This window comes from Brachypodium distachyon, chromosome 3, assembly GCF_000005505.3.
Source record: "Brachypodium distachyon strain Bd21 chromosome 3, Brachypodium_distachyon_v3.0, whole genome shotgun sequence".
NCBI lineage: Eukaryota > Viridiplantae > Streptophyta > Magnoliopsida > Poales > Poaceae > Brachypodium > Brachypodium distachyon.
In genome coordinates this window covers 50,124,788-50,263,117 of record NC_016133.3, presented here as the reverse complement: position 1 = coordinate 50,263,117, position 138,330 = coordinate 50,124,788, and the positions used below count along the sequence as shown (strand labels likewise).

Here is a 138,330-nt window from a genome sequence, read left to right as displayed (position 1 = left end):
GGAATGTATAGTACTCCTTCCCTTGAAGATTTTGTAGAATGCATGCAGTCGACCTTTGAAAACATTGGCCGCCAATATACACATAAGTGTTTAAACGTGCAAAGTATCTGTTGCTATACTTGCAATAAAAAAATATAGTGGCTAAATACATGTGTGTTGCCAAATATTACCAAATTAGAATACCTCAAGACGTGGAGCCAGCACGTACTATTAAGGGCATCTCCAACAATACGTATGTTAAGTTGTAAGAAAATTTGTCCATGTCATCTACATAGAAAGCATCGTACAACCACTAAAATAAATTGTATGTTGGTTATCCAATAATAAGGGGTGAGAGAATATACATGGTTGCTCTCTTATCTTGCCTTGGGGCTTATTGTGCATGGTTGTATGTATTGGTCTATATACAACCTTATATACTCTCCTTTTTCATTTAATATGTGCCACATCATCAAAAGTTTCTACACGGCAAATTTGCCAACACCTAACATACACCAACGCACTCAGGACAAGCATCGCGAGGCGCTTCTACCTATTTGCCGAGTGCCCTGTGCACTCGAGATAGACCCTGTCTCCCGTAGTGATTAATCGCTACGCTCCATAGCACCCCTTTTGGCTTCTCTCAGCTCTTGGATGGGCTTCTCAAGAAGAGTAATTGAGAGTTGTTTGCGGGGATCGATTGAGTTCTTACAGTTGGAATGGGTGGATGAGGACATCTATTGGTTTCATTTTGACATTATCCCCATGTGTACAGAGGAGGAGAAGGTGAATGGCGGTTGCCATCGAACGAACGACATCTTTTACAGGGGTAACAATTTTTTTCATGATATTTTTACATGATACATCTGTAATAGAAAATTAATCGGTTGGTCAAACAAAAAAATCTGACAAGTATGAGTTAGACAACTTTACTATACTTACAATGCAAACAACCATCGAGGGAAGCCAAGAAGGGCCTCGTCCACGACCAAACCGTGGGAGAGAGAAAGGCCAACAATGCGAAGAAGGGAGAAGCTGGACCTCAACCGTGACTGGAATAGAAGTAGCACCCGAAACGCCAAGGCGACCACAAACCTATGGACACAGCCCCACTGCAAAGAACGTCCCACACTAGCCTGAGGCCGCACTGCAACCAAGCCGGCAGCCCCTTTGCGGCCGAGAAATGACACCATGCCACTCTTTGGGGGTGGCCACACCCTGACTTCCTCTCTCCACTCAACCGCTAACTACTGGACGACCCACTAAGGACCCTATGGCTTCCAAGACAACAACACCAAGGAGTTCACAACATTGAAGCACCCCCGTCCCACTTGGTCTGAAAAACAGACCTTGGGCATTCGCCTAGAAAACGAGGCGGGCAAGGACCAAGACGACGCCCGATGGAGGATCATGGGCCCCATAGATGTAGCTTTCATCATAGGCGCTGACCGCATACATGTCTTTGCCTACTCCACGTCTCCTCGTGCATTAAGATGAGGTTGAGGTGTGCTCAAGGACAACAGAGCACCGCCGCGTGTACTGGGCGAGGGCCTAATATGAATGGATACGTACACTGAATCACACCTAGGCCGGTAGCCAGGGGGGAGGAGGAGGAGAGATCTAGTGGTGGCACTATGGCTGGTTTCTCGAGCCGCCCGAGCAAGACAACGAGTAGGCAACTGCAATGTAGCAATGAATCTCACTACAAAGGATTAATTCTTTTAGAGATAACGAGGTGATCGACCTAATTTACCGAGTGTCATTTTTTAGTGCTCCACGGCTTAGAGTGTATATATGTGTGATAATAAGCACTGCACTTTGTACACGACCTGTATATTGAGAGCGAATTAGCCAAGCCCAAGTTTGGTGCAAGAATGCCAGCAGAATACGTTATATTTCTCGGTCTCCTCGTCTATTCCGTTGAAGTGATAGGGATAACCATGATGGAGCTACAGCCAACCACACCTACCATACACACATAGCAGAAGATGGTTTTCACATGTTGCCGTGTTGTCTGGATCGCTTGCCATAAGGCAGGATTAATTTGGCTACTATAAGAGGTGGTTTTGCTTAGGTTAATCGATAATAAAGGTTGTCCGTGATTTTACAGATAATCTATAAAGGTTTTGTGCACTGCCTGTTGGACTATTTGCACGGTATCTATGTTCTTCATTTTTATTTTATACTATATAATTTTTTAAACAGTTTACCGAGAGATCATGATATATGTTACTTCCTCCGTCCTGAATTAACGGAGGTGGATTCGTATAAATTTTTATACACATATTCTTATACAAATTCACGTCCGTTAATTCGGGATGGAGGAAGTATTTTTGTTGTTGTTTGCAAGTCATATGCAAAGCTACGTAGACAGCCCTAAAACGCGTATAAAAATTTGTCATCTTTGCTTTTCGATGCGGTGGTTTGACCAATGTGCATTTGAATTTTGAAGTCGAAACCATGATCACGTGACTAGAGTAGTATTCATTGACGCCATTTTTTTTTGTCGTTTTTGCATTCTTAGTTGCCGTCGTCGTTGTTAGAAGGACGACTACTGGATTTCAACTTCTCGGTTTATACTCCCCTATCTAGCTTCTTCCTTGCTGACCGTAAGATAATTTTCAAGGAACGGGTGGACCACGAAATACCGAACACACGGTCCGCGTGACGGCGTAGGGCGGCTGCGCGCACCGAGCCCGGCCCCCTCTCAAGGCGGTCGGAGGACGGACGATGTCTTCCCACTCTCACTGGGCCGCCGCTCGTTTGATAGATCCATTGCTCGTTTGACCCCCACGGGCCATGGTCTAGGAGCGCCTCCAGAGACGCATGGGACACGGTCCTGCCACTTGCCATGTCGGGCCGCTCACCCGTGACGCGGCGATGCTAGTAGCACTACCCGGAGTGTTCCCGAGGCCCCACGTGAGGCGCGTGGGCTCCGGCACCTCGTATGGACGGCCTGGCTCCGTCTCTGGCTGCCCCCGACGGCGAGGGGCCGCCAGCCAGCACCAGCACCGACACGGCGGCACGTGTTGAGGAGAAATGGAAGACCCTTTCGGTGTCTCGTAGTTGGCGGCCTCGCTCCACCGATCCTGGTTCGCTGCGATCTGCAGAGCGGGCGGGCGTGCGTCGCGGTAGCACAGGCACGGTCACGGCTCGTTTTTCCTCTCTGAGCGTACGTGCGTGGCCCGAGGCGAGTTGGGCCTCTTCTGAATCTCGTAACGCTCCGCCGTGGACGGCTGGGCTGGAATGCTCGAGAAGTGTGCGGGACATAGCTTCTTGGTGCGCAATTGTAACCATGATCGTGCGTGCGTGCGCAGGAAGAAACAACGCTGAAAAGGCCTGGCCTGTACGGGAGCGAAAAGGTTTTCCACGAGAGCTCTGCCCTAGCCGTCACCACCGAAGATTTAGTGTTTCCCTCGCCTTCGTTTTGGCGCTGCGAGGTGGGGGAACCTCGGTTCTTCTTAAAAGTATACAGAAGTGTTTACTTATTTCAATTGTTTGGTTCCGATCGGCAACATAATGGCGAAGGTTGCGATGCCGTTCCGAATAAAGGTACTCTGGTTTTTCCTCTGCTGTGGTGGTGCCTCAACGGGCATTGCTATGGAGTCGTAGATTTTTAATCCTCGTGGTTTTAGTGTACCTGATCTTGTGGATTTTGGGTTTGTGTACTCGCAGATCTATTTATACGTATCTGTTGAGGTTTTGTTAGTGTGTCATGGTGCTTTTGTTCGTTTTATCTTTTGTAATTTTGGAATACTTCTTTGGCATTCTGATGAAGATCTTGCGGTTCGACGACCTGCACGTTTAGGGATCATCCCCGACCCAAGTACGTTCAATGCTCATGGCTTCTCATCTTTTTTGATGAGCGACTCAAGGGACTTTTCGAAACCTTCAAACATAGTCAAGTTCGTGCAGGATACTAGTAACGATGTTGCTGATTGCAGTCTCTTTGTTCAAGCCTCAGCAGAATTTCATGTTGCAAAGTATGAGATCACGGAGAAGATGTCTTTAAGAGATTTCATTGTAATTCTTAATTATAGGAATTACCTTGTAGTTTCTAAAGTCTATGATCCAAAGCATTATACCTGTAATGATTCTCATGTTTGAATAAAGTTACAGGTTTCTCAAAAAGAAAATTGTAACCATGATCTCGGCATGATTTTTTTAAAGAGAGAATTCCATATTTGCCACTGAAAATTTGCTCGTATGCCTAAATGCCACTGAGAATTTTCCTGTACGAAATATGCCACTCAAATTTTGCATGAGGTACAAATATACCACTACCGTTAGTTGACTGCTAGTTGACCGTTAAGTAAAAGATGAAAAGACAACTTTTCCCCTATGTAATATGTTGATGTCCCGTTTACAACAAATTACTCATTTTAGAGAACTTAACTTTTCAAGGTTTTAAGATGCCAGTAACACCATTTTGGAGTAAGTTTCAGCAATAATGATTTTGTCATGAAAAATTGGAAAATTTCAGCAGCACTTTCTTGATTTTAATTAACCTCACGAAATACATAATGGATTCAACAAATTTATATACTAAAACTCATCATAATTTGTGGAAAGAGAGAGGGAGAGAGATACCGAGAGGGTATTTTTGTTTTTTTTCTGACCTATGGACCAGGGGCATTTCGATCAATATGAAATTGACTTAATGGACACAATATGGGTCTCTCCGCTGGAGCTGACAACGGGCCTCCAAAATGAGCCCAAAATGGACACAATACGGGTCTCTCCGCTGGAGCTACCCTAAGAAATGGGGACGAGGAAGAGGTTGACACCGTCGCAGATGGTTTGGTTTATTTATTTTTAGAGGAGTATGGTTTGGTTTAGATTTTTTTGAGAGAGGAGGTTTGGTTTAGATTGGACTATGGAAAGTATTACTCCACCTCGTTTGGTTTTTTTTTAGCGAACCTGATTTGTTTGGTATACTTTGGTTTGGTGTGGTGGGCTGGTTTTATCATCCCATTGTCAGGCCACCATCCCCGTGCTGCGGGATGTTCTTCACCTGTAAGAGCATCTTCAGCAGGGACTCTAAACAGGGTCTCTGTTCGTTTTTTAGGAACCAGAGCAAAAAAAACACCTTCAACAGGGTTCTAAATGAGTCCCGGGAGGCCCTAAAAGAGCTTCCCGAGCCCCCAATCCCACGGGTCCGCAGGGGGCTCCCTATTCTTCTTTCCCTCCCGATCTCCTCGTCGCGCGCTGCTGTTTCTTCTCCCGCGCGAAGCTCTTTCTCCTCCCGCCATATCCTCTCACCCACCTACCTCGCCGACCGGCGCGTCCCCTGCGCCCCTGCCACCTCACCTCTCCGTCCGCCGCATCCCCGCCGCCTTCCATCTCCTCCCGTGGCCGGCGCCCTCCCGACTTCGTGCGCCGCCGCCCCCAATCTCCTCCTGCTACCGGTCCAGAGGTGGCGGTGCCACCCGCCGCTGCTCCCATCCCCCCCCCCCCCCCCCTCGCCCACTGCCCCGTGACTCGCGCCGGCAGCCGCGGGATCCAGGAGGTGGGCGGCGCGGGCGCGCCACCTGCCGCTGCTCCCCTCGCCTCCTCCCGCTGCTCACCTGCGCCAGGTGAGGCTGCTGGGCCCGGTGAGGCTGCTGCTGCTGCACGCCAAAGGTGAATTTTCTTTTTGTTTGTTTTTCAATGTGTGTGTGAATAAATTCATATGAGGTTGCTGCCAAAGGTGAATAAATTCAAGGCTACATTGCTCAAATTTTACAGATGGATGGCTCTAATGATGATGAGCTTGAGCAATGGTTGGAGGAAGAGGAGGAGATTTCTGCTGCTAATGATGATTTGTACATCTGCATTGCTCTTCTTGCCTAAGCCGATGAAGAGGAAAAGAGGAACAAGAAGAAACGGCGTGGAGCAATACCGGTGCGTACAGTGGTTCCAAGGGACATGTTTGGTTCCAACTTGCGAATTGTGGCGCAGTATTTTGCAAATCCTCCAATGTACAATGACAAGTTCTTTAGGAGGAGGTTTAGAATGTCCAAGAATCTTTTCTTGCGCATAGTGGATAAGGTTGAGAGCCATGATGATTACTTCAGGCAGAGGGCAAATGCAGTAGGTCTTCTTGGGGCGACTCCAGTTCAGAAGATTGTTGTTGTGTTCCGCATGCTTGCATATGGTGTTCCAGCCGACAATGTTGATGATGTCATGAGCCTAGCTGAGAGCACTATGAATGAAGCATTCAAACACTTTGTGAGGGCTGTGGTTGAGATATTTGGAGAGCAATACTTGAGGGCACCCACGGTGGATGACACAAAACGTTTATTTGTTATGAACAAGGCTAGAGGGTTTCCAAGTATGCTTGGTTGTGTTGCACTGGAGGTGGAAGAATCGTCCAACAGCTTGGAAAGGGATGTACTCAGGACATGTGGATGGCCCAACAATGATCCTCACAAGATTTGTGGATATGGCACTCTTTTTTTGGTCTCCCAGGTTCTCTAAATGACATCAATTTTTTGCAACGATCGCCATTGTTTCAACGGCTTACCTAAGGGACATCTCCGGAGGTGGAGTATGAGGTTAATGGTAACAAGTATACCATGTGGTACTACCTTGCCGATGGCATCTATCCTTCTTGGGCTACTTTTGTGAAGACCATATCTTGTCCACAAGGTAATAAGAAAAAGCATTTTGCGAAAGTGCAAGAAGCTGTGAGGAAGGATGTGGAGAGAGCATTTGGTGTTCTCTACAGATTCGTTTTGCAATGGTGAGGGGTCCTGCAAGATGGTGGGACCCGGATACTCTTTGGTACATCATGACCACTTGCGTCATTCTGCATAACATGATCATCGACGACGAGCGAGGTGAGGAGGAGGAGTTTGACTATGATCAAGAGAATAAAGAGGTGCTGATACAGGAGGACTATGGGTACCGTGATCCACTTCTACTAGAGGAATTCTTGGCGATTCATAGGGGCATTCAAAACAGGCAAACACATGAATAACTGAGAGATGATCTTGTCGAGCATCTGTGCGAGTTGCATAGTTCTCAGTAGTTGTGTCATGCCATATTTTCATATTATGATGTTTGTTTGAACTATGTTTGATGTTTGCATTACTTTGTTGCTATTGTCATCAATTTCCATCTTTGAATAATTCAAAATTATATTTAAAATGTGTGGTCTGAAATTATGTATTTGAATATGGTTGAAATTCACGTGTTGGACTTATGCATGTTTGAATTATTGTGTGTTCAAACTAGAGATACACATAAAACTCATGTAAAAATGTTGGTCAAAAGGAATAGGAGCTGACATTTAGGGGCTGCTGCTGAAACTCGAGATAAAGCAGGGGCTCAAATGACAACATATAGGATCCTGTTTCAGGGGAGACTCTTCCAGAGCCTTCCGAATCCTTCCCCGCACTCCTACTTCCTCGGCTCCACACCCGGCCAGCGAGTCCCGTTCCAATCCAACCCGCAACCCCGCAAGTCGCGCGTCTCAGGCGAACCCGGTTCCGGCGTCCTGTGATCCAACCTCTCCCGCCCTTCCGTGTCCGGCGGCCTCTCCACGATTCCAGCCCCGCGCGCGATGTCGACGCAGTCCATCTCGCCCACCTCCGCCTCCGCGCAGTTTGCTTACGCTGCTGCCGGTGCGGCGGCGGCGGCGGCTCCGTCCTACTTCCCCGTCCCCTTCCACCTCCAGACCGCGCAGTACCCCACCTGGCCGATAACGGCCCCCGCGGCCGCCACCCCGCCGACTTACAACGCCGTCTATCCCATGCCCCAGGTCCAGCAGGTAGGATCCTGTTGCCATTTCCAAGGCTCTTTTTTTTTGCGTACTTTCTTCGGGTAGCGAGGTAAGGGTGATCGAGGACTCGGTGATGGGAGAAGATTTGACACTGATATCTCGGAGGATTGGATTTAGGGCTTATTTGGGCACTGTTACGCATCCAAGGCTGCACTGATTGAACACCTCCTCATCATGTTTTATTAGAGTATATGCTAAAATGATCTGATGAGTTATGCCTACGCGCTGGGAAAGCCTTTTGTCATATCCACACATCCCCATCCTGTCGTACAATTTGGCACACTGGTAGTGTTTGGTTGAGGTTATGGAGTAGAATGTAATGGAATGACTCCAATAATTGAGATGAATCTTGTGTTTGGTTTATAGAATATAGAAGAATGGAACCATATGCTTCTCTAAAGGAAATATTCCCCTAATATGCCTAACCATCTCATTCCTCAAAAAAGTAGGAATCTTTTGGTTCCAAGTGGAACCGGTGGTTCTAGCTGTTTCGTACCTAGAATATAGAGAACTATGAACTGTTCCGGTCCATTCTATTGTTGTAGGAAGGAACAGAACCGTTCAATTCCATTCCACCTTGATCTCCAACTAAACACTACCGGTGAATCTGACCAAGTAATGGGTGGATAAGCTTAATTCTTCGTCCTATTTGGATCTAGGGGTAATTGGAAATGTTCAATTGGAAGTCATTCATGTTGCGTTAAGTTTCAAATTTAGCTTGATGCATTCAAAATTAGCTAAAACAAATATCCTAAGTGATCATTTTATTTCCTTTCAAGTGAGGGGTGGTCCAACGCTGGGTCTCGCAACATGCTATTAGCTAGGTTCAACACAATAGACCTGTTTCATAGAAGCACAAGTTGTAGTTCACTAGAAATGCACTTTATATAAACTCTGTTAGTGAGTACTCTATTATGGTATATCATCATGCAGGCACATCAGCTGTTTCAGAAAGACTCACAGATAATCAGCCCAGAAGCTCTAGCCACTGTAAAGGCTGCTATTGCAGATAGTGAAATAGAGAAGAAGGTAGAAGCAAACAGAAAGGCAGTACCACGAAAGGCGGCTGGGCAATCTTGGGAGGACCCAACGTTAGCTGATTGGCCTGAAAGTAAGTTCTTAATCTTATTGTTTAGATAATTTATGCATATGTTGCACTTCTATGGTCTATCTGAATGCCAATTTTGGTAATGCAACGTCTTAACTCATCTCTGTTAGCATAGCAATCAAGCAAACAAACCATTGGAACACCTTTGCTCTATCAGGCAAGATTCATGTTCTATATCTTGATGATCTTTCTTCTAAAATAAACTATTATGTTTCCCTTTTGTTAAAGGTAACCAGATGTGATGTGTAGCCCAACATGTTAAAGAGTTGATGCCTGTCACATTGGATCTAGGTGGGCTTGCGGATGATATAGTAAACGTTTTGCAGTTGTCTCTATGCTTATATCAGTTCTTCTACAAGCAGTATCTTATCATGTTTCAGTGCCTAAATTAATTTTGTGATGTGAATATGCCATTTGCTATTTTTGGAACTATAATTTTCATATTTTCGTGAAGGAAAATAGAATACCGCATATGTTGATGCACTGATATTCTACAAATGTTTTGTTTTGTCATGACATTTGTGTAGGTGCATGCTTATCCTTCGTTTTGGTTCATGCACTTAATATGTGATTAACCTTGCAGTATGTCTTGGGGACCTGTGCTATATCCCCACATAGTCTGTGACCACGTCAAATCTTTGTTTCTAATTTTCGTGGCTGCTTGTTTCAGTTATTTGAGACTATTTGCCAGAAAAATAATTGACTTCCTTGCTGCTACTGCTCCCATATGTTTGTAATCGTTTGTAAGTTAATATTGTGCGAAGAAGGATAAATATATCTTAGCTCCAGCAGATCGTCGAGCATATTTTAATGTTTTTTAGGGAAACATTCATTCCAGTATGTTAATTCAATTTATTCTATTTTAGTATTTAGCAAGAAAATAGTGTTGATTCTGATGAATTCCATTGAACAATTTGTTTTTGTTACTGTTGCCAGACCAGATTTAGCATACATACAAATGTCAGCAAGATACAAAGCAGCCATGCAGCGAGTAGGCATATAAGCTATAGCCTGAGATATTATTTATCAACCGCTAGCTATTGCAATTAAAATTGTACGGTGTCCAGCAGTACCACATAACCTATGGAAGTGTTTGTATGCCTATCAATAACAATTTATGACACGTAAAGCTGTTGATTGTCCATGTCGTTGTAGAATTATCTGCTCTGTGGTCATTGCAGCTTCTGCTTCAGTAATGTCACCTAAAACAATTCTTATGATTTGTTTTTGCTGTATTGTTGGGGGTGCCTCATCTTATGCTGCTCCCTCCCTTTTGATATATTTGGTTCAAGCAGTTAGCTTACCAACTGATGTATCATTAATTGTTCTTAGGTGCAATGCTGCTATTTAGTACTATTTGTAGTGATTGATGGTCGTTTAATTATTTTATGTTCAATGTATAGTTTTATAATTTCACATTTACGATTGTACTTTTCTACCATGCGCAGACGATTTCCGTTTGTTTTGTGGTGATCTTGGAAATGAAGTGAATGATGATGTTCTTACCAAGGCGTTTTCAAAATATCCATCCTTCAATATGGCTAGGGTAAGTTTTTACCTCTTCTATTCCCTTCGTTGTTATTCATGCTATTTTGTAGTGATTGCGCTGATCATGAACAAATTATGCATCAGGTTATACGAGATAAGTCTACCGGTAAGACTAAAGGCTATGGCTTTGTTAGTTTTGCCAATGCTTCGGATCTTGCTGCAGCACTGAAAGAGATGAACGGTACGGTGATTGGCTACTTGGATATACCACCTTTTGCTCAAATAGTTCTTGTTACACATTCTAACTTACACTGATAATATCAAGCAGGTAAATACGTTGGAAATCGACCAATCAAGCTACGCAAGAGCACATGGAAGAATAGAATAGACTATGAAGCTTTGCATAAGCTGAAGGTAGGTTGATTCTGCCTTCGGAGGCGTCCATCATTTTTTTTTATGTTGGTATTCATTCCACTGATTTGTCCTAAATGCCTGCAGACCGGACCACAGAAGAAGCTCAAAGCACAGAAAAGAAGTGTTCTACATAAGTGAAGTGCATAAATCTCCTAGTTTGTCATCACAGTATTATGTTCTGTGGCAGCCAACGTAGCGTTCAAGTCTGCGCCATTGCATGTGTCAGTTTGGTCAGATAGCAATGTAGCATGAGATAAATTGCGTGTCTGATGCCTCCCAATTTATGATTGTGAGGTGTAAATATTCTGATTGTTGGTACCGTTTTGTGAACACTATGATGGGCTGCTGGTGAACTCTGCATTTCGATGACTTGTGTGTCGATGTTAATGTGATGAAGTGCTCTCCTGGTTTCAACATGGCTAAGCTGTGAGGTGCTATCGAACATCATTCTAGGCCAAATTGAATGTTTATCTCACCGATCGGTCGTGGTCTAAATGGAATTTAAGTGGGTAGATGAAGAGTGTTGAATTTAAGCGAGATCTGTTTCGAATGAAGTTCCAACTAAGCGGTACCCTCGTCAGTCGTCACTGTTTTCAGACACGCTTATTACCCTCGTCTCTGCTTTCAATATTTTGGTCGCTTATTACTCTTGTCTCTGCTTTCAGTATTTTGGTCGTTTATTACCCTTGTCTCTGCTTTCTTTGAACTACACGAGTTAACAAAAAAGTTGCTGCCTGAAACAAAGAGATCAGGGTAGTTATTCCCTCTTATCCATATCTTTGATTCAATACAAAATTAGTACAAAGTTGTACTTAAATCAACGACACTTTGTAGCAAAGAAGCTCGCATGTGAAGACGAAGGGCTTATTATCCTCTTCTCTGCTTTCAATATTTTGGCTTCTTTCAACCACACGAGTTAACAAAAAGGTTACGTGTCTAAAACAAAAGAGATATGGGTAGTATGCCAGCAAAGAAGCCCGCGTGTGAAGACTGAAGGCCCATATCTGATCAACTCAAATTTTCTATTCAAATTTTGAGCAAATGAACTAGAAGTGGGCCGTTCGTGGGATCCTTCTGCATCCATAGGATAAATTGTCAGAGCATACTGTGTTCTTCACAGAATGTATCTGAACTACCTAATCTACTCATAACTCAAACATGCTGTATGTTTATCATATTTACAGCTTCTATTTAAAAAGTCACATCAACAATAAACTTATTTGCATCTTCCAATCGCCACTATGACAACAGGTTCTAAACGCACGACAATAACAACTGCCTATTTGCATTCTTCTCAGCTGTCAAAGGCAGTTCAGAACTTCAGATACTCAAAATGTCAATTCATTTCATTGTGTAAGTAGCCACAGTCATGGCAGCCCAAACATTTCAACAAACTTATTATTGAAACATAATTTTCTGAAGATGGGTATGCAAACCAGTATATCCTCGGCAACAGTGACATTTTGTAAAATAGCAAGACACTTATTCTGTGGTAACTATTGTTGTGTATTGCATCAAGAAGCCTTCATGTCATCAAGTCCAACACTGGCCTGTAAGAAGAGTAGACAATAATAGAACATATCATTAAAGGGCTGACAACATACAAGATATTGCACCATAATCAGATGAATGAGGGTCATACCAGGAAGTCGTGATTCTCTTTGAGAAAAGGATAAAAGGTCGTGCAGAACTTCTCGATATCTGCTTTGATGTCGCCAGTTCCCGTGATGACCTCCATAAATTTGTCTCTGTTGGGAGCAAGCTTCATAGCCACCTGTGGTATCTCATATTAGCAGTTCGTCCAAATAAAAAGGCAAGATAACTAAAAGCATAAATACGATCATAAAGAATAGGTATGTTGTCCCAGTTTAGTCAGGAAATCCAGCAACAAGAGGGTAAAAACAAAACATTTGAGCAGACACTTCAAGTGCCAAAGTCACAACCAAGAGTATTTAGACATGACAAGCAAATAGGCTTGTGCTAAAAAAATGCTGACAAGTTATGTTGTCATGTGGGGGCCGTACCTACCAGCGTAGGGCTCGTCCTGCTACAGGTCCTCAGCCCTAGTTTGTGTTAAGTTCAATTGCTTGCTAGTTAAGTTAAGAAATAGGATCCAAGTCGGAAAGGTTTTGTCCCGTAGAAGGTTACCCTGCCGACCTGATCTAATTAGAGTTCTTTTCTTCTTTCCCAAGTTGTAATTGGCTATTTATAGCCCACCCTAGTCAATCAATAAAGCAAACAGAATAATTAGTCTAATCTCTCATCCCCTTCCTCCGCGCCCTGCGCCTCTCTCTCACCCCGATCTCCAGCCATAGGGCAGTGTGGCTACCAGCCTCGCCCTCTAACCTACCACGACTACAACCTCCGTTCCAATCCACAGCTTCCTGGTTCCCAAGCACGTGACATATGTACTGAGTGCTCATATCACATGAGTAGAAATCAGCAAAAAAAAGTCCATTATGAACTGATATATTGCTGTCCATATTCATTGAAAGACTAATCTGTGACATAAGTAATTCGCCTAATGAACAAACAAAGGGTAGCCCATGTCTATTCATCTATGGTGCCTTCAGCTGAAAGGTGAGTGACTTGATATACAAAGAGTACACCATGTGCCTTCAGTAGTTCAGTTGGGTAACACTGGTTGTTCCCTTATTTTATGCTGCCAAAAGTATTATTTCAATAGGAAATTATTTATTGGGGCAGTAGTTACATAATTATATAATCCATTATGTGAATTGCAGCACAATAGCAGTCTCTTATGCATTCAGGTCTCTATTTTCTGTAAACAAAATGTTTAAGTATTCATTTCATGATGACACAACACCATGTATGTGCTTATCTGGGTCAACATAGAGTAAAAGGTGATACCGTAAAACTAGAACTGGCAAGCCAGCCATGCCATTTCTTCAGAGTTTTTGAGTATGAATCAGTACAAGCTTGACTCATAGTCCAGTCTTGATGATCAAGCAGGTTACGGAATAGTTCAACGAGGAAGTCCATAGCCCTGAAATAGTAAATTTTTCGTAAATAGGAGCCCGTTACTTAGTAAGTTGATTAAGCTGTTATAGGAAGTGACAGTTATGCAAGAGAATTTAAAGCACCTTGTGAGCCACAGAAGTCCATTTGTGCAGCTCGACGAACCTTTTGCTGTCTTGTTTTGAACTTCTTCTTGGACCATGTTGTACAGGTGCTCATATTTTGATGGGTCTGAAGAATACTTATTTTCCAACCTCTGATTGGAGAGAATCAGGTCAGTTGCCAGCAAAGAAATTAGAAATCTCCAGTAAAAGGGATAACTAAACTTAGAAGGGGCAAATGCGTCTAAAGTAGATATGATTCATCACATTATAAACACTTATTAAATAGTTTCTTGTAGAAAGGGTGCTTACCGTGATATTACCACCAATATCACTCTTCACAATTGCCATTGCAGCTCCAAATTTATCTGGTATTCAAAAGCAAGGAACAAAGGGGAAATTAACAACATCCTGAAGGACTTTCTTGTTTAAAAAACACCAGCAAGGTTCAGCCAAAAGTAAAAGTTAGCCACATTTGTTAGATTGGATGATATGGCATGCGTATAGTTTAAGCAAATACAAAAGTTCTGGTTTAAGAAATTACAAGAGCACAACACAGATTATTAGATCAAACATTTCCCATCATATCCAGAAAAACAAAACCTTGCAAAATGAGATAGTCGACTTTACTGAACCACAACAAACCTAACAAAGTTTTGCCACGCAAAGTCACAAATCAATTCTGCTCAGGTGACAGATGTATAAAACCAAGTGGGACTACATGTACAAGAAAATATTTTAGAGCAACCAAGCATGGACTTAACAGCACCTGATATTTCAATCCCCAAAAGTTCGGCATTTGCTTGAATGTTCAATGATTCAACAACTAACATGTCAGAGAAATATTAAGTTCCCAGCAAAAACAACAGGGGCAAAAGCATAAACCAAGATAGTGATCCGCTTAAATCGGATTCAAATGCTAAAGACCCTCAAGTCTTCTTATCTTAGCCTTATTTAGACTTGCACACGTTCAAAAGCAGTGCAAACAGTTGTTCATTGGAGAAAGCTAATCTCGAACTCATGAAAAATTTACTCAGGCTGTAAAAATTGGGGGTCTATCCAGGATAGTCACTGCTGTACCCCACTACTGAAGTAAACACAGTTAGGGATAATTTTCACAAATTGAATAAAGCAGCATGGCTACTGAAATGAACCTCATGCTGACCAACAGTGAACCAACATGTGACAAACAACTGAATTCATAGCAAAATACTAGCGGAGGGGAGTTACCCAAGACAGGCAAGATTTGCTTGCAGACATCAAGGAAGGGTTTGGCGAGCATGACCCCGCTGTCCGACTTGACATGCTTCATCCCTTCCAAACAGGGAGTGAACACTGTCTCTGCCATCTCCCTACCTGCAAAATTTAACAAATGCATCAACCCATCAATACTCAGTACCACTGATCCAAACAACAATCTTATAACCACTGGCAAGGGCGGAGGCCGCCCTACCTTGATTTTTGCCTCAGTTACGAATTGGGGACGATTAAGGAGATGCAACGGGAAGCTAAAGGGCGGGATCTGTTCGTGGGGTGATGGGAGGAGAAACGGTCGGGAACGAGAGAATTGCAGGGGAGATAGATATCTGCGGTGGAGGCGCTCGCACGAGGAGGAAGACGAGCGACGGAGCGAGGGGGCTGGGGCGCTGGCAGCGGTGGCGGCGCTCGCTCGAGGAGGAAGACAAGGGAATTGTTGCCAAGCAAAGCAAGGAAAAATCCTAGTGCCCCCTTTTCCTCAGCTTGAAACCCTATCTGTCTGAGAAAAAAAAATCCCATTTGTGAACAGAGAGGAACCACGGATCAACATCTGGCATCGTTTTAGTACATTATTTGTAAGTTTTTGTGTGTTCTTGACGGCAGCGCCCGACGGTGGATGCAACGACGTTTGGATTAATGGTCTCTCGGCTCCATCCCCGTTCCGGCATGGCTATCATGGTCTACTTCATAGAGTTTAAGGATCTCACGGCTCGTAATTTCGTGATTTTCATCATTTTCCTCATCGGTTCGGCTATGATTCAATGGTTCGACAACCTGTCTTGCGAGGGGTGTGCCCAGGCCACCGCACGTGTTCAACGATCTTAAGTTCTCACCCGTTGGGATGGGCGGATCAGTAAAACCTACAAGGTTAGTACAACTTATGCATGTTTGGTCTTCTACTGTTTTGTCACCAGAGATTTGGAGAAATATCAAAATGCGATCGGCGTGGCTAGAGAACTTGGATTTAAAGATTTTTGTTATAATTTTTGGTTTATCCGAAGTATTTGTTGTTATCTTAATTTTTCGATCAATTTTATTTTGTTCATTGAATAAACAAAGTCAGATCGTTGTTCTAAAAAACAAAAACAAAAAAACACGAGAGATAAATGAGCTGAGAGCTCCCACCCTAGGCCTAACTGAGAAAAGGTAGTTTAATAATTCATTTGATGTAAAAAGTTTGTGATACAGTCTGACAAAAAATATGTGGTTCTGTTGGCAAATTAGCAAAAACTGGAGCTAGTGAGAACCGTGGTTTCTTGAATTTTACCTTGTTTATTTTGCCAAATATCTATGGGTGTGTCCATATCTCAGGTGCCTGATTTTTTAAGTAAAAGATTTAATTCTCGGTCGATAGCATCAAAGTCACTCATTTCCCTTTCGCTGCGAATTTTAAAACACAATCTAGATCCAACGCTCAACAATCAACTTATCTCTAACTAAAAATCATGCAACTTGGGTATAACAAACCCGAATATCTATTTTGTTAAGTATATAAGTATGTAGATATTTCTGGAGAAATATATAACTATATATTTACTCTTGTAAAGACCTAACTTCATAATTCATCTCCATGTATTTATGCTTACTTGAAACATTGGATTATTAGAAAAATACGCATTAAGATTATTACACACTTGATAGTTTATACCTTTATACGATGCGACATTGTTTTTTCATGAAATCTATTGAAATATTGAATATGAAAACAAAATGTTATAAGAATTAATAAAAATACAAACAACAAACTGGGCATATGATTCGGCATCCTGAATTTAACAAGCTTTATCCCATCAACTGAACAGAATTCCAGATACCATGGACAAGGTCAAACCTCCACGAAACGCATATGCTCCAAAGTAAACAAACGCGAAAAACATCGCTGATCTAATCTTGCGTGCTTAGATCCGAAACTCACAGCCAGGGGAACACAAACTCAAGAAAGATGATCACTAACCGTTTCATGATCTGGCGCGAGGTGATATTTTTCTCTGTCACCTGTGTAATCTGCCGATTAGACGAGAGAGATGAATCAATACTGAGGGAGCAGGGGCAGGGGAGAGTCGCGGTGCCGAGGGGAGGAAGAAGATGCCGAGCCGAGACCACAAACCGCGTACTGATTTTCTTACTGCGGAATCTCCGGGTCTGTTTGGTGGACTGAATAAAACAGGAAAATCTCTCCTTGTCCCACTTTTACCACCTGAGAGCGTGTTTGTTATGTCGGATGGCCACGCAGGGCTAAGCCCACCTAATAAAAAAAACCTCAGCCTGGCCCAGTTGTGAAGCAGAAAACGAGACCTTCGCATGTGAGCCTAACTGAGTTGAACCCGAAAAAATATCTCGCTCGGCCCCGCGCTAGGGCACCTCGCGCACCCCTCCATCCCCCGAATTCCTTTCCCCCACCTGCGCCTCCCCACCTGACCCAGCCGCCACTCCTCCCACCCCCCAAATCCCGCCGTCCCGCCGTCCCCGACCTCTCCGTCCCCGCCGTCCCCGACTCCTCGTCCCCGACTCCTCGTCCCCGACCTCGCCGTCCCCGACTCCTCGTCCCCGACCTCTACTCCCACGGCATCTGAGGTATTTTAGCTGTGTTATCTCCTTCTGTTTCTTTGCAATAATCTGTGTGGATTACAAGTGATTTGTTCAGATTTTAATGGTGTGGACAGTAGGGTTTTATTCTATCCAATTGTATGGATGATTATGAATATTTGCTATGTCATGTTTGTTTCATTCCGTTGTGTGAAAATAATTTGTTTTGGTTTTTTTAGATGGATGATTTGGCAAAAAAACGTCGTCAACTAATCGTGAAAGCAGCCGGCCTTGCAGCTGCATTGGGAGCTTACATGATTTTTATCTCAAGGAGAGCTAGAAACCAAACTCCGATGTTATTAGGTCGTAGGATTGATATGGATATATCTAGGGAATCTAACTTGAGATATATATATATCATTCTACCAACACAAATTACTCAAATCAGCTAAGAATGAAAGGAGCTCCATTTTTTCGCTTGTGCAATTTGTTTAGAGAGAGAGAATTATTGAAAGATAGTATTCATACTTCCATTGAGGAACAAGTAGCCATGTTTCTTCTGGTAGTTGGCCACAACACAAGGTTTCAAGCTATTCAACCGATTTTTAGAAGATCTATTGAAGTAATAAGTAGGTATTTTAAGGCTGTGTTGTATGCTGTTGGAGAGTTGTGAGGTGAGATGATCCGTCCTCCCTCCACTAATATACACCCTAGGGCTCATACAGCCCACTAGGGTGCCTTGCTTGTGGTCAATCCACCAAGCCCAAAAACAAAAATAGGCCCACCGAGGTGCCCTACTTGTGGGTTGTGGCCAATCCATCAAGCCCAGAAACACAAGCCAAAAAAAAAAAGAGGGCCTCCCAGCGACTAGCCCTAGCCTTCCCGTCGCGCCGACGTACGGTGGCCGACGCCCGATGGCAGCAGCGGCGAGCGGAGGCTGGGCGAGCCGTGCGGCGTCGTGCTCGTCGTGAAGGTGCTCTCCCGGCGGCTAGCTCAGTCTCCGGCCACGCCCTTATATCTACCGCCTCCCCACCCATCAGCACCCCTACGGTTATCCCGAACCACCTGAAGCTCCACGGGGGACCTCGTCCTCCCTCTCGTGAAGATCCGGCGGCGGCTAAGATCCTCACGCCCGGACCAGATCGCCGCCCTGCTCGTCATTTCCAGCCAGAATAGCTCTTCTCCAACCTGCTCCACATCCGCATGCTGCCACAAGGTGACTAGGTGAGATGAGTTGATTTTTTTTTTCCATCTTGCATCTAATATCCGTACAGTTGGCTGAATGCAAAACTCGCATTAAATTGTTGGTTCTAGGCTTCTAGCTAACATGTAATGGCTGAGGTTGTGCCGCAAAATTGGTAATGTTATGTGTATGTGTAAAACAGTGGGAATGGCCTGAGCTTGTAGAGAAATGGAAAGCCTTGTTTTTCTAGGTTCTGGATAGTTTCAGGTGACAAGGAAAATTTATATACGTACAGTTCTGTTGTACTGCTTGCTATTGCTATCACTTTTACATATACATTTGTACATTGTTTGTCTTCAAGGACCATTTATGAATAATCAAGGATTGTATTCCTGATTAGAACATATGCATTGTTCAATTTCTCCAAAAAAATATTCTATTGTCTGAAATTTGCCATCTAGCTAGCATCAATTTTATTCTTTCATTGATGTGTATGTGTACACAGTGAGCATGTATGAGTACACACAGTGAACATTGTTATCAGTTTGTTTTTGTGTGGAAACAATATCCAAACAGTTGTATCAGCTTACTGTTGTTATGTCATGTTGAAAAATTATGCTCCGTATTAGTCATGCAATTTTTTAGGATTATTAAGTACTCCGTAGTGGGGAAACAATTGAGGCATTTCAGACTTTTCCTACTAAAATTGGACAACAACAGAGAAAGAGACTTGATAGTTTCTGAGGGCTTCTTGTGACAATAGCTTCCCTGAGAAATTCAACTGAAGCTGGCGTCTAGAGAAGCTGCAGCTAAAAGAAGAGGACCTAAACTGTGTTTACTTCTTTGCTCGTGAAAATAATCAAAATCATGAGAAGCTTTATTGTCATTTAACTTTTTTGATCATGGAATATTTAACATCACTAGATGATTAATTATAGCAACACTACTTAAGCTGCTTTAATCTCTAACTTATACATGTTTTATAAGGTGATACCATGTTCTTGTTTCTGAGCGAGACACTTTGATCCAGAACTAAGGATGATTCTTGTATGTGGCAACTGAGCGAATAGCAATATCTTTTATTTTAACAGCGAAGAACTGATTCCAGACAAATGCAAGTATGAGCACTCAAGCTCTAGTGAGAACCACCTGTTCTTGATTGTTGGCGCAGCTCAGAGCTTGTTCCTTGTGGGGCACAGCATGAAGGGCGTTGGAAATCAGATCAGATGTCAACCAAAGTGGAGAAAAGTAGCATATGGGGGAAGGCAGCCAGGCTATGATGATAACCATACCGATGGCTCCTTTCTTGAGGAAATGGTTATGAATGCCAATGTTGTTAAGAGGGACTTTCTGAAAGTGATGATCGACTCAGTATCCATATCCCAGTATCTCTGCATTGTCGCTCTTGTGGTTTCAACATGGACCCATACATTAAATTTGGCCATTGATGAGATCACTCTTTTGAAATTTGATATTGGTCTTCTGCTTGTTGGGTTTTCGGTTCTGTTGCTCACAACTAGTCCATTCTCACTGAAGCTACTCTGGAAATATGTTCTCAACATATCATTCTTCACCAGTGGCCTTTATGTTTTAGCACCAATTTGCCATACCCTCACTAGGTCCATCTGTTCAGACTCAATCTGGGCACTTATTGTATTTCTTCTGTTAGTTCATCTCTTTTTGCATGACTATTCTGGTTCAACTATAAGACCTCCAGGTGCACTCAACAATCCAAAGTTGACCAGCAATATCTCCTTGAACGCATCAATAGTAGCATCTGTCCTTGTCGCTTCACGTCTGCCATCTTGGCTACATGTATTTGTAATCATGCTCTTCTCCTTGCAGGTCTTCCTGTTTGCACCACTAGTTACATTTTGTATCAAGAAGTACTCCTGTAGACTTCATTTGCTATTCTCCTTTGCTCTTATGGTCATGGCCCTGAGTGTCACATACCAGCTGCATCGGATGCTCTTCATTTTGCTGCTGGCACTTCTTATTTTTATCTCACTTGTTTGCCCATACTGGCTTATAAGGATTCAGGAATACAAGTTTGAGATCAATGGCCCCTGGGATGAAGCGAAACTCTGCTTTGATATAACTGAATAGCAGCACCAGGCCTAATTCAGAAACCACATGTGCAGAAAATTGTATTCATCGCACTTATGCCTGATGTATTGCTGGTCCTTTTTTGTAAGTTCCCATGTGTATGTACATACTCTTGACATAGTTGTATTGTTACTGTGGCTCTAAATACCTGACATACCTTGTGTTCTGTACTCTAATGATGTGTTTTCTCAAGGCACTGAGGTTGAAACTTCTAAGCTGAAGTAAATTGTATAGCACGTCTTGTATAATCTTTGATCAGGCCAGAGGCGGTGGCTTACTCCATTCATAAGCAGTGATTCTTTTTTTTTTCTTAAAAAAACAGATTCTTAAGATGTGCAATATACTTTGTATTCATTTTTTTTGTTTTTCAGTTATGATTGGGTTATTTCCAATATTTCCTGTGCTCCCGCACTTGGCAGAACCTTTACAGCAGCTTACGGTTGAACTGTATAAAAAATGTGGTCAGCTATAAACTAAAATGCAGCTACCATCATGGTAATCGTTGAATTAGTTGAAATGATCTGAGTATCTAACAGCATAATAATAAGGTTTACTGGATACAGCCTAAGTTGTTAAACAATATTTCAGGGAACAAATGCAAATGCCAGTGTACATCATGTTGCAAGTAAATAGAATGTTGTCTTTTATATGACTACACATTTGATCATACGGTCATATGTTTGCTGGAGATAAGCTAAGGACAGCAAATAATGACTCGGTTTTGCACATGTTCTAGCATGACGTTCGACATGCACATGTACCCAAACCGTGAAGTCATGCACCCACAGTTGCATTGCATGTACGGATACAATTTCCATAAACGGCTCGTTTGGCGCCCATCATTTTGATCAAATGAAATGAATTCTTGGTTGCCAAACGAGCTGAACAGATAATCATTTTGAATGTCTAATTAACCGCTTTATTTGAATAACATTTCTACAAATGTCTGAGTGAACAGTAACATCAATTGGACCAGCACAGCCAAACCATGCAGCCGATCCAGGCCCTTTGGAATGTGTAAAACATTCTGTAACCATTTGAAAGAACAGACACTGAATTAACAGTACTCAAATCATCTATGCCAAGACCAAGAAAGATTCAATGAGCCATCTTTCCTATATGCATTCCTCAGCATCACGTGTAACACATAATCATTTATCTTGCTGATCAGTGAGCATCATCTGGAATTGAATGAATCATGAGTGTCCTTGCTCATGACAGCAACTGACAGCTTTTCTCTTCGAACTTTTATTTCCTCCTGTCCGCACTAATTGTAAGGCGTTCAAATGTCCTTATAGTGGGATCATCGTGGACATTTCTTGCAGTTTTCGACAACGACGAGGACCTGGTCTCAAGCCCAGTTGATTGGTGAAGCCTCTGAGTGGTTGATGGACGACTGCCGCCGCTGCTGGTTGGGATTAGGTGGCTAGTGCGAGTTGGGTCACTGGGCTCCCCAGAACTTGGTCTGCTGCTTGACAGGAGAGCCTTCCTGGAAGTGCTCCCATTCCGAGATGACGCAGGCCTTCTTTTATCCAAGTCAACAGCCTAGCATACATGGTGCAAACGTTATTAGTCTTTCAGTTATCCAATAAATCCATATTGGCCCACTACTACCATAGGTATGCTTTGTAGATGTTGGCCATCAATTGTTGCTATGTACAGAAATCACAAATGGCATGCAAAGGTACATGCATGCTCAGATATCCTGGTTAAAATAAATGAATTAAACTAAAATGAACATTTTCTAACCATCTTGGGTGCCAACAGTGAATCCAATAGAGTTCTGTGCTTCGTGTTTTCACCATGATGGCCAGAACCAGAACCAGTTCTTCTAGCAAATGTATCAACTGAACCAGAGAATCTATCAGGAACATCCTGTCTTGCTGTTAACATAAAAAAGGAAACATAAAGCTCTTCTCGGATATCTTATTTCCTGAATATAAACTTTTTCCCCAAAATGTGCATGTCATTGACAAACCTGCAGTCCGTTCAGCCCGTTCTGCAGATGGTCCCACCAACCCGCCTGTCCTTCCACTTGGCTGACAGGGAGGAATAAAATTGTACACATTCAGTACAATCAAGCTTGTACTACTAAAATGGCTGGAAAGAGGAATGACGGACATACTCGCAATCTGTTGTTCTCCGCTACTTGCCTTGATACAGTCCAATCATATATATAATCAAACTGGTACACTGCAAGTATCCATCAGACACCATGTAAGATCAAGATGTCTAGACACTTCAAACTACTATTTATCGAGTACCTTCGCGGGTAAATAAATCTCGGAAGAGTTTCTTCAAATAGGTATAGTCTGGTTTATCTTCAAATCGCAAAGATCGGCAGTAATGGAAGTATGAAACAAACTCCGATGGATAAGATTTACAAAGGACCTATGCAAAATTGTATAAATGGTGATTAATAAGTTATATTAAATTCTGAATAAACAAGACGACAAAAACTTCCAAAATTGTTGATGGAAACGAAATTTGATTACCTCAACTGGAGTTAACATTTTCTTCTCACTAATTTTGTCATACTTCTGTTTTTTTGTGCCAGCTTTCAGACCTTGCCAAGGAAGGCTGTCACAGACAAGTTAATAGATCAGTGAAACGTATTACACAGTCGAAAAGGAATTTAAAACACTAGAAGAGTAATAAATGTCCCACCTTCCTCTTAAGAAATACATCAGCACATAACCCAGAGATTCTAAATCATCTCTCCTGCTTTGTTCTGTAGAGAAAACCAGATACATAAGATGTATCAGCAGTCAGAGGAAGAATCATATACTTTAACCAAAGCTAATAGAAATTAAGGCCTTCCAGAAATATTAGGGAGGATATTTTAGCGAGTGTACTTTGTTGCTGACTAACTTTCTGGTATGGCAAAACTTTAGGTTTTAAAAGAACTATGCTTGTTCAAAAACTTTGCAGAATTACTATATGTTATCACTTGCAGTGCTCCTTGATTTCTGTTAATTGAATAAATTCTCTGTTGATGTAGACACGTCACATGTCCACACTTCACGGGTAGCAACACTCACCGACTCCAAGATGGGTGTTCACACTAGCATAACGTGCTGTTCCTGTAAGATTTTTGTTTTCCCTGTGGTAGCAAAAAAAACATGTAAGCTTCGAGTGTACATATCCAAATAAGTTGAAGCATATATCGTGTATAAGATAAAAATTCTCAATAAATAAACTGTATTTTTTTACCAGAATACAAGAAGACCAATAATCATAACTACTCCCTTTCTTACGAGGGTCATGATGATGTAACTCATGTCACTGGTCCTTTTCTTAACCAGTGGCCAGTCGTCACTGCTATTCAGGATTTCCTCACTGTTTTGAGGAACGGGTGGGGTGGGAGTATGAAAGTGTTCTTATCATATCCTACAACTACAATTACGTGAATTCAATAGTTACAACCTACAAGCTCCCTTCCCATACGATTTCTAATGATATTTTGGTTTCAAAATGTTCCCTTATTCATTGTAATGCTAATGAACTCAAATTTCAAGCAGCACAAAACACAGAGCAGAGATGTAGGTTTTGGAACCTATGCATTTGGTACTTGATATTGTTCCGCATGTAGCGTGCCAAGAAAAATTATGCTCATGCAAATTGTAAATCATGGATCAGGAAATTAGGCAATCGTACTATAGTACCAACCTGTTAACGATAATGTATAAGCATTGTTGCATGTGTCGGAGAAAATGCAAAGGTGCCAAGGACTTTACAAATGCAAGTGTGAACAAAAGATCCAGGAATGGGTTATTTCATTTACAAGCTAGGTACTTCCTCCGTTCCATAATTCTTGTCGAAATATTACATGTATCTAGACACTTTTTAGGAATAGATGCATCCATTTTTGGGCAAATTTGAGACAAGAATTATGGAACGGAGGAGTACAGTACAAGAAGTCTAGAACAAACTTCCAGACGTACAAAGAATTCCTTTGAAACAAAAGAACAATTGCCAAGTACCTGTATGGTATGTGTTTATGAGTTTGGAGGTCCCGGTACTTCTTTGCAAGGCCATAGTCAATAACATAGACCTGTTATAATGGTTGCACTCAATTTCCTTAGCAGATATCTTTGTTTACATTAAACAGAAGTGCAGAGATCACTCAAAACTGTGATTAAAAGAGACATGCCCATTCCTTGGTGCTAGCGCAGACAAGACAGTAATACAAATGCAGTCTCTTTCGTCATGACTTAGCAAGGAGCAAAACTATATGGCTGCTAAAATTTAAAGCATACATAGACAAACAATTTGACTAATCAGAGGATACGGATATTTGTTCAAGTACTTACATGTGCTTATAGATAAATGGAGAATAGAAGTGAGTTGTAACACCTCCAGGACTTGACTTTATGATAAATAAATTTATTTCCATATGACAATTATCAGCAAAATATTTATTAGTTTATTACTCCCGCCGTTCCAAAATATAAGGCATATAACTTTTGTTGACTGTCAAACTTTCTGAAGTTTGACCAAGCTTACAACAAAAATATCAGTATGTATCGAATAATGATACTATCAAAATATATTTCAGTATTCCACAATGGATCTATAGTTGGTCAAACTTTAGAAAGTTTGACAATCAACAAAAGTTGTACGCCTTACATTTTGGAACGGAGGAAGTATTTAACACTGACTACTAAACAGCGAATAATTAATAGTGGTACAGCACCATTGCAGAAATTATTATTATAATGCATGAATATTAACTGAAAAAGTTTTGAGATGAACCCTTTGCTAAATTAAAACACAGGAATTTGGATTTATTAATTAAGCAACTATTGATTTGCTGAAGCAAGAGAATCTGCATAGTGAGCATATAGACGTTAGAACCCAGTGAATAGCTGTCGTGAAGCCATTTTAGCCTCTCTTAATTATGCTTAGAGGGGTTTTGTACTGCCAGGTTACCAGTTGCTAAAACTTTAGTCTATGCATGGCAAATCAGGCCAAAAACCAGAATGAATGTAATGCCACTATGAATTAGTCCTACGATGGATCTGGAAGAGCAAATGTGTCCCAGAGTTTAAAGTTTTCGCCTGGCTACTGCTCAAAGATAGATTGAACACATTTGGGATGATAGATAGAAGACACTGAAACAGATACGATCTCTCTTCTTGTTGGCTCTGTATTTCTGATATGTTGGAAGACTGTGACCATCTCTTTTTTTGGCTGCTCCTTTAGCGGTTCCTGGTGGAACAGGATCGGCCTGGCTTGGGATCTCTAAGCTGGTTTCATATGGTCTTCACCTATGCGGCTTGGCATATTGGAAGCAACAAAATGACCTTGTTTCTTATAGGGGTCATCCCCTGTAATCGGTGGTTTACTAGCTTCAAGCAGGAGGCAGGAGCTACTTCTTCGTAGTCCTAGGATTAGGGAAGCACATAGGCTGGCAATGCTTGACTGGTTAGCGCTGCTAGACAGTGTCACGTAGAGTGTTCCTGTTTCCTTCCGCTCCTTGGCCTTTGTGTAGCTGTGTCTTTCTGTCCTGGGGTTTCCACCCCTTTGTAAATTTGTGTACATATTTTGTTCTTTTAATATATTTCGCAGTCAGAGCCTCACTTACAGTTTTCCCTCAAAGAAAAATACCACTACGAATTATGCAACCAACAACTTCCAAAGTGAAGACAATAATAATTAGATGTACCAGTAAATGTGCACGAAAGGCACAAACCTGGCTTGCTTTACGGCCTAAACCCATAAGGAAGTTGTCTGGCTTTATATCACGATGAAGAAAGCCCCTCGAGTGCATGTACTCTACCCTTGAAATCTGTATAAACATATAGGAATACATTAACTCGGTAAAAATAAATCAAATAAGGACTCAAAAAAATTGAGTTTGCAGACAGGTGGGCCAATATTAACAGATAAAATGCTGCTCCCTCTGATCCATAATAAGTGTCTCATATTTAGTACAACTTTGTACTAAGTAGCAAGAAATCTCACCATCTGATCAGCAAGCATAAGTACTGTTTTAAGAGTGAATTTTCTGTTGCAGTAATTGAATAAGTCCTCCAGACTTGGACCAAGAAGATCAATGACCATGACATTGTACTCCCCGTCTACTCCAAACCACTTCAGATGAGGAATTCCAGCTGAAGTTTGAAATCAAACACTAAATGAAAATCGGCAAAACATTTGAATAAAAAAGCAAGTTCTTGTATTGATACTTACTCCCCCCTTGCATAAGCATGTATAGTTTTGACTCATAATGAAGCTGAGGATGCCTTGATTTAACAGACTCCTATCAAATTGTGAGATGAAAGGAACAGTCAGTAGCCATATCCAGATGCAAGAAGTTGCAGGGGAAGTAACCTGCCCTAACACTCAGTAAATTATATGCTCAAGTTCTGAAAATGCTGTTACTATTTGAGTATTACCTACACTTTCTCAGAACATAAATCTTGCTTCAATTATGCCCACAATCCAAGGCACGTAGAGGTAGGAATTAAGAACTTAAAGACACACAAATTATATGAGGTTCTATAATAAACCACCAGAGTTTAATTCTACAGTGCTTGTCGCCACTGATAGTGAGGGACTTTTAGTTCAGATGGTAAAAAGTAGCAACTGTCAATTTTTTTGAGGAATGTTACTTCACAGGAGATTCTACCAAACAACCGCCTCTAGTACTAAAATAATTGAAACAACAGAAAGTGTAGAATCTGAGTTTCATCAGATGGGTCTTTCAAAGATTGAAACAAACAGCATTAGATGCATTTTTTGAACTACCCAACAATAGCCCTAAACACAGAGGGATACTTCAAAAAGGCCACAACTTTTACTTGGAAAGGAAAGCTTCCATCTGGGAGCAGTGGAATCTTTGCCCTTTTTCTTGCATCCCTAGTTCTGCCTATATCCAATAGGCCAGTTTCCTTGGAGACAACTAAAAATGTTCAGAAATCCTAGTTACTAGACATATGAAAAGAGCATGACATGAAATAAAATGTCCCAGACATTGCTGATTAATGCCAGAATATCTATACTTCCCAACAGCACATCTACTGAAAGTTTCAAAAAAAACCTAACTCTTTCTACTGGTAGTGGACCAAAAATTTATTCACATCGGCACGAGACAAGCTAACCAATGCTGACTAAGAAACTGCATACATATAAAACAATGCCACATACAGAAATGCATATGTATATGAACAAAAGAATCGAATTCTTCATCACATACCAACTTGATAGCCACCTCCTCGCTGTTCTGTATGTTCACGCCTGCAACAAATTCAATCGACCTTATCATAAATAAGTAAATAGTGAACCAGAGAACAAGCTTGGCAGCAACAGGAAGAAATGAAGATCTAAGAACCCCATGAGGACCGTACCAAGATATAGCTCCCCGAAAGATCCGCTCCCAATCTTCCTACCCAGCTTAAACTTCCCCCCGATCACATGCTCCATTTTTGCAACACCTAACAAGATTCAGCAACGGCTGCGCCTGAATCGTCCCACGGACCAAATCACATTGCCCAGAAGCCGCAAGATTTGAGCCCGGAACACCCAATAAAGGATCCCGGATCTCCCGAACCAAGACTCCCCGCCGGGGACCGCCTGAGATGGAGCCGACAGATCGAATTGCCGCTGATTGGGAGCGAATCCGGGTATTTGAGGTGGGATTTCGGGGATTAGGGATTGCTTCTCTGAATTTTTGGGGGGATTTTTTGGGAGGGTCGGGAGGGAGGGATGGATGGGAGAAGCGGAAAATGTGGGAAACGGACGGGGACCGTACAACGGACGAAGGGAGAGAAGGAGGGATAGGGGGCAGCGATGCGGTAGCAGCGCTATGCTTTTCTTTTCTTTATGGTATCCAATTCCCTGCTCTTTGGTTCATCTGTTTTGCTTTTCCTCCGGTTTTTGTTGATTGTGTTTCTTTCTAAAAAATAATCTGCTAGTCGTATTTTTGTTACCTGCCAACTAGGGCTTGTCTTCCTCTAAGGAATGGGTTCATTTGTTAGGCAGTGACACGATCTGACACGTATTTGTCAAGATGGTCATATTCAAACCGACATAAATAGCTGCACATTTCATCACATAATAATTTATGGTACTCACTCCGTCGAACAATAAGAGGGCATATATTAGGGTTCGGTTGACCAAACCTTACTTCATGAATATGTGACTAATGTGATCAAAATCATAACCATAAGCAAATATCCTTGAGTAGGAATATAATGCATATGATTCTATGTCATATAATATATATTAATAGAGTAATTTGTGGTCGAAGCATTGGTCAAAGGAAACCTAATACGCCTCGTATTGTTAGACGGAGGTGGTAGTATTTGAGTATTTGGTTTCGGAGCAAGATGAAATGGAACGTTTTTATTCCTATATGAATGAAATGTAATGGAACGGTTCTAGTTTTGCATATTTCAAGAACCAAACACTTTGAATCATGGTTCCACTTGGAACCAACTTATTTATATATTTTTGATAAATATGATGGTTAGGCATATTATGTGAATATTCCCTTTTGAGCAACCATGTGGTTCTATTCCACTTTTCTATGTCTCAGGAACCAAACGCAAGAATCACCTCCAAAACTAGAACCATTCCATTATATTCGTTCATTGTCTTGACCAAACACTACCTATATGCATTCAATCCATCCTATATTAAGTGCCGAAATATTACATGTATTTAGACGTATTTTAGTATATAGATACGTCCAATTTTACACAAATTTGAGTCATTTAATATGGGACGGAAGAGTATGTTTTTCTAACTTATGTATGTTTTTTTTATCTAACTTTTATATGCATATTTTTTATGACAACACGCACAAACTGAAAAATTATTGTGGCGCGGTGCAAAGTGAAAACTCTTGCAAATCTTGGCAAAAAGCCAGAGAATGTGTGCACACTCCCAATTTACTGTCATGCTTGACATAATAACCTCTCATCTTGGGCGCCACTTCTCATGAACTCCTTTTGCGCGCTTGTCTAAGGCAGGGTCAGAAACCTTCGAATAATAACATGATCAAGATTAACGTAAATGTTAGTTTCTTTGAGAACAGTTCCGCTTCGTGGGGCGCGGTTCGAGATGAGGGAGGAGTTCTTGGGTTGGCCTAGCACCATATCGATCATTGTCCTACTGTTGAATTGGCGGAAGGCCTTGCTTGTCTCGAAGATGTAAAACTAACGTCCCAATTGACATCTTTGCTAGTCGTCCTCGAGAATGATTGTGTTTCGGTGATCCAAGTCATCAACAACTTGGAGAGAGATCAATTGAGTACTGCTAAGTGGTTGCCGATTTTAAGCTGCTTGTGGCATTCGAAACTGGTATTAGGTTCACAAGACTGACCGAAAGGACACTATGGTTACTCATGTATTGCTCAGTGTGCTGTATAGTGGTGTTTTTTTTCTTTTGCGAGGAAGTATAGTGGTGTTTCGTGTGACCACGTGTCATCCCGCATGATGAGCCAAGTTACTCACGATTATAACCCGAAACTTATTTCTTGATACACGGCACACTTAAAAATACAGTTGGTTAGAACATTATTTCTTATTTCAGATTTTTCTTTTCCAGCGAAAGGGTGTCCTAGAAATGCGCCCGTACTCAACCCGATTATTTTCAGCAGAGATATCCCTTTAACCGTTCGCGTCTACGGACAAAGTACTATTTCGCGTAAGGTTTCAATCGTCTGCACAATATTCCTCCACGTCGCGGATCACGCTGAGCTTCTCATTGCACGAATCAACATGACAACTGACGAGACTTGCGTGTAATACCCGCGATACCCGAAAGTAAGCTCGGCAAGAAGCAGGATCAGAACTCTCCGTTTCCCCGTTGCAACGCCGAAACATCCATCGTTCCATCTCCTTCAGAATTTCTAGTCAAGGTTACATACGTTGCAGAGAGAGTTCTCTGCGCAGCACAGCCCACGATTTTCTCGTTGCTGCTCGCACCACCCAAAGCCGGAACCCGGCAAGGGGGACACGCCCACACGCACGCGGTTGAGCCGTGCGCGCTCGCACCATGTTTTTGCCGTGCACCCCGTGCGGCGGTACGTAAGCTTTTTCAACAGCCGCCCGTGCTGTGCGTGCACCCGATTCAGTTAACAGGTGGTAACCAGACTACCAGAGCTCAAACAAAAATAAATGAATCTACCGTGATGGCTCTGAAATTCTGATCCCCCTTTCCGTGGGATCAGGCCGCCCATCCGCGATCCATCTCGTCCGTCTTATTAAACGTCGGCACCTCCACACCCTGCTGCTTGCTTGTCCACTACCTCCCGGCTCGCTCGCTGCCCACGCTCAGCAAGAGAAGAATCTTTGTATTGCACACACGGTCAGGCCGGCAGACACCCAGCCACTGAGAGGAAACCAGCAAAGCCGCCATGGAAGAGGCCAAGAAGCAGAGGATGAGGCAGGGCCACCCTCTCCTGAGGGGAGGAGGAGGCGTCTCCAGGTCGAGCTACACGCATGGCTTCTCCGCCACCCAGATGCTGGCGCTCACCGCCGCGTGCGGCGCGCTGGTCCCGTCGCTGCCGCCGGACGACGCCGGCAGCAAGGCCGTCCGGGAGTTCTTCCTCGCGTCCGCCGCCGATCCGCCCGTCCCCGACGAGGTACGTCCAGCACTCGCCACTCACGACGAAATGTCCTCAATCCCGGTCTTGGCCACTGGCCAGAGCATAAACGAATCGGCTAACTGGCTATACCCTGCACTGCATATGCGGGCTGCTGCGGCGGCAGGTGGCGCAGCTGATGTCGGCGATGTGCCTCCGGGAGGCGCTGGCGCTGATCCGGACGCTGCTGTGGCTGCTGGGCACGCGGCTGGGGACGCTGGCCCTGTGCGGCTCCCGGTGCCTGTCGTGGCAGGCGCCCTTTGTGCGGAGGTTCGCGGAGATGCCGGTGGAGCGGCGGGAGGACGCGCTGCGCCGGTGGAGCCGGGAGACCGTGCTCCCGCCGCTGCGCCTCTTCTTCCTCCTACTCAAGGTCTTCTGCCTCTACGTCTTCTACTCCAGGGTAAGTACTGTGTACTAGTACGTCTCAATCATTCCCGCTCGAAGTCAAAAGATTAGTCTCCTGCGTGCATTCCCTCCATGATCGAGCAGCATGGCGCCTCTCTGCACGAGAGCGGCCAGAGCAATAATGGTCGCAAAACAACAGTACAGCCCACGGGCGTGGAGCTAGTGTACCATGAGTTCACGATAGTATAGTCGAAGAAGGACCACATGTGTACGAATACGTTCCTCCTTGTCAGACCATCTTCTTGCTCATTTAACCAAGAGAGTGAGAGGTATCCACAATTTTACTCACCACCAGAATCCAAGAGTAACTCGAGAGAGTGACTGGTATCTACAATTGCACCGTACCATAATTATCCAAAAAGTTAAGAGTGATTCAAGAGGGTGGGAGGTATCCATAGTTTTAGACTTAATTTTAGTGGTTGAAGAGTTGAAGCAGAAACAGAGTGAGCATTTTCCATCAGAAAAGGTGAAGCGCAGAGAAGTTTCGAACACTTTAATTTCTTGCTGGGTTTTCCTCGGCGATTTTCCCCCAAAAGTCTTGATCGCGACTTCCAAACTACAGTATCTCGTTCTGAATCTTTCTCCGACACAGCCAATTGGGGAATTAGGGAACATGCTCTAGCAGCGGTAGTAAAGGATTTTATATGTCAGATTACACGAGCTGAAAAAAAGAAGCTGAAAATGACCGAAGCCAGCTGCAGCTCTGACGATGCATCCATCGTGTTTCATTGCGCCTGCAGATCGACGAGAACTCGGAGAACCCTCACTGGGGAGCCATCGGGTACACCCCGGCCACCGACGAGGCTTCGGCAGAAGAAGAAGAAGAAAAAGAGCAGCCGACTACCAAACGGCCACTCGACGACGGGGTGGTCGAGACCATCCACCACACCGACGCGTCCCTCCCGGCGTGCCTCGCGGACAAGGGCCTCACGGTGACCGAGGACGCGGCGCGAAATCTGTTCCGGGTGGAGTGCGACGTCGCCATCGTCGGGTCAGGGTGCGGCGGGGGCGTGACCGCCGCCGTGCTCGCGGCAGCTGGGCACAAGGTGGTGGTGATCGAGAAGGGCAGCTACTTCACGTCCAAGGACTACACGTCCATCGAGGGCCCGTCGATGAGGCAGCTGTACGAATCCGGCGGGTTCGTGAGCACGCTGAGCGGCAGCGGGCTGATCCTGGCCGGCTCCACGGTCGGCGGCGGCTCGGCCGTGAACTGGTCGGCATGCATCAAGACGCCGGAGAGCGTGCGCGGGGAGTGGGCGGGCGCGCACGGCGGGCTCCCGCTGTTCGCGAGCCCCGAGTACACCGCGGCCATGGACGCCGTGTTCAGGCGGCTGGGCGTGACGTCCGGGTGCCAGGAGGAGGGGCTCCAGAACAAGGTGCTGCGCAAGGGGTGCGAGAAGCTGGGGTACAAGGTGGAGCCGGTGTCGAGGAACTCGTCGGAGGGCCACTTCTGCGGCAGCTGCGGCTACGGCTGCCGCACCGGGGACAAGCGCGGCACGGACACCACGTGGCTCGTCGACGCCGTGCGCCGTGGCGCGGTGATCCTGACCGGGTGCAAGGCGGAGAAGCTGCTGTTCAGCGATTATGCCACCGCTATGACGAGCGCGGAGAAGAAGAAGAAGAAGAGATGCGTCGGCGTGGTTGTTGCCACGAGCTCCAACCCGGCGATCACGAGGAAGGTTGAGGTGCGCGCCAAGGTGACCGTCTCGGCGTGCGGCTCGCTATTGACGCCAGTGCTACTGCGGGACAGCGGGCTCGCCAACCCGCACATCGGCAAGAACCTCCACCTGCACCCGACCGCCATGGCGTGGGGCTACTTCCCGGAGGACACGAGGCCAGACCTCAAAGGCAAGATGTACGAGGGCGGCATCATCACGTCCATCCACAAGGTGGAGGGCGTGGACGGGGTGCCGCCCCGGGCCATCCTGGAGACGCCGCTGATGGGCGTGGCCGCGGCCGGGACGCAGTTCCCCTGGGTGTCCGGGCGGGACATGAAGGAACGGATGCTCAAGTACGGGCGGTCGGTGCACATCTTCTCCTTGGTCAGGGACCGAGGCTCGGGGACGGTGCACGGGGAGCGGCGGATCGCGTACCACATGGACCCCGCGGACAGGGAGAACCAGCGCGAGGGCCTGCGCCGCGCGCTGCGGGTCCTGGTCGCGGCGGGTGCCACGGAGATCGGCACGCACCGCAGCGACGGGCAGAGGATGAAGTGCAAGGGCGCCACGGAGGAGGAGGTCGAGGAGTTCCTGGACGGCGTCACCGTGTTGCGCGGGCCGCAGTCCAAGAGCGAGAACTGGAGCCTGTGCTGCACGGCGCACCAGATGGGCAGCTGCCGTATGGCCGCCACGGCGCTGGACGGCGCAGTGGACGCGCGTGGCGAGAGCTGGGAGGCGGAGCGGCTGTACGTGTGCGACGCCAGCGTCCTGCCCAGCGCGGTGGGCGTCAACCCAATGATCACCATACAGGCTGTGGCCTACTGCCTCGCCAACGGCATTGCCGAGCAGCTCAAACGCGATCTGGCTTCTGGAAAGAACTAGGTAGTACGAACTGATAGTTACCGCACGTACGGCCAATAATAAGTTCAGTTCGTGTTTGTGATGCAAGAACTTCTCCTAAATTCCCATTAAACTTCCGTCTAAACATTCATACTCCGTATTAGATATCAGGCAAAACTATCAAGTGGAGCTATCTACTCACCTTTGTAAGTGCATGACCTGCCTGCATCCCGTAAACATAGTAATAGCAGATAATTGACATGACCATTCATCTTTTTTATCGTGGAATGTATGACTTGAACATCGTTTTCAGTATAATTTCACTCAATGTCGATAGCTAACAGTAGAATAACCATGAGCCATGCAAAGATGTCAGTATCATAAATATAATTAAATTCAATAATCCCGTTTTAGAAGATTAGAGGATGCTTCGCAAAGATACAAGTTGCAGTAATTGAAGTCTCAGGATATACTGGTGGGTTGGGGCAAAACAAGTAAAACCTAATTTAACTTGACAAAACAGTGGCTGCTCAATTTTGTGCCCACATAGATTTATTAACACAAGATCACAAGTTTCAAGGAAACTCAAGTGGAATCATTCCACTTACAAAAAAAATTGCAGTAAGATTCCGGGACCCGAAATCTGTAAGAGCACTGCTCATCTTAGTACCAGTGAGATTAAAAATTCAGACTGATATGCTACAAATCGTTGGATCATTTGATATATGCTTTTACAGCTTTCTCGGCAGCGTCATCAAGATCCTCTGCAGTGATCAATGCCATTCCACTCTCCTGAAATAGGAGCAACATAACCAGTCAAATCTAACAAGTATGTTTTCAGAAAAGGAAGCACGACTCAGCTAGGTATAACAAAACCAACATACACAGATACATAATCAGTTGATCACCATAATTCTTACCTTAAGAATCCTCTTCCCTTGGTCTACATTGGTGCCTTCTAGCCGAACAACAACAGGCACCTTAAGGTCAACCTGACAATCAAGGGAAAAATGTAAGAACTTACTGCAGGAAATGTTAATATACTACCTCCGTCACATATTAAGTGCCGAATATTACATGTATCTAGAAGTATTTAAATATATAGATACGTCCATTTTTAAACAAATTTGAGTCACTTATATGGGACGGAGGGAGTGGTACATTAATCAGCAAGAAACTGGTGCATAAACTCAAGGAATTCTAGGCCAAGAATACTTCATTCCGATGGAACGAAGGGTCCCCTGTAGCACACCAATGTGATATACTTTTAGGAGGACAATATGTCAATCAAAATCATACAAGAACAGCTAATCAGAAATTCGAAGTACTTGGTGCATAATACTTTGGGAAAAAACATTCTCAAAAGACAAGTTTATCCCGTAAAGAAACCACCTACAGTTCAAGTATTAACAAAAATTATTACACGGCAAACTCGCAAAGCATGGCGCAAGATTGAAACAGACATTCACTTTATCTGAAGCAGTGAATTTCTGAAATGAAATGCAAATGAACTGTAAAGAATACAGTTAACGTATGAACACAATTACTACATGATAAAATCCCATAGCAACTTTATGTAAAGCAATGAACTGAAATGAAAATATGTAATGCAAACGAATTGTATCCAACTTCATGAAAAAGTTCAGCACAAAAAATACACAGAGAATGGTTAAATTATGACTTATTAAAAAAATGCAACCGAGAGATCAAATGGAGCCGCACCGCAATAGTACGATCATTTTAATTCAATCAAAATACCTGTTTTGCTGCATTTACTATTCCACTTGCTATCACATCACATTTCATGATACCCCCAAAAATGTTGACTAGAATAGCCTTCACTCTATCATCTGAAGTCAATATCTTAAATGCTTCCACGACCTGAATAGTAGTTTTACAAAAGGATTACGAAAGTTCAACTGTTGAACACATAATGTGCAAAAACAGGTTTAAAATAGATTCCAAGGAATAAATTATTAGTTAACCCAACAACTTTCAGGTGTTAAGAGAACTTGTATAATTCACCCAAGATGCTAATTAAATCTAGAATATGCGCCCCGCTTTATTTATACCTGTCCCTCCGATGCACTCCCACCAACATCAAGAAAATTGGCAGGTGTACCACCATGCAACTTAATAATATCCATTGTAGCCATTGCCAATCCTGCACCATTCACCATGCAACCAATCTCTCCATCAAGCCCAATATAGTTCAAATCTGCTTTAGCGGCAGCCACCTGTAGAGGCAGTCAAGATGAATATTTTTATCAGTTACCACTGCTCTTAACAAGAAAATAGAAACTAGTCCCTCCGTTCCATAAAGATTGGCATGGTTTTGAACTAGCTCCATAAAGATTGGCACGATTGCCAATCTTTATGGAACGGAGGGAGTACATGATAACCTCATAGGCAAGTCTAAAGTCTTCCTCCAAAAAAGGGTTAAGGATTAAAAATGGAGAGAACGCTTTTACAAGGAGCTAAACTGAACGAGAGAGAAAGTAAACAATTTAAAGGCCAACACAAAATATACCTCTCTGGGGTCTTCCTGTGTTGTATCACGCAGCGCAAATATTTCTTTCTGCCTAAATGCAGCATTATCATCAAAGTTCAACTTCGCATCAGCTGCAACTAGCTTTTTGTCAGCTGTCTCAGCCAGAGGATTTATCTACCCATATAAGATGTCCAAATTAGTCATGAAAGTGCCAAGGTAAAACATTGCAAATGAGAGACCATTTCCCACTGCAGTACCTCCAGCATTGTACAGTCGCTCTTGCAGAAAAGTTCATATAGCTTCTTAATCTGTTCTATAGAAGCTTGCCTGTCAGCTGTCTTTGGTGCCAGACCATCAACAACTTTACCTGCATCTTCATCTGTGATTCCCTTGAATACATCAATAGGAACCTGATAATCCAACAAAATGAATTTCAATGTTTAAGCAACAGATCAATTTAGAAACACTAAAAAGTGAATCTGCTAGTCACAACAGGTTGTGATTTCGAAAATCAAATTGAAGAAACAGATAACCTTAATTATCATATCAGGATACTTCTCTGCAAGATCTTCAATGCTGGTTCCTCCCTTGCTGCAAGCTATAATGAGCTGAAAGTAAAATGGCCATTAGCAAGAAGCAGTAGAAAAAATAAGTCTCACAACATAAGCTTCTCCATTGAAATCGAGCATAATGTATATTAAGTAACTAAAGGTTTGATTGATAAATTACATCATATGGTTTAGCAAAACACAGTTTTGCCAACACAAGATAAAAATATATTAATCACTGCATTTAAACAACTAGGCTAAGCTGGCAGATTGAAAATTTCACTGTTTTTTCTCAGGAAAATATTATCCATATTTGATGTATGCATACATGTAGACAACCTTATATTATCATGGATCTGCATCCTAAACAAATCCAGAATAAAGAATTAAAGGAAACCGTTTATAAAGGGGCTAACAGCTACTCCCTTTGGAACTTCTAGATGGCATGGCTTGTTATATCTCATTGATTTAGTTAAATATAGACCAAAAGATCATTATTGAATGAATGACATACCGGACCAGCGGTCTTTCTATCAAGGGTGATAGCGAAGTACATCTCATTAACAAGCGACATTTTCTCACATAAGTAGACCTGTAAATGAGAATGGAGAAGTATCAGTAGTTAGAAGTATTCTAGTGATTCAAGCGGACTACATAGCCACATGACAACAGCATTATGTAAATTGGATTTTATCCAAGAAGTTAATCTATCTACTACCATATTCAACAAATTAACTACAGATACCAGATAAAGTAAATTAACAAGGGAAAGAAATACTGCCATTCTCCATCACCAATGAGATACTACGATGCTATGGCCTATTTAATTCCGTTTATTTTACTTTAAGACAATAGCTACACTGGAAAGCTGTTGGACATCAGAGTATCTGTGGTTAAAGCGTGTTTCGGGTGCACACAGGATACATCTAAATATTGGCAGAATAAACTCAGGTATTATGGAAAGTCGTTTGTGGAGGCTACAAGAAATTGGTAACTGAAGAATCAAGCAATATACAACACTAATTTCTAGCAATGCCGCAGATGGAAACTGATACAATGGACTGTCGTGTATACCAAGAGCAAAACAGAACAGTAAAACAATCACAGCGAAGAGAAATTCAGATGCATAACATGGCTGGAATTAGTGATAACTAACCTTGCCCACAACCTTCCCCTGCGGACCAGTTTGTTTTGTTACGAGAATCTGGTTAAGCATTTTAGCTGCAGATGAGTCAGTACAAACACTCCACAGTGGAAATGCATACACAACTTTTTATTCTTTTTAGGAAAAACTGTAAACACATACACAACTAACAGTAACTACAGTTTAGTTGATTGAGTGTGCATAAACAGTGCTCACTCCGTTTCAAAATATAAGGCATATTTTGTTTCCTTTGACCAAGAATTACTCCATCAACATGTGACTTATGTGACACAAATCATAACCATAAGTACTTCTGAATACAAATAAAATGGTATCAATTTTATTTCACAGAAGTATGTGCTTGGCCTTCAGTATTGTAGTACTGGAAAGGTGCCATGAACTTCTAGTTTGATCCAGGTAAGACCGTAAGAGTGATACAGGTTAAGCATAAATATGGATTTGCAAAGCTCAAAAAAAATTCTAAATCACTTGTACAGTCCTTGCATAGCAACAACTACTGTAAACATGTATCCTCAAATCATGGCACTAGAACATGAATCTGCATACAGTACAATGTAAAGTGTCTCCTGCAAATACTTACCGGCAAGGCCTTCAGCTTCCTCGGCCTTGACAATATGAACGCCACCCTGCAGTCCACTTTTAAAAGTTCCCAATCCACGGCCACCAGCAAGGATTTGGCTTTTAACAACTATCTGCAGTGGTGTCATCTTTAAACACAATTGAACTACAAACAAACAAATGGCTCAAGGTATGATATATACAGCTACACAAAATACATTGCGGATGAAAATCTGTTATACTTAATACTGGGAGTGCACTGCCTGGCCCAATTGCCCAAACCATCTGCTGAATCAATAACAACCATGGACACAAATATTAATGTGCGGAATGGCTGGAAACTAGCTTGTAGAGAGAAGAAACTGCACCCTTTTCTCAATTGATAACACAGTTATAACTTACAAGACCACCTCGACTCCTTGGTCCATTGCTTGAGAAAAATAGAATATTCCGTCGCAGTAATAAAGTTTGGAGATAGCCCTATGCCCAAAGAGTACTATAATTACAAAAGGCGACTATGGCGTGAAATGACTCCTGACTCTGTTCGCAGAAATGTACTGACGTGGTTTTGGTTGTGGAGTAACTCGCACCTATAAGTAAATTGATTTCTCATGCAAAATATGAAACAAACCACTCAGCATGATAATAACCTCCTTTGCCAGAGAAAAAACGCGCTAAAGCAACATTACAAAACCAAGCATATATATTTCAACCAACCACCAACCTAACGATTCAACAGGAATTCGTACTAAACTAGATTCATTAATACTTGATAATATCACGACCACGACAACAGTCTCGCATTTGCAAGTGCAACATATCAACAAGATAAGTAAACTAAGGGAGCATCACCTCTTTCTCGCTGGGGAAGACCTTGTTCAGAACTTCTTTCACCTCCTGGACTGACCCCACCACCGCACCCTTGGGCACGTTGATCCCGTACTTCCCCATCAACTCCGCACCCTGCGGCACCAATAGAAGCCGCACCGCCAGAAACCCTAACTCGTCAGGCCGGCCTCCAAATCGAAAATATAGAAAATCCGCAAAAATATGGATCGAACAAAATGGGGGAGAACCCGCGGGATCTGGAAGCACGCACCTGGTACTCGTGGATGTTGAGGCGGCGGAGCTGCTGGTGCTGCCATTTGCCGGCGACGGAGAGGGCGCGGGAGGCCAACTTGCCGAGCGATCCGCGAACCATGGCTGCGGCGGCTTGGGCTCCTCCGATCCGGAAACCCTACAGGTGTGGAGGAAGGCACGGGCGCTCTTTCGCTCTTCCTCTTGCTAATTTCACTCTTTTTTGTTTCTTCCCCTTCCTTTTCTTTCTTGCGGGAGGGTGCGCGGAAAAAGACCAGTACACGCAGACGAGAGCGCTGATTTAGGATCACAACTCGTTCATTGACATGTGGGTCCACGTACGTGGGCGTATAGCCGTAGATGCCGTCCAAAGTCCTCCGGGATTCGCTGATGACAAAGAGTGTCTTTTTTCTACGCTGAAAATGAAAATGCTAAAGTGTGGTTGCTCTTCAAGCTTCGTTTAAATAACATATAACTAATCGTTACATGCATAATGTTTTAAATCATTGACCCCAATAAAATTACAAAGCAACTCCGATTATAATTAAGAATTACAATGAATATCTTAAAAACATCTTCGCCATGATATAAATCTTTGTAACATGATATTTTATTAATGACTCCAATAAAAAAACTACAATTAGACTTGAGCGGCAATCTGCCACTCGTACCCCTGCACGAAGTTGACTACCTTTAAAGGTTTCAAAAAGCTCCTTGAGATGCGCATTGAAAGAGATGAGAAGTCATGAGCATTGAAGTTACTTGCGTCGGGATGGTCTCCTAAAAGTACATATCGTCGAACCACAAGATTTTCACCAGAACACGAAAAAACTCCAAATCCACACAAGACCATACCGATAAAATCACCATGATGCATTGTAAACTCGTTAAATCCATATGAACAGGCGAGGACACAAACTCAAAATCCGCAAGATCAAACGCATCGAATCCGCGGTGAGTAGAACTCTGTGGCCCGTGGCACCGTCTCATAAGGCACCACCGTAGCACAGGAAGAACCAGAGTACATTTACTCTTAATGGCATCGCGCCCTCTGCCATAGCGTTTGCCGATGAATACCGCACGACTCATAACAATAAACACTCCTGAATGCGTGGACCCAAGATTTCCCTCACCTCACAGCGCCAAGATGACGGCAGGAGGCAAAGGGGACCTTCGGATTCCGGTGAAGATCTAACTCAAAAACCTAGTTTCTCTGTCGCCGTCAGGCTCTTCTCCTCCCCAGGCTTTGTTGTGTTTCAAACTAGTTTATGCGTTTATTACCCAACCGGTCCAATTCGCCAGGCATTAGACTAGTGGGGCCAAATTGGTCTAATGCCCAACGAATTGGACCAGTGTTGCCATAAACTAGTGTAATGGCCGACGCATTGGACCAGTTGTGCCATAAACGCATAAAGCATGGGTCGGCCCAGATAGAGATGTGTGGTCAAAAAAATTACCTCCCCGATGTCCGATGACATGTATTTTAGAGGTGCAGCGAATACCGGCCACTCGCTAGCGGCACGATCTTTCGCCTTTTGTTTTAGATTTTCTTTTTAGTGTCTTTTTCAAGATGATGAGACAACGGCATACTAGGCAACAACCAAGATTGTTACATAAAGTTTCCAAAAAATGAAATACTATAGAGTTGTATACAACACAGTGTCATTGACTCCTGCACAGGCATGGGTTCCTAGATCGGTGGGCCGATGGAGAAGACACATATATTAACATGTTATATCATGGTTGATGTCGGAAAAAAAACCATGCTCTATCTTGGAGAGGAGGAAGTTGCTCCTAAAGCTCATGAGGATTTTAAGTCTTTTTTTGAATGCTGATAGAGTGTAGCAGTTCATTGTGGTTTGTGGGAGCTGTGCGTCTTACCCCTTCTTTCCAAGCTGTTTTCTTTTTTTTTGCGAAGAGGATCACCGATATATTAATAATCATCAACGGTAGTAAAAAGAGCCCTAAAAGTAATAAAAATTACAAAAAGATCTTTAGACCACCTAACGATGGCAACAAGCGTTAGAACGAGCCGAAGGCCCATCCATCACCGAAGCCGGGTAGAGCTTGCCAAAAGAGATCTTGTGGTAGTAGACGGTGGGGTAGTCGTCGTGCTAAGGCCCCGAAGAACCAGCGCACCAGAGCACCAACTATCGCCAAGGATGAGAACCATAGATCGGAAGAGCCTAACTTGAAACGACACGAACAAACACGAAAGCCGACCAAAGCCCAAGGGATTCGTCGGAAACCCCAAAAGCCAGCCGGACCCCAAGGCATTCGCTGGAAACATAGCTACACGCGCCCTCCGCCGGCGCTAGGCGCATCGCTGGAACGAGGATAGGACAGAGAGGACCTTATTCCGACTGCAAGATGTTGTTGCCCTCTCATCATCTTGAAAAAGACACTCAAAAATTCTAGAACAAAAACGTGAGGTCCTTCCGCCGGCGAGCGGGCGGGATCCGCCGGACCTCCGTGGGCAAAGAAGCCAATGGAGGCCGGACAGACCAGCAGCAACCCCGGCGGAGGGAATTAAAGCTGTGCAGCAGCCGCCGCCTGTAAATGTGTGGAAGCGTCCCGCGCGTGACCTAACCGAAACGGTATAAATCATGTAAACTTGGCTGGAAACCAAACTGGAAACATCTTCCAAGCTGCTTTCTTGTGAATATTAACTTCTCTCTTTTCAATGAACAGCAGCACTCCTGCCTTTTCCGTCGGAAAAATATCATGGAGAAAAAAATATCAAACCACGCTGGCTTAAATGCTGGATATGCTGCTGTCTGTCCCATGGCAGTGGCAATATATGATCAACTGTAATAACCAGCCAAATATTCCTCTAAAAGCTTAAATCAACATCAATGGGCAAATTAGCACGTCAGCATAGTTTCTGGAGACGACCACTGACTCGAATCAACAACTTAGAAAAGATGAAAAAAAAAGGAATGACACTCGCCGTCAGAACATAAAACTCCGAGTCTGTCCATCTCAGCAAAACCCTTTTTTTTAGCGGGGGACCAAAACCTGTTGTTAGCAAGCCTTTCCTTCCAAAGTGAACAAATGGCAATGCATAATCACTATTACAGTCAGTCACGTCAAAGACTCAGCACTACAAGCTCGACAGGCGTTGACACATGAGTACACTATTTCTCAGAACTGGCGAAAGTAATGAAATAATGACAGCGCTTTGGCGTTGTTCCCAGCAAACTTGTGTCACAACCTCAAGTAGAAGCCAGCAATTCCCTCCTCATGGAACACTCGGTTTATACCGTGTATTAGTTCAATCCACAGAATGGAAATTAATTGATTGATTACATTCTGGAAGTGGGAAATCATACAACTTATTTTATTGAGTGGCATATGATCATTTTTCCCATTCCATAGTAACAGGTTAAAAAAGAAGGGTACACAACTCTACAAATATTGGTGTTCTGAGGATACAATATACAAGAGACACCTTGGTCTGTCGCATGTAATGAAAAGTACAAACACGTAAAGACTGAATAGTCTGAGGTTCTGAAATGCTGCTCTGTAAGTATAGGACTCTATTTTGACAACTATATTGCCTTTCAAATGGCTCCTTTCCGTAGCTAAAACGTATAACCTTTGTCAGGAAACAAAAGCAAGCTGGCACTTCATCTTATTTGTCACCCAGTGGAGAAGAAATCCAGTTATGATCCTGATATGAGACAAGCGAAAGATAAGCACTAATAACACTGGGTCTACAGTCCTGCATTAACCGGTCTCATTTTTTAATATTGCAGCTAACATTTTTAAGCAACAAGTGCCAAAGCGATTGCAAGATTTTGAATCCAGACTTTTAAAAAAGCATCGAGAAGAATCGCTAGTTCAGTCAAGCTACCAATGATTCAAAACCATGAACTGAAGTTAAATGTGTCTCTGGTAGATTCCTAATAAAGAAGAAAATAATCATCAACAACCCTAGTCCGTGATTACAGGGAAGTATCGTTTTGGTTGTGATATAGTCTAAAAGTTTAACATTATCAGCTGTGATTTATTCTTGCATAATTACCTATCTTGCCAATAATCTTTTCTTCCATCAAAAGTAGAGAAAGTGCTTAAAGTATCTATCTTGCCAATAATCTCTTCTTCTATCGAAAGTAGAAAAGTTGCCTAGCGGATACCTCAGCCACCAATATGTATCATAGGTCTATTTGCTGTCTTGGCAATATCAAACATCCCAGCATGTTTAGTTTTTTTTTCCTTTTAACTTGCACATCATATCTTTGCTTAGCAAACAAACACAACAGAATTCCCCTAACAAAGAGCATAATATCATGAAGCCTAATAACTGGCCAGCACAGATTTATTACCACGAAGAATGTAGGAGCTTCTGCCGCCACTTTAGTGTTTTCTTATGATGGCAATCAAGATTCAAAAAACCAGACGTGGAATGGTTTTCTTGTTGAAGATAACAAAGACCACAAAAAAATGAGTATTTCCATGAAATTTGTTCTTTGTGAGTTTCTTTTTGTCAAACTATTCAAATCTGATGTTTGGAGCATCCAATAGAAGTCAGAATGAATATATTTCAATGGTTAATGCTTGCAATGGGAGGTTTCTGCGGTCAGAGCAGTATTGACTTGGTTCTGGAAAACAGGGCAGTCATACTTCCTTTAAGAAAAGCAATCCGGTAACTTTCTGCTAAGTGACATGCAATGGAGTAATTCATCTAAGGAAGAAAAAAGCTCAAGAAACTTTTGGTGTTTTGCTTTAAGGAAATGAGTGGTCAGGAATAGGTTATGCAAGTTCACAAGTTGACAAAAGATAAAACGAAAACATATCATTTTTTCACATAGAAGATAACAACCAAGTAATCTCTCCACGTACCGCAGCACTGATTATTTCCTTCAGTCTGGCATCATCAACCCCAGAATGAATGAGCTCTGTCAAGCTCACCTGGAGAAGTCAGGATACTTGTACTCATTTTTATTTTTATTACTGAGTATACAGTTTGCATAGAAGATCCATATCTCTTATGCTCATTATAATCGACGCGTATAAGAAATATAAATACAGAGGAAGATTTAGCTTCTTGAATATACACATGGAATAACAATCGACTTCCAGAATGCTACATTGAACCACTGGAGCATGATTTCTGCAGCATAGCTTGGTAGATGACTCATGACAGAACCTGTCGCCAAGAACCTAATTCATCTTTCACTTTCAGACCCAAGACATGACACACTTGAGCACATGAGTTAGGCCAGTCGAGTCTCTCATCTGGACCATGTTTAGATCAAATGATGTTTTTATACAAAAAAAGTTGTTTTGTTTGACAAGTCCGTAATTCTCTAGGATATCTCGCAGTGGGATCTGGGTTGGAATAGATCGACAATTAAAAAAGAAAAGAAAATGTAGTACCTATATATGAAATTGGATTATCACACACCGACACAGATTGAGTTATGCATATTTACTTAAAAGCAGTGCTTGGAACATCATAGATTAACTTCAACTATTAAATCTCCTAAAAAACTTTAACTATTAAATACAGCAGGTCATCTTTCAATGATAGATAAAAAAAATCAGGAAAGCATGCTGCCATCACAACTGTCTGAAATTTGGATGGCTCTAAATCAAGTTTAGTTTGATGCTGAAAAAGGTACAATTCAGGAAAAACAGTGACCAGAAGCTATTCGGCGTATTGAAATCGCAATTAATTGCTGGGTTTGTTCATCAAAACCCAAATGAGTCATGCTATTAGCAGTTTTCTCGAGTGAAAATTCGAAGTAAAACAGATCCAGAGAGAACTAGGACAGCAATATAAGTCAACTCGTTGGCAAAGTAATGCAACCAGCACAGAAATGCTCTGTCATTGAAGTAATGCAACTAGCCAAACAAGCACACTTTGAAATTGCCATCAGACAATAATCGCAACCTATTGCAACCAGCACAGAAATGCCGTGTCATTGAAGTAATAAATGAAATTGTTCCAACATGATGCAGTGTCTGAAGGGTGGTCTTGAAGTCTCTCCACGCCGTTAAACTGTTGACACTGATATATGGGTGTAAAAAAATTATTTGTACCTTATATAGTCAGATATACTCCGTACAACAGAAAAAACAAGAACAACTAAGTACATAATGCCATAGGCCATAGCTACTTGCTGGAGTGGAGGATGAACATAATTGTGTCATGTGCATAGAAAGTTAATTTTAGAGGTGATACTTACCACTTTATCCAGCACCTCTGCATAGGGGCCAGCTTCTTGACATTCCAAACATTACCATCAAATGGCATAAACTTGATAAATCTAACATTAATTGGCTTGTGTCTAGTCAATTCAACAAAATCACAAATTTCATCTTTGTTCATTCCACGCATCACAACACAGTTCACCTGGCAACATAAAAAGGATGCCAAAAAATAAGTCAATGAATCTATGTATTGTATGAATAGAAAATAGAAAATATCTTTGTTCTATAAGTAATCTTCGAACAGGACGGGCTGAAATAATTTTAGTATGCAAAAAACTGCACACCTTCACGGGATCATATCCAAGTTCTATGGCAGTATCATTGATTCCATGACCTTCGAGTGCCCTTTACGCCTTGTCATAAACTCAAAATTTGCAGGGAGTAATGTGTCCAAGCTATTCTTCGTGCGGCCAGGGAAGCCCCGCCTTCGGCGGGCGGGGCGTTGCGGAGGACGAGGAGGCTCGCCGCGCCCGCTTGGAGGCGGCACGAAAGCGCCGCGCCCGGCACCCCACCAACTACACGTGGACTCGCCGACCGCCTCCCTGAGTACCTCGCCCGTCACCGCCGAGCCCAAACTCCATGGCCTTTGGCTCGCCTAGGAGCTCTCGCCTTACCTCCTGCCGACGTTCTCACCCTACCGCATCCCCCTCCGACAACGCGGTCATGGGGGTTGCCATCACAGCGTCGACGAACGGCCTCGTGGAGGACGACGCTTGCCGGCTCCGAGTTCACGACAAGAACACCGCAAAGGCACTGGAGCGCTCCCGACGTGAGGCGACCGCTCGCTGAGAAAAGGAGCGGCAGATGCAAGACCTGGTCTGCTCTCCTTCGACAAGGAGGATGAGTGAGCCGGAGCCGGCTCCCCCAATGAGGCCGTGCCACCAAGCTTTTGGTAGGTAAAATTAGGTCAAAATTAGGGTTTATAAATGTCAGACCAAACTTGTGTATGAACTAATTTTAATCGTAAGTTGTTGATCTTGTTCATGATTGTGTGTTCTTCTGTGAATTTACGGTTTGATTCTGAAAGATTTGTTCTTCCCGACACGAAGTGGTACCGAATATATGTTTTTAGATAATCCGCAAAACTGTTTTGCGGATTACACATACACGGGATATGCTATAGTTGCTCTTATACACAAAAGCGCACAAATGCGGTTTGTTTTTAATGGAAGGAATGTGAATCATGGGGCGTATGTAATTTTTCGAGCGATTGGGAGAGGAAGGGAACCCAGATCGAATCGTAGGCGATGCGGCAGCCTCCCCGCGAGTACCCGTCGCACACGACGAAGAGGGGCTGGGAACTGGAGGTGGCGGCGGAGAACTCTCGTGAGCATTCCATCATGCCGTTGACAGCACGGTTAGGACGCCAGTGGATGAGAGCACGCCGGGGGGTTAAGGATGCCATGAGTCGTGGAGGATGGCGGAGGGGCTCATGGATGAGGGACTAGCGGATGGCAGCGGTGGAGCGCCATCTCACGGTATAGGAGGCGGTGCAGGAGAAGATTGGAGGAGGCGGTGAGAGGAAACCCTAGACAGCGCGGTGATTGGGATGCACGGGCAAGCAGGGAGAGGGAGGACACGAGAAATCCCCACTCTGCCCCTAAGCTAGTCCGGGAATCACAATTTAGCCATCGCGTCTCCTGCCATCTAGGAACCGATGGCTTGGATCGTATTAGCACACGCATCGAACGGCCGAAAATCACATAGCCCCAAGGAGCATTTCGGTCCCGGCTGTAAAAAGTACTCTCTCCATTACGTACACGGACATTAAATTTTGATACTTGGTATGATAAGTTTTTGAACAAAAATATTCATCAGTACATAGTTTATAAGATACAAAATCACAACTGTTAGTGACTGGTTTTGAAAACAAATATAGCTATAAAATATAAAAATTCCATATCATATAAACCATTTAATAATAAATTAGTTTTTGTCATAACGAAATCTAGTATGTCTTCTATTATGGAATGGAGATACTATATCCATTCTGCTTTAAAAACATATCTATCCTGCTCCATGACTAGTCAATGTTGTGTGTCTTTGTCTGATCCCTCGGTCATCAGTAAAAATCAATCATCAATCAAATCAACCAAAACAGAAAATCCGGCCTAATAACAACCACGTATACTCAATTACTCATCGATCATATCAATATCAACCCTAATCTACAATCACTTTTGAGAATCAAACATCAACCAAAATATAAGGGGAACTAAAAACAATATATATCGATAAAAAAGAAGAAGCGTGAATTCAAAATTTTACCTAAAGTTGCTAAAGAGTTTGAGAGATCCAATTACCCTATTTTTACCATTTTATGCCCAACATTTGTGCATCGTTCTGCAACTTACTGAACTACAATTTGATAGAGTGAACCCACCTAGAGAGACCATGTGGTGCATTACCAGACAATCAACCCACCTAGAGAGAATATGTGGTGCATTACCAGACAATCATGATTTTTTTAATAAAAAAGTAGGCTGGTACAAGTTCCATCTATGATGCTATTCCCTCCGTCCAACAAAGGATGTCTCAAGTTTGTCAAAATTTAAATGCATTTATACATTAAGTCATGTCTAAATACATTCAAAATTTGACAAACTTGAGACATTTTTTGTTGGACGGAAGGAGTACAACATTTCAAATTCAATCTACACATGAAAGGACAAAAAGACAAATTACATGAATACTAATGTAAATACACATGTAGTGTGTGATTCTTCACGTAAACCCTAGGTGGTGAGGAAAAATCTCCACCGGCCGCTGGTAGGGTCACAATACACGTAGTACAACATTTATTAGGCACAATGCCAAATTTAATTCGCGACGCGTTTTGCTCCGGAGGCCGCGAAAACCATCTTCTGACGGGCTGAAGCCTGAAGGCCCGCGGGACCAAAAAGGCCCGAACACCAATGCTCTGGGCAACCACACGATGGCATTATTGTAATTCCCGGCGTATCCAGTGGCACTGTCGACTCCCTTGCGGTATAAATAGACCCCCACCCCCCTCCCACCGGCGCCCCGTTCCATTCTCACGAAGAATCTCTCCCCTAGCCTTTTCCACCGTTGAGCGATTCTACGGCTTTGTGCTCTCTTCTCTTCTAGTGGGTCCCACCGCACCCACAACTCCTCTTCCTCTCACCGTCTCACGCTTTTTAAACCAGTTTCCTTTTTCCTCTTCGTATTTTCCTCGTCCCCCCCTGCCGCCATCGGCGATCCCCGTCCCGCCGTTGCCCGTCGGGACGTCGATCTGCGCGAGGATGGAAGCAGCGCCGCGTGGCGGCGCGCTCGGGAAGCGGAAGGAGCGCGAGTATTATTCGTCCACCCCAGAGCAGCAGCAGGCGCTGTTCCCGGCGCTGCCAGGGAAAACAGAGCTACGCAGGCCGTCTCCCCTATCTCGGTTCGCCGCCAAGCCTACTATGCCGCCCCCGCCGTCACCCCAGGGCGGAAGCAGCAAGCTCCTCGCGGGGTACCTGGCGCACGAGTTCCTCAGGTTCGGCACGCTCCTCGGGGAGCGGCCGGCCGCGGCGAGCCGAAAGGAGCCCGTCATGGCGCTCCCCGCGCCCACGCCCACGCCCGCACCCGAGCCGGCGAGGAGATATGCCGAGGCGTCGAGGCTTCTGATGGCGGGCGGTCCCCGGATCCCCGGCATCGTCAACCCGACGCAGCTCGGCCATTGGCTCCGGATAAAGGAGTGACGGTGGCGCGCATTGCCCGGTGGTGCTCCGCTGCGCACCGTGCGCGCGGCCCTCGAGGCAGCCGGCCAGGCGATGAACGGGAGGTTTTGGACATAGCAAGCGGTGGTTACTTTCCTCAGGTTTTTTCATTTTCTATTATGTTCAGGTACTAGCTATTTCCATTTAGTTCATGTAGATTTGAATGAGAAACTGGAGGCATTAGCTTTTGGGGTGTTGTTATACTACCCGTGCAATGTCAAACTGTCTATCTGAATTCTCTGTATCGGAAAATGTTGAGACGGGTCGACGAATCGATGTAGAGTTTGCTGTGATCTCCGGGTACGTATTGTATACGATCGAGAGGGTGTAGAAATGCTTCATCTGCATCTCCTCTCGTTTATTGAAGTGTTTCTCCGTAATTGGTTGAGCAACGGATCTAGACGGTCGGTTTGTCGTTGGCATCGCGTGTCGTAGCAAATTTCTTCAGGGAGCTTCTTCTGCTACTGACCTGTGATTCAGTTTAGGCGATCTGACCCATCCATCCAGCTTGGTTTTCAATCGACGCCTCCCTCAATATTATACCGTGTCTCAATCTCTGCTCGCCGTCCGTTGATCTTGTTAAGAATCTACTCCATTTGAGAACAGAGGAAGAAGTACAAGTGTGGAATTTGCCATTTTCTTCACGAAGTGATGGCCTTGTTCCCCTCGGCAAAAAGAGAGGGGAAAAGGGTGGTGTGAGTGCGCTATGACGATACCATTATGAAGTTTCCAAGGAAACAAATAAAGGCAGTGGCGTGTATATATCATGTCAGTCTTTGTTTTCATTCTTTTTTTTTTCGGAAGATAGTCTTCGTTCTCGACTTCTTGTTCAGTCAATCCATCATGCCAGAAACCCTCTCCAGTTTCGGTCAATTCGTCATGCATGTGCCGTATCACAGCAGTCAGAAGGTTAAATTACGCTTAGTCAACCAGTGGACCTGCACCTTATTAGTGCAATACTTGAAATTATTGGTGCACCTTTTTTCCAACCTTTGAACTGCAAGCTACGCTGCTTTGTTTAGGACGATTTCGGATTTACTGTGGGTGTTAGCTTCCCAGTCTTTTTATTAGCATATCCAAAGTAGCCCCTTAATTTTAAGGTCTGCAACGTCCCAAAATCTGAATGCTTGAGTCCAGAAGCAATCTTCCCTGGAAGCCGTTCTTCTGCATATCTTGATTACTTCTAACATACAGTATCTTCTAGGATCTCCTCCAAGATGGGTTGGTACGCAGAGCACCCAAAGAGAGTTGGTTTTCTTCTGCTGGGACGGATTATTGCAATTCCTGACCCGAACTTGATTCCTATCTACCCAATCACTTACCTAATGCAACAATATTTCCCGATGCATCCTCGCAACCCACGCGCAATCGGCCAGCAGATCGATCGATCACGTTGGTGGCAGCCGGCCGTCCCACAGAGGTGGTTGGCTCCTGTTGGCCCCTTCATTGTTATCTCGACAGCGACAGAGGAGATGGCAAGGTACCTGGTACTACAGTAGACTCGACGAGGAACCGACAGCTGCTGCGGGCATCAAGAAAGAAAGAAAGGCTGATGGGCAAAGCAGGGGCGACGGACGTGACAGGACTACTGTGCTCGTTTTGTTTTCTGCCCAACGGAAACCCTGCTGGGGAGGGAGGCGAGGATTTTTACAGAGTCGATAAGTTAATTCACAGATCCCTGCTAGTTGCATTTCGGACAAATCAACGAGCATTGGCTTGCAGGTCGATAGCTGAGGCCTGTGGGCGTGGTACCAGACTACCAGTGTAGTAGTGTACGTACATGAAGAAGACAGCATCCTCACGTCTTCATTTCATACGGATGGCTCTCGTTGGATATAACACGCCGGTTCGGGTCGTTGGGCGATTATTGTTGTTGGACAGGACGTGAGACATGTAATACGCACCAGTCACCAGCCACCTCATAAGCCAGATTGATGTTCTTGAAATAGCGAGGCTAGTTTTAAGTTGTTGGAGAAATTGTTTCTTAGTTCTCAGTTGATGATTCTAAGCGTTGATTTTTTTTTCATACAGCAAACTTGAGTAGTTGCTCTTTTCAGGAATTTGTATGCAACTTGGTCGACTCAGAAACAACTGGTTCAGTGCTCGGCTTAGAAATAGCACATACAATTTTGAAATAGGCAGATCATTTTTAAAAGAACTGGTTTACGGGAAATACATGAATATAACAAACATGCGAATAAAAAAACAAACATAAAACTTGATTGTTTGATCCACAAGAACATAAAAGAAAAAAACTTTAATGAGCACAAGAAAACTCAAATCACATACAAAAATAAAACAAAGGTCGTTATTATGCTACTTAAGGACATCAACGTCCTACGTGCATGGCATAATACAAAAAGATCACATGGCCATTTTTATTTGCATGTTTTTATTTTAAGATAAGAAACTGATTCAGGATTGTTGCAGGAAGATTCCTTGGGGTAGGCCCAAGATAAGGAGTTGACCCAGCAACTGCAGGACAGATTAGGCCCATTAAAGAAAGGCCCACTCGTTGGGTCGCCATCAAGTCGTCCACTCGGCACCGAGCCCCCCTTGGCATGAAACCCTAGCCGTCAAGAGAAGACCTAGCCGTCCTTGTTGAAGGAAATTTCAATCTCCAGCGGTCCCCCTCGTCTCTGACTGCCGTTTCGGCGTTGAGAGACGTGGGGAACCACGGATCGACGTCTAGCATCAGTTTTGCAGTTTCCTGATCAGGTTTGTGTGTTCTTCGCGGTGGCATCTTGACGGTGGAGATGACGTCGTCTAGAAAATTTATGTCCTGGCTCCGTCCCCGTCTTGGCATAGGCGTCGCATCCTACTCCATGGAGTCAGGGGTTCTCGCAATTGTTCTTTTGGTGTTTTTGGTTTTTTATTTGTCAATTCATCGGAGAGACAGTTTCACAGCTTGCCTTGTAAGGGGTGTGTTTCCGGCCATGGTGCGTTCAACGATCTTAAGTTCCCATTGTTGGAGGTGGGCGACTCAACCGGCTTTTTAAAACTTATAAGGTCAGTCCAGTTTGTGCAAGTATGGTGTTCTGCAATTCCGTTACCGGTTACATGGAGAAACGTCAAGATGCGAAAGATGAATCTAGAGATGTTGATTTCCGAAGACCATGATGCAACTTTTAGTTTTATAGTGGATTTCCGTTCCTTATGTTCGTTTAAATTGTTTCGATCTATTGTACTTTCTTCTATGAATCAATAAAGCCAGACGGTTGTTCTAAAAAAAACTCGGCACCGAGCCAACTGAAACCCCCAGATTTTTGAATGAATAAAGTCCCCGTTCCTCTAAAAAAAAGCCAACCGAAACCCAACGGCCACAAAATTTAAGGAAGACGATACTACCGTGCCATAATACATGCGTTACTACGCACGACCATACAGAGAAAAGAGGCTTTTTTTTGAAGGAATGCCATCATGGCTGATTTTATTGCTTTGCAAAAATAGTTACATCATCCGTGATTACATCCAAGAGAAAGTCGGGAGGGTCCAACTGCCAAGCACACTCTACAGGACCAAGGGCCCTACTAGCAACAAGATGCGCTACCCTATTAGACTCTCTAGGACAATGCTCAAAACACACCGACTCAAAATTAAGACAAGTAAAGAAACAATCTTCAAAGATGGCTGCCACAGGGCCAAGCGAATTACCACCTCTCTTCATCACTTCAATCACCTCCATGCAGTCTGAGTTGACGACAATTCGGTTGCACCCAATAGACTCCGCAAGAGCTAGACCATCCCGAAGGGCCATCGCCTCCGCAGTGGCCGCGTCCTCAACAAATTGGAATTGGCATTTCGCAGCCGCCACAAAGAAACCACGGTCGTCGCGGATAATGGCGCCTGTACCACCACCCCCTTTATCGACATCATAAGCCGCATCGACATTTAATTTGACAAAATCTTCCTTAGACTTCTGCCATCCGTGCCTCTCTATACTCACAGATCCCTTCTTCTTTGCCCTCGAATAATTAGAGGCAAGAATCGAAATAGCCTGTGCCGACCTAGCTGGAGTTTGAATTTTCTCTCCATGTGTAGCATGACGACGCTCCCACCAAATATACCAAATAGCAGTAGCAATTAAATCATTCCGCACTACATCTGGGAGCAGAGGAGCGCTTTCACCTGAGGTTGGAGCAGCAGAGATCCCAAGGCCGCAACCCCTTCCAATTCCAAGTCACAAGCAGCAGCAATGGCCGGTGCAAGACCCAGGTGGCTCCCAAATTTGCTTTGCTCGCTGGCATTTAAAGAAGACGTGTCCAATACTCTCACAATCCACCTGGCAGACTGGGAACTGAGAGAAATTCTGCATATGGCGGTTAGCAAGAACACCAAAACAAGGAATAGCACCCAGCAGCGATCTCCAACAGTGGATTTTGATTTTAGCTGGAACGTTCAAAGACCACAATATCTTCCAGATAGGAGAATTAGAAGTTGAAGACCACAATAACTGAGAGAAAAGAGGCTCTTAGACATGAGTTGTTAGTAGAACCTAGCCAACTCGGCTGATCTAATGACTAGACCTTTAGCTCGCACTATACAAGGCAAGACTAGGAGTTTAGGGCAACTTTAAACAGGACGATCTATTGACAAACTTTGGCGGCTTGCAAATTTGTAATCTTCTCATACGAGTAATCCCATATAAGCATGAGTAGAATATCATCTCATAGATTGAGAGCTGAACATGGGTATAACTTGCTTGTGTGAACCTCGATCTTGATCATCCACACCTGCACCAATCCCCTCCACTCCTAACGATCACGTCTACTCGGTTATTTACCACGACATTTGTCACCCACCTCGAGGCAGGTGCATGCAAGAGTCGTGATCCAGAGGGTATGTTTCTGGCGATCAACGGCGAAGTTCTCGAAACACTCGATTTCGTGTTGGTGCTTAATTCGGGCAGGCACATAGCCTCGAGCCTTTTCGACTCAACACTCAACAGATTGTACTTGTAATCAGAGGCGGAGACAAGCCCTGGACAAACAGGCCCCGGCCTGGGGCTTGAACTTTTTTCCTTCGATAAATTGTGATGATTTTGTGTCTGGCCCGGGGCTTCTCCCCCTACTTTTTCTCAAGTCAGATGCACAACAGCATGCTCTGAGTTAACTTCTGGCTTCGTCACTGCTTGTAATTTTTATGGCTTTTCCTCGCACACCATCACGTCACCATGCTTGTATGTATATTTGTTTTTCATGTTGAATTAAGTTGAAGAAGGTAAATTTTAGCAGCCATCTGATTCTTGTTGTTGTTGAGCACAATACAGAAATCTCTTGAGTTTGTGAGATAAAAGTAGCATGAGTTGATGTTAATACAAACTTGCAGAGATGAAAGGGTAAACTCCTCTGAGCAACACAGTACATGCTAGCCTGACATCACATTCTTGTGTGTGTGTGTGTACGGTTCTTGCCTGCATTATTAGCAGCGGGGCGCAAAGGAGATGGGCACGACCAAATCAAACTGAAAGGAGATAGCACCAGCTCCAGGCTGTTAGCGCCTTTGGCATCAGATTCTACCTCATCCCAAATGCGTTCTTCCACTAACATCCCGAGCACCCCACCTTGCAAAAACAGCAAACCGACCTCCCTGCACGGTAATAATACTTCCTCGGTCCAACAAAGGATGTCTCAACTTTGACTAAATTTGAATACATTTATACACTAAGTCATGTCAAAATACATTCAAATTTTAACAAACTTGAGACATTCTTTGTTGGACGGAGGGAGTAGTAACGATACATCTGTAACCTGTGCTGATCCACATCAGCTTCGTCGAGGACTACGCCACCAACGGTCTGCACTCGCCGGACAGCGCCCAGAGCAGGTTGCCCTCTCCGCCACAAGAGGAGTACCCGCTCCGGAAACACTTCTTCTGGACCATGAACTACCCTGATGGTGAAGAGCCCCCTCCGCCTCGTCGCCAGGCTTCCACCGATGTTCACCGCCGGCTGGGCCCCGGCGATCGTCGCGACGAACCAGATGACGACGATGTTGCTGATGAGCGCCAGGGGTGCGGTTCCGGTGCTAACTGGCGCTCCTGGTTCGGACGCCGGCGCGCGGACCGCTCTCAGGGCGCGCCACAAGACCAGGGCCGCGGTCGCGGCCCCTATCAGCGTGGCGGGAGCAGTACCTCAAGCGGTCGTCGCCGCCCTGCTAACTGCGCCAGCCTCAGCTCCCGCACTTGCTCCCCCGACCTGGTGCCGTGCCTTCGCTCCTGCTCCCCGATCCGTCGTCGCCACATCTTTAAGGCGGAGCTCGACCTGATCTCTGCACTCCTCGTCGCCACCTGCATCAGCAACCACCAGCCTTCCGCCGACCCCATGCTTCTTGCCGACGCAGGTGCGCCCAGCCATGATCGCCCCTCCCCTCGTGCACCTCCTGCCTCTCCTAGGCTGGCTCTACTTGAGTTTAATGACGTGATGTCCCTGCGCTCCCCACCGCCCACCCCTTTGGTGGATCCCATGAGGGCAGAGGCTTCCGCGACCAAGGCTTCGGCCACGGCTCCGGCCGTTGCTGCCGCTGTCGCCCCGGTGGCTCTAGCTTCGGTTACTGCGCCGCGTGTGCCGGCCGTCGCCGTGGCCAAAGCCCCGGGGGTCGCCGCCGCCGAGATGGACTCGAGCTCGCTCATCGACCTCGTCACCACGACTCCGGTTTCGCTGCTGGGCACGCCGGTGGCTCTGCCTCCCTCTGCTGGATCCAGGCGCAGCGGCAGGCTTTCCAAGAAGAATGCCGTCTGCCCGGTGCCTGTGGCGAAGCGCGCTGAACACAAGCTTCCCCTTGCGTTCAGTGATGACGCCGATGATGTTTCAGATGTTGCTGCCAAGGTTCGCTCCTACCTAGATATGTACAAGGAGCCGCTGACCCTGAAGGTGCTTGATGCTATCCGCACTTTGGTGGGAGTGAAGGGGAAGGCTCAGGTGGATTTTGAGGCGCTGGGCTTCACCGCCGGCGAGCTCGAGCTGCTTGGCATGGATGCTGCTTAGCGGCGTCTCTGCCTTCTGTCAACTGCTTGTTGCTGGATAGGTGTCAATGATTTACAACCTCTGTCTCTCAGTCGGCGGCTGTGCCGGCTGGCCTTGTGGTGTGTTGTTGACTAGTTACAGGTTAGTTTCCAAAGCTCGAGGCGCTTCCCGCCGCTGGCAGAGCAGTAGCCCCTCTGGCGCTTATCGCCATGGCCATTGCAGGTTTAGTTTGTTGATGTTGCTGGTTCCTTTCTCACAGGTTAGCAGGTTGCAGGTTGTTATCTTATTTCCCCATGTTAGTGAACCTTAAGATTCTGAACTGGAATGTCCGGGGGCTGAATGCGCCGGTACGTCGCCGAAATGTTGCTTGTTTGATTCGTAGCACGGCTTGTTCCATTCTGTGTTTGCAAGAGACCAAGCTCGCGAACGTTGATTCTTTTGTGGCTGCTGAAATCGCGGGTGGTAGGCTCCCTGGTTGGGCATTTAAATCAGCTGAAGGGACCAGAGGGGGTCTGATGCTGTTGTGGGACACTAGCTTAATCCATATTGACCCCCGTTCGATTCAGGTTGGTGATTTCTCCATTTCTACCCGTGTGCTATCTTTTGATGATGCCCCTGACTGGCAGTTAACTACTGTTTATGGCCCTTGCGAATATGCGGACAGACCGCTTTTCCTGCAAGAGCTTAAAAATTTGAAAGCAGTCTTCAGTTCCCTGGCTTGGCTGGTCATTGGCGATTTCAACATTATCCTCTCTGCTGCCGACAAGAACAACAACAATATCAATCGTCGCCAGATGGGTTACTTCAAAGCCGCGGTGGACGCTTGTGAGCTCGTCGATGTCAAGCTTCAGGGACGCAAGTATACTTGGTCGAATGAACAGGATCCGCCTACTCTGGTCCGCCTGGACCGCGCGCTGGCATCACCGGCTTGGATTGCCGCTTTCAACCAATTTGTGTTGCTCCCGCTGTCCACCTCCATGTCGGACCATTGCCCCCTTCTCCTCTGCAATCAAAACCCTCCTGCGAGGATCCACAGGTTCCATTTTGAGTCCCACTGGCTTCTTGTTTCCGGCTTCTCAGAGTTCGTCGTCGAATCCTGGAGTGCCCCTTGTCATCTCCAAGACCCCATCCGAATCCTCGATTTCAAGCTCCGCCGCCTCGCCAAAGCCCTCAAGGCTTGGGCGGCGGCTCAGATTGGCGATATTGCGCTTCAGATGGCCATCGCTAACAAGGTGATTGCCGGGCTCGACAAGGCTCAGGAGGACAGGCTGCTGTCGACACAAGAGCTGACGTTGCGGCGCGAGCTCAAGCTACGTATTCTTGGTCTTGCGGCCATTGACCGATGCAAGTGGTGCCAGCGCTCTCGCTGTTGCTGGTTGAGGGCTGGGGACGCCAACACCAGATTCTTCCACATCAAGGCCTCTAGTAGACGAAATAAAAGTTTCATGCGTTGTCTCGCTACGGCGACGGGGATTTGCACTGCCCATGACGAGAAGGAGGCCGCCCTCGCCCAACACTTCATGTCCACTCTTGGTTCCCCGGCAACTGCTCCTTTGGAATTTGATTGGGATGCTCTCAATCTTTCTAAGTTGCTGCCGGGCGACCTCGGTTGTTCCTTCGGCATCGCTGACATGGACTCGGCGGTTGTGGCCATGCCGGTCGACAAGGCCCCCGGCCCGGATGGCTTCTCTGGGAAATTCTTCAAGGTTTTTTGGCCTCTCATTCGTTCTGACTTTTGGTGCGCGGCTCACAGATTCTTCCAAGGCCACCATACCCAGCTCCATCGCATCAACTCGGCGTCCATTGTCCTTCTGCCTAAAAAACCGGACGCCACCCAAATCAAAGACTACCGGCCTATTAGCTTGATTCACTGCTACGCCAAGATCATCGCCAAGATGCTTGCCAGGAAGATGACCCCCTGCATCCCCAACCTTGTTGGTCCGGGCCAGAGTGCCTTCATCTCCGGCCGGTGTCTCCAGGATAACTTCATCTTCGTCCAGGGTTTGGCTCGCCGGTTCCATCGCTCTAAGGTGCCTATGCTGCTTATTAAGCTTGACTTCAATAAAGCTTTCGATTCGGTTTCCTGGCCCTATTTGCTCAGGGCTCTGGCGGCCAGGGGCTTTGATCGGCGGTGGCTTGATTGGATTTCGGCGTTATGGAGCTCCTCCTCCTCTCAAATCATTTGGAACGGCGTTCTGGGCCCGCGTCTCCACCATGCCCGGCGCCTGCGACAAGGGGACTCCCTGTCCCCCTACCTTTTAAATTTGGCTGTTGAGCCTCTGCAGCGGCTGCTCTCCCTGGCCTCTGATCATGGCATCCTCCGGCCGCTCCCGGGCAACACTCCTCGGCTCCGGGTGTCCATGTATGCTGACGATGTCATTCTCTTTATGGCGCCGGACAACAATGACGTTTGATCTCTTGCTCACCTTCTAGATGTCTTTGGCCAAATATCAGGCTTGCAGGTCAACATCTCCAAAAGCTCTATCCTCCCCATCAGGTGCGATGGCCTTGATCTGACTGCAATCCTCAATGGTTTCCCAGTCGCCATTAGCGCATTCCCTACTACTTATTTGGGTCTGCCGCTATCTCTTTCCAAGCCTCGGAAGGTGCTTTTCCAACCGCTCATCGACAAAATCTCGGCTAGGCTTGCGGGATACAAGAAGAAACTGCTGAGCAAGGGTGGCCGGCTCGTCCTGTTGCGTTCGGTGCTTTCGGCGCTCCCGGTGTTCTTCCTCTCTGCCATCGACCTTCCGATTTGGGTCATGAAGAAAATTGACAAGATCCGCCGCGGGTGGCTGTGGAAGGGTGATGCTGACTGTAGTGGTGCCAGCTGCCTTGTTAGGTGGTCCGATGTTTGCAAGCCAAAGACATTGGGTGGCCTTGGCGTCATCGACATCTCCAAATTTGCTTCGGCTCTTCGCTTGCATTGGGCTTGGCTCAGGTGGACGGACTGTCTAAACCGTGGCGGGGCTTGGAGATCCCCGTCTCCGCCCACGAAGCTTCGATGTTTTCGACCTTTGCGGCTATCTCTATCGGAGATGGGTTGACCATTAACTTCTGGCAGGATGCTTGGGCGACGGGTCGCCGGCTCATGGACCTGGCGCCTCTTCTCTTCGTCAAATCTCGGAGGAAGAACCGCTGCCTTCGGCACGGGGTTGCCGACGACAATTGGATTCGGGACCTGCCGCCGGCCCTTTCTGCCGATGAGCTTGGTGAGTTCGTTCGTATCTTCACCATCGTTTCCCAAACCACCTTACTTGATGATCGTCCGGATACGGTGTCCTGGAAGCTCACCCCTTCAAACTCCTATACGGCCAGATTGGCTTATCCGGCCCAGTTCCTGGGCACTGTGCGTCAACCTTTCGTTGATCTCTTTTGGAATTGCTGGGCGCCCGAGCAGTGCAAGTTTTTTGCCTGGTTGCTGGTTCAAGAGCGCATCCCCACGGCCGACCTTCTTTCGCGAAAAGATATTGAGAACTACAAGTGGTGCCCCTTCTGCTTGCATGCGGCGGAGAACGCCCTGCACATCTTCGTCATTGGTGTTATGCAAGGCAGGTTTGGTCGGGAATTGCGGCCTGGTGCAAAGTTCTGGCTTTCAATCCCACTGACTGGGCTGCTCCCACCTCGATCAAGCACCGGTGGATCCGCTTTTCTGATAGGTGTATCACGTTGATGGGTCAAAAACCCTCGCGGGCGGCTTCCTCACTGTTCATTCTAACCCTTTGGTCCATTTGGAAGGAGAGGAATAACATGATCTTTAACCGTCTCCGTAGACCAGCGCTATGTTTGATCTCGGTCATCAAGGCTGATGCTTCTCTTTGGGGACTGGTGGCTTAGGCGCTCTGGTGTCTGGGTGCGACGATGTCTCCTGAGCTTGGTCGCCTGTTGTATCGTCTTTGTTTTCTTTTTTCTTTTCTTTCCTTTTTTTATCCTGTTTTGTAACTGTTACTCTCCGGGTTGAATTCTTCTCGACCCTCTTTGATATATGAATAACACGCTGTGTTGTTTCGTAAAAAAAAAACAAGTACAAGTGTATAATCCTTGATGTATGTATGTATTATTGTTCCACTGTGAGTAAAAGCCATTCGTTGATCTGATCTTGAAAGACAGAGATGGGAGGCGCAGCTTCCGAGCCTCGCTGCACCGATCAAGCAACGGCAAGTGGAGAAGGACCAGGACAACAAGGTGGTTGAGGCGCTGAGGGAGAGGGCAGGGCGAGGAAGAAGACATTCAAGTCTGTGAACAGCATCACCATGCGCCTGCCCCGTTTCGAGGACGGCCTCAGGGACATCAGGGACGTCTTCGACCGAACGGGACAATCGACAACGAGGAGCTGCCTGAGCAAGCTCCAGATTCAGATGCCGTAGGAGGTTGACGACGTCCATCGCTACTGCGACGCCGACAGGAGGAAGGGGATCCAGTTCCAGGAATTTGTTGTCCTCCTATGCCTCATGTACTATCTTTGTCCTAGGCAAATGGTTTGACCAAGTTTATAGAAAAATCTACCAACATCTACAACTCAAAATTAGTTTTATTTAATCCATCACAATACATATCTTCATAATATACTTGTCTGATATAGTTTTATTTAATCCATCACAATACATATCTTCATAATATACTTGTCTGATATTATCATAGGTCTTAGTACATTTTCACACTTTAAGAAGTTTGAAAGCAGGAACATCTTATAAAAAGGAATGGAAAGAGTTCCTGCACCTTGCAGAGATGGACCTGAACAAGAACGGCATCATGAATCTGAAGGAGTTCCTCTTCTCCATGATCAGATGGGCAGCGATAGAAACTGAGGACGAGGGGAGCAACGAGACTTCTCCCTAAATGCAATTGTTTTCCTTATTAACAGTTTGTCGAAATATAACAATCCGCAGTCACAAGTTAACACAAGTTTTATGACAAGAGCAAGCACACAGAGTTTCAGTAACTAGGCTTACTTTATGCTCAAATGCTCAGGGGTCAGGGCGCATGCAACAGAGAATATAGTACTATACTGTACTACCTAAGAAATTGCACCTCAAAAGTCAAAAGTACGTATACTCACCATAAACTTTCTGAGAAATTGAATCACAAACTCTGCGAAATCATTCTAAACTTACAAGAATGTTGTCTTCATGTTTTTTTTCTCAGAATATGTAACAAAATTGAGACCCCATAAGAAATAACCAGGGCAGGAAGTTGCCACTTTAAAATGGCAGAAAAATTACATCAAAACACCAGCAGCATTATCAAGTGCTTTCTTTGCGATCTTGAACCTGCCAGCCAATTCCTTCCCGGTGTCCTTAGCAATCACATGCTGTTTGATGAACAGCACAATCCCATCTCTCAAGATTTCGAGCTCTGGAATCCCAGCGATACGGGTAAAGACGTTCCAGACAAGCGCATCATCTTTCTGCATCAAGGTCTCGAACAGCATTCGGAAATGCATGATCCGTTTTGGAGTCATCTCCACTGGGTTTGCCAGGTTGACAACCTTCAGCATCGCAAGTGACAGTGAGAAATTCGCCAGCATCTCTGCGGCTAATTTTGCAAGGTTCATGGATCGATTCAACTCCATTGTATCTAACTCCTTGTATCGATCCCAGAGACAATACTGCAATGTCACCATCATAAATAGGAAAAACACAGAATGTTAAGTCAAACTCGAAGGTATCAATTACCTCACGAATACATGTTTCATCTATTAAGTTCCTCTGTTAAGAAAAAGAAATCAACTTGACCTGAAGCAGTAAATAACTTTACGGTAGATATTGAAAATTATAAATATACAACGTTCATACCTGCAAACTGAACTTATGATTTTTATCATGGTTGCATAGCTTGGAAGCAAGGACCGTGTAATACTTATTGAAGGTCTTTTCTTGCAGACAACAGTCAACGATGACCCTCATAATTTCACGATCCTGCACGGCAATAGAGAAAATAAGGAAATTAATATATTGACATATGTACACACAGAAAACTGCATTATACAGAAAAAAGCAATGCATACCTGCTTCCCGGAAAGGTCCAGTCTCAGGATCTTGTCAAAAGCATCTACGTAGTCTTCAGCACTCATTATGATGCAAAAAATTGCTCTACGTATGTCAGTGTTCATCCGCTGGGCAGCTGCAAGCCGAACCAGTTTTTGTGCCTCTACAACCTCCTTGCTGATAACTGCTGCAACATCTTTAACATTGCCTGCTGTGGATGAAACATCCCCGGACAACCACCACTGCCCTTTCTTCTCAGGGTCCAAAAGCTTACTCCACTTTAGCCCGCGCAAGAGGATATCTTCTGATTTCAGCTGCAGGCAAGTGAAAAAGGGAACAAAGCATATTAATTAAATGAACATAAGTTTCCTGGAGTCATCACATTCCTATAATTTCAGATGTGGGGAAATGAAGTTCTGGTACAGACCTTTTGAAGCCACTTTTTTATGCGTGTATGGTGTGAAGGATCCTCTTTCGGCCTCTTTTTGTTGTTCTTAATGTCACATATTGTCTCGAGCATAAATTCCACCTGCATGGCAAGTTATATCAGATACTGAAACTCAAATCTATGCTAACACATATTACTTCTTAAACAGGCGCATAAAAGATCAAACAAGACAACTCACTCTTTTACTATGTATATCTGCTTTTCCATCTTCTCGGCCAGCTGAGCACAATTTTAACTGACTTACAGAGTTCTGAATACCGAGTACAAAATCTTTCATTGCACCTGGGTCATCACCCCGCAGCTTCATTCCACAGCCTGTCCATAAGATAAAAACATATATCAAGGTTCACTTAGGAACAGAATAACATTGGGAGGTCCTCTAACAGACTAACATCTATGATGGTTCAGTATTCAGAAAGACAATATAAATGTGACATACACTGTAGGATGGTTAACACTGTTGAGACATCAAGCTCTGTCAAGCGCTTGCTCAGCACTGAGAGCAGATCATACACAAGATCACTGCAACAATAAACAAGATTATCAGAGCTTATCTTGACAAGTTTCAATAAAAAACATGATAAATTATTCCATTCAAACCGCAGACCTTGCAATGACATCAAATATGCACAAATAAGAGAACAATAAGGTAAGATTTCTCAGAGACAGCCCATCGTCTTTGGAGTACTCATCCTGTCACGAAGGGGAAAAAATATCAACTGTATAAAAAACATAAAACAACTGCAATCGATAAATATAAAAAACAGAAAACAACTGCAACTGATAAGCATGATTTGAGTATCCTTAAACAAATCAGATACGGAGCAAAGCAAAAGAGATATAAATATAATTAGGTACACAGGGACAAGTAACATATTTTTTTAAATCGTAATCAGAAATCAGAATAATCATACCTCAAAAGAATTGGCAAGAGAAGAAAGGATTCTGGCACTGAAGTCCATACCAACCAAGCATGTCATACCAGCAACAAAGGCTGCAAATACAGCAGCATACCTGAACGAATGAAAGAACATAGTTCATTACTTTAATAGAGCATCCATCTGTCGACCAACCTCCAACTTCAAAGCGGAGCACTATAACAAGAAGAAACATTGGGTTGATCTACAAAGGAACCTATCTTTATGATACGCCTAACAAAGTTAGGAAATGTTGACAGGTTTCAATGATGTCAAATAAGTAACATTAGCTATTAAAATTATACAGAATGGGCAAAAAGCATGAAACACAAAATATATTCCTGGGCAAGATTAACCTTGAAATGCACAAAACACTAACCCTTCCATTTTCAAGAACTTAGTCTCTCTCGAGCACTAAACATCAGTCAGATGAACGAAATGTCAAAGCAAAGTAGTTAGCATATCAAAAATTTCCGGGTTTACCACATTGCCTATATACGTTTCTTATGGTTGATCCCTAAAATTCATTCGATAATAATTACTACTTGGGATTCATTTCATTTAAATCTTCATTTAATGTTGGAAATTCTAAGCTGTGAGAATTCGAATTAAAAATACCATATGGTTCCATACTAAGATAATAACCAGATAAATGTGACTTGGAAGATCCTTAACTGTTCGTTACCACGAGGTCCCCTGGAACAACTTGCCAAAACTTCATCACCAATTAACTGACAGCCAACATTTCGCGGAACTGACTGTGAATAGTTAAATAGAAAAAGTACCAGAAGATAAAATACCACATGATTAATCAAGCTAAAATAAAAGATCTGAAAGAGGTTTGACAACATGGTATCAGAAGAATGATTAGAATTATACGCGAAAAAGTGCAGCAATTTCTTGGGTAATAGACTCCACATTTGACTCTGAAAGCTTGTTCAGAAGTCCTGAATCATACAAAATACAGAGCCATTATGAGGATATGCTTCCAAGAAAACAGAGAAAGAAATCAGAAATGTGTTCCATAGAAGAAAATAAAAGACAGAATTTGAAGTCAAACTCACACCTCTCACTCTCCGGCGTAACACGGAGACTTCTTCTGCTTCTGAACTAGCAATACCACGGAGACTCGGAGGTACATACTTCGCTTTTGATACTGCGGGTTGTTCAACCACATTAGGCTCTCCACCCTCAGACTCGTAAACTGTTACATCCTTTTCTTCAGTTATTTCCACACTTCCAGCATCTGGTTCCTCCACGGCATCATCCTTCACTTTCTTATTTTTCCTTTTCTGTTTCTTCTTGTCTACCTTACTCACCTTCCCTTCCTCTGTTGCATCATCTTTCTCTTTCTTACTTTTACTTACTCGTTTCTTCTTTTCTGGTTTAATGTCATCCACCATATTCCTACTATACCCTTCCGTTTCACCATCCGAACCAAAGTCGCCACCAAATCCGAGGTCCCCAAAAAGATCATCCATACCATCATCCGGACCTCCTAGCTTTCCGTTCTTCACCCGGAGCTTTTTTGCAAGCTTCCTCTCAGTCTCCAGATCCTCCTCTCCGCCCACAACACCACCCATCTCCATTTCAAGATACTCCTGGAATTTGGACTTGGACTTGCGGTTATCCTCAGGTTCTCTCCTCCTCTTCTTAGGTTCTTTCTTTGGTTTCTTCTCTTCTACTGGACTCGATTCCACAGCTGCCATTGTCGGCTTCTTGTTTTTGCCACCCTAATTCAAGAAATATCTACACTTCAGAATAAAAAACCTAAAGCTTAAAAGACAACACTTCTATTTTTGTCCCAACTCGACTTTTCTGGTTTGGTTAGTTAACCTGGTGCTGAACCCAAGAGAGAAACCGCAGCTTCTGCTTCTCGGATCTCGCTTCTTTCCGCTTCTCCTTGCGAGACTTCTGCTCCTCTTTCCCTGAGAAAAAAAACAACCCACAAAACAGATAGCACTGTAAATTCACCACAGAACATTGGTGGGTTTCAGTACCCCAGGAAGTACTTTACCCGCCATAATCTCCGCCAATCTGGTTACACGATACTGCCCTCCTGGCTCTTCGCTCGTGACTCAATCAGCTGGTAAATAGAACCACAAAAGATCATTACATTACTTAACTAGCTTCTCTACAAATTCGGGTAACCGTTTTCACCCAAAACACTAGGTAAAAAACACTAGAAAACCGGTGCCCATTTTTTTATTAGGATGTTCTTGGGAAGCCATCACACGCTCAAGTGGATTTCTTTACCCACAAAAATGATTTTGGAGTTCAGAAGCATTTGCCAGTATCATTATTCAGAATGGATCTCTGATGCACAACAGATTCTTGGAGAGTAGAGATATAACCATTGGTGCACAACAAGGTAGTAATGGATGATGCAAATTACGGTCATTTAATTTCCCTTCTAAAAACTAAACTCCAGGCTGCCACCACATTTCATGACATCTTCAGAAGACAATCAGGTCAGTTTAAGGTATATAGCTTCTGTGAAACAATCTAATGAAAATTTGGGTAGGACATCCAACAAGGACACATTGGTTGTTACCAAAATTTGCAAGGAAAGAATCTTATGTCAAGGACAACAAGAAACATGGATGGTCAACAAGGAATACCTAACAACAAGAAACATCAGGCCCTGTTTGGCAGTAGAGTTTTTGTGGGTTTTCTGGTGTTCTTTACCTAGTGTTTTGGGTGAAAACACACTTATCACCAAAAACACTTGTTTCCGCTTAATTCCCTTCCCCCACCACAATTTCTAATGTTTGGCACAAGTGTTTTCTAGGAGGAAAGCAAGGGATTGCTCTAGCTGCGTGTTTGGTCTCCTTCAGGATAAAAAGTACTGCTCCAGCACCATGTCCTCCTAATCAATGCCACATTTAATTAATCAAACAGCTTAATTAATCAATTGGATTCAGTTCATCAGAGAATGAGAATCGCATCGATTTGCAGAGGTCAATTCTATTTAGACAGGCCGGTAGCAGCAGGAAGGATTAATTAGCACCTGGCGACGAAGGATGCTTTGGCAGGCGGACTCCCGGTTGGCCAGCACGCGCCGCAGCCGCTTCGCCTCCTTTTTCAACGCCTCGGTCAGCGCCTGGACCGAGGGGTGGGCGCCGGCGCTGGAGCGGCTGAGCGACAGCGGCCGATGGCGCAGGGGCGACGACGGCGGCGGCTGCCTGGACCAAGGGGTGTGCACCGGCGCTGGAGCGGCTGGGCGACGGCGGCGGATGGCGCAGGGGCGAACGACGGCGGCGGAGGAGAGCAACGCGTCGCGGGCCCCGGCCCGACGTGTTTTAGTAGGTTTCTCAGGGTCGGCAACAACGCTAAAACCGGCCTGCCAAACAGCCCACTAGTGTTTCTGGGTGTCGACTGGGCCGGAAAAAAAACACTAGACACTCAAAAAAACACCTTAGGTCTTGTTTGGTGTCAGTTTATTTTTTGGGTCTGTCTATTGACCAGACGCCTGTTTTTCCTTTCTAAAACAGTCGCCTGTTATTTTGTTTAGAAGCAGTCGCCTGGTTTTTCATCAAAAACCAGTCACATTTTATTGAGCTGTAAAACATAAGATATGCTATTGTGTGGACCAGAATTACTCTAGTTACGTATTGTTTCTATGCTTTGTGTTCTGGGCCTTTTGTGCTGAAATTTTGTGTGTTGGGCCTGGGCCTATTGCTTTCAAATGGAGGGCTTTGTGTCTATAGAAATGATCAAAATGTGATGAGCTTCTACACAGAAGACAGAGATCCATTCTAAAAAAAAAGAAGAAAACAGAGATCCTTGTGTCAAAAAGAAAACAGAGATCCTAAGATCTGCTACAGGATCTAAAACAAAAGGTAAAAGAACCTATTTGCAATTGCAACCGGGGAACCTACAACTTGCAAATAAAATGAGCTGCAAATCCAATGAAGCGAAAAATAGAGGAGAAATCAACCGATTCAGATTCAGAAGAGAGAGGAGCAACTTCAAGTCTGGAAGCTAGTCTCAATATCAATACGTACAGGTGTTCACAAAACACCCCAATCCATCTCCTCCTCTCCCCTATAGGCAAGTATTGCTTCCAATACATGACACAAACACATAAGGAGAATTTGATTGCAACAGAAAAGTATTGGATCGGGTAATTTGTCCACATATTTGGTTCAGGGTTCAGTATGCCCTTCAGTATTTGGTTAGCCCTTTGGTTACTTCTCTACATATTTCTGTGACATCAAACCCACTTCAAACCTTGATGCAAGAAGGTGCAGCATGAAACTAATGTTTGTGCATTTCAATCATAGTAATTAATTATGTTGGAACATTTTGCAGGTATAAAATATAATCACAACATCGACGAATCATGATCTCCTAGTACACCCTAATCAGAGAGCTACCTTGGAGATGAATTCAAGAGCACAAAAACTACACAGTGTTGACTATTGAGGGACAGGGGATTGATAATATTTACAACATGCAGATGCAGAATAGTGTATATCCCCCATCTAATAAGGTATGAGTTCCCCCACCCCACAGGACAGCACACTAGGGCTGCATGTGCAGAGGACATTTACATCATGTGCACACTTTCAGAAAATACTTACTGCCATAGCACAGAAATGCTGATCAATGAAAGCAGAGGGAGCACTTAATATTTAACAACAAAAGGAATTATAAGTAAACTACCGTTATTTGAACCAGAATTTCCAATTATATGTTTATACACCTTACAAAAGACACCTCGAACTCGAGCATATAAGCTGCAAAATTACCCTCACAGAATTAAACATCTAGCAACATCAGATCCAAAACACTTCGACAAAAATACAGAAAATGGGTGTTTCAGTTAACATGCGAAAAAAGATCATCGTCTAATCATTGCCATCACCCTTCTTGGACAAAATGAATCTACAAATAATAAGACAGATGTATAATTCAGAATGGAATTGCAGAAGCTACCCAAGTGTGATTGGTCTGTGTGCAATTCCATCAGTAAGAATAACTGCAATTGCAGTCAATGTGGTATGCAAATGCAGCCCGGGTGGTATGCAATTGCAGGTGCAGGCACTGGAAAATTGCAAAAATATGCAGGTGCTCGAATTACAAAAAGGAAAAAATAAAACCAAATCATGCAGTGCAGAGATATAGTCAGCAAACTAACAATTAGATCATCTATTTCGTTATAAGAGCCCTCTCTGAAATAAGAATCGATGATCCAAAAGCACTTCTGGGAAATATCGACAACAAGAGCAAACCAGTGTGCTTTCTGGGATATATATTGAGCTAAATTAGAAGGAGAAGAGCTAAATTGTCACTGCTCATACAGAAAAGCATATGGCAAAGCCAGAAAACAGAAATCACATGGATTCGAGCATATACAAAAGCCATAATGTGTTGTGAAAAAACAGCCACATGTTATTTCAAGAAAAATCAGTCACTTTTTTCTGAGCCATGCAACACATATCTAATGGGACCAAAACAAAACAAATTAAATAGGCAAACGCTCTCACAACACATTGAAAATGTAGTTCAAAATACCTATTGTAACTTTACACATTACAGGTTGTACGATCCTAGAAGTAGAGCAATGCAAATTACCAAAAAGAAGACTATATGTAGTTGCAATTGCAGCCGGCAACAAATCTAGATTTGTCCTAAAAAAAACTGCAATTGTATTTTAAAAATTCTACAGTTGCAACGCAATAACTGGGTTGCAACTTGAATTAAAAGCCACTGCAAGTACAAAATTTGATTTAGAAAACATGCAATCAGAAAATTTGAATTAAAAGCCTAGGGGTTTTTCGATTTGGGAAAAGAACACACCTCAATATTGCTCATGGCAGCTTGAGGAAGAGAAGGACGAAGCAAAATTTGGTAAAACATAAACTCAAGCAGAAATCAACCGTCTCAGATCCTTAGAGAGAACAACAACTTGAAGCCAGAATTATGGAAGCTAACCTCAATCCCCCATAGTCAAGAGTGCCCACTGACCGCACCCTCTTCCCTCTCCTCCCCTTATTCTTGACACTGGATTTCCTGGGAATCACACCCCTTATCGGCCAAAGAACAAAGGAAATTAATGTAGCCACAATATAGAGCGAGCGAGATGAAAAGGGGGTGCATTTTGATTTAAAAGGCAGTGCAAATTTCAAATAGATTGCATAACTGAATGTACAAGACCTAGTGCAATTGCAATTTCAAAAGGCTGGAATTGCAACGGCAGAAAGGGGTGCAATTTGATTTAAAAGGCACTGCAACTTTCAAACAGATAATACGTTCTTATTTGAAATTAATCTCAGGTCTTGCTTCTACATTGCTTGTGTTGCTGCTACCACTAAAGACAGACAAAAAAGAAAGTAAAAAGAGTATATATATACTTGTGGAAGTAATTTGAACATAGAAGAAAGGAACATAAATGAAAATTGCGATTGCAAGTTGGTACACTTGGAATTGCAAAAGTTAAAGTAGTGCAATTAAATTTAAAGGGCAGTGCAATTTGCCATGATGAAAATAAACTTTAAAAAATGCAATTAGTTGCAGGTTGGTATATCTAGAATTGCAAAAGTTAAACTAGTGTAATTAAATTTAAAGTAGAGTGCAATTGGCTACGATGAACACAAAACCCATGAACACAAAAATTGTAACAAACACCTTAAAACAGCGAGCACATATAAAACAACTTAATTTTTCAAAGCATTTATGAAAACACAACTTGTAGGCCAAAAAAAATACATCGGATACAAACGAACCCATCATATTTGTACCCATATATGTAAGCCAAAGAATGACACCCTGCTAACCAAAACACATTGATGGACACTTTGTACTAAGGCCAAAAGCTAGACCCATAAATCATCAGTCAAACTCAACAGAAAATTAGACATAAAAAATAGCTGCAAATTGGCCATTACACTTGAAGGAATGGATCGACATCATATCAATCATATTGACATTTCTAGTAAAGTATGGATGAAAAGCACAAATGAGTCTGACCATGAAAAGTAGGGTAAAAATGGGTAGATACCCTACTCCGGCTAGCGGGCCTTAAAAAATGCTCCATCAAAACTGCGAGAACACAAGCAACACCAAATCACAGCAGTTCAAACAAAAATCATCGCCACAGGAATAAGCCCCCATAAGCCCAGACTACAGATTCCTGATGTTCTTGTTCATGCTAGCAATACAAGCAAAAAACTGTGAGTAAGATCAGACTACAAATGGATACATGCTGTTCCCATTCATGCTACACACTCGCCAAATCAAACGAAAATCCCTGCTTCCACACAAATGAACAAGTACAATGAAACAATGAACAAAAAGTTTGTGAGTGATTTATTTCCCTGTGATTATTTGCATCCATATTTATGTTCGGGCACTACCTCAACTCCCATCTAGCTCATTCCAACGACAAAGACAGTGAAAATCGCCACCTAACACAACAAACACAAGGCCTACGAACAACCAAATCCCACTGAAATTAGCGGCAAAACGCGAGCGAATCGAACCGGAGATGAGTTGTCGCTGGTGAGGAAGTTCCCCGCGAGAGCTTGTAGATTGGAGAAGAGGCGCGCCCCGGCAGCCGCGGACTCGAGCCGGAGACGATCCCCGGCGCCTCCCCTGTCTCCTCGTGTACGGCGCGTCCCAATCGTCTGCGTCGTCGCACCCAGCACGTCCGCAGCGTCGCGCCGTCGGCCAGCAGAATCGCCCCGCCACCCCCCAGGCCCCCACCTCCCAAACCGCGGGCGACGAGCAGAAGCCCCCGCGCTGTCCTCTCCGTCTCGAGCGCGCCGCCTGGCAGCATGGGGAGAGAAGACCAGAAGAAGGGTCGCGAGAGAGCAGTCAGAGGAAAAAGAATTGACACGAATCTTGATGAGTAGATCAATGGTCCACAAATCGCCTGCTTTTAAAAAAAAACCAGGCGCCTGTGCACTAGCAAAATCGTAATTTTTAGTCAATAGTGTTTTTCAAAACACTATAGTTTGAGAAGTGTTTTAATTTGTTACAAAAATGAAGTGTTTTGTTTGGGAAACTAGGAATAATCCATTTCAAACCTTTCCTACCAAACAACCATTTGGATTTTGTAGTGTTTTTAATTTGGAGTGGATAATACCTTAGAAAACACCCCAAAAATTCCAGTACCAAACAGACCCTTAGTATAAAGGGGGTCTCGATGGTTCCAAAATTGACAAACTGCTGAGGAGGAGAGAAAGGATGAGGAACTCACTTGCGGCGGCCGAAGAAACCCTTGTCGATGCGGAGGACAACAGCAGCAGCGTCCGTGGGTGTACTCCCCGGCGGTGGAACTGGCGGTGAGGTCGTTGCTGCTGCAGCGAGGAGTGGAGGTCGCAGGCAGTCGGAGGTTGATGGGGACGGCACGGAGGCAGGACGCCGAAAACGCGAGTGCGACTCGTTGTTTTCGAACCCCGACTTGTTTTGATGGGTTTTCTAGGGTTTTCGACTCGCCGTTTTTCGAACCCGACTTTGTTTTGGTGGGTTTTCTAGGGTTTTTTGGCCATCAAGACTGGCCTGCCAAACGGCCCACTGGCCTTTTCAGGTGTCTTTGGGTTGGGCCAGAAAAAAACACTAGAAAGCCCACAAAAACACCAATACCAAACAGTGCCTTGTGGACTTCGCCTGGGCCAAGTTTGCAGCCCGCCATAAGGGGAAAAACCCCCGATGGCTGTGTTGTGTGGCATGTGCACTTTTTTTTTTGCGCAAAGTTTAACTTTCCATATTTATATTTTGTTCCTTGAAAATCCGAAGGAAAAAACCCAACCATCCAGCGAGAGTGGGAGTTCTGTAGGGTAGGGCGGCGGCCGATCGAACCGTTCGACGACAAATTTCATGTCACGCCAGTCGCCAGTCAAATTTGGGCCCTGCCACGAAGTGCCGCGCACAGTAAAAATTATTGTACCGTGGTGGACACGCTGTCAAAAAATAAAATTACAAATACCGTCATGGACACGGGACGGAAGGCGACCGGAGCGGACCGGACGAACCGGATTCGAAGGCGATTTAGCTCCGTCCCCCGTCTCGCACTCGCGTTCGGCGTTCCCCCTCTTCCCCGTCGCGTTCCCGTCCTCCTCTCCCACGCGCATAGTCGCGTATCCGCTGCCCCGGCAAGCCAGAAGAATCTCCATCCGCTCCGCCGAGGGGGGACGACGAATCGAGGAGGATGGCCTCCGACGACGGCAGCGGGAGCCACCTGCCGGAGAAGAAGGAGGAGGTCGCCGCCGGAGCTGGCTTTGACGATCTGGAGGACCCGCGGTTCCAGTGCTGCGTATGCTTGTGAGTTATACGGCCCCCTCCTCTCCTCCCTGTAGGTTCTGCGGCCACGGGCGGAATATCTCCTGTGTTGGTTGTGGAGACGCGTGCTGGTGTAGATTACGTCACCTCGTGTTGATGATTTGATCCGATGCGAATTGGCTCCTCATGTACCCGTGTTCCTGAATTTGTGCACCGATAGCTTTCTCTATCTAGGTATACTGATAGCGGAATGTTATCACACAGTAACACAGTTTTGGTTTGGAGGGCCAAGCAATAACAGTACGATGGGAGACTTAAGGGTCTTATCGGCCTAATTCGGCACCTCCTGGAACATTAAAGGACATAAAATGAATTGATTGATTTCGATTTGATTGTTGTCTGTGCATTTGTCTGAACAACATGGTGGCACTTACTACTTACTTTTAATCACTTGAAAACATCACCAGGTCGCTTCCTTTTTGCTCTTTGAAAAGCATTGAATTCTGATGGCTTCGATTCTGTATAAATGCGCTGATGATCTCATATGGTTTTTCAATATGTCTTGCAGGGAGCTTCTTTATAAACCAGTTGTTATTGGTAAGGGTTTGCTGTTTATGTTGACCTAAAAGCAACTTTATTGTCAATATTTTCTGAATCTCATTTATTGTTTATTGATGCAGGATGTGGTCATATGTCATGTTTCTGGTGTGTCCATAAAGCTATGCATTTTGTCCGGGAATCCCATTGTGCCATATGCAGGCAACCTTATAATCATTTTCCAAGTATCTGTCAACTCCTCCATCATTTGCTTTTAAAGCTTGAACCTGTGGAATACAAAAAAAGGGAAAAGGAAGTGCTCGGTAAGTGCTCAATACCAAAAGCATAGGATCCGCTTTTCATAACAGAATCAATGTTGTTCCATATTGAATGTTTAACTTTCTTCTGAGCACAACATGTATTGCGTTTCGCATACAAATTATCATGTATTTGATGTTGTTGCGGAACTAGTTTTTCTTACTCGTGTTGGGATTGTCTTTTGTAAAGGTCTTGTTTCGGTCATTTACTTATTTTTCGAATGATATCCAGAATGCAAGAATACCGCCAGTTCTTCTAAGCAAGAATACATTATACAAAGCTGTATTAAAATCCACCATATCCAAATTGATTGGTCAGGATAGGGATCATTAGGGTGGATGGGATGTTGGTGGGGGTATTAGCTATTAGGTGCTCATGTTTGAGATGTTGGCTTAGTTTTGGATGTTCCTACTCACAACTTCACTGGGATTTGTGCCTAGTCGGTAGCGTGTGCATTGATGGCAAAGGAGGTTGGTGGTTTTGAGGGATGGATGATAGATCTGATTTGGCCAGATCATTGGGATTTAGTGGAGGGTAGGGGAGGAATACATTGTTGAGGGTTAACTCTCGCAGGCACTGGTGGTGTAAAAAATTTCACAATCCTATGTTAAACAGCATAAGCTATTTGCTTGTCAGGTACCATAGAGGTCCTTGAAATTCACAATTCTCACTATTTAGATGCCTTTCTATTTTTAAATTTGAACCCATATCATCTAATATCAGATTTAAGGAATTATAGTCATTAGTATTCATCACATTTTGCTTGTATGAAGTATGAACTGTCACTGTGTTCTAATTGGATTAAAATTCAGAGCAAGAGAAGAGTGTGGATACATACTCTCCACAAATCATTGAGTTTTTAAACTCCAAGGACAATAACTGTGGTAAGAATTCTCTTGTGTAATTGCAATGATATCTAGTCAACATAGCTCTTTATTTATAAGTTGTTGCGCTTTTTCAAGAAAATGGAGAAGACGGGGACAGCAAACTTGAAGATAACATTAGCAAAACTACTCCAGAAGTTCCAGTTGACAATGCTATCAACGGGCACCCAAAGAAAATAAAGTTAGAGGACGTGTCATGTGCTCGCTGTAAGGAGCTGTTGTATCAACCTGCTGTTCTTAATTGCGGTCATGGTAAGCTATATACATTACATTGAAAATAAAAGGCTGTTCAATTTTTTAGTTTTTATTTTTATTTTTCAGATACTGACTTGGCTTTGTTTTGGGAAAAGTGTATTGTATGTCTTGTTTGCCTTTCTTGGATGATGAAGCACTGAAATGTCAAGTCTGTGGAGGTCTTCATCCCGGAGGTTTTCCCAATGTTTGTTTAGATCTCGAACATTTTCTGGAAGAATATTTTCCAGAAGAATACGAATCTAGACGCAGGAAACTTCAGTTTGGGATTACCCAATGCACTCCTGAAGGATCATCTCCAGGCAAGCGTCTTTTTTTTGGTCAAGTTCGAATCGCATCACATGATAGTTCTCTAGCCTAATGCGATAAGACTGCACATCAAAATCAGCAAAAAAGCTAACTATAAATTATATTTGATTTATTGTTTTTATTGAGATTTTTTGTCCTGGGTTATCCATATCGGTGGTTTAGTTCCATGCTTCTGTGCTATTTGTTCGCTACTAGTACTCTTCTTAACAACACCTTATTTTACTTGAAATAAGCGCCAATAATCATGCTTCCCTCAGTAAATCTCACCTTTAGCATAGTTGTGTGAATATGAAATAAACCATACTATACACTTATGTTTGTGTCAGGAACTCTTCATGGAAAATAAAACTGATACAGTATCTACTTTGTGTCACGAACACTTCATGTCATGATTTTCCTCCATGTAATGTTGATTTAGTCATCAGAACTTCCATTCAGGAAGGATTTCTGTGGTGTTTAAAGATTATTATGTGCCGTGAGCTAAGTGTGAGGTTGAACCTAATATTCGGTTAGGGATTGCAGTTCTAGACAATTTGAAACAACCAGTGTGTTCAGGCCATAACAAGTGCAGAGGTTTGGCACCACGGGAGTGCGAGTAAGCCCCCTCTACTGTTGTGCGGCTGCAGTTGAGCATAACACTCCAGACTGTTTTTTTTTTCAAAACTTATAGGGTACAGCATACATTGGTAGTTTTCGGTTTTCTTCTGTTCCTTTAATCACAGAGAAGTCAATGCATCGACTACTTATCCTTCACAAAGTGCAAGAGTAAATTATGTTTTGACATGAAGCTTGTGCCTAATTCAGTTTTCCTTTAGCTAACTCCAGTATTTTGCGTGTTTTAGGTACTTTTTGCACCAAAGAAAGCATGAATAGACCATCAAAACAGGAAACTTATCTACAGCAGAACAGAGACTTGTCAAATGTCCACGTTGGAGTTGGATGTGACTCATGCGGGGTATGTACAAGCTGTAAAAATATTTAATCCAGGACCTTGTTGGTATATTAGTCAAAGATACACCCAGTAGATAAATCCATGTTTTGCTGGGTCCGCATCTTAAATTTTTCCTGTCCTCAGTGTTATTGTGTATATCTTCCATTATAGCATCCATGTTAAACCAAAGCATTAGTTGAGAGTTGAGATTTCTTGTTTTTTTTCATACAAACATCTCTGCAGAGCTGGCAATTTTCTTTTGTCAACAAAGAACTGTTTTATATGCATAGTGCTACATATGGTTAGCACCAACATCTATTCTTATGAATCACTTCGAAGTTGTCAAAGTGCTTCTTGTTCTGCTATATAGGACATCTGTCTTGTTTCATGCTTTCTCTTATTAGAGCTAATCTTGGAAGCTTACAGAAAATAATGTTCTTATTTATATGTACAAAACTATATGCTTTTGATTCTTGCATCTCTTAAAGCTACCACAGAGTTCCCGATCCCACTAAAAGTTTGTGCTTCAACATGTGTTATAGTTCTTGATTATTTGACATAATCACAGTTTGACCTTTTGTTTTGAGACAAAGAAATTAGTTTTTAGTTCACGCATGTGTTGAAGAACTGGAAATTTATTGCAAGACGGGTTGTCATGCTAATTTATGTGCTCACTGTTCAGCAATAGATATCACCAACCTTTGTGGTCTTAAATCTTCTATTATCTTGTTACATACTCCGTCCGTCCCGAATTAACTGACATGCATTCTTATACAAATCCATGTCAGTTATGCATGTCAGTTAATTCGGGACGGAGGGAGTACAAAAGAACACCTTGTATCGTATTTTTATATCTCATGTCTTGAATTATCTCATCCTTTTGCTAAGATGAAACTTATAACTTGCAGGTCTATCCGATACAAGGCAAGCGATACAAATGCAAGGATTGCACAGAGTTAGTCGGGTTTGATCTTTGTGACGAATGTTACAACACCAGGTCAAAACTACCAGGCCGCTTTAATCAGCAGCATACCCCTGACCACAGGATGGAACTTGATAACACAGCACTCTACGGTTCGGTCCTGAGGTTCCAAAGGATACCCGAGGAAGGTCTGATCGCCGAGTTAGCATTTATTGGTCCTGGCGGTATGGTGCAGGTAGTTGACGATCATGAAATGGAGGACAATAGTGAGGACGAGCAGGTTTAGAAACCAAAGAATTTCTAGTACAGCTTATCTTGAGCTCGAGCCTTGAAAATTGGGGTCAGAATACATGAATGTAATCCGGATTGCGTGTTCCTACGTCTTCATGGTTTCCTCTCGGGTCATGCGACGATTTCTTCTTTATGCTTTTTGTAAATCACTGTCGCGTGTGCTAGTGCCATCAACATGGATGTATTGTAAACAATCAGGTGTGAGAAGCTGTCTATTGATCCCAATTGGGTGCACAAATAGACTGAGCTGTATCCGACTTTGAAGCCAAAGACAAACTTTATATGTAACAATCGCGCATTCCTCAAAAAAGACTAGCTCGCAGAACCGCACCTCCCGGACGGTTACAGACTTACAGACTTACGGTTGGTGATTCACCGTCGCCTCCGTGCGCCGGCAGGTGTAGGAGAACCCGGTTAGTGTTTTTGTGTTTTTAGTCATAATTCTTTCTAGTTTTTTGTTTACCGGATGACGCCGCTGTTTCGGAGTAAATCCTTCCAGCTCTTTTCTTGTGCTACCGTCTTCAACTCTGGTGGCGCTGGTGAGCTGGTGAGGACGGGATGGTCATCTATGTGTTTTGCTCCTTACCGCCTTGGATTTGGAGTCTCGGTGTTCATCTGTGACCCCAAATCCGACGCCGGAGAGGTTCGGAGGACGCCTCCGGCTGATGCGTTTGGTCCTAGTGGTTGGAGTAGGTGTCTACAGCAGTTCAAGAAACCTTGTGAGCGAGGAACTCCTCCAGTGCCAGGTGTGTGGCCTATGGGTGCTTGTTCCTTCTTCCAACGGCTCCAGCAACGGCGGAGGGAAATAATCCCACTGTTGGTGCTGGAAGTTTATAGAAAATTCTGAATTTAGATCTATTTTTAGTCCTTTTTTAAGGGCTTGCATGGTGGAGGTTGCAGTTCAGTCCGTGTCCTTACCTTGTTATCGTATTTGTATGTGTTTGTTTTCTTTGATATATAATGTAGCGTTTGCTGTAATTTTTTTAGAAGAAGTAATTGTTTTCTAGGATCATGCGGCACCCGTTGTATTTTTTTTTTGGTAACTGTGATTACGACGGATCAGGTAATTTTTTTGACTGCGTCTTTGTCAGGTGTCTTTCTTTCAGTGATATTAATGAAAACAAAAAAAAACATGATAAGCAATTCCTCTAATATTCCTATTGGAAACACAGCCTTTTTAAGTCTTTGTTGTAATATTCTTTTATGTAAAATGTACAAACGTTTAGTCCTCTCTTTTTTAGGGAAACACAATTGCCTAGTCAAAACATGACTTGTACTGGGAAAGCTAATTTGTTACGCTTCTTTGTTTCGGTCCAGACCTTAACAGGTCTAACAGGTACTTCTAGTCAACTGAATCGTACATTATCCGGAATAATAAACACCAAAAAGGAAGGGTACCACGATGCAGTTGATTCGACTCTGTGGATGATAGAGTCGGGCGGAGAACAAATTGACTTGACCAACAATGGAAGGATCATATACAAGAATTCTCTGTCACATGTACAACAGAAACTACAAATCAGTTAACCTCTGGTCTACCCGGAAAGAATGGCCGCATGATTCACGGCAATCCGATCAACTAGACGCCATGTGCGTGCCAAATTTTACATGGTCGTGGATACCAATTCGATCACCAGACCAAGAAATGATTAAAGACGCCGAGCCCAAGGGATCCCGATCCGATCCTAAGCAACAACACGCGAGGGCCTAAAGCACCCGGCAAGTTGGTGAGGAAGGCCGCCGAAGTGGTGGTGGTGGTGGTGATGCCGGTGCCGTTGATCTGCCCTCGCCGCGTCCACCGCCTCCTGGAAGCGCTCGGCGCCGCAGGGGACGACGACGGCGCCCTGGTGCGCGTACCCGTACTCCTCCCGCGCCTCCCCGAGCAGCTCCAGGATCCGCGGGTGCCCCAGCAGCGCCACCGGCACCGCGAACCGCCGCAGCTCCTGATCCCCCTGATCGCGATCCTTCTCCTCCGCGGACGCGCCGACCCAGATCGTCGCGCAACCCTTGGTGACCGCCGGCGCCTCTGCCTCCGCCGCGTCGTGGCGGGAGGCGGCCCCGGCCAGGAGATGGCACCGCGCCGCTTCTTGCTGCTGCTGCTGCTTCATCGGTCGAATGGAATCGAATCGAATCCCTCGCCTCGCTTCGCTGCTGCCGGTTCTTAGCACGCGGCGGCGGAACCGCTGTCGATCGGTAGGTAAGGTCGCTAGAGATGGTCCTCGCTTCTCTTCCAGTTGGAATTTTGGGGCATCGCGGGTGTTAATTTATATAGTGGTCGCGGGGCGGTGATGGGTGTGGGTAAGGGCGTAAGGCGCGTGCAATTAATCGCGGCGTGAACGCGCTTTTGCTTCGCTTGATTGCTTCGTGCCGAAAGAGTCCTCGGCCGCGGGGGTCGTCGCTGCTTACTCGGACTCGCGTTGAGGTTTCCGTTTGACGGGTATAGCCCAGCTGCTAAAAATAATTCTTACGCCTTTTGTTGTTGGTGAAGAGGAAACGGCCCACGTATGTCCGCTGGCCGAATCTGGAGCGTTCGAGGTAGGCTTCCAAAACACGACGGCCCATGATTCATGATCACTCGTCCTAAAGTCCTCTGACAAAAAAAGCTTTTCTTTGAGAGGCTTCAGTTGTCGTGTATATGACACAATTGTTATGATAAACAATGGTTAAGACGTTGACATAGAAATACTTTAATGTGTGTGTGTTTTTCTTACATTTCAAGTTTCTTTTCGAGAAAAATGGCTCACCATGCGCTCATGTGTGGGTTTAGGGACCAACTAAACAACTAATGTACCTCTGATTCTAAATTCTTGACATAAATTTGTCAAAATATGAATGTATTTATTCTTAAAAGGCGTCTAGATACATGTAATATTTCGACAACAATTTAGGATCGGAGGGAGTAATTGACAAGTGCACTAGGGATGTTGGACAACAACAAAAACTATTTTTATTTCTTGCGGGATTGTTTGAGGAAGAAAGACTACTTTGTTCATTGCCTCCTACGGATTGATAATCATTGGTCACTCACTTAAATAAAATTTGTTGTCTTGCACTTAGGGCCTTCAAATTGCGAGGGCCTAGACATAAAATTTAGTTAAGAAATCAATGGTCCTTAGGAGGGAAGTTGGTTTGTACCTTAAGGGTACCCTACTATAGTATTCATGTCAATACTTACTGACGAATCCAATAAAAAAATACTTACCGACAAATCCAACTCTTAATACCAATAGAATCATCCACATGATTATTTCTTGAAGCCAATCATGGGTGAGTGAGTTTAGTCTAGATGGTTGCGAGAACCTTGTGAGATAATCGTGTGTTAGCTGCGACACACAATTGTTTCAGATGCCATAACTATCGTGGATGTAATTTTCGTCGGTGCGAAGATTTCTCAATGAAGATCGAGACAAGTGATGCTGGGTTCCAAGTTAAGATTAAGCAAGAGAAAAACAATGCAGAAACCAAAATGGTGTGGCTCATTGCTTTGCAACTCATGGTAGAACTGAAAAACATACTAGGTGTTGGCTAGGGGAAAAGCGAAGTTTTATTTTACATGCTATTTGTAATGACTGTAACAGAATTCCTGATTAATTGAAGTTTTTTCCCTGCAAAAAAAACAAAACAATGTAGGACACTTTGATAAAGATCCAAGGGCGATGATTGGAATTCACTCAATGTGCACTAGAACTACTCTTTACACTTGAAAAGGAGCATTATAATTTCTTGCCCAAAAACCTTGCGTCAATAGGAGCTAAGAGCATTTCACTTATATTCAGGAGATAATTATATATTTTCTCCCCCAACTATCATAAAAGTATACATTTGGTCATGCATTTTTTTACTAGGTATTTCGTCTCTGAGTTGCCAAAAGCGGATAGCTTGGTCCGTAGGGTTGGAAGTGGAACCCACATAAGTCCCACTTCTATTTCATTTGGGATTTGCTAGTTCAAATACTGGACTCAAAATTTGAACTAAAATTGAAAAATTGCACTAGAAGTGGGACTTAGTGAGCTCCCACTTGCGACCGTATTGGTCCCTCTACCCGCCCAAAAGCGACATTGAGCTATTGTCAAGTTATTTTGCATGTGATTTGCCACATGGTTGGTTCTATTCCCCCATCTCACTCGCATTAGCACGTTCCTTTCCTTTCTTCGCACCATCTCCTGGGCCCTTTTTTCCTTGGTGTCACCAACGTCTAGCACTTCTCCTTGGTGAGCGCCGAGAACTGACACGATGCTCCCATGCGCTCACGATGGATTGCCACATGGCAAGTCCGATGCAAAACTGTTATATGTTGCACCAACACTGTTTAATTTCAGTGGGCAAAAAAAAAACCAGTGTGTACGGTTTTGATAATTAGGGAAAAAAAATATGTACTCCCTCCGTTTTTATATACAGGGCGTGTAAATTTTTCACATAAGTTTCGAAATGTAAGGCGCGATTCAGTTGCACAAGAGAGGAGAAACGGCAGCCCACTGTAGCATGCGGAGAAAAAAACAGCAGTTTCATTTTGCTTCATTTTTCTTCTTGCGGAAATCCTTTTCCTTGCACGGATATGGGCAGTTATTGATGAATTCATGTACGGGAGAAAGCCAGCAGTTGCTGGCATGCTCGTGGATGGCCGGCGGCGCTAATCTTCGTGCAAGAAAATATACGCCGTACAAAAAAAAACGGAAGGAGTACCAGAAACTAATACTCCCTCCATTTCATAAAAATCGGCGTGACTTTGAACTGGTTATAGTTCAAAACCGTGTCAATCTTTGTGAAACGGAGGGAGTACTGAAGAAACTTTTCTGGTACATATTCAGTGGGACATGAAACTTTGACGTCTTCGTCGTGGAAATTTGGCAGATGCATAACCGTTTAGTCTTCATTGTTTCTTTCGAGTGAAACACAACTGTTCAGTCAAAACATGACTTCTACTAGGAAAGCTCCTTTGCTCTGCTTCTTTGTCTCGGTCCAGGCCTTGACTAGGTCTGTCTGTCAACTCGATCATCGTATATTATCCAATAACAGAATAATAAACACGTCATAAACCCTATGAAAAAAAAAACCACGATCGATGTACAATTCCTCTTCCTCAGACCAAAAAGAACTTCCGGCCGTGTTCCTCCTCGGCGACCATAGTCAAGCAAGGCTCCCGTCCGTAAGACTGTAACTAGTTGGGTTCCACTCTGTGGATGATCACAGTCAAACATAAAAAAAGGAGACATGGCATTTCGAGGTCGCTTATATGTTTACAATTCTGGAACCACGTACGAGTACGCGAATTGAAGGTGAGGCTTTAAGAATCGATTAACTAAATGTTCTTGCTCAAAATTCTTGTAAAACAGAGTCGGACAGAGAACAATTTTTGACCAACAATTGAACGATCATGTACAAGAGTTCTGTGACATATACAATAGAAACTAGTACTAATCAACAACCTTTCACAGCTACAAAAAATTTACATGGTGGTGGATACCAATTCGATCACCAAACCAAGAAAGAATCAAAGAATCCGATCAAATTTTTACATGGTGGTGGATACCAATTTTGATCACCAAACCAAGAAAGGGCGAGCATGGCCTCGATCCTAAGCAACAACATGCGAGGGCTTAAAGCACCCGGCAAGGTGAGGAAGGCCGAAGTGATGATGGTGGTGGTGTTGCCTGTTATCTGCCCTCGCCGCGTCCACCGCCCTCTGGAATCGCTCGGCGCCGCAGGGGACGACGACGGCGCCCTGGTGCGAGTACCCGTACTCCTCCCGCGCCTCCCCGAGCAGCTCCAGGATCCGCGGGTGCCCCAGCAGCGCCACCGGCACCGCGAACCGCCGCAGCGGCTGGTCCCGACCCTTGTTCTCCGCGACCCAGAACGTCGCGCAGCCCTTGGTGATCGCCGGCGCCATTGCCTCCGCCGCGTCGTTGCGGGAGGCGGTCCGGGAGAGGAGATGGCACCGTGTTGCTTGGTGCTGCTGCTTCATCGATCGGAATCGAATTGAAGTTCGCCTCGCCTCGCTGCTGCTGGTTCTTCGCACGCGCGCGCCCCCCTTTGGGCACCGCGGCGGCGAACCGCTAGCTAGGTAGGTCGCTTAAGAGCGGGTACTCGCCTCTATTCGGGTTGGAATTTTGTGGCGTCGCGGGTGCTGAATTTATATAGTGCGATTGCGGCGTGGAACGCGCTTTTTGCTTCGCTTGATTTGGATTGCTTCGTGACGAAATAGTCCTCGGCGGGGTCGTCGTTGCTTACTCGGACCCGGCGAGGTATCCGAATTCTCGAGCAATTCTTGCGGGGTAGTAGTACAGCCCAACTTCGAAAACAATTCTTGCACCTTTTGTTGTTGGTCAAGAAGAAACGGCCCACGCAATGTCCGTGGGCTGAATCTGGATCGTTCAAGGAAGGCTCCCAAAACACGACCGCCCAATGATTCACGATAACTCGTCCTGAAATCTTCAGACCAAAAAAAAAAAACTTTTCTTGGAGACACTTGTCCTGTTGTCGTGTACATGTCACAACGGATATGATAAACATGGTTAAGATAGTACTCCGTAAGAAACATAGTCGAACAAGGCACATCAACCAATTCTTTAACCTCTCCGTGTGTTTTGCTGCCCTCCCAAGTTAATCATTTTTCGAGGAAAATTGGCTCACCGCCCGCCCACCTATCTCGTTCCAAGTATCTACGCTGACCTGATATCACAGGAGCAACAACAAACAATCCTTTCCTCCACATCGTGACATCAACGAAACACATGTATATTCGCTTCTACCGCTTGCCATCCCTGTCGGCCGGTCGTCGTTGCCCATCGACAATGCTTCCCGGAACTTGGCCAGCAGAAATCAAACCAGTAAACCACAGCACATCACAACTGAATAAGCCCTAGCTGTCTACGCTTCCGGTTCCCCCGTTCCAAAGTCCCCCAGCACGTACGTAAAAGCCTCGCGTCTCGCGTGGCGTGGGCACACTCAGCGCAGCGGACAGGCGTTTTCGGCGTGACCCGAACAAACCTTTGTGGCCGCAACCGCCTCTGCCGACCTTGCTCCGTCCACTAGACCGCCGCTGTCTACGCTTCCCTCCACCGCCGTCGGCCAAGCGACTTTACTGCGTAACCGCCTTCATATCGGCGCGTCGTACGTGCATGGATCTCGCGGTCGCGGGGCGTGAGATGCCGGCCTTTTCCCCTGACGCGTCAATCAAAGCGTTCGTCTAGGGGGCGTTGGGTGTTTGCCTGGCCGCAACGGGGGTGGGGGTGGTCGATCGGCCGGTGGGCAGCCACAGCCCACACATGGGGCGTGAAGCCAAAACGGACCCGTGCCGGGCAGTGCAGAGCCTGCCTGTGCAGCGTACGCATGATCTGACCTGACCGTGCCGTGTGACCGATCGACTGAGCACTGACCAGCGTGACCATTCACACGCAACACACAAACGCATACAGGCGAGACGGAGAGAGAAACCAAGGCAAGGTGGTGGCGTACTGCTCAGCTGCTGGTGTGGTGTGCAGCTGTGCAACTCGCGCAGCGACGCTTATTATAAAAAACCAAGGGAGAGGGCGCTGGTTAGCCAGAGGGGAAGAAGAGCGTTTGCCTTGGACTCAGTACCGCCTTCGTACTGGGTGGCCGGGGTGACCACTGCACAGAGGGCGGCAGCAGCCATGGCGACCAGACCGGGGCCTTTGACTGAGTGGCCATGGCAGAGGCTCGGCAACTTCAAGGTACGCGCGATACTGATGTTCATCTTCTTCGCCCTCCTTCCTTTGCCTTATTTCTTTGCTCGAGTAGAGATGTTTAGGAAGAGGCATGCATTTCTTCTGTCCCTCACCTAGTTCATCTCGCTAAGGAAGAAGCGAGGTCTGAACCGGACGAACAGGGTTAAGTTGCTACGCTGATTCCCTGAGTTGCTCGGAAGACGAGTTTTTTTGCAAAGCAGATGTTTGGTATTCTGCATGTTAGGAGTTAGGACACCATAAATCTTCAGTTACTGTTTGCTAGACTTGAGTAGATTCTCATAACTTCATATTCATATACAGTCGACGGCATCCCGGATAATTTGTTCATAGTCTGCATGTTTGTGCTCTTGGTAGATTTAGGAGCATCATGAGCAGATATAAACACAAACCTGCCATTTCTCCCTTTACCATTTCCTCCCTTCTGATTTTGCCCTTTGAGTTGCGGTGACCGCCAGCACGACGGTCGTAGTGTCGTGCAAATGTCTCCAGCAGAGATGGAAGGGGGGAAATTCTTCCCATACAAATTTGTCAAAATCCATTTGGGTATGGCCGTATGGGGAGAGATTTACAGTTTTCCTGGTTAATCCACCTCACATTGTGAAGATACTACAAGTCAAATTGAAGGATTATAGCAAACGGCTGCGCAAAAACCGAGTCCGGTGAATACAGCCCCAAATCGAAAAAATCTGACAAACCACCATATTAAGCTACCAAACTAGGAATAAACTAAAAGTATGTCCAAAGTATATATAGAAAAATACCCAATAGCAGCCCCCCCAAAGACAATGAATGCATTTACTACAGTATTTTGCTCCTGAGAGATTCTCAACCTGGGTACCCGTTTGTCCTCCTCCTCTGGCGGCATGGCAATGCTGCGCTGCACAACAGTACCTGGTGATGGCGCCCGTGGTGGTCCATGGCGCGCACCGGGTGATGACCAAGGGTTGGGGCGACATCGACCTCGCCTACGCGCTCATCCTGCCGTCGCTGCTGCTCCGGATGATCCACAACCAGATCTGGATCAGCCTCTCCCGCTACCAGACCGCCCGCAGCAAGCACCGCATCGTCGACCGCGGCATCGAGTTCGACCAGGTCGACCGCGAGCGTGGATGGTGAGCAAGCAAAATCGACAAAATCTCCAGACCTCAGAGTTCTATGTGTATCGTGTAATAATTTCATCTTGAAACGGGGCTGGATTGGATGGAATTGCGATTTTGCAGGGACGACCAGATCATCTTCAACGGGCTGCTGTTCTACGCGGGGTACCTGGCGATGCCGAGCGTGAGGGGGTTCCCGCTGTGGAGGACGGACGGCGCCGTCATGACGGCGCTGCTCCACGCCGGGCCAGTCGAGTTCCTCTACTACTGGTTCCACCGCGCGCTGCACCACCATTTCCTCTACTCGCGCTACCACTCCCACCACCACGCCTCCATCGTCACCGAGCCCATCACCTGTAAGTAGCATTCGTTCGTTCATTCATTCCCACTGATTTTGTCACCATATAATAGTCTCTTACGGAGTAGTAGTACTACTTATCTATTGCTCGAGTCTTTAATTAATCAGTCTAGCAGTTGTTACATTCATCGTGTCGCGTTTCAATAATTCAGCTCCGGTAGCAAGCACGGCAAGCATAAGATCCGACAACAGTATGCACAGGACGAGAATGAATAGCATGGACAATAAAGAACCCCTTACGGCTGCTTAAGATGATCTTTTTTTAACCTTCATATTTTACAGTTTTTACTTTATTACTTTGGGGCAAGCGGTTTCCAGAAATGTCCAGCGCTAGTGCCCTACGCGCATTTAAGCTGACGGCCTCTTGCAATGCTCGTACTCCTTTCCTCTATCAATTTTGACAGGGACCACTGAATACGTGTAGTGTGCGGCGTCTGACCGCAAACAGTAACACAGGACTATACTGTACTACGCCGCACTGGATTAGTAGCTTTTAACGCGCAGGCTCGGACCACATTCCTCCTCTGCGAGGGAACAAGCGAAGCAATGCATGTGACTTCCTGATATGCGGCAGCGGAGACCACGTCCTTCCAAGTGCAAGCATTAATTTTTGGCCGAAACTTATCGACGGAAAAAGAGAGACCCAAACTTGATGGGAGGAAAGGCAGATATTAAGATGCCTAGTACCGTCCCTAGTAACTACTACTACTTCTATTAAGTTCGTCCCTGGTAAATGATTTACCAATTCACTGTTGGCCGTAGGGAGAGTGACCACAAGTATAGGTTTTAAAGGATACTGCAAGTTGCAACCAAAAAACAGCATGCACAGACTGGAATACAAGGTTATAAATAAAAGTTAACTTGTAATCGTGTGAATAGATGGACGGAGTTTGAAAGAATGTAAAGGGGTAAACCAAAGTTTTGCGCCTTGGCTTAAAATAGCAAGTTTGTGTCGTGTGAATAAAGGACTTTCCAAATGTAAAAAAATTCGGAATTTTTTACAAATGTACAAGTTCGTGTCTTCTGTGTGATAGAACTAAGTTAATTTTAGTGCTTAAAATATAGTTTTAGCAAGTAACCTTAAAACTTAGGAGGGACACTGTTTTTAGTAGACCTGTAATCAGAATAAAGATATCTAACAAAAAAATGTAAAAAAGTTATTCATGCATAATAATATTTTTTCGGCAATGTATCATGTATGTATAATGTAAATTGACAATTTCTCTTGGTTTCTAATATATCTACATATTGCAGCGGTTATCCATCCTTTTGGTGAACACGTGGTCTATTTCACGCTCTTTGCAATCCCGATGTTGTCCACAATTTACATGGGAAATGGTTCTGCCCTCGTCTTTGTGTTGTATATTGTTTACATTGACTTCATGAACAACATGGGACATTGCAATTTTGAGTTGGTGCCGAAGTGGGCTTTTCAAGTCTTTCCTCCTCTCAAGTACCTCATGTACACTCCATCGTAAGTGCAAAATCTCAAAACATGAATCCAACACAGGCAAGACATTGACAAAAATGAAGAGACTTGGGGTCACTGAATTCTTGGTCTACACAAACTTGCAGTTCAGTGATTCCTAGTTACTTCACAAACCAGAACATAACAATCTTCTGCCTCTTTCTTTTCCAGGTTTCATTCCCTACACCACACACAGTTCCGCACAAACTATTCACTGTTCATGCCATTTTATGACTACATATACAGCACTATGGACAAGTCATCGGACGAGCTGTATGAGAACTCACTCAAAGGAACAGAGGAGACACCTGACCTTGTTCATCTCACACATATGACGAACTTGCAATCGGCATATCATCTAAGGATAGGATTCGCCTCCATAGCGTCCAAACCATCTGAAAACTCTGAGTGGTATATGTGGACGCTGTGGCCCTTGGCATGGCTGTCAATGGTAGTTGCATGGATGTATGGGTCATCTGCATTCGTGGTTGAGAGAATCAAACTAAAGAAGCTGAAGATGCAAACATGGGTGATACCAAGATACAACTTCCAGGTAACCAATTCCCACTTGTCATATATCATATATATCCATGTATATTTCTAATGCTTTTCAAGCTACTAAGTGTTTACTTTCTTCAGTATGCCCTGACGTGGGAAAGAGAATCGATCAATGACTTAATTGAAAAGGCGATACTAGATGCTGATGTAAGGGGGGTTAAAGTGCTGAGCCTTGGACTATTAAATCAGGCATGTAATTCTTTCATCCAAAACTCCTGCTTCAGAAGTTTCATATTGCTGAGGTGCACACTGATATGCTGTCAGCCTGGTGAATACTGAATACTGAAGATATCATAAGAGAACATGCTGAAAATAAAAAAAGTAGATGCACGATGCTATGCACAGCCAGCCATTGATAGTTTGTCTTCAGTTATCTCAAATGTGATTAGCAATTTGTATTTAGGCACATGTGTAGTGTTGAACTGATCCATTTCCTTTTATTTTCCCTCCAGACAAAAGAGCTCAATGGAGCAGGAGAATTATTTAGACAAAAATATCCAAAATTAGGGGTTCAACTTGTCGATGGAAGTGGCTTGGCAACTGCAGTGGTGCTAAAAAGTATCCCTTTAGATGCAAAGCAAGTCTTCCTCCAGACAGGGACTTCCAAGATAGCCCGTGCTATTGCTATAACATTATGTGGTAGGGGTATCCAGGTAATCTATATATTCCTGCTTATCTTGCACTGTTTCTTTGTGTAATAGTTTTGTAGAATATTTTCCCAACATTTCATGAGATCAATCCGGATCAGGTGATCATGAATCGAAAGAAAGAGTATGATATCCTCAAGCCACAGATTCCAGAGAACAGAGCAAGCTATTTGAAATGTTCCAGCGATGACATGCCCAAGGTAACAGTTATGATGACATGAAGAGTTTCCTAAAAAGTACTATTTACATAGTTTTATTGATATGCTCATTGATATAATCGACAGCTTTATTCATCTATATTGACAGAAGGTTTATCAATAAGCTCATGAGTGCTTGAGAAGAAAGAATATCATGAAAACTAAAACATTATAGAACAGGCATTTCCATGTTAAGAGTACTAGGATCAACTTTCTAACTCCCAAACATTTAAGTAACCATTTTTGTTTTTGCCATATAAACAGTAACCCTGTACCAGTGCATAAGAAACATCATTTGCAAGTCAGGAAACCATATTAGCCTTACCACTGAATCAATATAAATGTCCAGGCATGAACCATAGTGGAAATGAGTAGTAGAACATGTAAAGTAGGGGTTGGTCGATTTTTCTACGACCAATCTTGTATTGTCAATGCTTGCATTTGAGCGAACTTGCCAGCTTGTATTTATTCTTTCAAATTGTTGCAGATTTGGCTAGTAGATTGCATCGATGCTAAAGAACAACTGGTGGCACCAAAAGGAACAGTATTCATTCCCATATCACAGTTCCCCACTAAGAAAGTTCGCAAGGACTGCACTTACCTGAGTACTCCAGCAATGAAGATCCCAGAGGCGATGCAGAACATACACTCCTGCGAGGTAACAAATATATAACATATTCAACCACGATCTGTTTTATCTATCCGATTGAAAGAAACGTCTTCCGTAAATGAACCTGTCCTGATCAGCACTTGTATGCATATCTGCGTCCTTGACAGAATTGGCTGCCGAGAAGGGTGATGAGCGCGTGGCATATTGCCGGAATACTTCACGTCCTGGAAGGGTGGAGCATGCATGAGTGTGGAGATAGCATGATGGACATCGAGAAGACATGGTCGGCTGCTACAAGACACGGATTCGTCCCTCTGACGAAAGCTTGATGACGGCCGGGGAGATGATGATGCTAAGATGGCACTGGAAATTGGTGCAAAACTGCAATTGAACCGAAGTAGTACAGTAGTACTATCTTTGCTTGGTAGGAATTCCATAGCCCATAGGCTATGATCTATCAGCCATCTACGGCTGGGTTTGGCTCTTACGAAGGCGCAATGTGAACGTCGACCTTAATTACATTATATTACTATACCTTTGGTGTCTTGAGTGCAGTGGGACAAGATCGAAACGCCAGTCAGCCTCGGAAAAGAGAACCTGACGAACCCAAGAGTGAGGTAAGCTAAGGAAGATAAACTGAGCGCTAATAATTGGACTTGGCTCTCCCTTGAGTTTGTGAAAACATGGAAGTACCGGACCGGACACCCTTATTAGACGAAGGCGGGTCTATATCTAGGTTAGGGTTTTGTGGATTAGGATAGGGACTTTGGGAGGGGTGATGATGTTGGGAGTAGGGGCCAGAGGGATGGCCATGGACGTTGATAGACCCAACGGCGGTCATGTTTGGGTCATGGGACGGCGACAGAACCAACGGTGGTGATGGTTGGTTCAACTGCACGCTGGAGAGGCATCTGGTTGGGCGTGGAGTGCGGGTTAGCGAGGCACCGCAGACGAGGAAGACACCATGGGTGCCGGCAGGGAGGACAGGACAGCAGAGGCTTTGATCGCACTTTGATAATATGCCCCGTGCCAACAAAATCAAAGGAACTTTTCTTTTTTGAAACTAAATCAAAGGAACTTACTAATAGCCAGATCCACAATCTAATGAAATTAACAAACGAGTCAAGGAAAGAGGTAGTACGATGCAAACGCCGGCCGGCCCCACAGAATCCACAACCTGAGCCTAGTGACAGACGTTGATGGTTACTGTCACCTACGCTGGTATCAAAATAATGTTTACCTCACGAATAAACCAGCAAACATCACACAATTCACTTCGGATATGATACAAGATCAGACAAGAAAACATCACACAATTCGCTTAGGAGATGATAAGATATCAAGCCAGCAAAGATCACATAATGCACTTCGGAGATGATAAACAACGTAAGCGCCTTGATTAAGACAGCATTTATACAGTTCCATTAAAAACAAACTGATCAAACAACACCGTCAACAGTCAATTTATTTATTGTTAAGCAGTGATAAGATATCAAGCCAGCAAAGATCACACAATGCACTTCGGAGATGATAAACAATGTAAGCGCCTTGATTAAGACAGCATTTCTACAGCTCATAAAAAACAAACTGATCAAACAACACCATCAACAGTCAATTTATTTATTGTTAAGCAGATTTTGCCATCAAAACCAAAATATCTCAGGGTAAATATCTTGAAACAGTTCTTCATACAGACGACACAAACAGAACAAAGACTGGTCAGGCAAATGACAACACCAATTCTTTCACGTGAGAGTCACAACTGTTTTGTAAATTTCAACGGATGAACCAGAAGACTGAAGATGCAGCTATTCTCCAGCTCCACGCCAGTGAAGAAAGACCATCCCTGCAGACGGAAACTCATAACTATGCTGTAGCACCAGCCTCCTCTTTCCTTTTGCGAGCCCACCTTGGGCTAACCTCAATAAGCCGGTGAGGCATGAGCTGCTTCTCCTTTCGGGTGAGCTTTTTGTAGTTGCTAACTCTGAGTTTAGCAATCTTTGCTTCTTCCTCAGCTGTAGCTTCTCTAACTACCACCGTCAGTCTGCACCTAGGTCTCACCATGACACCGCACCTTCCTTTGGCATGGTAAGACAACCTCTTAAGATAAAGCCCTTTCCCCACAAAGGCCTCTTCTGCAGTGTCAAGGATAAGGACGATAAAATGAATGATTGAATTTATGCAGATATGGGATAAATGTGTGCCTCGTTACAATCTTACCGACAATAAGTTTATCAGGATCCAGTCCATGGTTGTGAGCTGCATTGGCACGAGCAGAATGAATCACCTACAGCAATTGGTAGGATGAAACTCTTAGAAAAAATACCAATGGTTACTCTGGAGCTGTCACGAGAAATGGTAGAATTACTTGAGTAGGTGAGATTTTGCTAATTACTGAACCTGGTACAAAGTTTTTGCGGCCCTTTTAACTGTCACTTGCAGCTGCAAAAGGGCGTCTTCCACACGCATTCCTCGAACCAGCTTGGCTACCAGATTCACCTTCTTAGGGCTCTATAATAGCCAGAAAGATTAAGATGAATTACAAAAATGAATACCTCTTCATGGTAGCAGTAAAAAATTATGAGCAGTACTACAGTTCATGAAGTCTGCTGGACTGCCTTAATCTCTCTACATGCTCGCCATTTCGGTTAAGTCAGAGAAGAAAATGTTTCAGCCAAATATAAAATAAAATTCAGCGATAAGTAAAGGATACTGACACTTTTTAAATTGATGCTACGAAACAAGTGCAGCTTGTACTGAAAACCAGAATGCATACACTGAAAGCTTATATTTTTCACTTTCATCGTTACTAACAATGTGCTTTGCTATGCAACATTGCAAATCTCAGGAACACATGTTTAACAATTACAGAGGACGTGCATCAAACAGCTAAATGCATGATATTCTGCCTGCTGAACTGTACTTTGAGACGAACACTTTCACGTAACCACATGCATTTTGACAAACCCACACCTTCAAGAGAAGTTTTGAGGAAACCGCATACATGTCCTTACTCAAACATTTTAGGATAATTGGAGGAACATAACAACTACTGAGCTGTTGTACCTGCTTGATATCCTTCTTTATGGCTTGGACTTTCAGTCGCTTAACCACTGCCCCCTTTTTGTCAGTCTCTTCTGCATCCTCCAGTGGAGGTGTCAAAGGAGAAGAAGTGGGAACCATAGCATCATCTGCAGCAAGTAAGTTCCTAGTGGTTGATATTCCCTACAATGAAATACCAATTCTCCATGTAAACAAAAACAAAATCCATGTCATTATGATTTATGAAGCCAAGCAATGTGATCGTAATGGTGTCAATATGATGCCCAGGCACAAAAGTCCCTGCTGATGAAACCACTCTTCAAAATTTGATCGATGTCAGTAGTTGCAAAGGAATTATAGTTATTACCAAAACTCCAAAGGTCAACCAGTAACCATACTTAAACATGGGTGGATAAGAAATTGAAGCAGAACAGGGAAAGAACATTACAGCATTGCGGAACAGCTGATGGAAGTTCGCTGGAATCCCCCTGGAGGTGGAAGTGTGTGCCCTCAACAAATTTGTGTATTGTCCTACATGGTTAGAAATAACTATTGTTAGAAATCCACCAAAATAACAAGAATAGAACACCACTAATACACTTGCTACTAAAAAGGATGGTTCTAAACATAAGCACATGAAGATTTCATCCAGTACAAAACCTCATCAAAAGATGGTTACAAGTTATAACTAAAGCAGCAAGGATCATAGCACCAGCATTGTGTGCACGGGCACACTGAGGCTAATCAAAATAAGATGTAAATGACACTACTTTGTTATGACGATCCGTTCCGAATCCCATACTCTCATCAACCTCAACAAGCAATTACATAAATTCTAGCAAAGATTTCTACCTGTACTTCGGATGAGCATCGGGATCATGTCACGCTAGTGCGTATCTATACAGTAATGAAACGGAGATTAGGGACAATGAGGGACACACCCAAGCGAAATGGAGCATTCGCGCTGCTGCTCGTACTGCTGCTATAGCTCGCCGCGAACACACGGCTATCTGGTTTCTCCGCCGCCGCCGCGCCGAGCCGGCGAAGAACGGCACGAACGCCCGACGCCCGCCAGCCTACCATGGCCCAGGAACCTGCGAGGTCGCTCCACCCATCACATAAACCGCCCGAGAAATTAACAGTAGTGGATCTAGATGGTGTGCCGGTTGTGCGCCAGCCGGCACACCGGGCAAGGTAGGGCAGCTGCCTTACCTTGATTTTTGCCTCAGTTACGAATTAGGGGAGATTAAGGACATAAAACGGGGAGCTACAGGGAAGAATAGATTCGTGGAGTGATGGGAGGAGAAACGGCCGGAAGCGAAAGAATCGAAGGGGAGATCAACCGGCGGCGGCGCTTGCGCTACTGGAATGGAGTTGTGCGCGAGGAGGAAGACGAACGAGGGGGCTAGGGCGCTCCACAGCGAGATGGGCCAAAAGAGGGAGAGGTGAAGGAAAGAAAAGGAGAGATAGATGGGCTCCGGCCCAGGGGAAACGAGGACAGGGCAGAGTCCGTGAACACTGGAGTATCCCAGTCCCACGCTCGCATCCCAAAAAAAAATATATATCACAAAACGCCTGGTTTCGAAAGAACCGTATCGCAAAACTACACTTTTGGTTTTCTTATCACTTAACCCGTATTTTTTGGACAAAACTGTATCGGTAAACCTGTAATCTCGCTGTAAACGCTGCTAACAAGGAGACTGTCATCGGGGCCCACATGTCGGCCTCTCAAGCGAATTCTCGGTTAACTGAGCATGCCCTGGTTCGGTTTTCAGCCGATTCGGGCTGGCCTGGGCGGGTATATTGTAGGGGCTACGGGCGAAATACTTCACAATTTTAACAAAACATATTGGAAAATTTTGCAAAGAAATGCAAACAAAAAAGGACCCCATAATCACCTCATTGCAACAGCTAGTGAAACACTGACCATTTTTTAATGCCTTCAAAAGCAACCCTTCTCACTAGTATCATCCCACAACAGCACCTCAAAACAGACTCATCCTCTGAACCACAGTACTCCAAATCATCCACATACATCGGCACTTTGCCAAATTCCTAAATACCAAGGCACTGAAGCATCAAATCCTCCCTACCCGGTACTCCAACTGAAAAATTGCAACCAAATCCAAAGAAATCCTCAATTTCCCCTATTCTGCCCGAAACCCTAATCCTCAAATTGGAACAGAGAAGACGAAAACAACAAAATCGCACTCACCTGTAGGGAGGAGATGGTAGATCCACTTGATAATTCTCTCAACATCTCCAGCTCCACGACCGCCTCCTTCGATTTCATCGATCCCACCGAGAAATGACAAGAACAACGGGAAGAACTACAAACGCGGGAGATAGAGGGGGCGCGGGACTGAAATAACTGGCGTCACGCCATATTGCCTCCAATATACCCGCAAAGCCGCCCAGGCCGGCCCGAACCGGCTGAAAACCGAACCAGGACATGCTCAGTTAACCGAGAAAATCACTTGAGAGGCCGACATGTGGGCCCCGATGATAGTTTCCCTGTTAGCAGCGTTGACAGCAAGATTACGGGTTTACCGATACAGTTTTGTCCAAAAATACGGGTTAAGTGATAAGAAAACCAAAAGGTGTAGTTTTGCGATACGGCTCTTCCGAAACCAGGGGTTTTGTGATATTTACTCAAAAAAAAACTCACAAGGATCTCTCGCCATCACCTGCTTCACCATGGCCGGCCATTTAGCCAAGCGCGTCATTAATTGTAAATAAAAAGTATTATGCATTTCCAAACTATTGTTACAGGGGAATTTCTCTAGACAAAGATCGTTGGTTCGAGCATGGTAGCACGGATTTTGTTTCTTCCTCTCTTTTTTTGTAGTGTCTATCTGGCGGACAACTGCCAGGACCAGATTTGGCAGGCGAATTCCGACAACCCATTTTTGGGTGTCAGAACTTTATTTTGCCATTTTTGGCAACTTTTTATTTTTTGTTCCTTGGCTTTTAATTTTTTGAACTTTTAATCTTTCGAACTTTTAGTTTTAATTTTGCACTTTTAGTTTTTGAACTTTTCATTTTATATTTTTATGAAGAACTTTTATTTAAAAATGAAAGATTTAAAATAAAAAACTTACCTCGGGTGGGGAAGGCGCCCCTTCATCTCAGGCACTGACTAGGGGCGGCGACGACGAGCCACGGCCGCGCGTGGGGAAGGAGGCGGGTGGGGCTGCCGGATCTGGCCGAGGGTGGTCGGCGGCGGCACAGATCTGGCTAGGGTAGGCAGGGGGTGCTAAGGGTGGAGCCAGGAGAAAAATTAAGAGGACGCATTTAGACATCCTTAAGAAGTTGTAACTTAAATTAGAGGGGGCACCAATGGTGAAAACATAACATTTCTATTGGTATATCAAATTTGAGTGAGGGCATTTGAAAGATCGGTATGGGGGGGAATAGGCGACTAACAAATTTTAACCTTTTCTTTTCCTTTTCTTGAAAGATACAAACACTTAATCCTAGGGTTTACTAAATTTTCTAAAATGAATGCAACCCTAGTATGAAATGCAATAGCCAAAGCACTGGCTGAAGCAAAAGATAGATAATGAAGTAAAACAAGTAAGTAAAGGGGTAAGAATAATACCACACAATAGACAAAGATTTATCCTAGAGTTCCACCGATTGGAGTAGGTGTACATCTCCGTTTGGAGAAGTGCTCTACCACAAAGATAGAGGCGCCACAAAGGCTCACTCTATTCTCCTCTCACAACACCACAAAGGCGAGGTGAGCTCCACTAATGGCTTCCTTGAAGGCGAACGCCGAACCTTTACAAACAAGGAGAAGGGCATGACTCCACAACTCAATTGGAGGCTCCTTTCCGAATCCAAAATCACCTCCTCACAAGATTGGAGATCTTGAGGAGACACCTTCTGGCTAGGGATCCCAAAATCACAAGAGTAACAAAATCCACCAAGTAAAACGAGGGGAATCAACTTTTGATTTGGTGAAACCCTAGATTGAGATGTTCTCCCTTTCCTCAAAGTATTGGCTTGGGGATGCACTAGGGAGAGAGATCTCGAGATTTGAAACTCTTGGTGTTCTTGAGTGAGAGAATGGGGATGAACTGGGCGAGCTCGGGCAAGAAACCCGTTGGGGACGAAGCCCTTTTATAGTCCTTCAAAATCTAACCGTTGGGGCATGTTTCAGTAAGAGCAATAGTTGACCAGTACAAGACCAGAAGTTCTAGGGGGTAGAAGTTCTGCCCTGATACAGGTCTCCTACCGCAATACGCATGCAGAGTCCAGTAGCGTTTCACTACTTGACTAGTACTGGGGCAGAACTTCCGGCCCCCGGAAGTACCTCTTAATTAGGCGGTACTACCGGCAAATACTGACATAGTCGCGACAGTTAGGACAGTGTTTGTCTTCCCTCTTCTCACAAATGGGTTTAGGCTTTATGTGGGTGCAAACTTGGTAGATTTGTGTACGTAAGTTGATTCACCCAAACCTTTCCCATATGTACTTCCTTTTTATAGTACAGATTTCCTACGACTCAATATAAACAAAAAGTTGTAAAACACCGCTACGCTTCTTTCCTTTTTGAGGCCAACGAATCGTTTTGTGCCATTTGATCTCGAATCTGAAACACTCGAGCACACGGTTAGTTTACTTGTCATATTGTCATTAACACCAAAACACTTAGAGATCGAAATGCTCTTTCAACATTGGCCCCCATTGGACATAAGGTGGATTCACCCTTGGGGGGTGCGTGGGGGCCGACGACGAGGAGAGGCGGCGCGAGTTGCCACGGGCCCAACGACGCCGCGGCGATGCGAAGTGGAGGGGAAGAAGAGTGGGATCAGGGAAAGGAGGACTTCGGTCCTCTTAGGGCGTGTTTGGACGCTCGCATGGGCCTTGGCCCGCAGCCTGCCTGCAAATTTCAGTCTGTTTGGCTTCCTGCGTTGCATCGCTGCCCTGCACCCGAGCTACAAAAAACACTCTCGCAGCCTGCATGCGAGAAACGCCCGCATCGGGCGTTTTTCTGCTGCGGCCCCGTCTCGCTTGCTCGCGCGCCCTCTCCCTCGCTGCTCTTTCTCTCCGCCGGCCCAACTCCGCTCCGCTTCCCTCCTTGGCCCCTCCTCCTTCCCTTCCACTGGCGTGTCGACCCTCCTTCTCTGCTACGCCGCCGCTGGCTCCCTGCCGCCAGTGCCACCCCTATTTCTTCCCCTCCGCTGGCCCTCCTCCTTCCCTTCCTCCCGCGCCGCCCCTCCTCCTTTCCCTCCGTCGGCGCTGCTCCGTCGGCTGCAGCGGATCAACAAACACCGGGCTGTATGTACTGTTTGCATCCTGGATGCTTGCAGGCCGGACGCCGCAGCGTCCGTGCAGGGCAACACGCCCTTAGAGCGTTGTTTTCGTCCGCGCGGGGTGGGGTTGGCGAGCGCCCGGGAGGGATTCCTTTTTTTCCCCGTAATTTTACTTTTTTCTGCGAGCATTATTTTTGCTTCTTTTTCATCTCTTCATCATAAACTTTTTATCTTCTTCAGATTTTAAAATCATGAAAATTATTTGGTTTTTACTTTAAAAATATGAATGTTATTACAAGTATGGAAATGGCAATCTACTTGTACAAGTACACGCTAGCACTATCCAACCACACATCACTGTTGGAGATTCGAACAAAATATCCCTTCATAAAACGACATGACGTAGAGTTGGGACTACTGATGAGCCCACTCCCCCTACGTCGCTATCTCATACATCCATCCATCACGTCTAAACTCCGTGTGTTCTTATGGTTGGATGGCATTTGTTTGGTTTGAGTACAAAGAGAAGGCGCGAGGCATGGCAAGATATCTCGTCTAAACTACGGTCTCCAGGTTGTCTTATGGCGCCTAGCTCATACATCCATCCCTAGTGGTGACATGCGTCATGGAAGTAACATGTATCCGTCTAGTGCTTGCGCTATCCGTGGCGAGCCTGATTCATGGAGGAACTCTCCCTCGAGTGTACGTACCATGAGCCGGTGTGTTTGGGCCCTAGCGCCGGAGTCCCTCATGGAACATATGGATCGCACAACAAAACCTGAAGGGAAGCAATGGATCTTTCCTATTATTGGGTCCCTGAAGCATCATAATTCATGAACTCACCCTGCTTGGTAACGATGTGGGCGATATGGTATGCCCGAAGGAAAGTGATACCCCTGTCTACACATTACTTTTTTAGAAGCTTTCCTTCATGATCTCGATGTTGCTGCGACGAAGTCAGTCCGGGCGAGCGGCCCCCGTGCGCCTAAAGCCCCTGACCGCTGGATCCACCACCACCAGTGGGGGAATCTTCTTGGTCATACAATGTACATTGCTCAAATCCAGCCATTCACCTTATAATCAACAGTATAGAGCCAGGAGTTCATTCCCTCTAAAATTCACCATTAGCGAGTCAACTAAAGCACAAAATGGTGTGGTTGAAAATTGTTTACACCGATGATTATATGATGAATAGCTGGAATTGAGCAATGTTCCCCTGTAGGACCAAGAAGATCAAATCAATAACACAAGATTTGGGTTTTGGACCACGGAAGACGATCTATATTTGAAACTTGTTAGATACTCCCTCCGATGCATAATAACCCTCCGATGCATAATAAGTGTCGTGGATTAAGTACAAATTTGCACTAACTTTATACAAAATCCCCGACACTTATTATGGATCCGAGGGAGTATATGATGCTTTGAAGCAAACTTGTTACGGCAAGTTCTTGAATGAATCTGTAATCTGAAACATTGAGTAAAATACAATAGAGGTCCTAATTCTATTTTAAAGGTGACATGTTAGTCTGCAAGCTTGTTAGGACAAGTTCTTGATGAGCAATCCCAACATATGTAGGTAAGGAGTCAGTAATTTGAAACATTTGTCCCAGATAGAGCAAAACATCACCTACAGTCACAAGATTTCGAATAGACTTTGCAGGATCCTAATGTTGTCCTGAATCTCCTTTTTGGCTTGAATCTCCCTTCAACGACAACACTCATAGTAACACCGGCGCTCTGGATTTAGATCCTGTGGCAGCATATCAAAATTAGTGCTCAGATGATATTACTTCAATGCTAGATCATACTAACAAAATATTAGGTGAAAATGCAAGGATTGTTTGCTAGATTTAGAAGTTTCTAAACATTCAAAAAGAAGAGAAGATTGAGGGTAATGCATTATATCTTATAAGTTCAAACTTTTCTTTTCAAACGTGTGCCAAAACACTTGGCATTTTGTATTAGAAGAAAAACACTGAGACAACACAAAAGCTTATAAGGGCACACCAAAAAGGTCTAAATTAAAAACCCTAAAAACTAACAGCAAAAGAGAAGAAAACCAAGGCAAAGCAACCAAAAAACTACTTCCTCCGTCTCATATTAAGTGACTTTCTATTACATGTATCTATACTTTTTTGGGCATAGATACATCCATATTTGGACAAATTTGAGTCACTTAATATGGGACGGAGGGAGTACAAGCTATCGCCACGCCACAACACGTCAGTGTTTCAAGATCAAACTCAATCACTACATGTCTGCCTTGTGAATTCTAACGATGGTTTTATTGTCTTCAATAGGTATAACCATGTATAATCATCAGAGATCAGATGGGTATAACCATAAATCATTATCAGAGATCAGAGTAGTAAACAAAATATCACTCCCTCCGATGCATAAAAGGTGTCGCCCATTTAGTACAAAATTTGTACTAGCTTAGTGCAAAATGGACGACACTTTTTATGGATCGGAGGAAGTAGGTGAAAACGCAACGAATATTTGCCAGATTTAGAGGTTTCTAGACATACAAAAAAAAGGATGATGAGGGTAATGCATTATATGTTACTACCTCCATTCATAAATGTAAGAAGTTCTAGCTTTGTCATAAGTCAAAATTCTTAAAGTTTGACCATGTTTATACAAAAAAATATCAACGTTTAAAATATCAAATAAGTATAACAGAAAATATATATCATGATGGATTCAACAAAACTTATTTACAATAGATGTCGGTAGATTTTTCTATAAACTTGGTTGAAGTCTAGGAAGTTTGACTTAGAACAAAGTTAGAACTTCTTAAATTTAGGAAGGGATGGAGTATATAAGTTCATTTTTTTTTCTTGAGCACACGCCAAAACACTTGGCATTTTGTATTGGAAGAAAAATGCTGAGACAGCACAAAAGCTTATAAGGGCAAACCAAAAACCATCAAACAAAAAAGGTCTAAGTTAACGACCCTAAAAACTAACAACAAAAGAGAAGAAAGCCAATGCAAAAGGTAAAGAGACACAAAAACCTACAGCTACCGCCACGCCACAGCAAGTCAGGGGGCTCTGCATGCATTTTCAAGATCAAGCCCAATCACTACATGTCTATGATGGTTTATTGTCTTCAATAAGTATAACCATATATTATCATCAGAGATCAGATGGGTATAACCATATATCATCATCAGAGATCACGTTGTACGTAATATTTTGCCCAGAAGTTCAATACAAAGAGTTATAATGGCAGGAACACACCGAAGAGCAAGGGCGTGCTAATTCTTCTGCTGACGTTGTCAACACACATACTCTGTTTTAGTATCTGTCATCAATACACCACTACCAGACCAAGAAAACAGTATGTCCAAGAAAGAATTAATGACGAATAGCCAAGTAAAATGACAAGCTACAACAAAGCAACATCTTCTTAAGCATTAAATAAGGGGCAAAGAGAACATCGCATTAACTACTCTTCACATTGACTACTCTCAATACCCTTAGTAGAAGACAATTTGAGAAATCAGCAGCAGTAAAATGTTTTTTCACCAAAGCTTTATATTACTCCCTTTGTTTAGAAAAATTACAAATTTTCATACTTGGACCAAAATTTAGTACTCCCTCCGGCCGGAATTACTTGTCGAAATATTACATGTATCTAGACGCTTTTTAAACATAGATACATCCATATTTGGGCAAATTTGAGACAACTAATATGAGTCGGAGGGAGTAGGCTTTCTAACTATTGCTCAGAATATTGCATTTTCTACCAAAGTCATATTTTGACTATCCAGATTCAAACTTTGACCATACTTAAATTTCATGTAGGACAATAGTTTCGGAAAAATACAAAATTACAACCATACAGAAAGAGTTTTGAAAACACGAATCCAATGGCATCATATTTTCTCATTGCACCCACATATAATTGCATTGGTTGTTGACCAAATCATGAACTTGAGTGAACAGATGGAGTAAATGTTAAGTGCGTCAAAAATGCAAAAACTTGAGGCACCTACTTGAGATGCTTCGTTTGTCACGGCAATGTTCGCTTCCACACCGACATTTGAAAGCCTTGATAGTGTGGTTGACATCATAAAAATCTATTCCATAGTCCTGTGCATAAGGGCAAGTTTATACAATTTGATAGATGATTTAAGTTAGGCAATAATCTAGGCAAGAATATTCCAGTAAACAGAGGAACACTAGTTTTGCAAAACTATTGATTGGTCTGCAGTCATACAGTCCACCATAGGACATAGAACCCTGGACTAGTGAATCCGAGGATTATAAGGTATGGGTTAACCAATTTATAACAGCTAATTCAATTTCATCTTACATTTTAGGCTTGTAGGTGGGTTAACCAATTTCTAGCATCCTCACTGAATTCCGTTTCATCTTACCGTTTCGACTTCTAGGCTAGAAGTCTAAAACTAGCGCAGGGCTGATGCAGCATAACAGAGCTTAAATGTAATTGGCTAATTGCATGAAGTACCACCTACCCATGTCAGTTATTCAAAAGGCTCTGTTTGCCTTGTCGTGAAAAATGCCAGCTGAACAAAGAAAATAGAAGAAATAAACAATCTTCATATGCTTAAAACTTGGATTAAGACAAAAACACCATTAACTAGCAAGAGTTGCATATATATATACATGGTAGTAGTGGTGATCGGGTGTCTCAATTTCAACAGGTATTCCAATAATGTTAGCATCAAAGCACCTGCAGCATACAAACACGTACCTAGTAAATATGTATAAAGTAACAATCTAGCACAGTACAGAAGCAGCAATTTTTCTTGTTTCAAAATACTCCCTCCGTTCCTAAATACTTGTCGCTATTTTAGTGCAAAACAGCGACAAGTATTTAGAAACGGAGGGAGTACCTCTGTATTCAAATTTAGGGTAAGTTTACATGCATTTTATACAGAGAAATATTGGATGGTGGTAACACAGACACGAATTTAGATATTTTTTACTTTTTCTGCACATTGAACTTGTGTTGAATTTTTTTTCCTCAAAAAAAAAAAAGAACTTGTGTTGAATTTTTAGGCTGCAAGGTTTCCCCAAAACCCACACCCTAAGCCTACCAGTTCAAAACTTCAATTTCTACCATTCTGATTGCTGTTTTCTACGACTTACATACATCATGTTATCTTACCACACAAAAACAACCCCACACTACCTATCTTCAACCCTACACTTCTACAGTGCATACAGTCAACTGGAAAAGAAAACTGGTAACTGTGAACTAGCTGGTAAGCGGTAGCCACCTGTTTTGTAACCTAGAACCAAGAAAACCATGTACCCCCTCCATTTCATAATACAAGGCACACACACAACTCGAGATTCAACTTTGGCCAACAATTATACCAATGATATGTGGGTTACATGCTACTTCCTCCATCCAAAAATATAATGACAAACCTTCAACTGGGAAATCCAAAAATACAAGTAAAATTGGTCATCGATCTCCCATCACACGTCAATATATCCTCGTTGTTAGTAAAACTCCTCGTTGCCACATTGATTCTTAATTGCACCTCTACTCAACGTTTTATGCATGCATGGAGTTGCAAATTCACAGCCGTTATGCATGCATTGAAATAAGTAAAACCTATAGACTTTAGCGCCTTTCTCAGGAGAAACTTTTCCTTGCTTCCCTCAATTCTCAAATTTGTCCTTGTATTTTTGGACGGAGGTAGTACAAAAATGACACCGTTGGATTTGTATTTGAAAGAAGTTTTTGATGATAAAAAAGTTACAAGACATGAATCCATACTTTATTGTTCTAAATGATGGTCAAATATAAACCTTGAAATGCGTGGGTGCCTTCTATTATGAAACGGAGGGAATATCATAGAGAACCACAAAGTTTCATTATGTACTTCTATTTAGAAATGACAACTGCATGATGAGAAATCATGAAAGGAATGTTACCTATGGTTTATAAACCTTGCCACGTTCCCATAAAAGGTGGCATCTAGACAGAGGGCATGGTCGTCTTCCAGAACACCTTCAGTGACCCAATCGGCATCAAGCAAGACAGGATATGTATGCCTTGATTTGGCAGTCTTTTGAATCGTTCGCTCATACAGCTCAGTGTTCGTTAATATTTCACCTACATACTCACAAATAAAAGCGCCTCGAGGAAGTTCCTCAGCAGCCCGCAAACCCCATCCTTTTTTGCCAGGGGTTAAGAACACCTGAAACAATGTTACAGTACAAATGATTACAAGAACATATGTACGATGAACAATTTTATGCACCAAGCACATGAGCATTTGCACAGCATCACAAGAAAAATGTGGCGGTTACCATAATAATAATTATATTATCACATAGATTAAAAAGGGATTCCGAATTGGCTCAAAGAGCCTCGAAATTATCACATTGGTTGGAGGAAACTTTGGAAGATCTATACAACCTGTTTGGAGGATGCACATTAATGTATATTAAAACTATTAAAGCTGTACAAGAAAAATAACTATGTTTTTAATCTAAGCATTACAAATTTATAGATATAGAACTCTATTTCCAATGACAAAGTTCACGCCACTGTTGTCATCTCGGTGCTTTGGGACATCTGGAAAAGAAGGACGCATTAGTCTTTAACAATGTCCAGGAAGAGTCGCACATTGTAATCCAACGATACTCCTCTGACATCGTGCTCAGGACCTTTCGTTGCTCTTCTTCAGCAAGGAAATCATTTCTAACCAATTGGGGTCTCATGTTCGCGCATCTAGCGTCTCACTTGTAATCTCCCCTCCGCCCCTTGTATATTCACTTTGTAAAGTTCATTTATTTGAATAAAGTTGTGCAGGCTGGCCTAGGCCCGCCGTAGTTCAGGTAAAAAAAATACATACATATGTTGCTGCACAGTTATACAAGGAAAAAGATTAGATCCATCGTACTCCTCCATTCCTTTAAACAGGGCACATAGATTTTCTCCCGAAATTCCTTCAAGCAGAACGTGTTTCCCTTTTTTGTGACTGCTACGCGTTGTATTAAGTGTTGCGCCTGCATGCACCCAGTGAGCATACGCACTGCCAGATTAATTAGGAATTTTATACCACGTGTAGCCAAAGAGAGGACGTAGCGCACAAGCAGCAATGAGATTAATTAGGGGTCTCCTCCTCCTTGGTGTAGCAAAAACAAATACACGTCTTGTTTCAGGGACTGGAGGGAGTATTTACTAAGTGGAACTGATTAGTCACTACTTTATTTTTGGTACAAAGGGTAATACTAAGAGATTAAATGAGTAATCATATGGCTTACCTGTAGATGCCGAGTAATGCCTCGCTGCACCACACGATTTCTGGTGCAGCCACATTTGCTCCAGCATTCCTTGATAAATTTCCTTGTAAGGTGTCCTTTACAAGGAGCAGGATTCACTTTGGTGTTTGGTGAATCAGAATTCGCCTGTAACTTCACTCGTTCATTTGGACAATCTTTGCAGCGAAATTGATGATGTTTATCTGGTTCTTTAAGCATTGAGACATAACAGTCGAGAAATCGTTCCTTAAGCAGGCCATCTCCTGTATAAGCAAACTCTCCTCCAGTTTCTCTTGCGCATGCACAAGGAAGTGGTTGTGCAAGACAATCTCCATAGCAGTCCGAACAGCAACTTTCATCTCCTATTCTAGCACGCGAAAGATTGATATAGGCATTCTGGAAAACGATATTGCATGGTATGTAGTGAAAGGGAGGAGGAAGAATCCCATTGCCAGATTCATTAATTATGGGAATACTCAGACATTCTTCGCCTTTTGTTATATCATTGACATCATGAGGTGGTCCCTTCGCCACAATAGTCAGTTGGTGTTGAATAACCTGCATATTACTGGAAATGTTCTGTTCTCCAGCAACAGCACTAGAAGAGCAAATACCACCAAGCATCATGCGATTATTAGCTGGCATACATGAGGAGTCAGCTTGATTTGACTGCAAATCTCGTGGCACTGAAGGCTTAGACAAATAGTCCATTGCAGGAGCTATTTGTACAATTCCTCTTTCCCTAGGTCCACTAGATTCACAGCCCAAGTCAAGAATACACTGGCAAGTATCTTCTAGAAGTTTCATGAAAGAGAAATTGGGTTCCACGATCTTGAATTTCCTGAGGCATCTAGCCTCCATTTCTTTGCATATCAACTCCATATCAGGCACCCGGAAATCAGAATGATGTGCCAGGGAAGAGATGTATGTAAATGATAGTTTCCCCGCACCAGAACTTGACGAGGCTACATCAAAGTTGGTTGAAAAACCATTGTTGCTTGTGATTGCTTGGCTGCTACATGCATCAGACAAGTTTCTTTCGAGAGAACCAGAAGCATCCTTGTCAGCATGCGGCAAACCAGAATTTCTGAGTGCATCGTTGTACCCTGGAGGATTTTGTAACGAAAACAGAAATTCTGAAGTGGTTAGAGCTTAAAAGCAAAAATTAACAAGGCAAAGAAAATAATGTAAATAGGGCAAACACAACAAGTTGCTGGAACATTTGCAGAAAAAACTTGATGTATCTGGAGCATTTGTACTTTTGTAGTTCATAATTGGTACGGCACTACCGCTAGAAGAGTTAGGGCATTATTCGATAAATGTCGAAGTTCCCAACACTTGAAACTACAGTTACTGTACCAGTGTGCCACTGCCATATAGGATCACAAGTGTGAAAAAGAATTTAGCAGCACTGGTCAACAGGCATACTTAAATTAGTGACACGTTGAGAAAATAGCACTAAAATTAACAAGAGTTCCTAGCATTTACGAAAATGAATTGGTGCATTCCCAAAAATAAGTCACCACTGACTTTTCCAATGAGTTATACTCCACTATTTAAGGCATGCTATAGTATTATGGGAGTAAGTGATGATGAATTTACTAATCACTTTTACGAGGCAAATTCAATTGCTAATGGTGAAAGTTTTGCATTCCGCATAACCATCTATATTTGGAACCATAAGCTCCAGACAACCAGATAAACATATAAAATGTGGAGATCACCAAATAAATCACTTAAAAGTGAATTACTGCCTATATTATTAGGGAAATGTTTGGATGGGCTCGGCCGCACTGCGGCCTCTATCTTCAACCGTCCATGCCGTCGTAGGGATCTGTGAAGGGCCTGTTCTCAGATGATACTGAACACTAATTTTGGGTAATCAAGATGGGACCCGTACAGCGTAGGCCTACGAGATGTGGATCTACTACTGTTTTTACAGTGCTGGGCACAGACCGCCTGTCAGATCGTGTGCTGCGTCTTCGAGGGACAGTGCTCCGCTGAGCTGTCCCTTTTTTTTTCAGCACATCTTCACAGATGGAGTCTAGGCGCGGCGCGTGTCAATCCATGCGCCTACAGCATGTAGGTGGCATGCTGTCGTCGGAAAGTTTGTTCTGTAGAGAACAAGACTGGTATGGGGCATGTGATGAGAGGCTGACCAGAAATCTCCTTAACGATGTCTTGTGGCAACGGGATACTGTGTTAATTCTAGCTATGCATCTGAACGTGCTTGGCCCATCACATTAGGTGGTCCCCCAAGATTAATACTAGGGAGGACCAAGCCAGTCATCGCGCGCTGTGACAGGTTGTAGATTGACACAAGACAGGACCATGCAGCCCTTCTGTTAGCAATCAACAAGAAGGGTTTCAATAGAACGGCAACGGCTCCTAAATCCTACATGTTCCTCCTTCGTAGGTCCAAAATGGGAGATGCCATGAACACTCGATCGCGGGGCTGGTGGTGGATGGGGAAGAGCACGGATGATTCTACTAGCTAGCGGTTCTGATACTAGTAGATTGTACTTGTAAGTGGCTAGCTAGTACTGGGTCGGCAAGTAAGCTCTGACACGGTTTCTGATACTAGATGGTACAGTGGCTAGCTAGCTAGTAACATTTTGAATTTCAAAACGATAGATCTTTCGCCCAACATAACATGGATCAGGGATTGGTAATGACCCGAGCGCATAGTACTGTCATGTCAGATCCCAAAGCGTGAAAGGCTAGATGAACAGTCGTGATACTAGGCGCAGTGCGCTCCAGCCTAAAAAATTCCTTCTCATATTATTACGCCAAAATGAGAAATACTATTTGCTTGAACAGAAATTACCTCCGTGATGCTGGAATCTTGAGCTTGTGGGGGCATAACTGCTAGCGGGATCACAACAGTAGGACTATCTTCATCTGTCGGTGTATCCTCTGGTACCTCGATTTCCATATTCCGTTCTTTAATAGGTAACCGTGATTTGCTTCCAGTGCCTTTCCCCTGACAGACAATTTGATGGCACAGCTTGCCTACTTCTTGTTGCAGTGGAGCTTCAGCCAACTCTCTCCTGTCATGTACATTCATCTTGGATGTAGGCTTTATCCTAGGCTTCTTGTTATAGTGGTCCGAATCAAGATTAATCCTCTCATTAGCTTGCCTTTTATGTCCTCCCTGTACATTGATATATGTCCAATAAAACCAAAAATGGTAAGATAATGAAATTATGAGAGAAATATTGCTCAAATAACATAATTTGGCTCAACATGTTACAAATCTCATGATAAATCAGAAAGAAAAAAGGGGAATGATCAGCTGTACTTTGGGTTCTGGATCATCAAATATAGCATCCGTTAGGACCCGAAAATTATCAGCTTCTATATGCTCCCAGTTGTAATCGTACAACTGCAGTAGATTCTCCAACACTGGTGTAACAATTTCGCTCTGGATTCCAATAGCATGCATACATGTGACAGCAGTTTCAAATCTTTCCCGGGAAACCTTTGAAGGTGCCATCCTGCTTGCAATCGAAGAAATCAGCATGGCACATCATACAGAAGGCGACATCCTCAAAAAAGGAAGGCATAGATGCGTTGAAAAGTTTAGCTTGGTATCACAACACTTCTTAAGACATACAGTGCAGATAAGGATATACTGGTAAATTATGGAAAGTTATATATCTACCAATGCAAGTGAATGCAAAATGCATATGATACGGACTCATCTACAAATACCCAATGTTGTTGCACACAAACAGATCACGCGAAATGCCTCCAGTTCCTAACATGCAACTGCCAAGTAAAATCCAGTAACCTCATGCAAATCAACACACGTTTGGAGCCAATATTACTATATGTATGCCCCGTGACTTGAGGGCATATTGTGTGTACTAAGAGGTTTAGAGTATACTACTGTAGTGGAGGCTCGATTGGCATGTAAGGATCATGAGAAATTTGAAACAAAATTGGACAACACGGACACAAAGGGCACACATCCAAACCAAAAGGAGAAATCATGTTCTGAGTAGTAACCGAAATTTGAAACAATAATGGGCAACGACACAGAGGGCACACATCCAAGCCAAAAGGAGAATATCTGTTCTGAATAGTAAACCGCAAGAAGCCTTCGATTCAAAGCGGCTAATCATAGAGAAATCATACAAAGCATAACCAGGCACCCTACAAGAGCACAAACAAAGCAACCAAGACACTATCACAAAACCCGATTCCACGACACAACGGAGACAACACACACGCACAGGATCCCCACACCTCGCCTTCGATGCAAAGCGACTAATCATACAAGACACAATCAGACAATCTCCGGGAGTCCGAGAGCTCAGACAAAGCGACGAAGACATAAAAATCCGCAGAAATGGACCCAAAGAAGAACTCGTCACAAAACCCGAATTCCGCACCACAACGAAGACGACGCACATCTCTCAAAAAAAAAAACGAAGACGACGCACAAGCACATACCTCCTCGGTACAAACAGGGGTGCATCTTAGATGTGTAAAAAAGTTCTGATTGTCAGTGGAGTTAAACTAATCAGCAGATGACAAGCTGCCAGTACCTCGTAAACCAATTGCCGAAACTGCAGCCGGAGTTGACACAGCAGGGACGCGATGAGGTAGAAGCGGCAACGGCGACGACGAGCGCGAGAGGCGGGTGTGTTGGGGGCACGGCGGGGGAGAGCTCTAGGGCACGGAGAAAATTGAGAGCCGCATTGGGTGGGATCGTGGCCTGGGTGAACTCGGGAGACGAAGAGGAGAGAAAAAAAGAGTAAGGGTTACCCGTACCGTACGGTGGACTGGTGCAGAGACCGAAGGAGCGGGTTTCTTTCCGCAGTGTTCAGAAACCAGTACTCAGGAGTCAGGAGAGACACCCAGGGGAGGGGCGAAGCAGGGGCTGGACACGTCACCCAAGCTTCTCAGCCACTGAATGTATTTTGGATGGCCTTGATTATTTAGGGGAGAGAAGGTTCGAGAAGCAAGGAATTGGAGGACGTAAAAAGCAGTGTGTGTTACTCCTCACCTCTTCTTCTTCCTTGCTGTCCTGTACTGCGTGCCGGCGCCTCTGCCGCAGCGCCCGTCCAACTGAACTGACCCCTGCAGCAATCGAGAACTTGAGCAGCCCAAGTCTCCATCCCTCCCGCTGCGGCCTGCGGGTGGCTTGTAGGCGTACACCATTAGTCACTTAGTCAGTACCATTGTGAAATCAAAGAACATTTCATTTTATTATTGATGGTTGTTTGAACGTGGTTGTGATCACTTTAGGTATCCAGTATGTTGTCATGACTAAAACTACGCAAACCAACATATTACAGCTATGGTTTTAGTTTTTTTTCAAGGAAGGCTATGGTTTTAGTTAGTACAACCTTTCATATTTTTTACTAAAAACCTTCACTATTGCGGCCCGATAGACTAATAAAATGATTTGCTTGGTTTAGGAAGCTTGACGACGGAACTGAAAAGGTCCTATCGGGCGTCGTGGCACGCCAACATGGCAACTGCCCGGACCTGACCAAAACATTGATACCTTTGACAGGTGAACACAACCCTTTGCAAAAGCCACCTAGAATGATTGGAACGTGTTGTCAATATTATGGACAAAAGCAAATATAAGTTTGCTACACATCGAAACAACCCCATGTATCATAAAAAAAAAGTAACCATTTATAATAAGTGTAACTTTGTACTAAATCCTCGACATTTATTATGGATCAGAGGAGGTAACAATTTTGGGGCACAGACTTGCCACCTCCGTCTCCCACGGGATGTATCCAATCAGTGATACAACCATAGAAGATCAAATCAATGACACAAGGTTTCCAGGTTGGACCATGGAAGATGATCCATATTTGTAATTTTTTACATATTCGTTCCAAATAGAATCAAGGGCAACCAAAATATGGTGCTTGGAAGCAAGCTTGTTAGGACAAGTTCTTGATGAGCAATCCCAACATATGTAGGTAAGGAGTCAGTAATTTGAAACATTTGTCCCAGATAGAGCAAAACATCACCTACAGTCACAAGATTTCGAATAGACTTTGCAGGATCCTAATGTTGTCCTGAATCTCCTTTTTGGCTTGAATCTCCCTTCAACGACAACACTCATAGTAACACCGGCGCTCTGGATTTAGATCCTGTGGCAGCATATCAAAATTTGTGCTCAGATGATATTACTTCAATGCTAGATCATACTAACAATTATTAGGTGAAAATGCAAGGACTGTTTGCTAGATTTAGAAGTTTCTAAACATTCAAAAAGAGAGAAGATTGAGGGTAATGCATTATATCTTATAAGTTCAAACTTTTCTTTTCAAACATGTGCCAAAACACTTGGCATTTTGTATTAGAAGAAAAACACTGAGACAACACAAAAGCTTAGAAGGGCAAACCAAAAAGGTCTAATTAAAAACCCTAAAAACTAACAGCTAAAGAGAAGAAAACCAAGGCAAAGCAACCAAAAAACTACAGTTATCGCCACACCACAACACGTCAGTGTAAGGTCAAACTCAATCACTATATGTCTGCCTTGGGAATTCTAACTATGGTTTTATTGTCTTCAGAGATCAGATGGGTATAACCATATATCATCAGAGATCAGTTTGTAATTTTTTGCCCAGAAGTTCAATACAAAGAGTTATAATAGTGCGAACACACTAGAGAGAGAAGGGGTGTCCTAATTTTTCTGCTGAAGTTGTCAACACATATACTCTCTGTTTTAGTACCTGTCATCAGTCCACCATCGCCCAGACCAAGAAAACAACAAATGTAAGAAAGAGTTAATGATGAATAACCATAGATATCCTGTTAAATGGCACGCTACAACATAGCAACATCTTCTAAAGCATTAAAGAAGGGGCAAAGAGAACAACACATTAACTACTCTTAATACCCTTAACAGAAGACAATCTGAGGAATCACCATTAGTAAAATGTTTTTTGACCAAAACCTTCTATTGCTCCATTTGTTTAGAAAAATAACAAATTTTCATACTTGGACCAAAATTTAGTAGGCTTTTTAACTATTGCGCAGAATAATTACAATTTTTTTTATCGAAGTCAGATTTTGACTATCCAGATCAAAACTTTGACCATTCTTACTAAATTTATGTACAATAGTTTCTGAAAAATACAAAATTACAACCACACAGAACGAGTGTTGAAAAAACATCCAATGATATCATTTTTTTCTCATTTAACCCACATATAATTGCATTGGTTATTGGTCAAATCATGAACTTGGCTTAACGGAGGGAGTGACTGTTACATATGTCATAAAGAAAGCTTGAGGAACCTACTTGAGATGCTTGATGGGTCGCGGCAATGTTCGCTCCCACACTGACATTGGAAAGCCTTGATAGGGTGGTTGACATCGTAAAAATCAATTCCATAGTCCTGTGCACAAGAACAAGTTTATGCATTTTGATAGATGATTTAACTTATGCAATAATCCAGGCAAGAAGATTCAGTAAACAGAGGAAAAGTAGTTTTGCAAAACTATTCATTAGTCTGCAGTCATACAATCCACCATATATAGGACAGAGAACAGTTCTTTCCAATTTGTAACATCCCAATTGAATTTAGTTTCATCTTACATTTTAGACTTGTAGGTGGGTCGACCAATTTTAGCATCCTCACTGAATTCATTTCATCTTACGTTTCAGACTTCTAGGCTTGAAGTCTAAAACTAGTGTAGGGCTGATGCAGCACAACAGAGTTTAAATGTAATTGGCTAATTGCATGAAGTACCACCTACCCATGTCAGTTCTTCAAAAGGCTCTATTTTCCTTGTCGTGAAAAACGCCAACTGAACAAAGAAAATAGAACAATAAACAATCTTCATATGCTTAAAAACTTCAATTAAGACATAAATGCCATTAACTAGAAAGAGTTTCCTATATATATACATGGTAGTAGTGGTGATCCGGTGTCTCAATTTCAACAGGTATTCCAATAATGTTAGCATCAAAGCACCTGTAGCATACAAATACATACCAAGTGAATATGTATAAAGTAACAATCCAAGGTAGTACAGAAGCAGCAATTTTTCTTGTTTCAAAATACCTCTGTATTCAAATCTAGGGTAAGTGTTAATCTAAATGCTGTGAGCTAGAAACAGTACAAGCATACCCACTACTTTACACACATTTTAGAGAGAAATATTGGATGGTGGTAACACAGACACAAATTAAGATAGTTTTTACTTTTTCTGCACATTGAACTTGTATCAAATTTCAGGCAGCAAGGTTTCTCCAAACCCACACCCTAAGCCTACCAGTTCGAAATTTCTACCAATTTTGGTTGCTATTTTCCACAACTCACATACAAGTGATACAATATGTTTAACTAATCACGCAAAAGAGCCCCAACCTACAGTGCACACGATCGACTGGACAAGAAAACCGGTAACTACCATGAACTAGCTGGTAAGTGGTAACCACTGGTTTTGTAATCTAGAACCAAGAAAATCATGTACTCTCTCTGTTTCGTAATATAAGGCACACACGCAACTCGAGATTCAACTTTGGCAAACAATTAGAACAATAATATGTGGGTTACATGCTATTCCCTCCATCCAAAAATATAAGGACAAATCTTGATCTGAGAAATCCAAAAATACAAGGAGAAATTGGCCCTTGAGCTCTCATCATGTCACTATGTCCTTGTTGTTAGTAAAACTCCTTGTTACCACATTGATTCTTAATTGTGCTTCTATTCAATGTACTCCCTCCGATCCTAAATTCTTGTCTCAAATTTGCCCAAATATGAATGTATCTATTCTTAAAAAGCGGCTAGATACATGTAATATTTTGACAACAATTTAGGATCGGAGGGAATATTATGCATGCATGTAGTTGCAAATTTGTCCTTGTATTTTGTCCTTGTATTTTTGGGCGGAGGGGGTACAAAAATTACACCATTTTAATTGTATTTGAAAGAACTTTTTGATGTTATAATTTTTATATAACACATAATCCACATTTTATTGTGCTAATTGATGGGCAAAGTTATACTTTGAAGTGCGTGGGTGCCTTGTATTGAAATGGAGGGAGTATCATAGAGAACTGCAAAGTTTCGTTATTTACTTCTATTTAAAAATGACAACTGCATCATGAGAAATCGTAATAGGAACGTTACCTATGGTTTATAAACCTTGCCACGTTCCCATAAAAGGTGGCATCTAGACAGAGGGCATGGTCATCCTCTAGAACACTTTCAGTGACCCAATCAGCATCAAGCAACACAGGGTATTTATGCCTTGATTCGGTAGTCTTTTGATTCGTTCGCTCATACAGCTCAGTGTTCGTTAATATTTCACCAACAGACTCACAAATAAAGGCGCCTCGAGGAAGTTCCTCAGCAGCCCGCAATCCCCATCCTTTATCGCCAGAGGTTAAAAACACCTGAAACAATAACAGTACAAATGATTACGAGAACACATGTATAATGAGCAGTTTGATGCACCGAGCACATAAGCATATGCACAGCGTCACAAGAAAAAATGTGGCGGTTACCATAATAATCAATTATATTGTTACGTAGATTAAAATGGGATTCCGAGTTGGCTCAAAGAGGCTCAAAATTATCACATTGGTTGGAGGAAACTTTGAAAGATCTACACAACTTGTTTGGAGGATCCAGATTAATGTATATTAAAACTATTAAGGTTGTACAAGAAAAATAACTATATTTTTAATCTAAGCATTTAAATTTTATAGAAAATAGAACTATATTTTTAAATAAATACATATGTTGCTGCACAGTATTACAAGGAATAAAGTTAGATCCATCATATTTACTAAGTGGAACTAATTAATCACTAATTTATTTTGTGTAAAAAGGGGTAATACTAAGAGATTAAATGGGTAAACATATGACTTACCTGTAGATGCTGAGTAATGCCTCGCTGCACCACACGATTCCCACAATTTTTGGTGCAGCCACATTTGCTCCAGCATTCCTTAATAAATTTCCTTATAAGGTGTCCTTTACAAGGACCAGGATTCACTTTGGTGTTTGATGAATTAGAATTCGTCTCTGTCTTCAGTCGTTCATATGGACAATCTTTGCAGCGGTATAGATGATGTTTATCTGGTTCTTGAATCATTGAGACGCAAAAGTCCAGAAATCCTTCCTTAAGCAGGCCATCTCGTGTATAAGCAAACTCTCCTCCAGTTTCTGTTGCACATGCACAAGGAAGTGGTTGTGCAAGACAATCTCCATAGCAGTCTGAACAACAACTTTCATCTCCGATTCTAGCAAGCGAAAGATCGATATAGGCATTCTGGAAAGCAATATTGCGTGGTATGTAGTGAAAGGGAGGAGGAAGAATCCCATTGCCAGTTTCATTAACTATGGGAATACTCAGACGTTCTTCCCCTTTTGTTATGTCATTAACATCATGATGTGGTACCTTTGGAACAGCACTAGAAGAGTGAATACCACCAAGAATCATGTGATTATTAGGTGGCATACATGGGGAACCAGCTTGATTTGACTGCAATTCCCGTGGCACTGAAGGCTTAGACAAATAGTCTATTGCAGGAACTATTTGTACAATTCCTCTTTCTCTAGGTCCACTAGATTCACAGCCCATGTCAACAATACACTGGCAAGTATCTTCTAGAAGTTTCATGAAAGAGAAATTGGGTTCTAGGATCTTGAATTTCCTGAGGCATCTAGCGTCCATTTCCTTGCATACCAACTCCATATCAGGCACCTGGAAATCAGGATGATGTGCCAGGGAAGAGTTGTATGTAAACGATAGTTTCCCTGTACCAGACTTTGACGAGGCTACATCAAAGTTGGTTGAAAAACCTTTGTTGCTTGTGATTGCTGGGCTGCAACATGCATCAGACATGTTTCTTCCGTGAGCAACAAAAGCTTCCTTGTCAGCATGCGGTAAACCAGAAATCGTGAGTGCATCTTTGTACCCTGGAGGATTTTGTAAAGAGAACAGAAATTCTGAAGTGGCTAGAGCTTAAAAGCAAAAATTAACAAGATAAAGAAAATAATATAAACAGGGCAGACACAACAAGTTGATGGAACATTGGCAGAAAAAAAACGATGCATCGGGAGTATTTGTAGTTCACAATTGCCAATTGGTATGACTAGAAGAGTTTATTCCATAAATGTCGAAGTTCCCAACACTTGAAACTACAGTACTATACCAGTGTGCCACTGCCATATAGGCTCACAACCATGAAAAAGAATTTAGCAGCACTGGTCAACAGTAAAAACTTAAATTAGTGACACGTTGAGAAAATAGCAATAAAATTAACAAGAGTTCCTAGCATTTACGAAACTTAATTGGTGTATTCCCAAGAATAAGTCACCACTGACTTTTCTAATTGAGTTATACTCCACTGTTTAAGACCGCTATCTTCTTTCACAATAGATACTATAGTATTATGGGAGTAAGTGGTGATGAATTTACTAATCATTTTTACGAGGGAAATTCAATCGCTAATAGTCAAAGTTTTGCATTCCGCATAACAGTCTATATTTGGAACCATAAGCCCCATAAATCCAGATAAACATATAAAATGTCCAGACCAGCAAATAAATCAGTTAAAAGTGAATTGTTGCCTATATTATTAACACCAAAATGTGAAATACCATTTGCCTGAACAGAAATTACCTCCATGATGGCTGGAATCTTCATCTGTCTGTGTATCCTCCGGTACCTTGATTTCCATATTTTGTTCTTTAATCAGTAACCGTGATTTGCTTCTAGTGATTTTCCCCTCGCAGACAATTTGAGGGCACAGCTTGCCTACTTCCTGCACTGGAGCTTCAGCTAACTCTCTCCTGTTATGGACATTCATCTTGGATGTACGACTATCATAATGATGCTTTATCCTAAGCTTCTTCTTATAGTGGTTCGAATCAAGATTAGTCCTCTTGTTAGCTTGCGTTTTATGTTCTTCCTGTACATGATATATATCAAGTAAAACCAAAAAAGATAAGATTATGAAATCATGAGAAATATTGATCAAATAACATAATTTGACTCAACCCATTACAAATCTCATTATAAATCAGAAAAAAGTGATCAGACTGTACTTTGGGATCTGGATCATCAAATATAGCATCGGTTAGGACCCGAAAATTATCAGCTTCTATATACTCCCAGTTGTAATCGTACAACTTTAGTAGATTCTCTAACACTGGTGTGACAGTTTCGCTCTGGATTCCAATAGCATGCATAGATGTGACAGCAGCTTCAAATCTTTCCAGGGAAACCTTTGAAGGTACCATCCTGCTTGCAATTGAAGAAATCAGCATGGCACATCATACAGAAGGTGACATCCTCAAAACACAAAGTGATGAAAGGCATATATGCATTGAAAATATCACAACATTTTATGAAGACATACGGTGCAGATAAGGATATACTGGTACATTATGAAAAGCTATATAACTACCAAGTGAATGCAAGATCGATGCCATATGATACAGACTAATGTACAAACACCCAATGCGGTATGCACACAAACAAATCATGCAAATGCCTCCATTTCCTAATTACATGCAACTGCCAAGTCAAGGCCAATAACCTCATGCTAATCAACACACATTTCGAGACAATATTACTAAATGTATGCCTCATGACTTGGAGGAAATTGTGGATGCTCGATTAGCACATCTAAAGATCATGAAATTTTTTGAAACAAAATTAGGACAACACCGGCACAAAGGGCACACATCCAAACCAAAAGGAGAAATCCTGTTCTGCATAGTAACTGAAATTTAAGACAAAATGGACAACACCAACACAAAGGGCACACATCCAAACCAAAGGGAGAAATCCTGTTCTGAATAGTAGCCGGAAGCTATTATTTACACCAAACTTAAATTTGCTAGTACCATTCATGACAGGATTTTTTTTTTGTTTCTCGATGTGAGAAACTGAAATTGGATCACAATTTTTGTGCTATTGTAAGCCTTGTGTCCCAAGCAAGTTGGGGTAGGCTAGATATGAAACCCAAACAGAAATTTATGGAAAAAAGTAGACACAAAAACAAACAAATAATCAAGGTTCAGGCACATGGGTTGCGGATTTCCATGCAGCCCTGTAATACATGTTTGACAATGTTTCCAAATTTTATTGGATTTTTTCATGACCAATAGAGATGCTAATGGTGGCTATAGTGCACTAGTACACCTCATGTGCCCAATGAAGTATGCCATACAGAACTTGCAAACTTTCGGGAAAATGAAAAGCAGGGCATTCAGTCCTATTGCCATCACCAATTGGAAGCCTACAATTCAAAGCAATAAATCATACAAAACATAAACAGGCACCCTCTGAGAGCACAAACAAAGGAATGAATACATGACAATCCGCAAAAATGGACCCCAAAAAAAACTAAGAACAAACCCAATGCCACACCACAATGGAGACAACACGTGCGCACATACCTCCTTGGTAAAAACAGGGGTTTATCTGAGTTGTCAGACAATGAGAAGCAGGGCATTAGGTCATATTATCATAAAGTGCAAGAAGCCTTTGATTCAAAGAGAGTAATCATACAAGACATACTCAGGCACCCTACAAGAAAAAAAAAAGCAACAAAGACATGAAAATCCGCAGAAAATAATGGACCGACAAAACACAGATCACAAACCCTGATCCCACGCCACAACGGAGACAACCCACACGCACAGGATCCCCACACCTCGGTACAAACGGGGGCTCATCTTAGATGTCAATGGATGTAAAAAAAGGATGGTCAGTGGGGTTAAACTAATCAGCAGATGACAAACTGCACGTACCTCATAAACTAGGGACAGCGAAACTGCAGACAGGGATGACACAGCAGGGACGCAATGAGGTAAAACGGTAATGGCGACAATGCGTGGGAGAGGCGGGTGTGTTGTGGGCACGGCGGCGGAGAGCTCTAGGGCACGGAGATAATTGAGAGCCGCGTTGGGTGGGATCGTGGCCTGGAGGTGGACTGGTGCAGAGACCGAGGGAGCAGATTTCTTTCCTTAAATCTTCAGGAGAGACACACCAGGTGCCGAGGAGGGGCTAGACACATCACCCAAGTTTCTCAGCCACTGTATGTATTTTGGATGGCCTGGATTGTTTTTGGGAGAGAAGGTCCAAGAAGCAAGGATCGAAAGAGGTAAAAAGCAGTGTGTGTTATTCATCGCCTCTTCCTCCTGTCCTATGTGCCACCGCCTCCAGCACAACCCCCGTCCAAGATGGCCTCCTGCAGAAGTTGAGAACTTGAGTTGCCCAGGCATCTATCCCTCTCGTTGTGTCCTGAGGGTGGCTCATATGCCTATACAGCATGGAACAACTGCACGGTGATGTCCATCAATTGCTCGACAATATGCTTGCGCCATGAGTTACTGTGGTGAGTGTACAACATTTTATTATTGCTGGTTGTTTGAACATGGTTGTTGATCTCTTAAGGTAAACGACGCCAATGTATTGTCATTGTTTCTGTTTCACTCTCTTTTGTTCATGTATCATGTTCACTTTTTTATTATAAGAAAACTATTAATATTTGACTAAGAACTTGCAGCAGAGAGGCCCTTTGTACCACTATTGCTTTATAAGAACTAGTTATTGTGCATGTGCAATTCACATGTCGACTAATACATGAAAAATTATTGGTGAGAGAAATTGTTCAAATAATTGGAGTAATTTTAAATTAGTGAGATTGATTGGTAATTAATTAAGGGTTCCCATATTTGACGAAAACTTTCCACATAAGTTGCCACGTGAAATTAATGGGATTGATTTGTAATTGATTGGATCGCCATAATTTATGGGTCATGGCAGCTAGTATAGCAATACATTGGTAGGTAATTAAAACGTGTTCTACTACATACATTGTTGAAGCGACATGAGACGTTGGATTAACCGGTTGCATGGCTGAGATATTTTGGATCCGCCAACTCATGCTTCTAATAGTAAGTACATATATGGATAATTTAACATTTTAGATTGTCATCTTATAGACTTTTTCAAGAATTTTTCTTATTTATTCTAAATTTAAAAGCAAGATACTAGTACTAGTTATTTGAAGAAAAGAACTAGGTAAGATATTATTCTTTGTGAAAGAATACTTCTGTGGAGCACTGAGACACACAGTCGCCTGCGTTACCCAAAGCACCCTAGCAGCAACCCCGTGCAGATTTTTTTTTGCCAGCAGCCCAGCTCGATGCAGGCCAGCCTAATCCATCCAAAAAATTTGAGAGTTCACAAACGATAAAGGAAAGTCTACACCTACAAATTTGAAAGCTAAAAAAACTATCTGAATTTATTTTTTAAAAGTTTGTCCAAAAAAATGGAGTCCATCCAATTATTTTGAAAGCTGTTAAAAAAAAAGAAAGTTTGTTAACATTTGTTGAAAGCTCATCTAGAATTTTGAAACTTACCTCTTACTTTAAAAAAGAATTTTAAGTCCGTCTCTAGAATTCTAGTAGGGGAATTTTAGGCTCAGAAGAATAAAAAAAGGGGAAAAGGAAGGCACTCGGTTTTTCTTCCGGGCGAGCAAGCTGAGAGCCTATTCTGCTGGCTTCGCTTAAAAGAAAAACCAGGCACTCGCTCGGGAAGGAAAACCGCCACCAGAGATCTCAGGTTTGACACCATATGTGTCTCATTTCAAGCAGATAATGCTTTCAGTGACAGGCGACGTCTCGTCTACAGTGAGACGACAGTGCTTCATCAATCAAAAGATGTTACGTGACTCGGGTCTTCTGTAGGCGTTGTGTGAGTGTGTGGGTGGTTGAATGTCTATGATGAATCAGTGTTTCTAAAAGAAGTGTTAAACACTTGCACATCTTTTGAAATAGTTAAAAAATAGTACAAGAGTATATCTTTTCCTGTATGTTTGGAATGCTGTTAAAAAAGAGGAGTCAGCTACATCTCTAAAGACCATTTTATTTTAAGTGAGTACTGAGTAGTCTCTTAGCTTGCTCCTTGATTAAGGAGCGACATCTGAAGGGTCTTTTTTTTTTTTGCTAGAAGACATCTGAAGGGTCTGCCCCAGGGAGCCGAGCAATTTTAGAATTTAGCAGCCAAAAAGGGCCATTTTGAGAGAAGGTAGAAACCATGAAGCATACCTCGAGAATTTTCGCTCTCTGGACTTGTCTTTCTGGACGCGGCTTGCCTGCTCCCATTGGTGCTCCCGTCCGGATCGACGGTTCTGATTATTATTTTTAGCCTGGGCCCACGTCTGTTCTTCCTACTTCTTGCATCAGCTTCCTCAGGTTGAAGGTGATTGTGTAGCCGCCATCTCCTAGAGATCTTGGAGGTGTGCTGCAGTGTGAGTGCAGGGAAAAGCTGGAGGTGGACCATGGGTTGAGGGAGTTTGTCTTTTCTGACTGCGCCACGCCGTGGTTGCTCCCGCTGGAGCTCATGCCGCCGCCGCCGCCTCCCCGACGAAGGACCCTTCCACTCAAGCGCGGTCCCGCGAACGCCACCCCGGCCACGTCGTTGAATGTAGCCGTTAGAATTGGGTTAATTTCCGGCAAGACTCTGGTAACCGTCGACGGTGAGGTCCACCATAGCAGCGGCAGAGCTAGTAAGGAGAGAACCATCAAATTTATTGAGGGGAAATGACGAGGGGGCAGAGAGGAACGTGCACACGGGAGGCATCGAGCTAGGGCTCACCGACGACGGAGATCAAGACCACGGCGCGGCGGTCGGAGTCGGGGAAGAACCATCGGCGAATTCACCGTGGGGGCACCTAGGGCACGTGCGGACGTGCCCGGGCTCCGCGCCTCCCGCCGGAGAGCTCCTGCCGGCTGCCGCCGATCGATCGTGCCCTCGAGAACGAGATCGATCGTATTTTTGGGCCACAGCGCCTCTTCTCCTGTTTTCCTAAGCTGGACTTAATCCCTGGGCCAGTTAGGCTGTTACTCTGTCTGGCTCTTCCTTGGACCTTGGGCCTACGTAGTGCTAAAAAAAATGGACCTTGGGCCTGGTCTCCCCGCAAAAAACAAAAAAAATGGACCTTGGTTGGTCCTGGTCCTGGTCCTGTACGATGAAAATTGCAGTGATATTTTTCGAATACGCAAAAAATGCAGTGGCATTTTCTTTGACTGTCTGTTTGTTTGGGCTTCTAGGAGCAGCTCCAGCAGATTCTGGCCCGTAGAATCTGAAGCCCAAACAAACACAAAGTTTGAGCCAGTTTCTTGCGGCCGCTGGGAAGAAGCGCTCCACGAAAACGCACTAAGCAGCGGCTCCAAAAGGACCGGTTACTGAAATGCCCTCCCACCAAACCACATATAACACACAAAATGCCACAAAACGGGTTGGCGTTGTTTTCTCCTTTTCTCCCCACGCCCAGCCCGACGAACAGAAATCGCGCCGCCACTGCCTCAACCGCTGCCGGAATCAGGGCCGGCGGCCCGTCCTTCGCCGCCATCTCTTCCGCCCCACCGCCGTAAAATCGAGGCCGCGCCGCCGTCGATTCTCGCCGCGGGCGACTCGAGGAGCACAGTCGCCACCGTCTCTCCAAGGCGGACAGCACGGGGCTGCTGCAGGCGGGCGGCGCGGGCAGGCGGCTCCATTACGGACCCGCCCAGGGAGGGGCAGAGCAGCGGCACGCGCGGGAGGAGCAGCGGCGGGCACGGGCGAGCAGCGGCCGAAGCGTCGGCGCGCGGGAGGAGCAGCGGCCGGCGCAAGCGGAGGTGCGGGCGTAGCACCGGCGGGCGGACGGAGGGACGGGAGAGAGCAGGCGGGCTCGGGGCGCATCGATCGAGATGTACAGAGGAGGAAGAGGAAGAAGGAAGAAACGTATCGATCAATGACTAGTGGGACCCATTTGGCAGTGTAACAGACGAAGAAATGAAATATGTTTTATATTAGGTGAATTAGGTGAAACTAATATATTGCCATGATGATTTTATATTTTGCAACCGAACAATGGGTCAATAATATATTATTAGTACCCAATGTTATAACTGTTCAAAATAATTGTCATAATGGGAGTGAAAATTTGATCATCTGCCGCAAAAACAATTCTTAAACAACTTACATTCAGCATTTATACCAAATCTATAATACTATAGAGTCATTCAGGTCATTTCAGCTGGAGCTGCAGCCGCTCTAACCACAGAAACAAACAGGCATCAGGCAGCTCGAACCACAGTTGATTCCGATATCTGCGACCCTCTGGTGGCTCGCGGGGGAATTCCTAAATCGTCGGTTCGTCAGACTCACCAGGCGACCAAAACAGTCCGAACAGTAAATCTACAGCCTGCAAACAGCACCCAGCCTACGTTTCCGAATACAACAGTCATTTGACCAAGAGTCCGTACGTGACCTGCGCTAGCGATATGTCCTACGCGTCCAAATTCGACACGTGGTGGGCGGCGCGCACCTGCATACTCCGTATATATGGGTACACATGCATCGATCTCCTCCTCGTCTACACGTCGTCGAAACGCCGGCTTCGAAAAAAGAAAGAGGCACGCGCGCGGGGTAGATCCATCGATCAATGGCGTGGCCTTTCGATTGCTGCAGGACGCCCGTGCTGGAGCCGCCCCCGCAAAGCTTCGCCGGCGTGCGAGAGGAGGAACGCGAGCACCGCTTCACCGTGCACGAGCTCCTCGGCTGCCTCTCCGACATGGCCACCCGCGACACGCAGCTCTGCAGCACCGCTGTGGAGCACCTCTTCAAGGTCTGCCCGTGCTTCCTTCCGCCCGTTGATCACCACCAGCAGCAGCCGGCCGAAGGGCATGATCAGGCAGCGTTAGAGTCCCTGATGAGGTTGAGTGAATTCCTCCGGGACTCGAGGCTCGGAGTACGTGCTGGAAATAAGGGCGGGGAAGTAACTTCAGAAAACAAGGGCAAGGAGGCGGTGGAACCGGAAACCGTGGAAGGCGAGTGCGAGTCGACGGTGGCAGCAGCAACACTGGAGCATTAATTGGCAACACAGACGCGCGCCCTTGACCATTAATTCGCGATATCCAAAGGATGTTTTTTTCTTCTTTCCGGACGTGTTTTACTTGGACCTAACCTTCCATACGGCAATTTGAACGGACCAGACTACCAAATGTTGTCGCAATCGGTTTCAGGACTTGGAGTTTGTGCGTATTTTGTGGTAATAAGCATCTGATCAAGAATAATTGCATGAAAAGCAAGCTTAATTTTTAGCATCATATTTTTTTTGGAATAAATATTTTCATAGTACTAATAAGAGGTCATAGAAACATTTTTTTTAAAGTGTGGCTATTTCTCAGTTGATTGATTTTTATGAAAAAGACTTATATATCAATCGACGCACCAGAACCGTTGGATTAAAATTTGGACGTCATCCCCACTTTCCCTATCTCCCACATGATGCTGATAGATTAAGATCTCAGCCCGTTGACTTATTTCTAATTAAAAATCAGTTGACTTTTCTATAACAAAACCGTTTTTCAAGGAGGCTATAGAAACATTTACGAAAACTCTTTTATTACGTGTTCCGCGAAGCCCACCCGAGCGGTTAGAGGCGGAAAAGAGGTGAGCGACAGTTCCATCCTTTCTCCGGCGAGCTCGTCACGCCGCTCGGTCTTCGGCGTCCTTCTGGGCGGCGTGAGACGGGTTGGACTGCTAGCTCACTGGGTGGTGGGTTTCTTGGTGCTTGTCCTGTTGTAGGGGTGTATTTTCCGGCGACGTCGTCGAGATGGTGGCAACGACATCGCCTTTTGGAATAAGGTATCCCGATCCTTCCCTTGTCCCGGTTGTCTGCAGCTCGTTCAATGCCGGCAGGATCGTGGAGATTTCCTCCTCCTCGTGGTTTGCTTCAGTTCTGAGGGGAGGATGTACAGGAGCAACGTCGTTGCTCGGCGTGGAATTGATGCAGGAGGTTTCTGGTGGAGGAGGTGGTCTGCGGTGGTGGAATCTGTACACCTCAGGCTGGGTGCTATGGCTTCAGCTCAGACCCAGAGCAGTTCGAGTATGGGGAGCGTTGCCCGTTGGCCGTGTGCCTTATCGTCCTATGGTCCTGTTTCGTGTAGGCGACTACTGCGTCTCATTAACGCCTTCATGCAAGAGGCTTGACCGGCTCGAGGTTGACGGCTTGACGGCGGCTGCCTTTGGTTTCATTGGCGGTGGGTTCGGTTAGCCTGTGAGGTTGTGGAAGACGAAGAAGACCAGTGACCTATTTGTAATACCAGCGCTTTCTGTAAAGTAATACTCCCTCCGTTTCATAATTTTTGTCTCAAATTTGTTCAAATATGGATGTATTTATTCTTAAAAGGCGTCTAGATACATGTAATATTTCGACAAGAATTATGAAACGGGGAGAGTATATTCCGTGCTAAAAAAAACTCTTTTTATCTAAACGGGGCGGGGCATTTGCAGGCCCAGCCCACACTATTTACGTCATCACGTGACAGATCCAAACGCACAAAGTGACACGAAAGAGAAGAAAACATCCCGCGCAGCGCCGCCGCGAGGATGCTCCCGGCGCCTCCTTTCTCCCACGGTGACTTCGTCGCCGTCCTCTCCCGCTGCGCCACCCTCGCGCACCTCAAGCAGCTCCACGGCCGCTCCGTCGTCACCGCCCGCGCCGCGTCGCAGTCCACCACCTTCCAACTCCTCCGCTTCGCCTCCCTCCGCCTCTCCTGCCTCCCCTACGCCCGCCGCCTCTTTGACTCCACGCCACACCCCAACGTCTTCCTCTACTCCGCCATGCTCTCGGCCTACGCCGCCGCATCCCCAGCTCAGGCATACGGTCATGACGCTCTCGCTCTCTTCCTCCGCATGCTCCGCCGCGGCCGCCCCGCGCCCAACCAGTTTGTCTACCCGCTCGTCCTCCGAGCCGCCTGCGCCATTGGAGTCCAGCTGGTTAGGTCGATCCATTCTCACGCTTGCAAGAGTGGGTTCCATGCGTATGACGTTATAAGGACTTCGCTGCTCGATGGGTACTCGAGGTATGGAATGATGTTGGACGCGCGAAAGCTGTTCGATGGTTTGACTGAGAGGAATGTGATCTCTTGGACTGCGTTAGTGTCCGGGTATGCAAGGGCCGGGAAGATCGGAGATGCAATCGTGTTGTTTGATCGGATGCCCGAGAGGGACGTGGCTGCCTGGAATGCAATGATCACCGGCTGCACGCAGAATGGGCTATTTGTGGAGGCCGTGGGGATTTGTAGCAGGATGGTGGATGAGGGGTTCCAACTGAATGGGACGACAGTTTCTTGCGTGCTGTCTGCATGTGGGCATCTTGGGATGCTTAAAATCGGGAAGGTGGTCCATGGTTATGCGTGGAGGAGCTGTGTTGGTTTTGGCTCATCAGTTGTGAATGGCTTGATTGATATGTATGGTAAATGTGGAAATTTGAAGGAGGCGAGGTGGATGTTTGATGAGTTTTCTGATAGGAGTCTTACCACATGGAATTCTCTGATTAATTGCCTTGCACTACATGGGCACAGCAAGAGTGCAATTGCTGTGTTTGATGAGATGAGGGACGAAGGAATTGAACCTGATGTGGTTACATTTGTTGGACTGTTGAATGCATGTACACATGGTGGATTTGTCGATGAAGGGCTTACATACTTTAAATTAATGTGTGATGAGCTGAGAATTGAGCCAGAGATTGAGCATTATGGGTGTATCGTTGACCTTCTTGGCCGGGCAGGGCGGTTTGAAGATGCAATGAATGTTATCAACGATATGAAAGTCCAACCAGATGAGGTCATTTGGGGGTCACTACTCAATGCATGTAGGACACACAGACAGCTAGAGCTGGCTGAGTTTTCTGTAAGGAAGTTACTGCAGTTGAATCCAAACAATGCTAATTATGTGGTGATGCTGGCAAACTTATACAGTGAAGGTGGCTCCTGGGAAGAGGTTACAAAGATAAGGAAGCTCATGAAGGAGGATATTATGGGCAAGAAACTACCTGGTTGTAGCTGGATCGAGGTGGATCGCAAGACACACCGGTTTTACTCTGGTGATGATGCTCATCCTGAATCAGAGGATATCTATGACACTCTTGACGAATTAGCTGCCTCAATGGAAATGTGACAGGATTGATTTGGATAGGTTGATAGTTTCAGTTTGAAAGGCAGCAGTTTCTATTCCCTAAATGGAGTGGGATAAATTGAAGCAATCTAGGCATCCTTATGATAGATGTACGCATGAAGGTGCTCCTTCGAGCTCTCCTATCAAGCTCCTTCATGGAAGAGTAGTACTTGTGCCAGTACTGTACTTCTGTGCCAGGATTATGCACTACTACTTCATAATGCAATTTTGATGCATGAGGTATGCATGTATTTTCATGTCATTTGTATTGATTATTCAAATTATGGATGTCCTAGTATGATTCCATCTTATTTTCTATTTTTGTGGGCCATTTTAATAACCAGCAGCGCACATTCAGTCCCACATCTTGGTGAGATTTCTGTCTTTCGTGTTCACTGTTGTTTAGTTGGCTAGATCATTCTGACTTGCAATTTTGCATTGTGACTGGTGGAAGCTTGCCTACTATCTAGTATTCACCAATGGTAACATGTCAAACAGAAACTGATAACCACTATGGTTTAGAAATTTGTTCATGATAGATACTTGCTCCTTTTTTTCTCCTGTTGTTTATTTCTCCACTTTATTAAGATAGATATCATCTCATATAAGCTACGCTATGTGCAGGTTCTTTAATTGGAGTAGGTTAAAGTATTGTAGTTGCTTGTTGACCAAACTGTCCTAGAGTGGTAATGGGATTATTTAGTGAAAACGGTGATATAGGAAATTCCATGAGTTTGCCGTTTGGGTTAGTGCAAGTGTGCAACTAGCGAACTACTCAAGCAAGCCGCACATCTGCAATCAACATCACCTAACCCTTTCCAAAGCATTGGTAATTTTGAAATTTAACCGCGCAATGGTTAGTATATCACATATATTATCTAAATTTTTGGGGCGCTAATTTGGTTTTGCCCTGTGCGGTTGCTCACACCATACACCCTATGGGCACGAGCCTAGCTGCTTCGAATTGGTTATTGACATTATTTGACTATCTCACACTATACCAGTACAGCTTTCATAATTTTGTGCTTTGTGGTTGGATTTTAACATCTATGCTGAATGATAATTGAAAATCAATGCCACAAATGCATAATGCTCCTGTCTCTTGTACAGGGAAGAAAAATAAAGGAGAGGCTAGAAGATTCTTTTTTAACAATAGAAGCTAAAGATGGAGTGAAGAACAAATGGTTGAAGTTGCCAATGCATTTCCATGCATGTATCATGTCAGCAGGTAACTAGCAGGGTGACCCGTGCATTTCGCGGCTAGATTTCTGACATATTGTTTCAAAAATTTGTGTCTTCTCGCATATTTGAAATGCTGGCAGATCATTGGGCGAAAGCTTGTACTTCCTCCGTCCAACAAAGGATGTCTCAACGTTGACTAAATTTGAATGCATCTATACACTAGGTCATGTCTAGATACATCCAAATTTTGACAAACTTGAGACATCTTTTGTTGGACGGAGGGAATAGATAAATTACACTATTTCTCGGATAGTTATTTGGCTCCAAGAGAATTGTTATCTAAATTTATTCGACTACAATAGCATCGGTATGTAGTAAGAAAATGTAGAAGATTATTGTACCATCTTGCATTAAGTGCATATAGGTATATTGTTTTTTTTTAGGTAAACATATAGGTTTATTGTGAAGACCTTGGTATATGGCGACACAAGACCGAAGGTGTTGGTTTCTCATGCAAAACTTCAGAGTCCCATATACTAACTTATAGTATTCTCTATTTCAAACTCGGCCCTTACAATTTTGTTTTGCAAAACTTAGTTTCCCTCATGACATCCGTAATAGGATCTGTTTGCAGTATTTCATTGCACTTGCATGCACGTTAACTCTTGATAGTTGGATATTTTTTAGTCGGATGCATGTGTTGGTTGGAATATGTCAGCAAATATTAGCATATGCATCCAGTTTCGATCATGGTCGCTAGCTTCTTGCTCTTCACACATTGTATAAGGGCATCTCCTTCTACGAGTCATATTCCGTAATTAAATTGAGTTGTAAATTGCTCTTTTTTAGGGAAAGTTCGTTCTTAACTCAGCTTGTGGCATATTGGCCAGGAACAGTATGTAGAAAACGGTGGGGAGCTGTGCATTGTTGTCGACTTTAAATCCTGACCATTATAATTTGGACCCACCATAATTTAGCTGTGGAGATAATTAGCCTGTGTGGATGAACGTGGTAACTCATTTCCCTATTGTTCTAATAATATAACAGATTCCATGTTTACTCCGTGGAGTTACCTTAAACAATTCTATCAGTACCAAGTAATCTGTAGTTGGACCTAATAAGCAGCATTAAATTAGCGCTGGGATAGCTGGTGAGACGATAGATATATTCCAGGAATTGGAATCAGTTGCATTCTGCATAAGCGTGTTTGCTTGGATGACTTGGGGGCCTTGGTCCTGACTATGTGCTTTGTGTTGCAGTATGACCATACATATTCTGTCATCGTAGATTTTGCTATTTCATAGCTAAGCTGGGTTCTCTTGTCCTTATTATTTTTATATTGAGGTATTCTCTTCCTCTCATCATGTCTCCACAACTTGGTGAAAAGGTGATTCTTTGAAGGGAAAAGGTCAAGTTAGCAGATGCGTGTAGTTTCCATAGCTTGCTACTGAATACTGATGTTGTGTCAAATGGCTGGATCAGGGGAAGACATGGAGAAATGAGCACCAGACGTTGTCGTTGCAATCTAGACAGAAGAAATGAAGGTAGAAAAAGAATGGTGCAGATTATAGAACAAACATGCAAGGTACAATGAAGTGAACCAAATATGAGACGGAGAATATAGGTACTCTCTACGATTCTACACTCGATCAGAGAATAATTCCAGCGATGCCAGTGCAATGCCTGATCATGTAATTCGTGTCGTGAACCGTAGCACCTTGATCATCCAAAAGCAGATAAAATCTTTAATCCTTTGGATGACGTGACCTGTTGAGCCTCCAAAGACAGACAAGAGACCCATCAATGTATCTAAGCTTGTAGCCAGTGAGAAATGATAATCACATTTATCTCTTGTCAATGATTGAGAATCTAGCTGATTTATGAGCTATTTTTTGGTGCTCCGTTCAGGTAGGATGGGTTACACAATCCCAGTTCTCCGTGTCCTGTGAGCACCATAAAAGCGACGTTTGCATAGATTCTACACGGTGTCAAATCTGTACTGAAACCCAAAATCTGGCATTGTTGTACTGAACTTCGTGCAATCAAAAAGTACAGTGAGGGATCGGAACCACTTGATAAATTTTTTAGATCGACAAACCACTTGTTGAATCGTCAACGTTTAACATGATAACACCAATTGTATTTCGTCTCTGTTAGTTTGTATTCTCCTAGCACTTGTTGGCTGTTTTGGAAGAAGAAAAAAAGGCACCAATTCTCTCACGTGGCAAAAGAAATTCTTCGTTTGAACTCCCCTCACCCAAATCACCAAACTCCATTTTCTTCACAAAACTTATTCTGAACCAGAGTTAAAAGGGAGTAATCCATTAATTAAGTAGAGAATTGCCAAGTTAATAAGTGAAAAACGATAAGTAGAAAAAAAAAACTTTACAAAAAAACCCCGAAAGTCATACCTTAGAGCAAGTCTAGCAGTCCCCCCTAAAATTTATCTCCTATATCTCAAAATGAGGAACTTTTCTAAAAATATTCTCACCTAAAAATTATCCAACTCCATCAGTTCTCATAAAGAGATCTCCCCTATTCTTTATTTAAAAAATTCTCTAATTACAAAAACAGAAAGGACACAGATATAGACATATGGCAGTACCGGCCTCCACCGCCGCAATCTAAAGTGGAGAAAGAGGGGGTGAGTTAGGGACGCCGATTTTTCGGGAAAAAATAGAAGAAGTACCGGAGAAAGAGAAACTACTGGAAAGTCTTTTTTGACTTCTGTTCCCTAAAAATGCTAAGGGAGGGGGTGTGTGTGTGACAGAGGAACTGTTGGACTCGCTCTCAGACACCGTACGGCCGATCTGTCTGTCACTGTCAATATGCCGTCCTGGCACAAGGGGGATTTCATTTTTTTTTTCCCTGTTTTTCGAGCTTCCGAACCACAGGCCCAGTATCTTATTATACAATCAAGCAGTAACATTTAGGATCTCAGAAACGAGTACTAACATTTAGCATCATTTCAAATGATGATGGCTTGGAGAGACCAATTCCAAGCCAGCAAAAGGGGAAGGACAGTATATCGATCGAGACGTTGCACGCATTTCATCTGTTACTGGATAACAGTGATAAAAACCACTAGACCTGGCCACCCGCGCCGGGACTGGCGGCCGCCGCGACCTGCGCCGTCTGCGCCGACTTGAGCATGAACCCGCCGGCACCGCGGTCCGCGGGCCTGCTGCTGGCGTCCTCGTCGGTGTACGCGTACGCGAACCCTCCGTGCCGCGTCTGGTCCATGCCGGCCATCTCGTCCTCGGCCGAGACGCGCAGCAGGCCCATCTTGTTCAGCGCCAGGAAGAGCGGGCCCATGGTGCAGCTCACCCACGCCGCGATCACCAGGATCAGCACCACGTGCGCGCCCAGCATCCGCCCGCCGCCGCCCATGAAAAGCCCGTACGGCCGGCCCGGCCCGCCGTAGATCTGCTCCACGTACTCCTTCCGCGCGAACAGCGCCGTGAACACGACGCCCCACGCCCCGCACCCGCCGTGCAGCTGGGCCGCCTCCAGCGGGTCGTCGAACCTGAACCGGGCCGCGAGCCTGTTGAGCCCGATGAGCACCCACGCGGACACGAACCCGCACACGATGGCGGCCCACGGGTCCACCACGGAGCACCCCGCCGTGATGGCCGCGAACCCGCCCAGCAGCCCGTTGCAGACGTCCAGCACGTTCCAGTGGTCCGTCTGGAGCCTCTTCCCGAACAGCGTCGTCAGCGCCGCCGTGCTGCCCGCGAGCGTGGTCGTCACCGCGGCCCGGCCCACGGCCGACCACTGCCCGTGGATGCTGCCCGCCGGCCCGTAGGATTTAAGGATGGTCAGAAACGAGCCGGGGTTAAACCCGTACCAGCCGAACCAGAGCAAGAAGGTGCCCAGCACGACGAGCGACGCGCTGTGGCCGCGCAGCGCCACGGACCGGCCGGCGTGGTCGAACCGCCCAATGCGGGGGCCCTCGATGAGCGCGCCCCAGAGCCCGGCCACGCCGCCGACCATGTGAACCACCCCGGAGCCCGCGAAGTCAATGACACCAGAGTTGAACAGTAACGGGCCGGAAGTCCGGGACGCCGAGGCCCAGCCGTCGGCGGACCAAATCCAGTGGGACACGACCGGGTAGACGAAGCCCGTGAGGAAGGCGGAGTAGATGAGGTATGCCACGAACTGCGTCCGCTCGGCGATGGAGCCCGAGGTGATCCCGGCGGCGGCGATGGCGAAGGCCCACTGGAAAAGGAAGAAGCTGTAGTCGAAGCCGCCGATCGCGGGGATGCTGCGGAGGCCGAAGAAGTGCTTCCCGATGAAGCCGTTGGAGGGCGTCCCGAAGGCGAAGGCGAAGCCGAAGAGGTAGTAGAAGAGCGCCCCCGCGGCGGCGTCCAGCACGTTGGTGAGCATGATGTTCATGGTGTTCTTGGCGCGCACGGAACCCGCGCAGAGCATGGCGAAGCCCAGCTGCATGGCGAAGACGAGGTAGGCGGAGAAGAGCAGGTAGGTGGAGTCCACCGCCAACGTCGTGTCCGCGAACTGGTTGCACAGGTAGTCCGTCGCGTTCGCCGCCGCCGGGCCCAGCAGCGGCGCCAGGCTCGCCTCGCACGTCGACATCTTCTCTTCTGCCGGCTTTTGCTTTACTTTATCGCTCTGAATGAACGCAGTGGTGCGGCGCGAGATGGAGGTGCAAACGGCTGCAGAGACGATTTTATAGGCGAAGAGCGTGCCAGTGGCCGATCGGTTCAGACTATGCTGGGCCCTGCCTGCCAGTGAATCTTCTGAAGACTCCGACGTGTTCCTCTGAGTCCTTGTTGCTCTGCAGTTCGTGGTGGTTGATGAATCTGATGGAATCCGAACTTAAATAAATTATGAAACTGTTTGTGCTTTGTGTGCCGGGATATTCCTCTGAATTGCAGTTGTGTTTGTCCTGCTTAACCCAAATATGAAACATGTAGGATGCACAGCGCAGGGCACACTCTAAGCTCGCTTTGACAACACCCGCTGATACGCTAGAAATTCTGCGGACGTTCGAGAGCCCTGAGGTTTACAGCCGTTTTCATACTGCTCCCTCCGTTTCATAATTCTTATCGAAATATTACATGTATCTAGACGCTTTTTAGAAATAGATATATTCATTTTTAGACAAATTTGAGACAAGAATTATGGAACGGAGGGAGTAGGATTGAACACGAATAACTAATCTCCTTTCAATAGGTCCCAGACTCACGCACATGTTTATCAGTTCTTGCTCAGCTACGCACGGAGTATACTGGTGTTCAGGTGTTGGTAGATGCTTGTCCGTGCACCGATGAATCCCTGATCTGCCGTTGGAGCGCATGAAAACGCAATATGCATGTGAGTGTACATAATTTAGTTCGAATCTTTGTTCGATTTCTCTACCTAATGATTAAACTTCCCAGTCAAATAAGTGGCAGCAATTATCAGGAATCCACATCGGATTTCGCCACCATCCCCCCGCTCTGACCCCCATTTGTTTACTGCCGATCGATAGGCAGCTCAGGAGGGCCCCGGACCCGGATACAAACCATCGTCAGCTGGCCGGGACTAACGATCCATCCCCAAACGGTACAAGCATTCGCGGCGATTGGACGCGGCATCGCCGTCATCCAAAGTCCACGCCTCCACGGCGACGCTGATGTCCGGACAGGGAACTGAAAGACTACCACCCACCGGACAACGGTGCTCCAGTTGAAAAAAGAAAGAGTCTGTTTCATAAACCAGCCGCAAAATCGTAAGTTAATCTCAACTTGTGAATTGAATCGTCCGCTAGCAAAGTTCCCTTTTGCATGCTCGGGGTTACGATTCCCTCTTCGGGTGCGTTGCTTCCGGGGCCTCAAGAGAGCTGCTTGAGTAATTTATCTTGTGTACAGACCCCAGAAACATATACTAGCATGTGTGTGTTCTGGAATCTTTCGTTGACTTTGATTAAGGAAGTGTTTCTCGCTGTTTTAATTCAAGAAACATGGCCTGCCTGACATCATGGAGCTGCTGCAGGTTAGACTATTAAGTTTCTGGTGCATTTTGGCCTCTGCTTCCATTGGCTGAGACAGAGCAGTCCACCGCATGTCACGATCGACATCTCGTGCAAGCCATGACCAAAAGTGTACTATATCTGTATACTACCTCTCAGAACTCTTTCAAAACAAATATCTTAAGTATACCTCTCAGAAGAAGAAAACATCTGATACGTAGCTCTCAAGAGAAAACGTCATTCGACTTATATGGTGTTTTCGTCCGACAGTTGCATCATCTAGGCAATATACATGATCCGAAGAGAGGCCAGTTCAGGACTTGCAACCCCAAGAATATGAGTTTTGTCGCTTGTTTCGATTCTTTTCCTCTTTCTATATTCGTCCAGAAATCAGAAGTACAAAGACAACAACAAAACCATTTGCCGTTCTTCAGTTCTGAATCCTGATACATCGATCTCTGCTAGTTGCATTTCGGTTATTAGCCAGATTTTAGGAGCATCATTCAAGTGATCAATTTTGCGCATCGCTTCTGTTGAGCGGCGGCGGCCGCCATCACGAGTCCTGCTCCATGCATGGAGATCGGAGACTTCGCTTTTGCGCGCGAAGGCTGGCTGCTGATACTTTTGAGGAGTTGGGCCGGGAGTTTTCGCGCGGTCTCGCCAGTACAGTGGGCCAGCAGCCACAATACTTCTTAATGGTTTTTAATTTTATGGGCTTGTTCTACTCATCTGCCACACTCTTAAGCCGGCCCATGGTTATGGAAAAGATTATGCCATTTTTTTTATTACCACCCTACGGTTTGCGCACGGGCATATACAAGGCGAAGGAAAATGACACATCTCCTCTGACTTGCGGCTGCATGGCTGACGTGTAGACCCGGAACCCACGTGTCAATCACCATCGCTGCAGAAGCCGTACGTCCGTTGATCCATTTCCAAAATTGAAATCAAGGTTTTGCTGTGGCATATCCCAATCAAACAATAACAATGGCATTGATGCGCGATGTTGATGGGTGTATCTTACTGGTGGTGTGTCCGCGTGTGTTGCTGACGGCCAGTGTTTAATTGTATCGCTGGGTCTTCCTCTAATTAGTTGGGCGTTCTTTCATCTTTATTAAGGAAAACGAGGGAAAGCTTTTGCATCCGGTCACCAGACTCCGGCCAAGAGGAACATTCATACCCAACTTCCGGTTCTGTAAAAAAAAATGTTCCCGGTACTGTACGATACAGCAGCAGAGGTGGCAATGTTGAACAGAGCTCGACAATCATGCATGCATGCAAGCGACGACAAATTAAAGGTACACGATAGCCAAATCAAAGCTGCGGGGCGTGCCGGCAGGCAGGTGCTGGAGATAACTCCGCCACGCAACCCGTCAAGACCGGAGAGTCCTCTGCGGGGACTGCATGCGGCTCGCGCACGTACAATTTTGCTGAACATATGGAGTAGTATGTGCTTGCATGTGACGCACCATTCGTGCTTGGCTGCAGGTCGCAACTCGCAACCACGTCCACACGACCACACGTACATGATGCCGAACCACGCATATACTCATCGTCATCTTATTTTGAAGGAATCATCGTCATCTCTATTGCTCGACCTCCCATGGCCATACGCGCGTAGCCCGACGATGTGCACGAGTCTCAACCTCTCCCGGGCCAGCATGGGCGAAGAAGAGTAAAAAAATGATTCACGAGAGCCTCGTGTAGCAAATACTAGGTTCGTGGGTGTGCGGGTCCGGTCAGTCAAAAAGGGCGATCTCACTACACTAAATGCTGGGCGACACAGATATAAACAGCCGCAAGTACAACCAGTCAAAGCGATCAATTCCTAAAGCACGAGGACTCACATGCCACACCCGCGCTTTCGGTGCCCGACGAGTCAGTGAACGAACAGGACCACAGGCGCATCCAGTATACGTACGCCCATCGCCCATCTCCAGCCTCCAGGCTACAGCTCTGTGGCAAAACAAAGACGGCCACGAGCACACGACCGATCGCAGCCACAGAAATTCAATAACGAGCTACTCAGTACTCACTCCTACGCGTACTGTGTACTGTGTACTGGAGCGGTACGTACTAGTATACCCTGCAGGCACCGACCTCAAGTACATCGAGAGAGCCATGTGTGCACCGGTCCAAGGATCCAGTTCCAACCAATTCAATTCCAGTCCAGGCTCTCCCCAACCACCTAGCTAGGAGCCTAGGGAGAGTACAGCACGAGCTTTGCTACTACCATCCAAGAATTCGGTATATCCTCTTTCGCACCGTGAGTCGTTAATGTCTCCGTGCAAAAGGGTTATAAAGGAACCACAAATTTGAATCGTAAATTCGTAATCATGTATGCGAAACGGCACTGTATTACGGTTGTTTTTAACTTGTTACGTACTCACTCTAGACTACTACTACTATATGGTAGTACTCCCTCCGATCCATGATAAATAAATGTTTCAGATGTAGTACAACTTTGTACTAAGTTTTTATAAAATCGAACACACTTATTTCTATGAGAAACCAGATAATGACCATCCCGAACAACACACATATATTGATATGAATACCAACCTCCATACACTAGTAAGTTTCCTCATTGAAAACTTTCATAGAAATATGACCCGCCCCCGACTTGGGCATTTTCTGGATGTTTTTCATATGCATTCAAAAACTTATCTCGGTAATCAAAGGCCCATAGAGGGCATACATTCTTCCAGCTTTGACTCGGTGTAATTTAGGTGGCATTGTAACCCACATCCTCTTGACCAAGAGCTAGCCATTGAATTAGTGCGCGTCTCCTTAAATGGTTTAGCTTGACTAGCAACATACGTTACGGTTGGCGTTACCAT

At 44.2% G+C, this 138,330-nt stretch overlaps 17 protein-coding genes and 2 pseudogenes across 26 annotated transcripts; 8 read left to right on the top strand and 11 right to left on the bottom strand.

Moving 5' to 3' along the window:
- Window positions 1-5,134: 5,134 nt before the first annotated feature.
- Window positions 5,135-7,124, top strand: LOC100842771. The gene is made up of 2 exons (XM_024461500.1): window positions 5,135-5,601; window positions 5,707-7,124. The coding sequence occupies exon 2, from the start codon at window positions 5,887-5,889 to the stop codon at window positions 6,436-6,438; it is 552 nt and encodes a 183-aa protein (XP_024317268.1). The 5' UTR covers window positions 5,135-5,601; window positions 5,707-5,886; the 3' UTR covers window positions 6,439-7,124.
- Window positions 7,125-7,325: 201 nt separating this feature from the next.
- LOC100836790 (RNA-binding protein 42) lies at window positions 7,326-11,170 on the top strand. The gene is made up of 6 exons (XM_003575340.4): window positions 7,326-7,732; window positions 8,678-8,855; window positions 10,301-10,398; window positions 10,485-10,581; window positions 10,669-10,754; window positions 10,839-11,170. The coding sequence occupies exons 1-6, from the start codon at window positions 7,526-7,528 to the stop codon at window positions 10,890-10,892; spliced, it is 720 nt and encodes a 239-aa protein (XP_003575388.1). The 5' UTR covers window positions 7,326-7,525; the 3' UTR covers window positions 10,893-11,170.
- An 839-nt stretch (window positions 11,171-12,009) lies between these two features.
- Window positions 12,010-15,569, bottom strand: LOC100836481 (glycolipid transfer protein 1). Its single transcript, XM_003575339.4, has 7 exons — window positions 15,288-15,569; window positions 15,065-15,190; window positions 14,147-14,202; window positions 13,859-13,989; window positions 13,626-13,761; window positions 12,397-12,528; window positions 12,010-12,304 (listed from the first exon to the last, which is right to left on the bottom strand). Exons 2-7 carry the CDS (start codon window positions 15,180-15,182, stop codon window positions 12,269-12,271), a joined length of 609 nt encoding a protein of 202 aa, XP_003575387.1. The 5' UTR covers window positions 15,183-15,190; window positions 15,288-15,569; the 3' UTR covers window positions 12,010-12,268.
- A 2,873-nt stretch (window positions 15,570-18,442) lies between these two features.
- Window positions 18,443-21,164, top strand: LOC100836175 (phosphatidylinositol N-acetylglucosaminyltransferase subunit C). The gene is made up of 2 exons (XM_003575338.4): window positions 18,443-18,841; window positions 19,892-21,164. Exon 2 carries the CDS (start codon window positions 20,001-20,003, stop codon window positions 20,904-20,906), a length of 906 nt encoding a protein of 301 aa, XP_003575386.1. The 5' UTR covers window positions 18,443-18,841; window positions 19,892-20,000; the 3' UTR covers window positions 20,907-21,164.
- Window positions 21,165-21,802: 638 nt separating this feature from the next.
- Window positions 21,803-28,710, bottom strand: LOC100835656 (casein kinase 1). Of its 2 annotated transcripts, none has more exons than XM_003575336.4 (14): window positions 28,259-28,710; window positions 28,108-28,148; window positions 27,102-27,171; window positions 26,874-27,022; window positions 26,602-26,697; window positions 24,890-24,960; window positions 23,948-24,009; window positions 23,574-23,637; window positions 23,402-23,486; window positions 23,171-23,297; window positions 23,032-23,099; window positions 22,885-22,945; window positions 22,656-22,789; window positions 21,803-22,451 (listed from the first exon to the last, which is right to left on the bottom strand). In XM_003575336.4, exons 1-14 carry the CDS (start codon window positions 28,332-28,334, stop codon window positions 22,155-22,157), a joined length of 1,401 nt encoding a protein of 466 aa, XP_003575384.1. In that variant the 5' UTR covers window positions 28,335-28,710; the 3' UTR covers window positions 21,803-22,154. The 2 variants fall into 2 exon arrangements, with proteins under 2 accessions (XP_003575384.1, XP_003575385.1); XM_003575337.4 differs by having other exon boundaries at window positions 22,656-22,753.
- A 2,177-nt stretch (window positions 28,711-30,887) lies between these two features.
- LOC100835348 (long-chain-alcohol oxidase FAO2) lies at window positions 30,888-34,674 on the top strand. Its single transcript, XM_003575335.4, has 3 exons — window positions 30,888-31,500; window positions 31,628-31,900; window positions 32,646-34,674. Exons 1-3 carry the CDS (start codon window positions 31,273-31,275, stop codon window positions 34,443-34,445), a joined length of 2,301 nt encoding a protein of 766 aa, XP_003575383.1. The 5' UTR covers window positions 30,888-31,272; the 3' UTR covers window positions 34,446-34,674.
- A 124-nt stretch (window positions 34,675-34,798) lies between these two features.
- On the bottom strand, window positions 34,799-40,507 carry LOC100835038 (succinate--CoA ligase [ADP-forming] subunit beta, mitochondrial). 3 transcript variants are annotated; one of them, XM_024462098.1, is made up of 14 exons: window positions 40,265-40,507; window positions 40,018-40,128; window positions 39,568-39,645; window positions 39,408-39,453; window positions 39,188-39,331; window positions 38,599-38,663; window positions 37,957-38,034; window positions 37,428-37,502; window positions 37,152-37,304; window positions 36,934-37,068; window positions 36,476-36,640; window positions 36,162-36,284; window positions 35,324-35,395; window positions 34,799-35,195 (listed from the first exon to the last, which is right to left on the bottom strand). In XM_024462098.1, the coding sequence occupies exons 1-14, from the start codon at window positions 40,364-40,366 to the stop codon at window positions 35,118-35,120; spliced, it is 1,425 nt and encodes a 474-aa protein (XP_024317866.1). In that variant the 5' UTR covers window positions 40,367-40,507; the 3' UTR covers window positions 34,799-35,117. The 3 variants fall into 3 exon arrangements, with proteins under 3 accessions (XP_024317866.1, XP_024317867.1, XP_003575382.1); XM_024462099.1 differs by having other exon boundaries at window positions 39,408-39,450; XM_003575334.4 differs by lacking the exons at window positions 39,408-39,453; window positions 39,568-39,645 and having other exon boundaries at window positions 39,188-39,299; window positions 40,265-40,505.
- Window positions 40,508-43,526: 3,019 nt separating this feature from the next.
- LOC100842153 lies at window positions 43,527-47,800 on the bottom strand (annotated as a pseudogene).
- Window positions 47,801-49,488: 1,688 nt separating this feature from the next.
- LOC100841861 lies at window positions 49,489-50,560 on the top strand. The gene has a single exon (XM_024462097.1). It carries the CDS (start codon window positions 49,725-49,727, stop codon window positions 50,160-50,162), a length of 438 nt encoding a protein of 145 aa, XP_024317865.1. The 5' UTR covers window positions 49,489-49,724; the 3' UTR covers window positions 50,163-50,560.
- Window positions 50,561-62,176: 11,616 nt separating this feature from the next.
- LOC100834732 (nucleolar MIF4G domain-containing protein 1) lies at window positions 62,177-72,195 on the bottom strand. Of its 5 annotated transcripts, XM_014901195.2 has the most exons (15): window positions 71,984-72,195; window positions 70,437-70,529; window positions 66,514-66,582; window positions 66,333-66,424; window positions 65,563-66,229; window positions 65,376-65,443; window positions 65,172-65,254; window positions 64,494-64,593; window positions 64,187-64,272; window positions 64,019-64,101; window positions 63,758-63,894; window positions 63,559-63,660; window positions 63,152-63,445; window positions 62,940-63,062; window positions 62,177-62,752 (listed from the first exon to the last, which is right to left on the bottom strand). In XM_014901195.2, exons 3-15 carry the CDS (start codon window positions 66,518-66,520, stop codon window positions 62,363-62,365), a joined length of 2,232 nt encoding a protein of 743 aa, XP_014756681.1. In that variant the 5' UTR covers window positions 66,521-66,582; window positions 70,437-70,529; window positions 71,984-72,195; the 3' UTR covers window positions 62,177-62,362. The 5 variants fall into 5 exon arrangements, with proteins under 5 accessions (XP_014756681.1, XP_010235717.1, XP_024317864.1 ...); XM_010237415.3 differs by lacking the exon at window positions 70,437-70,529; XM_024462096.1 differs by lacking the exon at window positions 71,984-72,195 and having other exon boundaries at window positions 70,437-71,509.
- Window positions 72,196-73,455: 1,260 nt separating this feature from the next.
- Window positions 73,456-78,478, top strand: LOC100834226 (E3 ubiquitin-protein ligase PRT1). The gene is made up of 8 exons (XM_010237414.3): window positions 73,456-73,766; window positions 74,293-74,321; window positions 74,405-74,584; window positions 75,392-75,463; window positions 75,542-75,715; window positions 75,814-76,017; window positions 76,867-76,979; window positions 77,864-78,478. Exons 1-8 carry the CDS (start codon window positions 73,654-73,656, stop codon window positions 78,161-78,163), a joined length of 1,185 nt encoding a protein of 394 aa, XP_010235716.1. The 5' UTR covers window positions 73,456-73,653; the 3' UTR covers window positions 78,164-78,478.
- Window positions 78,479-79,543: 1,065 nt separating this feature from the next.
- On the bottom strand, window positions 79,544-80,554 carry LOC104583806 (auxin-responsive protein SAUR32). The gene has a single exon (XM_010237413.3). The coding sequence runs from the start codon at window positions 80,274-80,276 to the stop codon at window positions 79,854-79,856; it is 423 nt and encodes a 140-aa protein (XP_010235715.1). The 5' UTR covers window positions 80,277-80,554; the 3' UTR covers window positions 79,544-79,853.
- Window positions 80,555-83,743: 3,189 nt separating this feature from the next.
- On the bottom strand, window positions 83,744-84,130 carry LOC104584290 (auxin-responsive protein SAUR32). Its single transcript, XM_010238528.1, has one exon. It carries the CDS (start codon window positions 84,128-84,130, stop codon window positions 83,744-83,746), a length of 387 nt encoding a protein of 128 aa, XP_010236830.1.
- Window positions 84,131-85,692: 1,562 nt separating this feature from the next.
- LOC100833914 (protein ECERIFERUM 1) lies at window positions 85,693-91,358 on the top strand. The gene is made up of 10 exons (XM_003575330.4): window positions 85,693-85,859; window positions 86,763-86,986; window positions 87,095-87,327; window positions 88,584-88,803; window positions 88,969-89,350; window positions 89,437-89,544; window positions 89,808-90,008; window positions 90,104-90,202; window positions 90,687-90,857; window positions 90,977-91,358. The coding sequence occupies exons 1-10, from the start codon at window positions 85,800-85,802 to the stop codon at window positions 91,136-91,138; spliced, it is 1,860 nt and encodes a 619-aa protein (XP_003575378.1). The 5' UTR covers window positions 85,693-85,799; the 3' UTR covers window positions 91,139-91,358.
- A 1,039-nt stretch (window positions 91,359-92,397) lies between these two features.
- LOC100833607 (39S ribosomal protein L22, mitochondrial) lies at window positions 92,398-95,308 on the bottom strand. Its single transcript, XM_003575329.3, has 7 exons — window positions 95,064-95,308; window positions 94,793-94,945; window positions 94,300-94,382; window positions 93,876-94,034; window positions 93,210-93,320; window positions 93,030-93,096; window positions 92,398-92,944 (listed from the first exon to the last, which is right to left on the bottom strand). Exons 2-7 carry the CDS (start codon window positions 94,932-94,934, stop codon window positions 92,676-92,678), a joined length of 831 nt encoding a protein of 276 aa, XP_003575377.1. The 5' UTR covers window positions 94,935-94,945; window positions 95,064-95,308; the 3' UTR covers window positions 92,398-92,675.
- A 5,239-nt stretch (window positions 95,309-100,547) lies between these two features.
- On the bottom strand, window positions 100,548-111,476 carry LOC100840939 (annotated as a pseudogene).
- Window positions 111,477-112,000: 524 nt separating this feature from the next.
- Window positions 112,001-123,282, bottom strand: LOC100840641 (histone-lysine N-methyltransferase SUVR4). 3 transcript variants are annotated; one of them, XM_024462186.1, is made up of 11 exons: window positions 122,989-123,277; window positions 122,439-122,896; window positions 119,781-119,910; window positions 118,422-118,617; window positions 117,997-118,285; window positions 116,239-117,290; window positions 115,494-115,759; window positions 114,263-114,329; window positions 114,112-114,162; window positions 113,654-113,750; window positions 112,001-112,493 (listed from the first exon to the last, which is right to left on the bottom strand). In XM_024462186.1, the coding sequence occupies exons 3-11, from the start codon at window positions 119,834-119,836 to the stop codon at window positions 112,462-112,464; spliced, it is 2,106 nt and encodes a 701-aa protein (XP_024317954.1). In that variant the 5' UTR covers window positions 119,837-119,910; window positions 122,439-122,896; window positions 122,989-123,277; the 3' UTR covers window positions 112,001-112,461. The 3 variants fall into 3 exon arrangements, with proteins under 3 accessions (XP_024317954.1, XP_003572722.1, XP_024317955.1); XM_003572674.4 differs by lacking the exon at window positions 119,781-119,910 and having other exon boundaries at window positions 122,989-123,273; XM_024462187.1 differs by lacking the exons at window positions 114,112-114,162; window positions 114,263-114,329 and having other exon boundaries at window positions 122,989-123,282.
- A 3,417-nt stretch (window positions 123,283-126,699) lies between these two features.
- On the top strand, window positions 126,700-131,407 carry LOC100833300 (pentatricopeptide repeat-containing protein At1g33350). The gene is made up of 3 exons (XM_003575328.4): window positions 126,700-128,577; window positions 129,448-129,565; window positions 131,002-131,407. Exon 1 carries the CDS (start codon window positions 126,769-126,771, stop codon window positions 128,338-128,340), a length of 1,572 nt encoding a protein of 523 aa, XP_003575376.1. The 5' UTR covers window positions 126,700-126,768; the 3' UTR covers window positions 128,341-128,577; window positions 129,448-129,565; window positions 131,002-131,407.
- Window positions 131,408-132,286: 879 nt separating this feature from the next.
- On the bottom strand, window positions 132,287-134,199 carry LOC100840330 (ammonium transporter 1 member 2). Its single transcript, XM_003572673.4, has one exon. It carries the CDS (start codon window positions 134,110-134,112, stop codon window positions 132,604-132,606), a length of 1,509 nt encoding a protein of 502 aa, XP_003572721.1. The 5' UTR covers window positions 134,113-134,199; the 3' UTR covers window positions 132,287-132,603.
- Between the last annotated feature and the right edge of the window lie 4,131 nt (window positions 134,200-138,330).

Bases quoted from the DNA above. Each gene is read 5' to 3' on its own strand.
- LOC100836175 (XM_003575338.4), top strand. From the start codon at position 20,001: ATGAAGGGCGTTGGAAATCAGATCAGATGTCAACCAAAGTGGAGAAAA.
- LOC100833607 (XM_003575329.3), bottom strand. From the start codon at position 94,934: ATGGTAGGCTGGCGGGCGTCGGGCGTTCGTGCCGTTCTTCGCCGGCTC. The intron at 94,035-94,299 runs GTAATGTTCTTT...ATTTCATTGTAG, and splicing joins ATCAGCTGTTCCGCAATGCT to GGAATATCAACCACTAGGAA. The intron at 93,321-93,875 runs GTACAACAGCTC...TGGCTATTATAG, and splicing joins TAAAGAAGGATATCAAGCAG to AGCCCTAAGAAGGTGAATCT.
- LOC100833300 (XM_003575328.4), top strand. From the start codon at position 126,769: ATGCTCCCGGCGCCTCCTTTCTCCCACGGTGACTTCGTCGCCGTCCTC.
- LOC100833914 (XM_003575330.4), top strand. From the start codon at position 85,800: ATGGCGACCAGACCGGGGCCTTTGACTGAGTGGCCATGGCAGAGGCTC. The intron at 89,351-89,436 runs GTAACCAATTCC...TACTTTCTTCAG, and splicing joins TACCAAGATACAACTTCCAG to TATGCCCTGACGTGGGAAAG. The intron at 90,858-90,976 runs GTAACAAATATA...CGTCCTTGACAG, and splicing joins AGAACATACACTCCTGCGAG to AATTGGCTGCCGAGAAGGGT.
- LOC100836790 (XM_003575340.4), top strand. From the start codon at position 7,526: ATGTCGACGCAGTCCATCTCGCCCACCTCCGCCTCCGCGCAGTTTGCT. The intron at 10,399-10,484 runs GTAAGTTTTTAC...ATTATGCATCAG, and splicing joins CATCCTTCAATATGGCTAGG to GTTATACGAGATAAGTCTAC. The intron at 10,582-10,668 runs GTACGGTGATTG...AATATCAAGCAG, and splicing joins AGCACTGAAAGAGATGAACG to GTAAATACGTTGGAAATCGA.
- LOC100842771 (XM_024461500.1), top strand. From the start codon at position 5,887: ATGTTTGGTTCCAACTTGCGAATTGTGGCGCAGTATTTTGCAAATCCT.
- LOC104584290 (XM_010238528.1), bottom strand. From the start codon at position 84,130: ATGAAGCAGCAGCACCAAGCAACACGGTGCCATCTCCTCTCCCGGACC.
- LOC100840330 (XM_003572673.4), bottom strand. From the start codon at position 134,112: ATGTCGACGTGCGAGGCGAGCCTGGCGCCGCTGCTGGGCCCGGCGGCG.
- LOC104583806 (XM_010237413.3), bottom strand. From the start codon at position 80,276: ATGAAGCAGCAGCAGCAGCAAGAAGCGGCGCGGTGCCATCTCCTGGCC.
- LOC100835656 (XM_003575336.4), bottom strand. From the start codon at position 28,334: ATGGAGCATGTGATCGGGGGGAAGTTTAAGCTGGGTAGGAAGATTGGG. The intron at 27,023-27,101 runs GTAAGTATCAAT...TTCAAACTTCAG, and splicing joins CATGCTTATGCAAGGGGGGA to CTGGAATTCCTCATCTGAAG. The intron at 22,790-22,884 runs GTTTGTCAATGA...TTATGTTAACAG, and splicing joins ACGGGCTGAACGGACTGCAG to CAAGACAGGATGTTCCTGAT.
- LOC100836481 (XM_003575339.4), bottom strand. From the start codon at position 15,182: ATGGCAGAGACAGTGTTCACTCCCTGTTTGGAAGGGATGAAGCATGTC. The intron at 13,990-14,146 runs GTAAGCACCCTT...CTCTCCAATCAG, and splicing joins ATATTGGTGGTAATATCACG to AGGTTGGAAAATAAGTATTC. The intron at 12,305-12,396 runs GTATGACCCTCA...CTCTTCTTACAG, and splicing joins AAGAGAATCACGACTTCCTG to GCCAGTGTTGGACTTGATGA.
- LOC100834226 (XM_010237414.3), top strand. From the start codon at position 73,654: ATGGCCTCCGACGACGGCAGCGGGAGCCACCTGCCGGAGAAGAAGGAG. The intron at 75,716-75,813 runs GTAAGCTATATA...TTTTGGGAAAAG, and splicing joins TGTTCTTAATTGCGGTCATG to TGTATTGTATGTCTTGTTTG. The intron at 76,980-77,863 runs GTATGTACAAGC...TATAACTTGCAG, and splicing joins TTGGATGTGACTCATGCGGG to GTCTATCCGATACAAGGCAA.
- LOC100840641 (XM_024462186.1), bottom strand. From the start codon at position 119,836: ATGCCCTGCTTCTCATTGTCTGACAACTCAGATAAACCCCTGTTTTTA. The intron at 118,286-118,421 runs GTACAGTCTGAT...TATCATGTACAG, and splicing joins TTGATGATCCAGATCCCAAA to GAAGAACATAAAACGCAAGC. The intron at 112,494-113,653 runs GTAGGTTCCTCA...ATGCTGCCACAG, and splicing joins CGACCCATCAAGCATCTCAA to GATCTAAATCCAGAGCGCCG.
- LOC100841861 (XM_024462097.1), top strand. From the start codon at position 49,725: ATGGAAGCAGCGCCGCGTGGCGGCGCGCTCGGGAAGCGGAAGGAGCGC.
- LOC100835348 (XM_003575335.4), top strand. From the start codon at position 31,273: ATGGAAGAGGCCAAGAAGCAGAGGATGAGGCAGGGCCACCCTCTCCTG. The intron at 31,501-31,627 runs GTACGTCCAGCA...CTGCGGCGGCAG, and splicing joins ATCCGCCCGTCCCCGACGAG to GTGGCGCAGCTGATGTCGGC. The intron at 31,901-32,645 runs GTAAGTACTGTG...TTGCGCCTGCAG, and splicing joins TCTACGTCTTCTACTCCAGG to ATCGACGAGAACTCGGAGAA.
- LOC100834732 (XM_014901195.2), bottom strand. The intron at 64,273-64,493 runs GTATGATTATTC...CCTTCGTGACAG, and splicing joins CTCTTGCCAATTCTTTTGAG to GATGAGTACTCCAAAGACGA. The intron at 64,102-64,186 runs GTCTGCGGTTTG...TTATTGTTGCAG, and splicing joins ATATTTGATGTCATTGCAAG to TGATCTTGTGTATGATCTGC.
- LOC100835038 (XM_024462098.1), bottom strand. From the start codon at position 40,366: ATGGTTCGCGGATCGCTCGGCAAGTTGGCCTCCCGCGCCCTCTCCGTC. The intron at 40,129-40,264 runs GTGCGTGCTTCC...TTGGTGCCGCAG, and splicing joins TCAACATCCACGAGTACCAG to GGTGCGGAGTTGATGGGGAA. The intron at 37,069-37,151 runs GTACTGCAGTGG...TTATATGGGTAG, and splicing joins GCGACTGTACAATGCTGGAG to ATAAATCCTCTGGCTGAGAC.